The sequence below is a fragment of the Alternaria hordeiaustralica genome (assembly GCF_023758085.1).
Source record: "Alternaria hordeiaustralica strain BMP 2776 chromosome Unknown scaffold_24, whole genome shotgun sequence".
Taxonomy (NCBI): Eukaryota; Fungi; Ascomycota; class Dothideomycetes; order Pleosporales; family Pleosporaceae; genus Alternaria; species Alternaria hordeiaustralica.
Genome location: NW_026056796.1, coordinates 1 through 107,826, shown reverse-complemented (window position 1 = coordinate 107,826; position 107,826 = coordinate 1). Strand labels below are relative to the sequence as shown.

Here is a 107,826-nt window from a genome sequence, read left to right as displayed (position 1 = left end):
AGGCGTAGCGCGTAGAAGAGCTTATAGAGTAGTAGAGTAGGCGTTATTAAAGTTAGAGAAGATAATAGACGCGCTCTTAACAAGAGGCTGCTTAATAGTCTTACCTTTAGGCGTAGTGTTAATAGAGCTAAAAGCTATAGTAAGAATACGCGTAGAATAATAGCAGTAGTAGTAAAGTAAAGAGTAAAAAGAAGTAGAAGAGCGCGTAGAAGAGTATAAGGCAGTTAAAGCGTAGAAAGAGTAGAAAGTAGTAATAGAGATGTTGTAGAAGAATTTACTTAATGTATTTACTACCTAAAGAGCTATTAAGCCTATAGTAATAGACCTACTTTTCTTACAAGAACTGCTACGCAACACTAGATTATAACACTAGAATTTTAAAGCTAGCTAGCATGTAATAATGCTCTTAGAATATATTAGCAATATAAGAAGAATATTATAATACTATAATATAGAATGCGATGCATTTAGAGTAGTTAGAATTTTAACTAAAAGCTGCTTAGCTAGAGCTATAGCAAAACTCTAACTAGACATCTTAAGTAGGCGCTTAGATTAGTATCTACTAACAAGAAAAGGCTCTTAGATAGGCTAGAGAACAGCTTTAAGAACCTTAGAAATAGATCTTAACTTTATAGAAGAATTATTTTAATATAGAAAGATGTTAGAAGATCTTCTACATAATTATAAAGGCTGCTAAGGCTATTACTATTAGTACTACTTAATTACAGCTTAGAATCTAGTATTATTATAATAACTACTAGAAACCTAAGAATATTATAATAAGAAGATTATATCTAAACAACATTTAGAACCTAAGGCTAAAGAAGAAGAAACCTTCTTTCTTTTTAAGTGTAGAAGAGAAGTAATGTAGGTTTAGCTATTATAATATTACAGGCGTAAGAATATAAGGTAATAAGAGAATACTTAGAAGTATATTATAATTTTATTTACTATAACTATAGAGTAGAATAGATAGACCTAAAGGTTAATTAGAGAGAAAAGAGACTAGAGAACTACTTGCGCACAGAAGAGCTAGCAGAGCTAGAAGTTACAGAATTAGCAGAAGTTAAAGAAGAAACAGGCTTAGTAGTTCTAGTAGAAGTAGTAATAGAAGTAGTAATAGCAGAAGCCTTAGACTTAACAATATTATTACTAATAGTATCTGCCTTATTAGTAATAGCCTTTTTAGGCTTAGGCTACTTATAAGGTTAACTATAACTACTACCTAGAACCTAAATAGAAGAAGAAATAGCACAGAAAGCGCAATAATAAGGTTTTCTAGTTAGCGTAATAGGCTTAAGAACACTAGTAGCTAAATAGCTATTAAGCCTAATAGAAAGCGCAGCGTCTAGAGTAGGCTAGCTAGTAGATAGATTAGACTTTGTAGGTTAGCTCTAACACTTAGTAATAGTTAACCTAGACTTATTATTACTCTTACTAAGAATCTTTAAGCGTAGTAATAATAACTAAATATAAGTTGCGCTAGTAGAAGTAGAAGCAGCCTTAGCATTAGAAGCCTTTTTAGGCGAATTGCAGCTAAGATTCTTTAGGCTTAGTTAGAAAGCTAAGTTGTAACTAGCGTTAATATTACTTAAATAGTATCTATACTAAGTAGCTATACTATCGCTAGCCTAGGCAAATAAAGCCTTATTGCTCTCTTTAGATGTAGTAGTTAGCTTCTTACTAGCCTTAAAATAAGTAAGAACACTCTTAGAGAGACTAGTAATTATATTAGAGGTAACTATAGACTTAGCAGCTGTAGTAGACTTAAGACTACGCCTTACTACTTAGGTCTCTAGAAGAATATATTAGTAAAGATACTAGAAACAAGAAAGAGAGTGTCTAAAAGATAGTTAGCGACTTACTACAAAAAGAGCAGACCTAATAATTACTATACTTTAAGTAATTAGTGTAAACTCTACTCTTTATTAGCTAGCTATTAATATAGACCTAAATACACTAGCTAAATATCTTTCTATAATTTAACAACGCACACTAACTATAGACAATAATCTTAATAGAAGAATTCTTAACTAAAGAATTAATTACACTAACTAACTTAGCGCTAAAGTAATAAGACAGTATAAGCACTTCTATATTAGAGTTAAATAGCTAGCGCGTAGACTTATTATCTAACTAAAAGAATTCGCTAATAGTTATCTCTAGATTAGCTAAGTAGAAGTTGCTATAAGCGTTAACCTATATATTAAACTAATAGCTTTTCTAATTAGTAGCTAGAATAGATAGAGAAGGCCTAAGCATGCGTTCTACGCTTTGCAAAGTATGTAAGTAATCCTGTATATCTATAGTAAAGCTAAGAGTAACAATATAGGCTCTCTAGTTAGTTACTAATAAAGTAGAAGATATTAGAATAATGTTTAGTTAAAAGGCTCTAGAGAATAGAAAAGACTTACGCTAGGTAATGTACTAATTATAACTAGAGTTAGAAGTTTTATACTTATATAACTTTGCTATACGCATACTACGTCTACCTTCTTTAATAGCCTTAGTTAGAGTAAAAATAGAAAGACGTAAGAACTTGCTCTAGTTCTTCTACTTCTTAGAAAGGCAAGACGCAGGCGTCTAAGAGGCTTTTATTAGAGCTAAGTTAGGCTAAGAAGAGCTAGCGGAGTTAACGTTGCAGATAGAGAAGAGTAGTAGAGTAGTATTAGGCACGTTAGTTATAACAGTATTAGTTTAGCTAATACTAGCGCTAGTCTTAGCTTTAATTAAGAGCGTAGTCTTAAGTAGAGTAGGTAGAGTAGGTTTAGCTAATAGCTATTTAGGCGCACGCGAAAGTTAAAACAACAGCGCAGTATTATTACTAGTACTCTTAGTTATAGGCTAAGCGGCGATAGTAGTAGAATTATCTATAGCCTTAGGCTTAATAGTTATTTTATTAGTAGAAGTTAGCTTAGAAAGCGTAAGCGCGTGCGTAGTAATAGCAGCAGCTTACTTAGCTATAGCAGGCTTAAGAGTAGGTATAGTAGTAGAGGCAGTAAAGCTATTATTAGCCTTAGATATAATAGCTAGCTTAGCGGCGAGCTTCTAAGTGTAGAAGGTAGATATAGTAACTAGTATAGTATCTATAGCAGCTAACTTGCCTTTAGAGCGCTTAGGTAAAGCTATAGTAGAGAAAGAAAGTTAAGGTAGAGTAAAGTAGAAGAAGAGAAAGAGATAGAGAGAGAACAGTAAAAGGCTACGCGCGCAAAGGCAGAGTTAAGAGTAGTAATTACTATGCGTAAGAAGAAAAGTTATAATATTATTATTTTAATAGCCTAGTTACTAAGCGCTAAAAAGCTCTTAGGTAAAAAAGTAGAGTAACTAGCGTATAGGTTCTAATAGTAGTATAGCACGTGTAAACCTTCTAGAATATCTCTATAAATATACTAGCAATACACTAAAGATAATAGAATATCTATTAGAGAAAAGGCTAATATTATAGAGAGTTAAGCGCTAGACAGGTAGGCGCTATAGAAAAGTAAAGATTAAACCTAAGAAAGACATAGATCTAAGTCTAAGAAATTATTAGCTACTAATATTAAAAGTAATTAAGACAAAGTTTAGAATATACTAGAGAAACAGAGAAAAAGGCTACAGGCTAGTAGAAGAGATTAAATTAAAACAAGAAGAGTAATAGAGGGAGATATACTAAGATAGAAACAGCCTAAAGAGATTTTGCATTTAGATTTCTAGGCAAGAGTTTAGCGCATAGTATATTTAGATTAAGTAGATAGAATCTAGTAATATAATAGGTAGAAGAGGATGTCTAAGAGCTATTCTCTTAGACATACTTAAGAAGAAGAGAAGGCCTTCTTCTTAAGTATAGAAGAGATGTAGTAGTAAAACTAGTAATATAATAATAGGCTAAATAGCTATTAGGCTTAAGAGTTAGTGCGCTAGAAAAAGCTAGGTCTAAACAGCGTTTAAACAAGAATAATAACTAGATACATATAATACAATAAACTGTATTAAGTACCTATTCTAATAGAGATACTTCTAATTACTCTACTACAGTACTAAACTATAAGAACTAGTTAGAAGTATAATAGTAACGTCTAGAAAGTGTACTAAACTAGAGAAGAGCGCCTACTAGTACTAAGTAATAAATAGCTTTCTAATATAGAGAGCTTTTATTAAGATAAGGCATATAGTGCTTATTAGAATAGAGTACCTCTAAGTATACTATATTTCTACGCACGCTCTACGTTTAGAACTTCTCTAGAATAAGGTAAAATAAAACTACTACCTGCTTCTAGACTAACACGCTAAAGGCGTAATTATAGAGAACTAATATAGTTAAGCTCTAGAATTAAAGAGTAACGCAAAGAACTAGAAGTAAAAGAACTAGAAGTTTATTTACTATATAATCTATAGAATAGTATATAAGACAATAACCTTCTAAATAGTCTTCTCTAATACTTATATAAAGTAGAAGAAGACTAGAAAGAGCTTATAATAGTCTACTTAATTATAGCAGCTATAATTTTAGGCAATGTACTTCTATAGAAGTATAAGCTATCTAAACGCGTATACTATAATTAACTACCTTAGCTTCTAAAGAAGTATAAGAATCTTAGTAATTATCTATATAGTAAGCTCTTCTATAAAGCCTATAAGAAAGAGATTAACACACTTTATAGAGTAGGTACCTAGAAGAAGATTAAGCGCTTCTTAGTATAAGAGCGCCTACTTCTACTAAAGTAGGTATTTATATATAAGATTAATTAGAATAGCTACTTTATTAAGTGTAAAGCTTACGTAGTAGTAAGAGAAGATCTATAAGTAATTAATTCTATATACTCTACGTATGTAGTAACGCTTACCTTACGCTCTTTTAGAATAGTAATAGTAATAGTAGCTAAGTTTAACCTAGAGATTCTCTAGTTTAACGTTGTAGAAGCATTTCTTTATACGCACTAAGAGCACTAGCTAGTTATAGTATATAATATACTAGATAGCTTTAAGAAGCCTAGTAAGTGTATAAAGCTTAAGCGTGCTCTCTATAGACTAAAGAACTCTCTACTACTCTAGTATAAAGAGCTCTTACGTATAGTAAAGAAAGTAAGTCTTATTACTTCTAAAGAAGAGCCTTATCTCTTTTTTAATAAATAAAGAAAGATTCTTCTACTCTTCTATATTAATAATATACTACTTATATATTACTATACTACTTATTAAGAAGCTTTGCAAGTTACTAATATAATAAAAGTAGCATATAACCTAGAAGAGAAAGGCCTAGTTAAATAGTTTCTAGAAGTAAGAGTATTACGTAATTACGCTGCTTGTACTATAACGCTTATATATAATAAGTATTTAGATAAGCTTACTAAGAAGTTTAACTTAGAAAGCACTTCTTTAAGTCTTACTATACTACTTCTAAGCTAAGAGCTTATAAAGTTAATAGGTAAAGCAGATAAGAAGGTAGTTAAAGACTACTAAGAGCGTATTAGATTACTACTCTACACAGCTATTATGCTGCAGTCTAATATAGTATACACTATCTTAAAGCTTTTACACTTTCTTATAAACCTAAGTAAAGAGTACATTAAAGTAGTTAACTAAGTAATTATATACTTATATAAGACTTGCTATTAGGCTATCTACTATAGAGCATACTCTAGAGTAGAGCTTATAATTTGCGGCGACGCTTCTTTTGTAGATAACCTAGAGACTAGACACTCTTTATAAAGCTATCTTATTATACTCTTTAGAAGTACTATTATTTAGAAAGTAGTGTAATAGATAACTATAATAACTTTAACTATAGAAGTAGAGCTTCTTGCTCTTAAGTATATTAGTAAAGAAGTAATAGCTCTTAAGAGGCTATTTTAGAAGCTTACGCTTACCTTAGAAGTAGCGTAGATAATTTTCTATAACAACTAGTAGACTATACGCTTAGTAGTTAGCGCTAATAAGCGTATAATAATACGCCTTAGATATATTAATATCTAAAACATATAGCTAAGGCAAGAGCATGCTAAAGAGTCTTTTAGAGTTAAGTACCTAGAGACTAAGAGTATACTAGCTAATAGGCTTACTAAAAATCTATTAGTTTAGTAATTTGCCTACTTTAAGAAGTAGTTAAATATAAAGAATATTAAATTATTAGTAGTATTATAAAGCTTATAAGGTATAAAAGAGTTTTTAGCTACTCTTCTTAGAAAGTAGCAGAAAGTGTATTTTAAGTGTAGCCTCTCTTACAGGCCTATAGAAAACTACTTATTAGAAAAGGCTTTTATTAAAGTATACGCTCTAAAGAGCGTAGCAAGATAAGAAAGTGTATACCTAGAACTATAATTAGAGTAACGCTTCTTTAGTTATCTAAGCGCAAAGTTAGAGAAGCACTACTAGTTATTAGTAGTATTCTTGTAAGCTTAGAGATACTTAAACTCTAAAGCAAAGAACTAAGAGAGTATAACTTTCTCTATAGACGTAAATACGCAACTAAGCTTAGTAGTAATACTTTTATAGGTAACTATAATAGTATTATTAGTAATAGTCTTAGAAGACACTCTTCTATTATTATTATTAGAGAGCGCTGCACTATTATCTACAGTCTTATTATAGTTAACCTACTTAACTACTAGACAAAGTTCTATAAAGCTTATTAGCACTAAGAAGTTAGAGTACTAGAATAAAACTTACTAGAAGAGCGCTGCTTAGAAGTAGAAGCGTTATTAGTTTTATTATTAAGGTTAGATTAAGACTACTTAATACTAGAAGTATTCTTAGACTTATTAGCGTTACGCTCTACCTTTAAGGTATTAAAGCTCTACTTCTTACTATGCCTCTAGATTATATAGCTATACTTAAGGTACTACTTAAAAGCAGCGTTATAGTTATAGATAAGCTTATAAAAGTAAGAGTTCTTAATATTAAGTAGATAACTAGTTTTTAGGTTCTACTCTATAGTGCAAAACTAATTAACTATATACTTAGTAATCTTCTCTATGCACTTAGGTCTAAAAAAGAGTTAGTAAAGCTTTTTAAGCTTAAAAAAAAGTATACGTATACATTATTATATTTATAATTACTAATAGTACTAGTAAGGCAGCGCTTAGACTTCTTATCTTTATTAATACTTACGTAGTTTTCGCAGAGAGAGTTAGTAGCCTTTCTAGTACTTATAGACTAGAAGTATTAGAGGCACACTATCTTGTAGAGCTTACTAGTAGTAATAAAAATAGGCTTCTTAGAGCTGCGCTTGCGTATAGACTTAGTTACTAAAGCTCTATTATTCTTATTATTAGAATCTTTATTAAGCGCATGCTTCTTACTATTATACTTCTTATTATTATACTTATTAGAAGAATTAGTAATATCTAAACTATTAAACTAGATAGAGAGCTCTAGATTAAAGAGAGAGCTCTCTATACTACTTATAATAATAAAAGAATACTACTTCTTCTTAAGAGTAGAGCTAGAGAAAGGTAAAGCGTTATAAACTATGCTACTCTCTTAAGAAATAGAGAGCTTACCTAAGGCTTTAGTAGAAAGCTTAGAAGCGTTAGAAGAGATAGTAATAGAATTCTTAGAAGTAGAGCTCTTAGAACTAGAAGAACCTAGAAAGAGAATATTAGAATAAGCATTACTAGTAGCTAAAGAACTAGAAACTATAATAGTAACTTTAGTAGAATACTTACAGAAATTACTAGAAAGCTTCTAAGAGAGCGCAGTAACGTTAGAATTGTAGTTAGTATATACTTTCTAGGCAGTCTTACTAGCCTGCTTATTATTATACTTTTCTATTGCACTAATAGAATTAGCAGACTACTGCGCTTAGCAGATTACTTTCTCTAGAACTATCTCTTAATAGAGCTTAATAGCTCTTAGAAGTAGAATCTTAAGGTATTCTTACTTAGTACGCTGCTTATTAATAAAGCGCTTATTCTTAGACTTAATACGCTTAGTTTTAGTAATTACCTTAGCTTTAGAATTCTTATTACTACGCTCTAAGTTACGCTTAACTTACTTATTACGCTTACAACGCAGACACTACTTATTTTCTATAGCTTAACTAGTAATACAACGCTTATAAGTAATCTAGTTATAACACTCTTACTCTACCTTATTCTTAGCTTTAAGGTTATAAGCGTACTGCTTATTAGCGTACTTCTAGGCAGCGCGCTTATTATAATATAAAATATTATTAGCCTACTCTTAAGTAACTATATTACTATACTTAGTAAATAGATTAGACTTCTTAGAAGCGCAAGTTAGAGTAGCAAATAGGTTATAGGTAGAAGTAGAAGTACTTATAGAACTAGAGCTCTACTTCTTACTAGAAGAACTACGCTTAGAAAAGTCTCTAGAAATACTATAGAGCTTATTTAAGCGCTCGCGATTATCTACCTTAGAAAGAGTAGCTAGGTGCTTAGAGAAGTTAGAGGTGTTAGAGCTTAATAGCTTAGCCTTTAACGCGCTTACGTAACTAGAACTTAAAGAAGTTATTTTAGAGGCGCTTATAGAGCTAGAACTAGACTACTTATTCTTAGAAGAGTAGCTATTCTTATACTTATACTTATTCTTATTTAATATAATACTATAGAGCTTAGAGATAGATATAGAGAGGTATGCTTAGTTTAATTAGTATAATAGAGTATGCTACTAGAGTTAGTAAGCGTACTAATAAAAATTAGAGATACTTACTCTTATTTTAGGTAAGAGGTAAAGAGCGTTTAGCTAATTAAATAATTTTTAGTAATATTATAATTAGCGCGTATACGCTAAGTAAGCTCTTAGCGCTGCGCACGCTCTAATAAGTACGTAATTAGTATTCTTAGCTATAATAAGAGAGCTTATTATAACTGCGCAGCCTACTCTTATAGGCTACTTAGAGAGTGTATTATAGAACACACCTCTAGATACTTCTTAAGAGCATAGCACGTAATTATACTAGCATAGATTAAGATAAGCTCTTAAAAGCTTTACTACTTAAGAGAGCTTTCTAAGTAAGCTTATAATATAATAATTTATCTCCTATTTATTTCTATGCTTCTAGACGCGACAACTATTCTATGTTTGTTTTAGATTACCCCCCTAGGGCCGTATGGATGTTTGTGGGGTTAGCGGCCGGCCGCGCTAGCAAGCCTATTGGCCCACATCACGGTGCCTGTGACGTTTGACCTAAATCAACAATGCTGGCCGTTCGCTTCCCATTCTCTCTGTTTATCCACTCGCTGCAATTACCTTCGTCATTCTGTCGTGGGTGCGTTTACGAGAAGATGGTCCGGGCGTTCTTGAAGGTTTGCCATCGCCGATGTGTGGGAGCAAGGGTGAGGGAATTGGGAGGTTGTACGAAAGGGAGCGGGCATGATGATGGTGAGGGGGATGCTGAGATCAGCTGTGCTCACGTGGTCTTGTGCACGGTTATTCTTTCTAGAAAGAGGGGTTTTTGGGAGCTGACTTCTCGTGTTCAGCCTCTTTCTTACGTATGCCGCTGTCTTGGAGTATGGAGTATGTGCTCGTTCGCTCGTCGCGGCATGAATTGGCGAGGTACGCTGGCACGCTTTGACCATCAGCTGGGTGTTCTGATCACCAACGGACGAACCGGAAGCTTGCCTGATGGTCATCAGGCGCAGAATTAGCGTAGTGGTATCAATACCCGCTAGTTCACGATAGCTGGTGTCGGCGTTGTTCGATAGATACCCTGCAGCGTGCAGCATGCAGTGTGATCGGAGGAGCGGTGATGCGTGGCGCGCTGTGAGCTCTTTGCATTATCGCCGAGCTCGGAACTTGGGTTCGAGAACATGATTGTGAGTACATGTTCGTTCATCTTTAGATTAAGATACCAGGCTTGCTCATGGGTACGCGTACTTGCAGCTGTATATTCCACAGTTGGGAAAGCATCTCAGTAACCTCTCGATTGCATCGACACTCATAGCGCATTGGTAAGAGTGGTACAAGAGTGAGAAGAGAGAAGAGAACGGTGATTTAGAATCAAGACTTTCGAAGTGGTAAGGCTGCTGGCTAATTGCGAAGATGGGTAGGCGATGGGCTAAGACCGCACAACGATGAAGGCTCTACAGATTCCCGCGCGCTCCAGCACATCGCGTCGCAATCGTGGATCAGTCTTCCCACGTGATCCGCACCTCAAGGAGCTTGTAATTTGCGGGGAATCCAAGTTCAGTAAGACTATTGTCCACATCTTCCTGCCGTCTGGACCGCGAACGACTATCCCACGACACCTTCTCAGATCGTCTCTTCGCAGTAATATTGACGAATACTGCCTCTTGCATGTTGGCCTCTCTCTGTTCTTCATCTGGCATGAACATCTCAAGCTCGGCGGAGACCACTCTTTCGGCTTGGCGCGCGTCCATGTTCTTCAGGACAGACACTGCAGATTTTATCTCATTTATCATGTCAGACGTGAGAAAAAAACTCCTGTAGCCCCCTGGGCAGAAAATCATTATGAATGAAGGAAATTCTTTCTGGACTTGGACCAATTGAATAAGGTCGACTTTCCGTTCTTCACCAGTTCCGAATTTGTCGAGGCGTATGAGGATGTAACGGTTAATCGTTCGTAAACTTTCGTATGGACGCTTGATGAAGAAGACGTGCAGGTAATTGTTCAGTTGTCGGAAAGGGACGACGGGACTGTATAGCCGCAGCCTGATGGACGGAGACAGGTACATAGGCGCGAACTCGTCGTGGACTTGCTCATGAGAGTTGACAAGGTTTATGGCGTCAGCACATTTTGGTGTTAGATGGAGGAATTCGGTGTAGATGGCGTTGCGTAGCTCTATATTCAGGACCTGAAATCAGCCCTGGGCAGGTAAATCGTGGGATTTGGAGACCTCGTACCTCCGGGTAGGTCAAGGAAATTCGCTCTGTGACGGTAGTGTGCGCTGCTTCGAAACTTAGTTTCCATCGACTAGCACTGCAGTGTCACACGGCTCTTTTGACATACCTGAGTGCCATGCTGTTGTCGCAACGACGAACGGAGTGCGTCTTCGACTCAAACTGGAGCCAGTTTTTGACTCAGGCCAAACTATTGAGACGAAGGCGCATTCGGCCTTCCAAAGGAGACTTGGCTTTGATGTTCGGTGGTTCGATGTCGTCGAAGAGGTGTCGTAAACAAGACAGACTCACACCTAAGTCCAAGATGCGGCCTCCCGCCAAGACCACGCTAAACCCAAGGAGTCGATGAACGGGCCGGCGTTAAGCTGCGGGCTGATTTCTCACATCCTCAAGCTCATCACATGAATCTGAACAGTCATTACTCGTATATTGCTCTACCATAAACCCTGCACCATCTGTCCTGTATCCCCCTTCCACGACAGTGAGATCCTATTCGTCTTCCTCGCTCTCGGAGACATTGTATTCGCTTTCTGGCTCATGCGCTATATGAAAACGCACTTTGATGCCCCCACATTCCATACCAAGTCCAAAGTTCTCGAAGTCTCGTTCCGTACAGTTCGCCATTAGAGCGATGTCGAGATAGGCTACTAGACCGACACTGAACTTCTCATCTGAAGGTGGCCTGATAGATAAGGACAGATCAATAGTAGCTAGCTTCGCGTACAACTCATCCTCCAGTTCTCTGAGTATTGACAGGGGCGCGTCGATGTCTATATCGTCAACACTGAAAGTGACTCGAGCGGAATGACGCGGAATCGCTATCTCTTCTTCCTCAGAGTCTGCTTCCTCCGATTCTGATTCCTCGGGTTGTGCTTCGTCAGGCTGTGCCTCCTCGGGTTGTCTCTCCTCTGGCTCGTCTTCGTCCTCGTCTTCTTCTTCGGTTCCTTCTTCTTCTTCAGGTACGTCGGAGCGGTCGCCGCGGCTGGAGTAGGTAGGGCGGTTGGAGTGATTAGAGTAACTACAGCGGTTGGAAGGGTTCAGGTCCCACTCAATGTTGAGTAAAGGATATCCACGCATGAATGCGACAGTTTCAAAGAGATCGAGGTCCCAGAAGCTCCTGTGCCAACAGAGATCGTTCCAGTCGAGCTGTACAAGGAAGCTGCAAGTGAAGTCCTTTGGTCTCTGGCTAGCGATAGACTGGAAGGTGTCGCGCAGGAAGGGTATGAGGCAGTCAAGAGGTACTATAGCGTTGCCCTGACTCAGGTATAGTGACCCGAATTCAGAGCGGATCTGCCGATTGACTTGGAGGAACTGGATACTCTGGTCGAGAGATGGGTCGAGGTCGAGGAAGTACTTGTAGACGGTATTGCGCAGTTCTATAATGAGACGGGTTAGTTGGTCGTATTTGGATAAACCAGTCCATGGACCGCATACCTCCAGACAATCTGTCAAGGAACGGCGCTCCGCCACCATGGTCCCTACCGCCATCACCGTCAGTTTGTTCTTTCATCAATCAGGATGTTCGACTGCAACATACTGGGTTGCCATCATGGTGCTGTGCAGTGGTAGCTTGAATTCTCTATCTGAGCGTAGTGGAAGGTAGCTTCGTAGGTGAACTGAAAAGCTCTAGTAGCATACAAGATTGTGCCGACGACAGGTCGTTTTGTCTCAGCGTCCGCCAAGATCTGCTGTGCAACGTAGACTGCGCTAGACACAAACGATCAGACAGACAGCTTCTTGAACTCAGAATACTGACTTAAATCTCGCATCTTCAGGTAAATGGCATGAGATGGGCTATTACCCGTGCAATATTTTAGATCTTTGAGATCTCTCGTTGTATTGTACTTTCAAACTGCTGTCCCACCGCTGTTCCACGCATCTTCCCTTGCTTCCGAGGTATCGTATGCGCTTCGTACGGCTGCTAGTCCAAGTGCAACATTATACCTCCGCGTTGATACCTAAGCCCCCCAAACTTCAGCCGGATATCGTCGGTATCTTGTTCTGTACATCCACGTGTCAGAATGGTGTAAATGTATCCATTCAATGGCTCATCATCAAGAAGAAGCCGAATGGAAGATATCTTCCCAAACTCGTGATCTTCCATATCCTTTAGGACACACACATAATCAGCGAGACCTAAGTCATTGCGGGGCTCGGAGTGGCCAGGCGGGACCAGGTTCCATTTGATACTGAGCAGAGGATACTGTCGCATGATCGAGATGACGTCCACCAGGTTGGATTGCCAATCGACGTCGTCTGTTTTGCGGCCGCGGAGCTCCACCCGGATCTTGCAAGCAACCTCCTCACACACCAAGTTCGCAGGAGGGAGGATGAAGGCGTGTAGGAAGCTTGCGACGTCGTTGAAGTAAACTTTTACATTGCCCTGACTGAAGTACAACGATCTAAACTCGGCGCGAATTTGCCGGTTGACCCACAGTAGGTTGATGGCGTTGGTGTCACACGCGCATGTGTTAAGGTCGATGAAGTGTTTGTAGATCGCGTTACGTAACTCTGTCTCATGTGTTCAGCTTGCGTCAGTTGAACAAGCAGGATGGCGGAATTTACCTCCAGGCAGGTCAAGAAGCGACTTCCCGCCGCGGTGGTGTTGTTTGTCGCTTCGTGAATCAGTGTGGGCTTATGCGGAGTGGTGTTCGGGCACGACTTACTCGGTTGTCATCGTGACAGTATGAGATAGTATCTCAATTTATGGGTAGGTCTTGATGGAGCAAGTATTTCACGGAAATTGTTGGTGCGTGTTCGTAAGCAAAGCGAGTAACTTGACCAGGGCAGCAGGTCGTAGATCTGAGCCTCTGCCAAGACTGCGCTAAAAATATTAAGTGAGAGACAAGATGTGGGTTCTTCATGGAACTGCGCACCCGAGTGAAGACTGTTGATTGGCTTTGCCTTCACCTGGTACCACAAATTGTACGTTGGTGGTTTTACACTTGATAAATATGGTCAAGATCACTGCGCCTGTTTTAGGCGAAGCTGGCGTCCACGTTATCGCATTTGCACAAGAGAATAGCAGTGACGGCGAGGACGATTCGTTCCACATCTCAGAACTCGTAATCTACGTGTTTGCATTTTGATAAGCGGACTAAACCAGCTTCATAGACTCTTACTGCTGCCGGATCTCATATGACATGAGAGAGATCGCGATCCTCAGACTCTCCACATCTTCGTCTTCATCGAGAGAATCGGTCCCCTTATCGTCTACAAAATGCCAATACATCTAGGAACAAGCCCTTTCAAAATATGATCAAGTCTCCTAAGTCCGGAAGGACCTGATCATCTCTCTCTGGGTCGTTGTGACCATCATCTGCATCGTCTTCCTCGCCATCTGAACTCTCCTCATCACTATCCGTGCTGTTCTCCAACGCAAGCTCTATATCGATGCCTCCGCAATTGGTATCGAAATCATCAAAAAAATCTTCTGTCACGCCCTTCTTCGACTTGATTGAAAGGCTAGCGTCCAGGGCGACGACAGTCCCGACCCGGAATGGCTGGAAGCTGTGTATATCCTTGAGCGATTCAGACAAAGTGAGCCTGATGGAAGAGAACTTGCTGAAATGTTATGCACTCATATATCTCAGGTTCCCAACGGCGTAGGCGACGTCTGTGTCATCGAACGACACGGCGGAGTAGCGACCCATGCCCGCGCCCAGGTCCCAGACCACTCTGATCAAAGGGTATTTGCGCATGACCGACACGACCTTGAGCAAATCCAGCGACCAGCATGGAGAAGCGTCAAAATCAATGCTTTTGGGCGTTGGGTTTCCGAGTCAAACTTTGAACTTGTAGACTACGGTCTTGGGAGCCGCGTCGGGGTACCGAACGAAGAAGAAGTGTAAGAAGAACGGAACATGCTCGAATGGAACCCCGGTTGTGCCTTGATATCTCCGGCTCAAATACAGCGTCGTGAACTCCGCGTGGACTTGCTGATTGACGCAGGCAGGGTTGGCAGCATCGCTGGTTGATGGGCTGAGATTGATGAAGTGGTGGTAGAAGGTATTGCGTAGTTCTGTTGTTGTGTAAGTCAACATATCAAGAAGACGCAATAGGCTATTTCACCTCCAGGTGCGTCGAGGAAGCTCTTTCTGCCGCGAGGGCTGCCGACGCTGTACCTAGATGGCCGTTAGTACATGCTCATCGAGGGAAGCGTCTGTGCTACGCTTACTGGCTTGTCATTCTGATGTCGCGCGATAATAGCACGGGCTAGAATCGACAGAAGGAGCGAATGTAGAGGATAGGTCGAGGGTAGGTAGGAAGGATCGTTGTGCGCGAAGAAGCGTTTGTTTGCACCTCCGCCAAGACTGCGCTAGGAATCTCACGGTGAGCGAGGAAAAGTGTGAGCCCTGCATTGAGAGTAAGCGCTGGAATATGAGAGAACCATGCGAGCAATACGACGTGTATGCTACAATATTTCCGTTGATCATGTGGGTAGATTTCATTCATGGCGTATAGACTCATCATGAGGATATGTTTCCACCATCTCAGTACGCCCCAATTGATCTTCGCATACCCCAGTCTCATTTCAGTAACCACATTTTTCCCTAGCCACTACTTTCCACAGCGCCTTCGCTGCTGTCTGGAGCGTCTTCATCGCCATCCTCGTTATCCTCGTTATCATCTCCATCGTCTGAACTCTCTTCCTCACTGTCTGAGCCATCCTCGTCCCCACTTGAGCTTTCTGGAGTCTCTTCTTCACCGTCTAAACCTAATTCCCAAGCAAAACAGACGTTGATTATTCCGTATTTGCGGCTGAGTCCCAGCCTAGAAGGATCTGTTTTCCTCTTCAATGTGACCCAAAGGTAAGCGCAGCAATTCGAGCGGTTGTTAGAAAATGAGTGTATGAAATACTTCACTGATGTTATCTTTTCGAACTTTCGAGTGTCCATGCTTTCCAGAATGGAAATGATCGTGGTGATATCTTTGAACCATGAGATCTTGAGTAGAGGGTATCGATGCATGATCGTGACCAATTCCAGTAGGCCGATCAACCAGTCTTGCGATTCTAACCAGTCGAACGACAGGTCGGTGAGGGAACCATTGACTCGCGGTTCCAAGTCGAAGTGACGAGGGAAGAAAACGTGTAGGAAGCTGTCGACTTGTTCCGTAGGGATTGCGAAGTGCCCTGATGCCAGACACAGCGAGCCAAACTCAGCGCGAATCTGCTGGCTTGAACGCGCTAGTGCGGTAGCTTCGCCGACTGTAGGATCGAGGTCGATGAAGTGATTGTAGACGGCATTGCGGAGCTCTAAAGTCTGGCGTTAGCTCGCCGTGGCTAAATAACGCTCATACGATGCTTACCTCCGGAAAGGTCCAGAAGCGACTTCCCGCCACCGTCGTCTCTGCTGCTTCGACTGTTAGCACGCACTCACTGGAAATGCTGGCTGGGTAACGTACTTGACTGCCATAGCGGTGTTGCGCAGCAGGGGCTTGTTCGTCTCGGAGTTTTGCTCCACGGCTGGAACTACTGTGTAGGAAGGTTCGGTGAGAACTGTAAAGAAGTAATGTTGTTGTTGACGATGAGGCGTTTGTCAGTGTCCCGCCAAGACCGCGGTAAACCAAAGAGGGGTAGTAAAGGTGAAGACAAGAGCTAACACTCCCTCTTGTCATCCTCCGTCCCCATACATGAAAGCTATCGCAGCTATACCGTATACCAAAATAATATGTTAATGACTAATTCGGATGAAGATCAGATTGCGGTCTGAGTCAAAGGCGCACTTCATTCATTCATTCCGTCCGCATTACATGCACAATATCTGGTCTCTGCTCTCGGGATCATCTTCCCCGTTGTCTGAGACCTTTTCGGCACTATCTGAATCGTCTTCCTCATTACTTGACCAATCATCCTCAGGGTACGACTCCCAGTCTGACCAGCCCCGAAAGCTGCCCTCCCAACTAATCTCCACTTCAATACCTCTGCATCTGGTAGGGTACAACAACGACTTGATGCTGTTGACATCTTGCTTAGTCGCATCTCTCTTCAGCATACAAGGCATTTCAGCCTCTATTTCGGTCCTACCGAAATGGTTGGATTCGATATATTTGTTCAAGTAGAGCATGACGGAATTCAATTTCCCGAATAGTTGGACATCCATGTCCTTCAGGGCTGACACGGCGTACACCACCCCTGAATCGTCGAATGTCGCTTCCAGATTCCATGCAATGCTGATCAACGGGTGATGACGCATGATCGAGACAACTTTCAGCAAGTCGAGCGACCAATCAGCCTCTAGATAGTCCCCGGCAGCGCCCATTCGAACCTCAAACTGATACGAAACGTCCTTTAGACCGGAGTTGAGACTTTGACCGAAGAATAAGTCGAGGAAGTAGTCGACATGATTGAAAAAAAGCCGACTTCCGTTGTGGTACACCTGGTGTCGATATAAGGTCATAAACTCAGCATGTATCTGTCTGTGTACGGAGGCCAGGTTAAAAGCATGGCCATCCGACCATCCAAATCGACTGAGCCTGCGCTTTTGACTCAAAGTAGAGCCTGATGGTAGTGAATCCGGTTCGTCCTTGAGATCGTCGATGAAGTGCTGATAGACAACATTACGCAGTTCTGTAACCCTTCAATTAGCTAGTGAAAGCAATATAGAACACGGTGTATGTTTGGTACCTCCAGGTAAATCGAGGAAGCTCGTTCCGCGGCGGGGATTGCCGACGCTGCCAGCGTTAGTACATGCGCATCAAGGGAAGCTCCTATGCAGGGTTTACTGTGTTGTCATCGTGGTTTCGCGCGACTACCGCACGTATCTTGGGCGAGGGTCGACAAATTAACCTTCTGTCGAGGGTAAGTCGAGCGTAGACACAATGTTGGTGGGTGCGGGGAGGCGCTTGTTTGTACCTCCGCCAAGACCGCGCTAGGCGGTCCAGCGAAAGTGAACGGAGCACAAGAGCTGGGAATGAACAGAGTGCGCCTTTGACTCAGACTGCGGTCTGATCCTTTAGGCAGGTCATTTAGATGGTGCTCTGGTATACGGTATGATTGCGATAGCTTTGATGTTGTCCGCGGGGGGTGTCTGGTGCGTCACCGCAGTACCGTGGTCGACAAGAGCTTGGAAATGATAGGACGCGAAGGAGCAGAGCAGCGATCCCGCAAATTACAGTTTCACATGTAAGAGCAGTTGATAGAGATATCTCATACTAAACATTTCAATACGCACCCTCCCTCTTCTCATACTCCATCCCCATGACAGTCCCCACCTTCTTCATCCCACTCCAAATCTCCGCATCAACCTCCAACTCAAAGCCCTCAACCTTCGTCGCCCCACCGTCGAGTCCCCAAAGCGAGACGCCCAGGTAGTTCGTTCCGTTGTAGTTCAGAATACCCTCCGTAACAGGGAACTTGACTTGCGGCCCTACATTGCTAACATACTTCCCATACTGCCATCCATTAACGTAAAGCTGGACGCGGTACGCAGGAACACTCGAACCGCCGCTGCTACTGTTACCAGAAGAAGTGCCGTTGGTGAACGTAAAGCTGAGCGGGATATCGTAGCCAGCTGGCATGTTGAGATCGAATTCCGTGGCGAAAAACCCGATTCCAGGGGCGGAGATGCCGTCGGCGACGGGGCCGGCGGAAGCAGTCCATTTAGCGTCGGTCGCGGAGAGCGCACCGGGGAGGTGCAGACCCTGGCGCTCGACGAAGAGGCCGCCTTCGTTGAGGGGACCGCGCGAGATGTCGCGGTAATCTTCTCCACCCAGGTTACCGGTGAGCTTCCAGGTGATATCGGAGGCGTCGTGGCCGGATAGCTTGTAGTCTAGGATACCGCGCGGGTTCTTCATCGTCTCGGTGCCGATGGTCCAGTTCTCGTCGAGACCTTGGTTGTCGACTACGACCGTGATGGTGTACTTCTTTCCCTTGGTCAGGTTGGGCATGGTGAAAATGGCGCTTCCGTTCAGGGCTGCGTCGTATCCGCGCCATGAACCGAGGAATTGGTCGCCGATCCAGGCGGATGAGCCGAATGCTGAGCCACCTTGGGTGGTAAGGTTGAAAATGGTCTCGTTTCCAGATGCCGTGAAGGTACCGCGGAAGAGTAGCGTGCCGGTATGGTAGCCGTAGTCGGAGCTGTATAGCGATACGGGGGTATCAAGAGGACGCAGAGAGTTGTACGTCTTCTTCAGATCGGCCGCAGTCCACTCGCTGTCATCGTATCCGGGTTGGATCTCAGGAAGCGAGTCGACGTACTTCCACTCGAGTTCGCTGAGTTTGGGTAGGCTGACATCTGGCTTGGTAAATTCAATGTCGGCGCACAAAGTTCCTTGCTCGGAGGTGGTGAAGTCGATGTTCTGGCCATTGAAGGTCATCTTGGACACATCAGATGATGCACCACCAAGAACCTCAACAGTGGTTGTAGCGTTGAGATCACCAGTGAGTGCAAGAGTGTCGCCAGTGACGTTGGCAGTGCGCATCAGGTAGCCGGCCTTGAGAATGACAGGGTTGGACGAGTCGTGGGGTGCCTGGTCGACGGCCCAGTAGTTGAAGGCTTCGACGCGGTCGACCATGTACACATAAATGGGGCTGTCAGCTCCAAGCTTTGCCACCTTTCTACCTCCATCAGCCTTGAAGTTCAAGACTGTGACTCCACTAGTAGTCATGCTCTTGACATCGCCTTCGACGACTTCCAGTCCAGTAGCAGCAAGGGCCAACTCGTGAGTCTCTCCAGGTCCACCGTACACGACCAAGACAGTCTTGTCTTCATACTTGTGCCAAGTGAAGACTTCGGCAGTAGAGTAGACAAGGGCGGTGCCGCCAATATCGTAGTCGCTTACGTGGATCTTGGAATCGCGCCCGTTCAGCGTCAACGAAGTGCCGTTCATTTGGGGTACAGTAATGTTGCCCAATGCCGACGTTGCAACGTTGAGCTTGTAGGTTGTGGAAGCTAGCGAGTTGTACTTGGAATGCCTGACGAAGTAGAATGTCGTCTTCTCGTTGGTGGCGGGAGTAACGCTAAGGTCACTGCTGGTAGTCCACTTGGAAGTCGAAGCATTGCCACGTGCAGCCGTCAGGTACGCAGGGCTGACCTTGAAGAAGTTTGCCTGGAGCTTTAGCTCGGAGTACTTCGCGCGGTCGACTTGACGGTCCTCCTTGATCGGTGCAGCGTAGTCGTAACTGGTGTAGCCACCTGGGTGACCAAGGTTGCCCCAGTTGGTGCCACCGTAAGTCATGTACAAGTTCAAGATGGTGACACCGAAGCTGTAAAGTTGCTTGTAGAAGACACGGTTGAACTCTGCGCCCACCAGAATGCCGCACTTGTCGAAACCGGGTCCACCCCAAGGGTCAAAACTGCCAGACTGGAACTCAACGATGGAGTAAGGCGTAGTGGGGCTCTGCTGCTCGTGAAGTTGATGCCAGTTTGTTGGAAGATTGCCATCTGGCCATGTGGTTGGGTTGGCACAGTCGAACCCAAGAGGATATCCATCGTGGCCGTAGATGTCAACAGCTGCAGGTTGACCGGGCGCGTTGTTGCCCTTAGCGGAGGCGTCGTTGCTGATCAAAGGCACGATGATACCGGCGTCGCGAATCTGATCTTCGACGTATTGCATGTAGATCGGATCCGGGAAAGGCTTGATAGCCGAAGTGGCTTGTGTGTACTCATTCTCGGGCTGAACGAGAATGATTGGTCCGCCGTTAGTGATTTGCGCAGGCGCAATTGTCGCCAACACATTCTTCATGTAGCTATTCCGCTGTTAGCAAAGCGCCACTTAGTTCCAGTTAAGAGACATACTTATCAGTTGCCTCCAAGAAGTCAGGCGCACGCGTTCTCAGCGTGCCATTGACTCTCTGAATCCATCCGGGGAAGCCTCCACCAGAAACCTCAGCGTTGATGTAAGGGCCTGGTCTAGCAATCAGGTAGATACCGGCTTCCTGTGCAGCATCGAAGAAAGGCTTCAAGTCAAAGACACCCTCTTCGCGGTAAACACCGGGTTTGCCCTCAAGCAACGCCCAGTCCACGTAGAAGGAAACACCATTGTAGCCAAGAGCCTTGATCTTCTGGAAGACATCGGAGTAGAGATCAGGCACCGGTAATCTGTACGGGTGGACCTCGCCAGAGTATAGAAAGATGCGTTCTCCATGTACGAAGAGCGAGTCTTCATCCCATGTGACCTGCATATTAGTTAGCCATCATCGTTCCAAGATATTCTATCAACTCCGCAACTCACAATATCCTGCAAAGCCTCTCTCTTATACGGCTTAATCCACTGCTGAGGCGAATACCCCACAGCCCTCGCCGCAGTCTCAACTGCGAAACATCCCAGCGCAACCGCGCCTGCAAGCTTTGAGAAGCTCTTCATATTGACCAAAATGCGAAACCAAAGGTCAATTTGCTTGTGGCCCGGTCAGATTCCGCGGGGAGAGCAAGCAATATAAAGCTTCCGGAGCTTCAGACGGTATGCATGTAGCCGAACCAGGATCTTTCCTCGTTCCTGTCAGGTAATGACAGCATCGTTTCCATGCCGCTCGTGCCATTGCGATCCGAACGCACATACCTCTTTTCCCCAGCGACTTTCCCCAGTTTACCCCCATGTTGAGCGTGCTAAGACCGCGTGTTGAGCCGGATGAGTAGCCGTAGCGATACTAGCACGTCTAGTCGCTTCGCCGCATCCTAGACCATGCCAGAAGACGCAAGCACCGATTCCACCAATATCGCAGCTTGGAAGCTTGTTAGTGGAGTCGATGCCCGCATCTCGGTTGAGGCAGGCGGGGAAACACGTCCGATGTGCGCCATGGCCGTTGCCCAGGCGGTGCAGAAGGGTGGCGATCAGTGGGGTTAGCGTGAGGGTTAATGCTTGGTCGTATAGTTGTGGATGCTTGCGGAAGCTTGGGTTGAGGCCTTTCCGCCCTGAATTGGGAAAGGCATCCGCGGTGTGATGACGACGGGCATCGGCGAATTTGCTCGGAGGTCAATTGTTAGGGATAATTGCGGATGGAATGACGGGGGTGAGATGCGGTGGCATGGATGATGAGTGATGGGTCGGAACCTCGTGGTGATGGAATGTGGGGGAGAGTTACCGAGGTACATTGATTTGGCCTGACATAACAAGGCCATGATCATCGCGAAAAGCAAGCAACCATACTCAGCGCGAGCTGATGGAAGAGACACCGATCTCGAGTCTTTCATACGTCTTGCATCGCTAGGTTTCTCATGAACCTCTCAAGGATGACTCCATCAAAGTGCTTTGAAAAGGTCAAACTCGTTATACGCTCAGCATTGCCGTTGGGCAGATTGCGGCGTCAATATCATCAACCTCATGCATCAGGGATCGGTCGAAGACGCTTCTGCCAGGATTGATACTACTAGATTGCCACAAATCCACAAACATGCTATACGATACGTGCATCTACATGTGCATCTACATGTGCATAAAGACCGATCGATCCGCCCACGACTCTCCCGTCGCATGCCAACCCAAAATCATCGCATAACAAGTAACCCGCCTGTGAAGAAACAAAATTCGCTACATAACATCCTGTCGCCCTTAGGAATCTAAATGGCACACCAATGCAGCCAACCACAGCAAGAACCGCAACATGCGCCGAAGGAAGGAACAAAAGAATGTGGATGACAACAAGCCAAACAGATATGCTGAAAATCAAACACGACCAAGGACGTTCGTCGTAACATTGCTCACGCGCCAAACGCTTCTTGACACTAAACATCGCGAAGCACAAAACAACCCCAATCCCAACCCCACAGAACTACTGCGGCGGATACGAATACCCAGACTGATAATACCCCGAGTTATCCGGGATGGTCGGAAAGCCATATTGTCCCCAATTGTTAAAGTCTTGAGCACTATCACCAATCATGACGTCGCCCGCCCAGCCGTTGGGGAAAGTAGCAGCGCCGCAAATCTCCATGTTCACCTTCTGCTCCTGTAACTCCTGCGGTCGTGCTTGTGGCCATGGTTGGTAGACACTGTGTATCGGGACAGATGCCGGGGCTGGCACAGGCGATTGTCGGGGGTCAGACTGCTGGAAAGGACTTCTCAGGGAATGCTGAGTATTGGGATACTGGTATGCTGGGTAGGGTTGTTGTGGTGATGTCAGTGCCGTGGCGCGCATGTGAGAGTTTTGATCATAAGAAGGTGTACGGCCGCCGTGCGCGTAGGTTGATGGTTGGGTGACTGGCGGCGGAGCTGGAGGAGTTTGTTGACCATTGTGGTTGACGGCAGTAAAGCCGGACTGGTTACTGGACTTTTCTTCTGGTGCACCTTGCAACTCATGCTTGACTGAAGCCGCACTGGTAGGCAAGGTGCGCTCTGCAGAGTCTTCGTCATGCGGCAGTCTCGTATCCGCGAGGTCCTTGTCCCTGTCGGGCCATTGTCCGTCATTGTCGTTAGCGTTGGCAATGTCACCGAACTGCTTGTGCGTTCTTTCGAAGAGCTGTGCATAGTCTTTCAGCCCACCGCTAGCGACGCCGTCGCTGGAGTTGCTCTTTGGAGAATCATCGATCTGGCCGCTTAGCTCTCGGTACTTCTTCCTCTCACGACGGTAATATCTTTGCCATTCTGCTAGTTGACTGAGCCACGAGCGGGCCATCTTGAAGCGACTCAAAATGCGCAGTAGGAAGCCGTTTGCGATATCATGGGCTCTAGGGTCTTTACGAGATGAGAGGGCGTCGTCCGGGTCCATGTGAGGAAAGTAGTGGCAGTAGATGGCTGGGGTGGTTAGCAATACCCGACCAAATCACTGTTAGATACTTACTGCCTATTCCAACGGCAAAACAAGAGAAAGCTACCGTTGGCGTTTGTACTAAATTGCTGTGAACTTGTGAGTTCTCGATAGTATGAAGTAGTGTTGTGAAGTCGAGGCAGGCTTTCCAACAGTCTTTGGCTTGCTTGATCCAGTAGTCAGGGTCAGGGGGTTTCTCATCAATTAGTGGCTCGTCCAACGGGCCGCGGGGATACGTCAACGTCCATGGTGATGTGGGCATGTACTCTCTGTACAACCACACAAAACACAATGTGTACATTGCATGTATCGCAACGTATTTGCCGGGCGAGTTGTAGCTACGGTCGTCGTTGTTGTCCGAGGTCAGCTGGAGGTGATCAGGAAGGTCGCGCTTCAACTGCTTGAGTTTGTCCTCCAATTTCTTGAAGCCAGTCGTTGCGCACCACGGTGGATTCTTGCCTTCTTGTCTACACGTTGTCAGTCAAATATCGCGGCGGGATGAATGAGGCTAACGGACCTTCTGCCGCGTTTACAGGACCATTGTGAGACTTCTCCGAAGATCACAACAACTTTGATGTACCATGTTAGTTCTGCCTCCCCCTCAGCAACTTCCCACCTCCCCCCGTCCAGGGCACTGGCTCGATCTGCTCCGTCGTGGTCATTACGGCGTTCCTCAGCATGTTTGTTCCATCGTTTCCTCCGCGCAGTATACATCGCATCGTCTTCACCCAGAAGCCTTGTTCTTGCTCTTTTTCCGAAATTGAATGCGCCATCGCTACAGACAAGTTGAGTTCTTTGAAGTTGATCGGGCGTAAGCATCCTCGGCCGATCCTCGCCCCAACTCAGATAGCAATCCATGAGGACGCAGCTCCAAAAGGTACGCCGCTGAGTCTCACGAAGTATGAATTGGTCCTTTTCCGAAAGGCCCTTTTCACAGTCTTTCAGTGGTGCAGGTAGTCCACTTTCATCGACATCCAGGTGCGGGTACCCAAGGCATATGGCAGCTCTGATAGCAACGCCGATCTTCATCCAGCCATCAGTACCTTGCAAATTGGTCCATTCATAATACCCCAACATGAGGAGTGTTTGGATCTTTTCCACATTCGGGGACCCAACGACTTCCGTTCCCATCTGCTTGCGAGTCGCTGATGCGTAGAATTCGGCAGTCCTGATCGGGTCATTACCCATTTGCGCTACGAGCTTGTCATGGAAACGAGCAGTCTGGGTAAGGAAGGCTAAGAGCAAAGGCGCATACACGCGCGGCGTCGGAGCTTGAGTCGGGGTCTTAACTTCAGATGAGCTGCCAGATGAAGGCGGCGGCCGCACAGAGCTGAGGAAAGTTCGCTTATGCAAGAAGGGGAAGTCTGTAGAGAAATGCTTCTCATAGATGTCAAACAGCTCTTCCCAGACCTGGGAAGTAAGCAATGGTGATTGAAGCGCATCTTCAAGCGAGCCCAAGCCTTCTATCGAGCGTTGTGCTGTAGTTGATGTTGGTGCTAGCAATTTGCGTCGCTTCTTGGGCGGGGCCTGGGGGTGTCAGCACTAGCACGTGATATAGCCCAGGACGTGAACTCAGCCACGAACGTTGATATGCAACACGACTAATGGAGTATTGGGCGACAAAAAAGGATGACTTACATCGAAATCGGCCGTGCTATCGCGACGCACAGATCCTGTACTGCTTGCGACAGCCGCGTGGTCCCAGGTACAGTCGCGGTTGGTATTCGCGCAAGCCTTGCACGTCGTGCCCTGACCGGTGTTTTCGCACTTGGTCTTGCTTCGGCGACATCTGGTACATGCAATCTGCGAGCGCATGCCTCGTTTTGCTGAGGGCTCAGCACTGCCGCCGCTGGCATCAAGGGGCCCGGGAGTCTGCTGCGGAGACGCCTTGACGGTGGATGGAGACAGCTGGGTTAGGGGAGACTGCAGTTGCTGATGCTGTCCGGGAGGAGATGGCGGCCGTTGATGTCGTTGTTGTGGTGGGTAAGCAGGCAGTGCAGTTAGCCGCGGTGCATTCTCTCCGGTCATGGGAAGATGCGCGACGGCGCCCAGCTCAGGCGGTGCGCGAATATTGGCGATGAGTGCAGGGAGTTCTGAGAACGGGTGTGGATGAAGAATGGCGGTGCTGCGAGGCTGCGCGCGTCTTGTTGATCGAGTCTTCGGGTGATGTTGCTGCGATGTGCGGGCCGGAGAGATGGGATGGTTGCCGGAAACGCCAGTCACGGGCTGGGGCCGAAGATTACCAGACGACGACGACGAGATGCAATGCAGGTCGGAGGTCTTGCGCAATCGTCGCGTATTCCAGGGCAGCAGGCAGCACAATCTGCGGTCGCCGGTTCGTGTGGTTCCAGCGTTGGGTGCTGGCTGGCGTCTGGCTTAGATGCTGCGGGCACACGGGTATTAACGTTGGACCTTCCCTTCCGACGGGACGAGAGCAACTTGGCGTTGGTCCTTGCAGCGAGTGCTGCCATAGCATACCGTGGTATTTAAGCGATCGCTTCATCCGACAAACTTACCAGTCACCGCGATTTCTCTGCCGGTCTGCCGTCATGAGCTTATGCTTACCCTGACAGCCCACGGCCAGACACCCCAGCGGCCCAGCTGTTGGCCGCCGCGCAGTCGCAGCAGCAGCCTTCCACTTCACCAGCGGCCCGGTTAGCACCGCATCTCCATCTATCGCTAATCCCACCTGGTCCGAGTCTCTCAAACGCCTCCCTCTCTGCTTGCTCCAGCACATGAGCTGTCGCACGCAGAACGGGCGCTGACACGTGGGTGGGCCTGCATGCAGTAGTAAGGTGTCGCGGAGCCTTATGGCGCACGTACAAATACGCCCAGTCGATTGCGTTTGGCTGTCAGCCAGGCGCTTCACCGTCACCTTACTCTAGTCCGTCAGAACCATGCCCATCGTCGCCAGCGCATGTCCCGCATGGTTGTATGCAAGGCTCCGAACGGTGCAACACCTTCACATGATGCGAGCCTCTCGTCTATCTTTTGCCCCATCCAGCTAACTACGCATATCGCTACCTATGATATCGCCAGGCCGTGTTGGCCGGTAGACGTAGCCTCGTTGTCTTACTTCCGCGGGTCTGAAAGCGGCATCAATCTCGATGGCTCGGCCTTAGCATTTGCCTCTGCCCGGCAAATCACCTCGATGCGCTCCAACGACTCTGCGTCTCAACGACGTTGTAGATGAAAGGTGCCAGGGGTTCTCGACTACCCATGGATACGCCGCACTCGTACGTCAGGCCAAATGGGACATTTCTCCCCTCGCCACGGTTAGCGAACTATGTCGCGCATGCGCATGCGACCAAGTTCAGCCTGACATTGATGAGTGAGATTTTCTGCAAGTGGCCCAATCTGGCTGCTGCACGATCGGTGTAGACCTTGCATCTTATCTGCCCTCGGGCATATTATGTCGCACCCGTTGCGTCTGTCGAAACTGTGGTACATGGAGTCTAAATCAAGTTTTGATCATTCTATCGCCTATGGCGGGAGGTAGCCAGGAGGTTTTTAATGTACTTTGATTGGTCATACAAACATCAGGAAGCTGAATGTAGCTTCCAGCCTCCTGTACCTGGTCTGTCTCTGATCCCTGAACGTCATGTCAGGCAACTACAGCCTATCTATCCTCTCCTGATATATCCTCCGTACGACGCGCTCGGACCATGTCCAATCGTCGCATTTGCCGTGGAAGGGCGATCTTGACGACGTAGGCCCACGAACTTGGCCATCTGGTCTCGAGTCGCCTGAATGGCGGCGGAGACCTTGGACTGCGGTCGTTCCGTCTCGACCTTGACAAGTTCTTGACAGGGAGAAGCATCGACCTTGGCCGCGGGTTTCTTCGTCTCGACCAACTTGGCCTCTACTGAAGATGAGACGACGGGAGCGGACTTCTTCCTGAACTTAGGCATCGTGAATCCGAAAGACGGGACGGCGACGTGTTTGCTGTAATACTGTTGGTATACCATCCCTGTTGAGGCAAAGTGAAAGAAACTTACGGCTCATCCGGAGTCTTCGCATCATCTCCAGATGGCTTTGGTGTCGGCTTGGAGGACCAGCGGGAGCTACCGAGGCCAGACATGTTATAGATCTACTGGATTTTAGTATCGTTTACCGCATACAAGAGGCATTCACCAATAAGCATACCTCGATGTGTTTGTGATGTAATCGTCAAAGGATATAGTGGTTTGCGCGTTTTGGTACCCGCAATGTTGTTGTGGGTAGTAAAGAGAGAGAACAAAGTCAGATCGAAAAGTTTATATACACTGAGGGCCTCCTAGCGTACTCGTCTTCACCTCGAGAGGGCGTGAAAACAAAGTGAAGGTATCCACGGTGACGCAGAAATTTACTGCGATATCAAAGATATTGACGCGGTGACGCAGGAACTTATACCATCGGCGAACGAAGAGTGTTTGCTATTGATACTCATGACACTCTCATGCGCCACTTTCCTATCCCACATTCCTCTCAGCGTGACAGCCCGCACCTACCACTTCTCAACCGCAGGCCTAAGATCAATCTCCCACGTAAAGTTCGTCTTAGGCTGGGTATGCAACCACCAATAATCGTTTGCAATCTGTCCACACATCAGCTTCAAGCATCTCCTCACCGTCGAACTATTACTCACCGCATCAGCGCTCAACTTAGCCTCCTTAGGCATATCCTTCAACCACTCCTTCGTCCTCGGAATATCAATCACCCCATCAATAATCGCATGCGCAACATGAACCTACTCACAGACACACTGTATCAGAAAACGACACATCCACAAAGCAACCCAACGAGAAAAGCTATACTCACACCCTGCGGTCCAAACTCCCTCGCAAGACTCTGACTCAACGCCCTCAACGCCCACTTCCCCGTCGAGAAACTCGCCATCTGCGCATTACTCTTGACACTCGCCGTCGCCCCCGTAAAAATCAGACTAGGCGGATACGTATCCTCACCCCCCCTCTCCACGCCCTTAAGCAACAACGGCAAGACCATCTGCGAAAACAACACACCACCCATCCCACTAACCCCCAACCCCTTCTCAAACGTCTCGCTCGGAATCTCCAAAAACGGCTTCCGCATAAACGCACCAGAAGCATTGAAAATCGCCGCCGCAGCCCCCACCTCATCCCCAAACTCACTCTTTATGTTGGTGAGAGCGGAAGACAAGCTGGAAGAAGAGGATACGTCTGTGGCGATACCGAGGGCGCGGCCGCCGGCCGCGTTTATTTCAGAGGCGAGAGAAGAGAAGGATTCGGGGGTGCGGGCGAGGAGGACGACGGGGTAGGCTTGGCTGAATTTGCGGGCGACGGAGGCGCCGGTTCCGGGGCCGACGCCGGCGATTATGGTGATGAGGGGGGGTTTGGGGGACATTGTTGGGTTTGGCTGCGGTCTAGGGGAGGGTAGGTTGAGTTGGTATGGGGATGTTGGGTGGGTGGGTTGTTGTGAAGGAGATTAGTCGAGGAGGATTGGTGTAATAACAATGACGAACCGGGCGATTCGACTTATATCTTGCTACAGTCCTCGGTACCTTGGTTCACTGTTTAGTAAACCTCCCCAAGATTGGAAATGTGCATGTTGTAAGGCTGATTGCATAACATGCGGAGATAGCTAGAGCGCGAGGTGCGTCATGATTAATAAGCCACCCCCTCTCTCTCACATGTATGTCCACCATGCCTACTATATCCACATACTCACAACCCCATAAACTCATGATGAACTGCAGTATGCCTGATTTAACGTAACTTCGTTTCTGCATGACTCTACTCTACTCCATCCAGATCACTTGGACCCCTACGCCCTCCCCGCCCTACCCACCTGGATCATCTCCCCAGTAGGTTTATCGTCGCTCCTCAGTACCGGCCAGCTAGCTCCATCGGCCTTGACTAGCGTCATCTCGAGCTTGGTGCCCAGTATTCTGAACTTGCTCTCTTCCGGCTTGATAGTCGAGAAGAGGGGGAATTCAGTTTGGTAGCGCTTGCTGTCTGAGGTGGGGAGATCGAGCTTGACGTGTGTGGGTTGGAAGTCGACGACGGCGGTTGCTTTGTCGATTTTCTTGAGGTAGAGGGATGCGACGACCGAGGTGGCGGTTTGGTAGTAGTCGTGTCTGGGGGTGGGGTTAGTAGATGGGCTTGGGTAGTCTGAACATGGAGGGTAGGGTGAACGTACCGAACTGTCTCTAATTTCTCCTCGCCCTCCTTCTTCTTGCCGCTGCCGATGAACAAATGTCGGTCTTTTGTCTTGCACCCCTCGATCTTCATGAACTGATCAAACTCCATGACCCGCCTCTTACAGCAACTCCACCCCTTGCTGCCCTCGTGGAAGATGGGCGCACCGGGGTGGTGTATGCAGCTCTCTCCTTCCCTATCGCCTCCCTTGTGTGTCGCGCCGCATCCTTTCCTCCGACATGTCATGCCCTCCTTGATCTCCAGACTCGGGTCGTCGTCTTCGGATTCTGGCGGCGGCGCCGGTGAAGCGCTTGGCTTGGGCGTGGCTTGTGCGGTGGGTAATCGGGGGGCGGGCGCAGGTAGCGATTCCTCGAGCGATCCGAGGTTGACTTGGGTGTCATTGGGTACGTCGGGGGCTTTGACGGGCTCGGGCTTGGGTGTGTCGTCGACGTCCGAGTGCTTGCCTTTGGTGCACGGCTCGATTGCGAGGAACTCGTCAAAGGTCAAGACGCGTGGTTTGCAGCATTCCCACCCTGGGGAATTCAATTAGCATCTGTCCTGGTCTTGGTGATATACGTGTTGGTGGTGCTGACCTACCTTTCTGCCCCTCATGGAATTTGGGTGGGCCGGGATGGTAAACACACTCCTCGTTCTCGTCCTCGTACGTCTTGCCGCAGCCCTTGTGAACACACTTCTTCGCCATGATTGTCGATTGCTGTCAATAACGCGCTTAACCAGTGGAGGGAAAGGTCGAATGCGCGCTGCTTGTCGTGTTGCGATGCCCCAGATTTTGTTCCGAACATTCTGGAAATCAGCCGTCATCATAGGGTCCAAGCGCGAAGCTTAATCGATATCCTGGCCGTTGAAGCTTTCCATCTTCGGAATTCCCGTCGCGTCAGCCCAAAGCCTCCGTTCGTATTGCACGCTCGTAGTCATCGCTAAAGAGAGAGTGTGTGGGTTGTCAACACGTCGCCAACATGTTCCGCGCCACATCCCGCCTGCTCGCTTGCCGCGTCACCTTCTTCACCCGAACCCCATGCGGCCTATGCGATACGGCTAAAGCAGTCGTGCAGAATGTCAGAGTCAAGCGGCCATTTGATTACGAGGAGATCAATGTCATGGATGCAGGGCAAGAAAAGTGGAAGAGCGCGTACGAGTTCGATACTCCGGTGGTAAGCCGACCCGGACCATGGGTCTATATATGCGTGTAATGCACGGAGTACCTGAATGTTCAACTAGATCCACATCGACAAAGCCGAAGCTAAAGAGACGACCATATCGTCACTGAAGCTTATGCATCGGTTCAAGGAAGAAGACGTGACCAAGGCCATGGATCAGGTAGAGCAATCTTGAAAGCATCGTCACGTCGTCTGCCCAGGTCGGATCTCATTTTACGTCTACGTTACGAATCAATCGAGCTGCTGCTGTAAGATCTCTCGTGGGATAAAGCAGAGTAGTGTTTTGCACGATCCATGGTCCTTCCCACACTTTCCACCTTCGTCCTGTCCACGTCCCGCTTACCGAACGTCATCATCGATGCATCCACTTCTAGCTGCGCGAATCCGTGGTTGTAGATACAGTGAGTATGTCGGCCAGCGTAGTCTTTGGATTGCGGTAGACGTCGGCCTCAAGGAAGTCCCTTGCAATTTGCTCCTACCGCAGAGTCAGCCAACATTACGACCTGCCTAGCTTCACATACCGCTTCTTCAAGCTCTGCGGCTTCGTCCTCCGGCATCTGACAGCACGCAGCTACGAGGTCTTCGCCGCGAACAGAGAGGAGGATGAGGTTCTCCGCACGTTGTATAATCTCTGGAGGGACGCCGTTCATGGCGGCGCAGCTTTGGTCCTGTCAGTAAAGACAGATCAGGAGGAAGTCATCGACTTACCAGGTACCAAAGCTTGAGGTGCTTCGACCTTCGCGAAAGCTACGCGCTGTTAGCATACCCTATTTCTTGCTGTTGTAGTATACTTACTTGTAGAGATATGTTATCTGCTCGTTGACTTCCGACGCTTCGGCATCGATGCGTACTTCCATGTGCCCGAATGCAAGAGCGGGTCTCGGCTTAAGCAGGTTCATTTCGAAGATCTCTGGTACGCATGAGCAGCTGACGAATGGATGATCGATTACCACGCACCATGGAAATGCGTAGCACCAATGACCTTCGGTCGCTCAGATCCCAGACTCAGCAAGTACTCCATGACTGCGCATGCCAGACCAGCGCCATCACTAGATTCAGTTCCCTTGCCGAACTCATCGATGATGAGCAAGCTGCGACGCGTTGCCAAGCTCAGTGCAAGGGATATCTGCTGCAGATCTATCATGAAAGCGCTCTGGACACGAGACACCGTCTCGCGCGTCGTGACTCTGGAGAGAATCTTGTCCGTTAGCCCAATCTTTGCGCTATCTGCCGGGACGAAGCATCCGACATGGGCCATATATACGATGAGCGCGACCTGCTTCAGGTACACGCTTTTGCCTGAGTAGTTGGGCCCGGTCAATACAAGCATGCTTGCGCTGTCTTTGTGCGCGTAGGTATGGCGACTTGCAGAGCTCGTAATCGGTTGGGTACCGGTACCATAGCTATCATCGACGTCTTCCTCAGAAGCTCCATCGCCCTCCCCGCCTCTTAGAGTCGTGTCGTTCGCGACGAAAGATGATACTGTGAGCTCTTGCAGGATATGGCTATACTGAAGTCAGTGGCTACATGCCGCATCCAGATGACCCGACTCACCGGCCTCCCTTGATACGTATGACATTGTCCTGGGTCATTCGAGGGCGACAAAGCTTGTAGATCTTCGCGCCTTGTGCTAATGCAAGAAGGCTGTCAAGCTCTCCACATACGTCCGAACAAGATGTCAACAGCTCTTCATATTGCAGCAGATACTGCGCGAGCTCGTGGCTAATCTCGATTTCGCGATCTGAGATGATGCCGTACACGTCACCAAAGTGATCATCCATCTCTCGGGTTTCGCTGTTCTTGAAGTAGACCTGCTCTTCAGTGGCAAACATCCTCTCCCAAGGACTGTCGAAGGTGCCTTGGTAGACGGCGTCTCCACTTAGTTCATTGACGGGAGTGGTGCAGAGGAACCCGATTTGCGGAAAGTAGATGACGTTCAGGGTGGCGCCTAGTTTGATCAGTATGTGACGTGGTGTAACTTCGGAGTAGCAATTTCCAGCATTATCAGGAGCGTATCGACGTACGAATGTCAGAGGGCATCTTCTCAGACAGCTTCCGCGCTACTCGGTTGAGAAAGTCGTCAAGACTGTCTAGAGTCCTTTTCATCTGGTCCAGCTCGTCGTCAACACCTGGCATGATGACAGTCCGGCCTTCTTCTGCAGAACTAGCCAAGTCAATGGTCTCACTGATCTTCCTTCCGATCTGGGCCAGGTGATAACCTTCAAACTTCTCGAACACCTGCAAATGTCAGTCGCAATATCAGGAACCGCAGCAGGCTATTTGTGTGGCCTCGCGGTGATTGACAGGCTGGCGGTTAGCAGTACCTTATTCCTGATAGACAAGGTCTCGCCGCCTAGAACATCCTGTAATGTGTCTTTGATCTTGAGCGCATGGAATGCAAACTATCACAATCAGCCTGATGACGTACGATGGAGGGTTTGCGCGACGTACCGCTCTGATAGATGTCCATATGCTCTTGGAGAAGCCTCCGCCTGCTTTTGTTGAGCCGCCCACACCCTTTCTCAGGTTGACCATTATGGCACGCATGTTGCTGATGTTCTTCAAATTCTGCACGAGTGCTTGTAGAGCGGGATCGTTATCTGGACGAACGAAAACCCCTATCGTGCTTAGCCTCTCGTTGATGATATCGATGTTGAGACTAGGGCGCAGGAACTGTTGCCGAAGCAGGAACCTTCCTTGTGGTGTTCGCGCGAGATGGTGGAAGAGCCCATACACGGAGAGCCCTTCCTTCTCGCCAGAGCTGGCTTTGGTCGGCCCTTTGTTGTGCGAGTGCGGATGCGATTCGGCACCCATGATCTGTAACGAGTGAAGCGTATCCGCGTTGATGAACATCGTCTCTCGAAGACTGAACATCTCCAGTGTTGTGATACGGAACATGAGGTAAGCTGAGCGATCGCCAGGCAGGTACGCCGCAGCGCGTCGGCGTTGAAGATACGATATGAGTGCTCCGGCGCAGCCGACCTATGCAGTATTAGCGACGTGTGCTTCCCACAGGAAGCGCAAGAATACCGTTGAACGACTGTCGAGGTCAATCCAACCCGCGAGCCGGAGCAGTTGCCCTTGCTGACCTAATGTGCCCTCTTCATCCAGATGGTTCATTGATGCAAGCTCTCCTGGGATGTTGAAACTGACACGAGTGCCGCTCTCGTCCCCCAGGCGAAGGCTGACAAGTTTTCCCTTTGCAGCATCGTAAGAGAACTCATTGGGTGGTCTCACTTCTAGCAGGAATGGAAGGCGAAACTGGTCGTTGTCGCTACTTGCGCAGTCGCTCCTGGCTTCTGGATCGAATCGGTCGATGACTTTGTCGTCAATCTTCGTCGATACTAGAATCACGGTGGGCTCGATGAATGTTCTCACTGCGCCTTGGTTAACATAGGGTCCAGGCATCGAGTTACAAGAACCCACGGGAGTCAATGACATCAACGTCGCCGCATTGTATATCTTCCATGAAGTACAGCTTCTCGTCTCTTGCGACGTAATAGCAACATCCTACTGTACCACGTGGTGTCATATCAACGGCCATAATGACCTCGATCAATGTGTCGTCGTTTTCTTCGGCATTGCGACTCTCGGAAGGTGTGTTTACTGAAGTATCCGGAAACGGTCCTCGATCAACGTCTCTACGCGACCTACTCGGCCCTGCAGGCACGCTTGAAGCAGAGCGCGTGGACGATGCATGCGAATTGCTAGTGGAGGTAGGTGTGCGGCGGTTCTGACTACTGCGATTTCCGCGCGAGGTAGCACTGCTGCGACTACCCCGATTCCGGTATGAAGAGTTACGCGCCATCGCGGGAATCGAGAACGATGACTTTGGTGGGACTGAGTGTTGGTGAGGTGAGAGGATACTACGCTGTGTGGGTTGAGATGAAAGAGGAAGTCGCGCATGGCAGCTTACGCGACGCGTGCCTGCCGCGGGATACTGAATCAAAGAAGAGAATCTCGTGCATTGGTGCAATCTACAGAGAGGAAATGTTCTACCTACAAACGCCGTTGATGCTACATTATGTACATTCAGTAATACAGTTTACAGTCTGTTATACAATCATATCTTCGTTAGTCATACTATTTCATGCGGCAGCAACGGTGAGACCGGTGCCTTCCGCGTTAATGGCGACCTTGGCCGTGTCTCCGCTGCGAATCTCTCCACGGATTATTCTATCCGCCAGGCTATTGCCGATCTCACGTGCAATGAGCCTGTTCAGCGGCCGAGCACCGAACTTCGGATCGTATCCTCTATCGCATAGCCACTGCTTGGCTTCGTCTGGACATTGTAGTACAATCCTACGGTCGTCCAGCCGCTGCTGCAGTTCCTTGAGACGGATGTCCACAATATCCCTGAGCGCTTCGCGTGACAGACGGCGGAAGATGATGAATTCGTCTAGACGATTGAGGAACTCCGGTGGATATGTGGCGGACACAACATCCATCACGGCGCTGCGCACTGCGGGGGAGATTTCACTAGATTCCTTTCCGGCCGAGTCCAGCACGTCGTCACCAACGATGATATCAGCACCCAAGTTCGATGTCATGACGATGATGGTGTTGCGGAAGTCGACCTTGTGTCCTTGGGCGTCTGTTAGGAAGCCTTCGTCAAGTACCTGCAGAAGAAGCGTCGAAATGTCCTTGTGAGCTTTCTCCCACTCATCGAACAAGAGAACCGCGTAGGGCTTTCGTCGGACAGCTTCGGTAAGCTGACCAGCGTCCTCGTACCCAACATAGCCTGCAGGTGAACCAATGAGGCGGGAAACCGTGTGCTTCTCACTGAACTCGCTCATGTCGAATCGAATGACAGCCTGGGGAGTGCTGAACAGGTACTCCGCCAGCCTCTTGCAGACTTCGGTCTTTCCTACACCAGTCGGTCCCAACATCATGAAGGAAGCGATGGGCCTGTTCTCGCCGGACAAGCCAGCTCTCTGCAGACGAATGGCGTTTGCAACGGACTTCAATGCTTCATCTTGGCCCTTGACGTATTGCCGTAGGGTGTCTTCCATGTGTATAAGCTTCTCACTCTCGCCCGAGTTGAGTTTGGAGAGCGGGATGCCGGTGGTGCGTGAAACCACGGATGCGATGTCGTCAGCAGTGACAGAGTCGTGTAGCAAGGAGCCCTGTCGGTTGGCGCCTGCGGTGACCTCCTCGTCTCTTGGGAGCTTCTGCTCCAACTCGGGGATCCTGCTGTACTGCAGCTCACCGGCTTTGGCAAAGTTCCCCTCTCGGCGAGCTTGTTCGAGCTCGAGCTTTGCCCTTTCAAGGTTCTCCTGCGCGTTCTTAATCTCGTCAAGCTCAGCTCGCTCCTTCTCCCATTTCTCGGTCAAGCCCTTGACTTCTTCTTGCTTTTGTTTCAAAGACTCCTCGAGGCGTTCACGTCGCTCTTTGCTGGCAATGTCTGTCTCCTTCCGCAGCGATTCCAGCTCGATTTGTATGGTCATGATTTGACGGTCTAGTTCTTGAATGGCATCGGGTTTGCTCTCTTGCTGGAGGCGCAGGGCACTCGCGGCTTCGTCTACCAAATCGATGGCCTTGTCGGGAAGGAAGCGGTCGGTGATGTATCGGTTGCTGTACGCAGCGGCGGCGACTAGGGCGTTGTCGGTAATGCGGACACCATGGTGGACCTCGTATCGCTCCTTGATACCGCGCAATATCGAAATGGTGTCTTGTACGGTCGGCTCGCCAACTAGGATTGGCTGGAATCGTCTGGCAAGCGCCGCATCCTTCTCGATTTGTCGGTACTCGTTGAGTGTTGTCGCACCGCAGAGCTGTAGCTCCCCGCGGCTAAGAGCGGGCTTAAGCAGGTTGCTGGCATCGATGCTGCCCTCTGCCTTTCCCAGGCCTAACAACGTGTGTAGCTCATCGACGAATAGTATGACACCCTTCTTCGCCTCTTCGACCTCCTTCAAGACGCTCTTGAGGCGCTCTTCGAAATCTCCGCGGAACTTTGCGCCGGCGATAAGTGATCCGAGGTCAAGAGATATGACGCGCTTGTCTTTGATCGACTCGGGCACGTCACCTTTGACGATTCGCTGGGCTAGGCCCTCAAGGATGGCAGTCTTTCCTGTTCCCGCAGAGCCGATCAGGACTGGGTTGTTCTTCGTTCGTCTCGACAGAATCTGTATGGTGCGCTGGATTTCGCCATCTCGTCCGATGACAGGATCTAGCTTGCCATCACGGGCTCGTTCCGTAAGATCCACACCATATTGTTCCAACGCAGGCTTTTCCGGCTCGCCACCCAGGTTCATGCGATGGGTTCCACCTGGAGGGTGTGGTCGGCCTCCGTTGGTGGCATAGCTTCGAGACGTTATGAGCGGTCTAAGGAGCTTCTGTTGTTGAGGCAATCGTATGGCGGAAGCGTTGAGGAATGACGGCGAGGTACGGGTAGGAAGTGATCGTGAGTTGGAGGGGGAGGCGATGCGCCTCGCGGCTATGCGTGCTCTACTGGTCAGCATGACGATGTCGGAGTCAAAAAGCAAGCAACAGTCAATTCGGAGAATATGGAGATGGTATCATTATATTCGTGATGGATGGCGGGAGCACAGGCTTCGGCGAAGATGCGCGGTGGTTCGATAGATTTCTACGCGTCTATGAGTAAACACTCCAGGCTTCCAGCATCCACAACCGATACTAGTGGAAGCCGAGTGCGCAAACGAGAATGTGTTCGTGTGGGTATTATATGCAAGATCTAGATGCACAAAGATTGGCACGAGTATGACTTGGTTGACTCTTCGTGTTCGTGACTGTCGCGGGCAGGGAGGGGCACGTGCTAGCGCCAAGGCTAGCGCGTTTTTCTCAGTGCAATTTCCTCCAGCCTCCATCAAAAACTGCAGCCGTCCCTCTTTCTCTCAACACAACACCTTCGATTCTCCCATACCATACTCGCAACCACATCTGCAACTATGGGTTTCACCGATCTCGTTTCCGAAGCAGGCCTGACTCTCCTGAACAACTATGTCAAGACCCGCAGCTACATTGTTGGGTAAGTTCCTACCCCGCCATACAACTCCCTCCGCTTTGTACCCTCCCTGCATTGCGTCGCACTCCCCAAGTTTTCATGATGAGAACAATTGGTCCGTGTTAATGAGGCGGCTTAAGACCCCGCTATCTGAATACAAAACCACGCGCTTGTCGCAACTCTGATCTATCTTCCCTCCTTCTGCCTCTTATCCAGACACCATGAAGGAGTCATTGGCTAACATGCCCCAGCTACTCCCCATCGCAGGCCGATGTAAAGGTCTACCAGCAAATCAAGCAGATCCCCGCGCCTGAGAAGTACCCATACGCATGGCGCTGGTACAACCACATGCTCACCTTCGAGGGCGAGTTCGACTCCCTTCCTGGTGACCCAACCAAGGACTTCACCGCCTACGGCCCCGAGTCCTCCGAGCTCACCCTCAACCCCGCCAAGGCACCTGAGAAGGAGGCTGAGGACGACGATGACGAGGTCGACCTGTTCGGCAGTGACGACGAGGAGGAGGACGCCGAGGCTGCCAGGATCAAGGAGGAGCGTCTGGCCGAGTACAACAAGAAGAAGGCCGGCAAGGTCAAGCCTGCTGCCAAGTCTATCGTCACTATGGACGTTAAGCCATGGGGTATGTGTCTTCCCATATTTGTCAATGGGCTTGTATGCTAACTTTTTCCAGATGACGAGACAAACATGGACGAGCTCAAGGCGAACGTTCTTTCCATCGAGAAGGAGGGTCTCGTCTGGGGTGCCTCCCAGCTTGTTGCTGTCGGTTTCGGTATCAAGAAGCTCCAGATCAACTTGGTCGTCGAGGACGACAAGGTCTCGCTCGACGAGCTCCAGCAACAGATCGAAGAGTTCGAGGACCACGTCCAGTCCACCGACATCGTTGCCATGCAGAAGTTGTAGATGCTTCTTGTTGGCGCGCCCTTTTTATGACCTTTTGATGAAGACTATGCATGATCATGACGGACGGTTTCACGTCTTTATGAGCAGTTGCTAGACGAATACCAAAAATCACGACATGGTAGAGATACCACCTCCCACTGCGGGACAACAACGCATCTTGTCTTATATGCACTTGTGACTTGATGTATCACATAGGACAGGCGTGGACGTGGTAACAGTAAGCCTAATGACCGCGCGGCTGGTATAAGTACTGCCCAAGTCGAGTAGTAACGGTAAGTGGGCTAGTGCAACGACACGTCCTAGCATTTGGGCCGCGACGCGGAGAATGGTGGGCTGCCAAACGTAGACATCAGCGACTGCTACGTTGAATGCATAATATCGATGGAGAAGGTCCGGCGCGAGAGTATGCCCCCTATATATATAGGTTGAAGGGGAGGCTTGGCTCGCTGCTTTCTTAGTCATGGTCGATGTGCTTTCGGGGGTTCCACGGTGCCATGATGGCTAACCATCCATCAACACCAACCACACAACGCGCTCCAAACGCCGCGATCAGCACCATCAGTCTGTAGGATTCCCAACAGTTGAGGATATAAAGTAGCATAGGATTTATACGAAACATTGACAACATCCCTTATGACTCGCAAGACTCGCATGTTCCGCTCTAGCGAATAACAATGTCTCTTTCGTCGGTGCATTTTTATATCCCCGATGCTCGCGCTCTGGGATCAACATTGTTGTGGAGTTCGGCGCGGAGGAACGGACATTCAACATAGTATACTGACCGCTAAACATGTGCGAAGAATGGAGTATGTATAGCATCGGGTCGCAGTATCCGTTGTTGCACCGGACTCACTGTAATCATATCGGACGACAAAGAATCGGTACACGCAGAAGATGACACAGCGAGATGCTAGCCCAGACAGCTTCGCACATGTCCAGGCCGGAGTTCTAGAGAGAGACAACGAGAAGGACGGTGGTGTACTGTGTACAGGATCTTCTTCAAGCACAGCGGCCACTTCGACCTCACGTACCTCCCCATCCCAAACAAATCCTCAGACCGACGTCGAAGCCCTCCGACACGATGCCTCGTCCTTGAACCGCGTTCACACGTCAAAGAGCCAGCATTCGCAAACAGTCGGCGACGGCGCCCGTGGTGGCCTCGGTGTCTTCCGCAGCAGGTCTACGCGTTCTCGCCCTTTACCAGCTTTCGGCGCAGGAAAACCGTACCCTCCTCCTCTAGGCAACCAGGAAGACTATGTCGTCGAGTTCGATGGGGAAGACGACCCGTTGCATGCGCAGAATTGGGCGTTGGGGAAGAAGTTGTTTACTGCGCTTATGCTGGTACGTTGGATCGTCCGGAAACAGGACGCATTAGCCTTCAGTTGATGGATATAAACTGACGTTGTGTGCTATAATTCCAGGGCTTCACGACAGTCACAGCGTCATTCGCTAGTTCGATATTCAGTACTGCGACGAGAGCTATCGAGCTACAGTTCAACGTCGGCTATGTGGTCGCTACGCTGGGCACATCGTTGTACATCCTAGGCTTTGCGACGGGACCCGTCCTTTGGGCACCTTTCTCAGAACTCAAGGGACGGAGGCTCCCGCTTGTGGTGGCATCGTTTGGCTTCTCGGTCTTCAACATTGCGTGTGCGACGGCGAAAGACTTGCAGACCATCTTGATCTGTAGGTTCTTCGCGGGGTTCTTTGGCGCGTGTCCAATTACCGTGAGTACTTGTGCGAGATCCTGGTCGTTCAAACAGAGATGCTAATATGGACATAGATTGTCGCCGCAGTCTTCGCAGACATGTTCGCCAATAGAACGCGCGGAATAGCAATCTGCCTATTCAGCGTAATGGTCTTTACAGGTCCCTTCCTCGCTCCTTTCATCGGCGGCTTCATAGTCATGTCGAATTCCTGGCGATGGACTCAGTACCTTGTGTGAGCACTTCCCCCCTCCCTCCTCCCTCCTCCCTCCTTTCTGAAAGGAACGTGTATACTAACCATCCCATCACAGCTCCTTCATGGGTTTCGCCTCCTTCACCCTCATGCTCCTCTTCCTCGACGAATCCTACCCACCCATCATCCTCGTCGCCAAAGCCGCTGAACTCCGTCGCCGCACAAAGAACTGGGGCATACACGCCAAGCAAGAAGAGATCGAAGTCGATTTCCGCGAACTCATCGAGAAGAACTTTTCGAGGCCGCTTCGGATGCTGGTTACAGAGCGTATCGTGCTGCTGCTCAGTATCTACATCGCCTTCATCTACGGATTGCTGTATCTCTTTCTCACAGCATATCCGATCGTATTCCAGGGCGTCCATGGTATGAACCCGGGTGTGGGTGGTCTGCCGTTCTTTGGGATGATCATCGGGGAGTTGTTCGCTGGCGTGTTTATCTTTGCGAGGCAGCCGGGGTACCAGAAGAAGCTCGCTGCTAACAACAACGTCCCGATTCCTGAGTGGCGGTTACCGGAGGTTATCGTGGGTGGTGTCGCCTTTGCGGGAGGCTTGTTCTGGTTTGGATGGACTGGGTATCGCGCGGATATCCATTGGATTGTGCCTACGTGCTCTGGTCTGCTAATTGGATTTGGCATCATGAGTATCTTTTTGCAGTCGTTCAACTATATCATCGACGCCTATCTCATGGTAAGAAGAACCCGGGCCTCCACATATCCAAGTTCGTGCTGACATGTCATCTAGTTTGCCGCTTCGGCGATCGCAGCGAATACGTTCCTTCGTAGCATATGGGGGGCAGCGTTTCCTCTCTTCGCGAAAGAGATGTTCGAGGGTATGGGCGTTGAATGGGCTTCCACTTTACTAGGCTGTTTCGCTGCTGCCATGATACCTGTGCCAATTTGGTTTTACTACCAAGGTGCGAAAATTAGGGGGAGGAGCGCGTATGCGCCGACAAGTAAGCCGGCGTCCGCGCCTTCGGAGGAATGAGGTGGACGAGACGGGCGACGGATGCATGAGCATTGCTAGACCATTTGCACCACCGTATGCAACTCAGCGATAGCCAATTTGTACAAGCATTCGCGACCTTGATGAACGTTGTATATCAAAAAATGAAGAATTGGCCGACAAAGTTGAGATCCCCAAAACCGCCTCCACGCTACGCGCCACGCCGGCGGATGGTCGCGGGCCCTTCCTGCACGCGCACCTCTCCCCTGCGCAAGCGCCCTCGCACCTAAAATCACCTCTCAACTCCACTTGTCTCTCACCACGCATCCCAACGTCCTCCCAACGCATGACCCACCACCATCGTCCATCCATGGAATATCCTACCCCGCATCTCTAACTGGCCCAGCACCTGTCGCAGATTGCGCGCTTACGCCACAGATGTCAACGGGCAAAGATCGGCTATTGGCCGGCAGTGCCGCCTTGTTTCACGCTGTCGATCTTTTTACCCCTGGGATGGTGGATAGTTATGGGAAAGGCGCATTCGCCTACATGCCTTAAATTAGATGGGAGATGCGATGGAAGGAGGGACCCTGGTAGGGTATGATGACATTGTGTGAGGCTGTGCTGAGGTTCTTGCTTTCTGTTACTTTCACTTTCGGTCTCGGACTCTTGTTACTTTCCTGGTGAACTTGCGCGGCGAGTCGAGACTCTTTCTTTAACGGCATCTGTTTGTTGCGCGTATTTGCGACTTTGCGACTTGGACTTGGACTTTGCGACAACACAACACAACTCCGCGCATGCTGGCCTGACGCGCTTACACTCCCTCGACACCACCACAACCACTCGGACAGAGAAGAGCAAGACGTCACCATGGCGTTCAACTGTTCCACCGTCCCCGAGACGACAAATACCGACGCGGGAGTAGCAGGCGCAGGCGTACGTCCACCCGCCCCAATCCGACTCTCTCCCCCCAACTAACTCCAAACCTCACAGACCCTCCTCTCCTTCATAATAACCAACATCCTCTCCATCCTTCTATCCGCTACCATCATCCTGCTCGGCCTGCGAAAATCCACCTCAGCTCCCATCTCGCGAAAGCTCCTCCAATCCTTCTCCGACCAACAGATTCTAACGGGTATCGGCATCCAATCGGTTGGGCTAGCAAAGATGAAAACGATGGTGCCATACCACTTCTTTATCATCTGGCTCCTCTCTTTGCTATCTACCGCCACAAATCTCGCTACGTTACTCGCGCTCGTGAACGATTTCAAGAGGGACTGGGTGCTGCGGTGGATTAGACAGATACTCATGTTAGTGAACATGTTCCTGGGCATTTTGAGCGGGGTGTTCATTCTGCAGACGGTCATGAAAGATATGGAGCCCAGACTACCCATTGCATGTGTCTGGGAGGTGGAAAGCAAAGGAACAAGCGGAAATGCAGCGCTTTCCATTGCAGGCACCATCGCCGTAATCGCAGGCCAAGTCATTACCTTCGGCTTCGCAACATGGTACCTCCACAACCGATCGAATCCCAAATGGCTCAAGACCGTCCAAGTCGTCGGTCTCTTCGCTTGTCTCGCCATGGGCGTCGGCGCTACCGTGCGCGTGGTTCTGGAATCCCAGGCTTTCGGCCATCCACCTGAGTCTGTTCATCTCGTTGGACCGAGTGAAGGGAATTGGAGCTTCGGTCAATTGTTACCGTTGCTGTTGTTGGCGCTGCCGGTTATTAGCACGATTGAGATCGCTAGGGGCGAGGAGCTCAAGCCGAGGAGTCGGGTGGATGATGATAGTGTGCCGCTGTTTGCGGGCGGGAATGATATGGAGTTTCAGCCTAATCAGCTGGCGGGGAGTGCGACGAGTTTGTTTAGGAAGTAGAAGGAGCGGAGCTGAGCTTTCCTGGCGTTCTGGGCCGCGTAAATTTTGTATAGATACCCTGCAACTGAGATTCACGATTTCAAAGCTCTGCTATTCCTTTATGTGCTGCATTATTTATAAGTGCGAAAGCAAGTAAGCAGAAGTTTGTTGTTATATCCTGCGTCGTACCTGCGATGATGTACACGTTTGACTAGTTATCGATTGGTTACCAAAGAACCCCACAACCAAGATACCAGATACTTCCTAGCGCATTCTATGGATTTATACAAGAGGACCTCGCTCGCACTTCTAATTAGCACATAACACCCCATCATGACTTTCTTCGCGCCCCAACTCCAAATCGTCTCCGACCTCCACTTGGAGACCCCCATGAACAACCCACAATACTCACACATCAACCTCAAGGTCGCCGGCAGCGCACTACTTCTACTTGGAGACATAGGCCTAGTCCGACACGAAGGCCTCTTCACATTCCTCCGCAATCTCCTCGACCAAAACCGGGGATGCCGCATATTCTACATCCTCGGCAACCACGAAGCGTACCAAACAACTCTTGAGCATGCCGTCGGAAGCATGCGAGACTTGGAAGATACCGCAAAACAAGATTACGGCGGTCGCTTCCGTCTCCTCTTCCGCGACCGCTACGATCTCAATGAGAAAGTAACAATCCTAGGCTGCACGCTCTGGAGCGAGATCCAGCCTGAGCAAGCCGCTGAAGTCGGATCTAGAATGACAGACTACAATGAAGAGCGCGGAATACAGGACTGGACGCCGGAGAAAAGCTGCACAGAGCATGCGCGTGATCTGGAGTGGCTGAACGCTCAAGTCAATCAGATTGAAGCGGAAGAACCGCATCGAAGCGTCATCATCGCGACACATCACTGCCCCACCATCGACCCTCGCGCGACTGATCCAAGACATAGCTCTAGCACGATGAACTCTGGTTTCGTGTCTGATTTGTCCCAAGAGACGTGCTGGACGTCACCAGCTGTGAAAGTGTGGGCGTTTGGTCATACACATTACAGTTGTGCGTTTCGGGATGAAGGGACGGATACGTTGGTTGTGTCGAATCAGAAGGGTTATGGGGGGATAGCGGGAAGTGGCGGAAAGGGAAGGGCGGTTAAGACGGTTGTTGTTGAGCAGAGGGGGGATAGGTGGGAGGTTTTGGATGGGGGTCAAGTGTTGAAGCAGAAGAAAGAGAGGAAGGATGACGAAGGCGAGTCTGTCATGGTAACGGCGACGTCAAACGAAACGGGGGATACGGGTATCGTATCACGCGACTACGTTAAGCCAAAGACAGGACTATTCAGTCAAGCAGGCAAGCGAGTAAAAGCACTATTCCAACAAGCGCACTCCAAGTAGATTCGCATAGTAAGCTATGTATGAAAAGACTATCTCTTCATGCAACACATTACAACATTACCGATATGACCCTGCAAACGCTTAGATATGACAAACCAACCCCATGTAGACCCTCCAACCTAATCACCCCTGACACCTTTGATAACACCCAGAACGCCAGCGTCAGCTCTCAAACCACGCAAGATAAGGACGCACCCTTCCATACAACCAACGCCTCCGTAAGAAAAGAAAAACTCCGCTGTCCATCCCTGCGCCACGCCTGATATGCTGATTGCCATTACCGCATCCATTCAACATCCATCTACCGCCTGACCTCAAAATCGCGAAACGTAACCTTCTGATCGGTAACATCACTCCCACTATCACAGCCATCCCTCGGACTAACACTCGGCGTCGCATTCCCATCCGTCAGCGCAAAGATACCCATAACCGTGCCCGTAAAATCCCTCGCACTCAACATCCTAGTATCCACCACATCGACCTGGTTCCACCGCCTATCCCTTTCCGGGTCGCGGAACTCGAGTGCATACCGCTCTTCTGCGGCTATGATGCGTAGGTCGACGGCGGTGGAAGAGCGGGAAATGGGTTCGGGGTAGGAGGCAGTGTATTCGTAGTCTTTGGATGCGTCGACGAAGTGGACGTGGATGAGGCGGGTGGAGAGGCAGACGGAGATGCTGGCGTGGCGGAGGGGGTCTTTGTAGATGGTTAGGCCGCCGATGGCGTTGGAGTGGGTGGCTTCGTTGTCGAGGAGGACGGTGGCTGTTGCGATGGTTGTTATGCTTCGTTGGCGGCGGGCGAGTAGGGCTAGGGGTGCTGATGCGGCGGAGAGGCTTGAGGTGGTGGGTGTGAGGGTTATTGAGGAAGCTTTCTTGTAGGGTCGTCGTAGAGGCTTGTGCAGGTATACGTCTTCAATGTGAGGTTTGAGTTGTCGGACGTTCTTGAGCAACTGTGCAGCGGCGAAACCCATCTGCACTGTGCGCGGTGTGCTGAACGACATCTGTGGCTGCTCTATCGTGGGCCATTCATCCTGCGGCCACTCGACTGTTGTGAGAAAGGTCTCGCGACCCATCGGTGCTGACTCCTGGTCTCCACGCACACCTAAGACTGCAGCCCACCATTCACCATTCACATCTTGAAAGATCTCACCGTGACCAATGTTCTGCACATATTCGTTCGTGCCATCTGCAGTCAGCACAGGGTTATGCGGACATTGCTCATACGGGCCCCATATATCTCTCGAGCGTGCTATTGATAGCATGTGATGTGCGAACGTTCTGCCTTGTGCTACAAGTAAGTAATACCAGCCATCCTTTTTGTAGATGTGGGGGCCTTCGGCATCGCCATCTGGAAAGGCACCCAAGATCTCTCGGGTCTCAGATAAAGGTTGTCCGGTATTCACATCGATCTCAAACTGCTTGATCGTGCAAGTAGGCTCCCTTAGGCGATTCATCATCCATGAGCCTTGAATGTAGGCGCGATTATCGTCATCGAAATAGAGAGAAGGGTAAATGCCGTGGAACTCAAAGGGTATCGCATCGCTCCAAACATCGGACCAGATGTCTCTTGTGTGAATTAAGAAATTGTCTGTTCGCCAGTTGTTGCTTTCGGGATAGCAGTTGGTACAGACGATGTAAAAGACGCCGTCGTGATAACGAATTGTGGGTGCGAATAGGCCTCCGGATGCTACCATGACATTGCCGTCGTTAAGCGGCATGGCGGTTGTGACAGCATTGCTCAAGTCGAGTTGTGAGGATCTATTGATTGCGTTTCCTAGAACGCTTCAGCCGATGCCCACATCTTTGCAGTATGCGCACAGAAACGAACCAATGTGTTTCCAGTCTTGCAGATTTGTTGATGCATATATCGGAATACCTGGGAACAGATGAAAAGAAGAAGTTGCGAGATAGTAGATTCCGTTCACAAGGACGACAGATGGATCAGGAGCGAAGCCAGGTATGATGGGATTCCGGAACATGCTTCAGGCTTTCAGCGTGCACAGTGAGACAGCGAGACAGCGATCGAGAGGTTTGCAAAGTTCGGAGGATGACGCGACGTCGACTGAGTCGCGTCGAGCGGTTCCGATCGGAGAGAATTACCAATTGCGGGCTTGATAGCAAAGTGGATTCGGTGTTCGGTGTCGGGTTGGATTGCTACTGCCTTAAGATGGAATCCCACTCTGTCGTGCTGTATTACTCCATGGAGAAATCTGCGTCCCGTGTTTTGCGCCTCCGTTTCACCACGGAGAAATATGGAGCGCTATACCAGAAGCGTAACGGAGTCGTTCGCTCCACCGCCCATTCGGCTGTAATCCGCGAGCCACAATCCCCGGCAGTTGACAAATCGTGAGTAGCGCGTATGCATGATTTGGGGGTCGCCATTTCGCCGTGGAGGAATTCTAGGCTACCTCGAACGCTGATGCGAGTGCAGACGAGTAGGTGGCTCCGCGACGCGAGTATAAGTATTGCGACTGCAACGACGTTTCCATGTAGTTCTAGCGCATTATTCAGGTTGCGAGCGATTTTTTTCTCTGGCTTTTCGTTACCACACTGATGATGCTTAATGTTGGAGGGATCGGATGAGGCGACTGCCCACGACAAAAGCGCACCAATACGGACCAGGGATCACAAACGTTATCATGAAAGCCTAGGTCTTCGCGATCTTGGGCAGCGAAAGCGAACGTTGGCTTGGTAGATGTTTCTTCGGGTTTCTCTCGGATCGGTGGGTCGACTATTTCGGGACGGATGTTTTCTCATCTTCCCGCTTCCGATCAACTATGGTTTGGAGCTTGTTTTGGTCGGCAGCATCATCCCTATTCCCGCATCCTTGGATCATTCGAATCGAACGACAGCTAACGGTGCCGTTGAGATAAGCGCATGCGATCGGGAAGTACCGAATGCTGCGATAAGTGTCGGTATCCTCATTGCTGCATTTGACGATGACTGTATCGCAGACAAGATCGGTCGTCTCAAGGTAGACATTCTTGGTCGTTTGCATTATATTGCTGGACTCTTCGTCCGGGTCCTCGACAGCGCCAGTGTGTTGCTTTCATGAGAAAAGCTCATCGACCCACTGGATACGGCCTTGGTGAGTCGCGCGCTTCCGTACGTGTCGCGGAAATCATATCCGACAAACTGCGGGGTATGTGTTTGACTTGGTGGTGGATTAATTGGCCTTGTTTCGTAGGTTGGGCGACAACACCACTCCTGCTAGGATGCCATGATCGTTGCCGGCCAATGGTCTTGCGTACACGCCGGCTATGGTGAATCATACATTAGAAGTGACTGGGGATGTCGCGTGCCCGCCCTTGCTCAACTACCGCCCCCAGTGCTGATGGCCACCACAGGCACGTTACACCTTCCCGAGTCTCATGTATAGCTGAGGTTTCACGGACAGCATGCGAAAGCCATGACGGCTCTTTGTAAGTTCAACGGGCGAAATTACGAGTTTGTACCATTGCACAAGAAGTGGCAATACAAAAGGAGGGCATGATACGATCCGAGGGTGCGTCGTACATCGAACGCTTCGAAAGCGTGAATTTGCGCTGTACACTGATAGTACGTCTTGAGTACACTGGCGAGTAGTCTAAAAGCCGCGATTATGGTCGAGCTCCTGGGAGACGCGGGAATCCAGTCTCGACAGCACATCCAAGAGGGTGAGGAACAATGACTTCGCGCGTTCCTTCAGGGATGTGTTATCGGTCTCTTGTACAATGTTGAGTAGAGTCGCGCCCATGCGTCGAATCATTTGCACCTGCGATGTTGTCAGTGATACTGCTTGGATAAACATAAAAATAAACCTACGCAAGGCTCTCCATTTACTTGAAGGGACTCGAAGGATGCTTCTGATAGTATGCGGACCATGTCACTGGCGACATCGATCTTTCTCAACGCAATCCCGTATGCCCGGCCAGGAACGCCTAAGTGCTCAGCTACTCCGCCATCGTAGAATCTTTGGAGCAGCACTAGCTTCAGACAGTAGTAGGTGACGCATAGATTTACTCTTTGAATGTCAAAGGCCCGTTGAATCCTGGCCATGGTTGCTGGATCAGATGTATTCGTGGTGTCCGGCACCTTGACATCAAATCGGAAGTGATCGATCATGCCGATGAACTCGAGGTAGTCGGTGATGACTATCGTGTGTTGAGGGCCAACCAACGCAGAGCCATCCGTTATGCCTTCGTTCCAAACATCCAGAGTGTCGAACTTGACGATTATGTCGGATGCTTTCGTCCATAGGTCTTGGCAAAGATCGAATCCCTGGCTGACCATGCTCTCTATATCGAGAGCGTTTGGAGTGGTCGAGTAGTCCAGCAAAGGCGCATCGGATGACGGACGGCGCCAGTAAGATGTGGTGATTTTAGCTCCTACACAAAGGCGATGAAGCGATATTGGACGACTGATCAGGATGGATGCGGACCTGTCGACAGCATGAATCTGCCAGAAGATGTTCTTCAACAGATGTTCCTCCACTGGGTCAAGATTCTGGAATGAAGATTCTTCGTAGAGCCGCATTTCTTGTGTCAGGCGTATGGCTTCCCCTAGTACGTGCCAGCCTAACCTCGTCTTTCCAATAGCACGCAAGGCGTTGGCATGGTAGAATCTCGTCACCAGAGCGGTATAGTCGGGCTGCTCGATATCTTCAAGATTTATGTCAAGTCAGCCAAAGTCTTCGTTCAGAACGCTGAGAACGTTTCACAAACCGTAATCTTGATGTAGCTTCAGCGTCTCCCGTGAGGCTGTAAGGAATTGACGTCCAATCTCTTCCCGCATCGGGAAAACGGACGCAGGTAGCATGAGAGCCGTGCACGCACAAATTGCTGTCAGGAGTGTGCGGTTACGTGATGACACAATATCTCCAGAATCGAGCCCTGGTGATTGCGATGCTGATGAGGGATTGAGAACGCCGTGGGCTCCATCACCTTCCAAGAGGGGGACCATGGCGCGAACGGACGGTTCGTGAACAGTGGGTGCTATAGGAAAGAGGTAATGCATATACAAGGTGATCAACTGATCCGCAATGATATGGGGTGCAAGCCCCGTCTGTAGTTGCACGTAAGGTGAGGACTGTGAGCGTCTCGCGGCATTCGAAGAAGCGCCTCTTGACATGCTTGTCGGGGTCTGCACTTGGATTATGGGATTGCCAGAGCGGACATCGCGTTGGTTGGCCTGAATAGCTGCAGCTGACATCGATCCATGATCAGAAATTCTGAAGGTCGGTTGCGTGGTCGCATCTCGTTTGCGCTTTGGTCCTCTCTTCTGAGGTGCTATTGTGTAGACACACTCCAATCGAGAGATATGGCAATTTGAACATGGTGTAGATATTGCATCGCACTACTAGTGTTAGCGAAGTTTCTAGATGTGCCTTCTTCCGGTTGCATGTGCGTTTAATGTCTCACCCTGACTTTGCGACGTTTGCAGGCATCGCAGGCTCTTTTAGTGACAGGTGCGTTCGACCTGGCGGTGTCATCAGGCACATTCACATCGCCATATGAAGCGTCTGGAAGTTCGTCTAGAGATGTCATCGGATGTGTTGTGGCTCCTGAAGACTATAAGGTGCAGGCTGGATGGTCGCAGGGGTAAATCTCCGTGGAGAAATGAGGATGGGGAAATTCAAGATCTTCCGGGGTCGGCGAAACTCCGACGGTAGGCCATGTTGAGCGATAGCGCCCCCACCCCTGCGCATGACGTCGCGACGCTGTTCATGCATCGCGACTTGCTGAAGTCCTTTTGCTGTCGCGGATGTCGTCAAGCATGAGTTGAAAGCGATGAGAGACGTATTGAGATCGACTCAGTGAAGTCGTAGGGGACGCCAGTTCCACAATTCTCTCTTCCTTACGCCCAGCCTCCCGAGCAGCGCAACATGTCATCTCATGGTGCTCGTGCGGGCGCGATGCAACTCTTCCAAGGTTGTATCGATCTCCTAAATGAAGGATAACGCTGATAGAATAACTCCACGGAGTGTTCGTAGAATGGTTTGATCTGATCTGTAGGTATTGAGGGTTTTGCAAAGGTCAAAGCAGAAGTTGCTAAAAGAAGAACGTGTTGATGCGCTGCTGACCTAGCTTTCTCTTCGTTTTCCTTTACTCGTCATGGATTGCGACAGTGATTAAATGATATCAAGTCCAATCAGATTTCGGCAATGACATGATGAGGACGACGTAGGTATGGTGAAGCTTAAGGTAGCTCAGCTGTCGTTGAGCCAATCATCGTCGACCAGTGACTTACCGAAGATTTCGACGCCAGCATATGGAAGGGCCTCTAGGCCTGCAATTGTTTCCAAATGCTATACAAAGTTGCAATAGTTGCGAACATTCACAAATATTGCGAACAATGGCAACTCCATGGATAGCTAGCATCATCTTATCACGGCACGTTGTCTATTCAACACCGAGCGTGCCCGCCTCCACACGCCGAGGCGACGTTCTAGACACGACGAAGCAAAACGAAGGATCTTCCAGCAGGACATTTGTCTTTTCTGACTTGCTTCGTAACAACCACGACTTGACTGTTACAGCTGTTACTCAAGTGACTTATGCATGGAGCTGATGTCTTGGGACAGGGCCGCATAATTCGTGACGCCATCAACCGTTGTGCATCGAGTCTGTGCCTTACGATACCCATACTATACTCCTTGCTCAAGGATGCAGGTCGAGGCAAATGAATTGGTACTGCTGGAAGGTCCAACCTCTTGTTCGGTAGCCGTTAGACTTGAAGCAAGATTGATGCTTGTTAGATCCTACTTTCCCGAAGGAACGTGGTACGCGTACCCGTGCCACAATTTGATGCGCCGACCACACAGTAAACCGGGGGGACGACTGGATCGAGAGTCTCGTATTTTTTGGTGGCGTGAAGAGGAGGGGCAACAGCGCGCGATGAGTACGTGCAGTGGATGATGAAACATGATGCCAAAGTACAATCACCAGAACAGCATTCCTTCCGATGAACAATAGGCCAGTGAACGGTAGCATCGAATGTAACGTGTTCCACCCAAGACGTTTCCAGATAGTATCATCGACTGTGTGCCGGTCTCTTCGCTCTCCGATTTCGACGCCACAGAACCCAACCTCGAGCCTCCCTCTTGTTGATACCAGTGCTCCCCATGCCCTTGTCCGGGTTGAGGTCTGGATTTCGACAGCCGATCGTGTTGGATAGGATCATGCGCTCATAGCCGCACTGCAGGTCGCTTAATAGTGACATGCTCTAGCCTCGGAATTTTGCCGTCATCGTACAGGGTGAGCCTTCTACTCAGGGATGTAGTGCGTGTTTCAGCCGTCAGTATGAATGCAGTTGAATATGCAAAGCGATTTGAAGTCGGGGTCCGCCGGGTTTCTGCGCTACACGACCTATCTCGGTATTGCATGCTTGGGAAGTGTTCTTAAACAGAAGTGGGTATTTCGCATATGGTAAGAGGCACTGTAGATTGCGATACCTTCCAGGTCGTTCGGCGCATATCTGCCATTGAGATAGGGGAAGAACGATGGGGACGGCTAATGCCCGGCACGCTATGCTGGTTTGATCGCTAGCGCGGGCGGCTAGTGGCGTGCCGTTCCCGAGCCTGCCCAGGTGCCAAGTGGAGTTCACACTTTCACCCACGTCTGCGCCCCAACACAGCTCAATACCTGTCGCTATGCAGGCTCTGGCCCCCCATCTTCTGGGAAATTCACATTTGCCGACTTGTTCCTTTTCGCGTTAGAGCGTCATCGATGCCTCTACTATCACTGCATCGCCCATACTGCAGCCTTGACGCGACTGTGTGGCTCACGCCTTGGCTTTCTTTTATTATGCCCGAGGCTGAGCGTGCCTGAGGGAGCACCAGTCTGCGACGCCTCGCTGAGTACTATTTCTCGACAACGTGGTCGCACAAGATCAGTAGCCTGAAAACTAGGGTGTCACGAGGCGGGCAGCTGCGGAGTGCACAGGCGAGTGTTGGTTGATGATCGGCCCGCCATACCTCAGCGTCGGCCAGACAGTTCTTCCCGATACACCTGCGCGAACCGAGGAATCTGATGGGTCTACGGGTTTCAAGATCATGTTCAGTCAAAGAGTGCCCTGGTTTATTTGCAGCATGCAACCGTTATCCCAGGCTATGTCAATCGCCATCCAGCCAAGTTGAAGGTAGAGTTCTACCTGTCCTACGTGGATCCAGCCCTAAACTATACCGAATGCTGCTTAACACGCTATTGTGTATTTGTACATCGGGTATCTTACCGACACGTCACCAGATCAAGCATGCGAGGCTTGGTTCGCACCGTAACAAAATCGATTAGCGTTGTTCTTTTCGTGCAGCAGAGCCGAACTAGGTAGGTCATCTAGGAAAACCCCACGCGTCCATTGTGTCAGTCACGTAGGGAGAGACCGTCCGCAGATAATTCGCAGGGGTCGATGACTGGGAGGCCTGGCGCCGCGACCCTGAACCAATGTTGCTGCAAGACAGGAAGACCTCCCCGAACAGGTGGAACGTTGAGACCTTCGTGGAGGGTCAATCTATCCAATGCGGTCAACTCATCTGCCCGCGACCGCAGCCTCAGGTCACCGAGCCTCATCGAATACCGACTGTGTGGCACGGTATCTATTGTCATAGCCACCTCTGCACAGGGGATAGCTTTGAGCATGCGATTGCTTCACCATTGGAGAGCCACTACCACAAGATGCGCACGACTCGCTTCTCTGGCATCTTGGTGCACACACAGTTCAATGTTCCTCGGGAGGATTTTCAAACAGAATTGGCGCGCAACAACAACGCATATTTGGTTTGCGCGCTGCCCGGTATACGCTAGGCTCGATGAAGCATGTATGTTCGCCTGTAAGCCTTCAGCCCCCATGTTTCCATTCAAGGCACTTCCGGCGCGATGGGTGCATTATTCCCTGTTCATGCAGAGCCAAGCATCAGCTCGACGCCTAGCCTAGCAGCCACCTGCATCGCGGATACGCCTACAATGGAGTGGATCCAACCACCATCGTTCTTACATCAAACCTGGTTCAGACTGGAGCTATCTGATCGCCCATCATTCTATATAACATGTGCTTCTCCATGTCTACTTCCGCACTCCATCCCACGTTCACAACATCACACAACACAATGTTTCAGCCTTCGACTCAAGCTCTCGCACCGTGCCCACCACAATCACCTCCTACCGAAGACATGGTCGTTGGGCCAGGAATCACCTTCTTATCGACTGGTTCGCATGGGGAACAAAAGCCTCGCAAGATGAGAGCTTCCTGTGACGCTTGCTCTCGTGCTAAGGTACGCGATCTACCCTTTCATCGAATTGGCAACAGTTCCTAACCCCGATGTAAAGGTCAAGTGCGACAAAGTCAGACCAATATGTCACCGATGCGGCACCATGAGTATCTGTTGCAACTACTCACCCTCCATGAGGTATGTCAGCTTTGTGTCCAGCCCAGCATTCGAGCTTACGCGTTTACAGACTTGGAAAGCCACGCAAGAACAGGAATCTTGACGGTTCCATCAAGCGCGAGATCTCACCAGCGGGCTCTTACGTCCCTCTTGGAGCTAGAATGGATCTACTTCCACGCGCCGCATTATACAAGTATGAAAGCTCTCCAGAACCGACAGATCCCTTTTACTTCGGTCCCCGTACTCCAGAGTACCACTATCAAGACGCATTTATCGGCGAGACGTTCAGTAGTAGTCACTCTTCCGTGGGCTCCGAAGGTGTCAACTCGCGTGTCAACGCCTGGCCAAACGATGAACAGATGATGTATACAAACAGCACAGAGATGTTTGCTCCAGTACCACAGTATGCTCCGCCATCCACGGCTTTCCATGGACACGTTCACGTTCGATCGACTAGCATTTCTAGTCAGCCTGACATGGTCACATCGCTGGAGCGAACTCGGACCCCAGCAGCTATCAGCCATCAGTTTCTCGGCATGCCTGTCTCGCATGATACACAGCAGGAAAAGATCATGGCTTCTCCACCGCCCATGGCATCGGCGCCTTTACCGACACCACCCGATTCCAACATTTTCCTGAGGCATGACTGTACTCAGTTCGCGTTCCAAATTCTTTGCAGCTTGTATGTCCCACCTGAGAACCAGTCTACTGCTGGTGACGTCAGTTCGCTCGACGGTCTCCCCGCTTCAGGGTCTGTACTCCCAACCAACATAGCCGCCGTCGACAACCTTTACACACTCTTGAACTGCGATTGCTCATCGAATCCCCACTTCTCAACTACAGTCAACCTGGCTATTATGAAGATACTTTCCTGGTATCAAGCGATGGCAGGTGGAGATCTGCAAGGCGATAGCTATTCCATCGAAACGTACATGAAGACACTGTCGTACCAGCAGAATTTGCGCGGTACCTTGGACTCTGAGCACGAGCAGGTCTATCAAACCAACCTCATCCTTGCCGAGCTCTGCAGAATCGAGAAGCTTGTCGACAAGTTCTCCGAGCGCTATTGCAACGTTGTCAACACAGCCGAGACAGGCATTGATTGCGGTGTGTATGTGGCTATGGAGGCCTCGCTTCGAACCCGCGTCCGCGATACTTTCAAGACAACCATGTCGGTCGCTCCGGAGAACGTCAAGCGTCAGATGGCATCACGAACACAGGGCCGTCTGCGTGTCCACACAGTGTAGCTTTCGCCCATTCGCCCTTGAAGAGCTTCTTTTCCTTGTCTAAAGCTGCACGATACTCCCGCTTCAGTGGGTATGAGCGACGCCCACCTTCCTCTAGCTGCGTCAACTTGAAGCATACGTTTACTTCCGTCCGCTCATTCCACAACCTGTATATACCCCCAATTGCCAACTTACAGATCAATTTCGGACGATACAACGCAGCAAGTGTACTCTACCATCACCGCAATCTCATTGGTGCAGTTGTAATATATTACTTATCATGAACCGTATCTCCATATTCAGTACAGAGAAGTACAACTAACCCAACTTGGCTATCTATATCCAATTCTAGCTACCTTATTTCTGCGTCTCGCTTCTTCACACCCGATTCAACTGTTCTCTACCTCGTATGATTCCAAGCACCCTACCAAGCGAGCTTGCCTCCGTTACCGGGACACAGAGTCCAGAAGCACGTCGTCTTTTCGACACCAACCTCAAGCGCAGATCCTTTACGAATCTGTACGCTATAGTGTCACGACTGCAGCAAAACGTGCCGCAATGCAGCATTACCGCTATTGTGCGTATGCCATTGGCAGCAAAACGCCCCCAACGTCCAGGAATCGGGCAGATTGGTTGCATGTCGCTTGCGAGAGCTTTATCCATAGGCCGGGCCCGCCTTCGAAGTATGCGCATGGGATCAAAACAGGCTATGCTGACTGCTCAGGTTTGTGAATTACTGGGCCAGGCGCTTGAAATGACAAGGTAAGTTTCCGCTCGCACTTCGCCAGATCGAATAGAGGACGATCAAGGGAATGATACGCCGTCATGGTTATGGAGGTCGAATCGCCAAAGATGCGATTGGCGATGGGTAGCCCACGTTACGAGCGTGCGTACCGATGGCTGGAGAGTAAGTTCTGAGACTCGTCAAATCAGCCAGTCAGTCGCCCTGATGCCGAACAGCTATCACCACCATCTCGAAGAAATTGCCCCCCGCCTCCTTTCACAAAACATCACCAGGCCCTCCTCATTGCGATGTCGCTACATGCCAACACATGCCACGAACGATACCTGTCCGCGCTCCTCGCCGAACATCGTCGTGTCTCGCCGAACACCCGCTCCCAACTACAGCTTCTGCAGGATGCGTGGGAGTTTACGCGCCACATACGCACACTAATCATAGCCGAGCATAGCCTTACTGGATACTCACATGCTTTCGCCATTAGGGAAGGCGGGGAAGTGTGGAAGTGTGCGGATCGCAGGATAGCAAGGATTAGCGGGGCCGTTCCTGTACCCGGCAGTGTGTAGCGCTGACACATTTGCAGGGCGGTCTAGTGCTGAGGCAGGTCAGCTGTTCAACAGTCCATCTTGCGAGGGGGGCAGTGATTCGCGTTCAAACAGAACATGGCCCAAGAGACAAGTCATTGTGATCCGGAAGCGCTGTGGTGGATGGGTGGAGCTTGGAGGCAAACTTTTGCGGGCCGATTGTGATCGGTGCGGGACAGTCGCGGCGGGCCGATGCCGCCGCGTGCGCGCATAGCCACGCGCACATCTACCGACAGGAAAGAGCGCCTAACATTAGATTACCACATACACCAGGCTATCGACTCTACGATGAGAAAACATCATGACGCGTCGCACGATCTACACTCTCTCTCACCTCAGCCTTGGACGACCATTGTACCGGCACCCCACAACACGTTCTGAACCGCCCCAAAAGCGGTGCGGACACTGCCTTCTTCGGTACGTGGAAAGGCTAGTCTTACCAGAACTAGCTGGGCAAGGCGTTCTGTCTGGAAACTCATTGGCCGAATTAGATTAATTGCATGTGTAGGATGTCGGCATGGCGGGAAGGATGGCGAACCAACGGTTCTATACATGGGTTCTGTACCCACACCACACGATAAACCAGGCTTGGAATGGGTCAATTAACACGACTAAATCTAGGAAAGTGGCTAAGCAAATATCGATACTTTGCTAACGACCCCAAAGCTCCAAACTAACATGCTGATGGCACGGAGGAAGGCAGATACTCTGATCACCCCGTCTCGATCGCATCTCTCATTCGCAACCCTCATTGGCCGTGGAGAAAAGCCTCTCTTATCATTCTGCATGACGACGTAGCTTGCACACCACATCAGTACGCTATCTTCTCCGCTGACTCCAAACACGTATTGCGCGTCTAGTTATTCTAGTCTGGGCTGCTCTACATGTAAGACTACCAGAGGCACACTTTCGTCAGTCGTGCGTGTGAAGTTACACTGAAGTCACCGCAATTTGAGCCATGTGGCTGCTCGTACGCCGGTGGTGCGAAAGCCATTCCAACGGTCAGACAGGGCATCGGTGAGCGGTAGGCAGGGCAAGATCGTTACAAGGAAGCAGCCTATCTCCAAGGTTACATAAGCGCACATGTCTTAACGCCACTTCTTGCCGCAACACCGATCAGTGTAGCAAGGTTTGTCCCGTCTTGCTCTTCTCCAGTATCGACGATGAGAATAACAGAAAACTTTACATGCGGCAGGTAATTAGCTATCGAAAGCACTGAATGCACCACGAACTGATGGTGTTGCTACAGTGGTGGCCGCAGAAGCGGCCGCATTCTTTATCTCGGTGACGCACCGACAAAGCCACCGAGGAACGTCTCTCCGCTGCCAACTCCGTCTACTACCGTCAGGTCAGCGTTCGTATCCACGTGATGTTAGCTCAAACCAGTATCAGTCTCTTCCTCATGCCTCAACCGGTTTGGTACTGGCGTCGATCGTCAAGTCCTACATGCACTCACCTCGCCTATTCATCGCCGACAAATTCTAGTAGCTCGGCGACTTCTAGCACCCTGTTTGCACCCAGTGTATCCGCAATCACCGACATCCAGCTCATGCACCCGGTATACCTCCTCACAATATCTGCAAGCCATCAACATCCAACACCGATTCAGATTCCGGCAGAATAGTACCTTCCATTAGGCTTCTAGAAGGTCGACGTGTTTACACAACATCTTATCCTTGACATTAGCATATATCAAATTCCTCTCTCGGCGTGGGATTGGCTACCCACTATACACTCGGGTTCTACAAAAAGCATACCCAAGCTCCTACGCCACTGTCGTGTACGCATGAACATATACTGTGCATATGCTTGTGAATCGCGTGGTTCTGCTGCGGGGATTTATCTCGATTCTGTCGCTTGCCAAAGGTCTTATTGGGCAGACACCATGTACGCACGAGGCGCGGTTTCAGATTGTCCCGACGGGTGAAGTGAAGGATGTCATCTAGCCCGACAAGATGGGTACGCTGGAATGACGAAAGTGGTATTGACCAGATGCCAGTGCATTGGGTGCCACTAACGTGCATCACGCACTACCAGCAGGGTCAGTCGACAACACCGCCATCGAATTACCGAGCCTGTTGATCAACCACGTGTATACTGCACTCATGCCGCTGAACATGCAGTCACACCCCACTCTTCGTCGTCCAGAAAGACTTGAGTAAAGCAGTGTAACACCAACATCCACCCACCTACCCACCACCTTTCCGCAACAAACGCCGCGGCAAATCCTACAAACCACCTGCAGATCCACCTCCACCCCACTCAACTATTTGGAATGAGAAGGGCTGCATGGCGCAGACCCACGCTATCCATCGACCACGCGAGTCCCGATGTACAGGAGAAAGCGGGATACCATGACCACGGTAACCGACGCGATGCCGGCTTGCCGTTTCAGGAACGCGTGCTTTAGATTGCCACGGCAGACATGTGCTGCTTGATCGTCAAGCCACCAACATTACAAACGAGTCCGTGGGGATAGTCCAGACTACCTAGATACTAAAGACTCTACTATGGCCCCCAAAACTACCCAGCATCATAGCTGCTACTTCTGCGGCTTTCAAGTCCCGATCTGGCACGCTCGTATGATGCTAGTACGTCACTGATGTAACATACCACTCCCCTGCTCCCCTAGCGTCGAAACCCCCATCTTTGAACTGAGACAGCGGATCGGCATACCAGGGACGAAGCGTAGAGAAAACAGATATCGGATCCGAGCTCAGAGAGAGCGAGATCGAGAGCGACGCAGCAGCGCGGTGGCGATCTAGACTAGTGAGACAGCGAGAAAAGGGGCCATAGCGAAAGGCACGGCCAGTAGATCAAAATCAAACTTACTGTGCACTCAAGTGGGCTCTCTCAAACTCTGATCCATTTCGCTGCGTCGAGGACAAGATTCCCAATAGTACTCGCGCTAGCAAGAGACCAAGGGATGTGCAACAGATTGCGGTTTGGGCCATACCTATTACCAGCAGGCCTCAGTGTATGTTTCTTGGACGGGGACAGTTAAACTAGCTTCTACCTTCACGGAGAGACTGTAGTAGAAAATAGCGATGTAGACATGAGAAGAGATATTACTATTAACTTCTCCCCCTCCCCCCTCTAGTCGCTGTTGCAACGCACTCGACAGACGCCTTCGCTGAGCCCTCTCATGTACTCATTCATGCGATATCATGACATGCGACCCAGCCATCTAAAGCCCAGTAAAAGCGAACATCCACAGATCGAGAGAAGAAGAAAAACAAAAGCAAAATGAAGCGAAGAAGCGAAGAAGTGAAGAAGAAGTAGAAAAATCGAATCGAATACATGTTCAAACCCCTCTCAACCCACACTCCCTCAGTCCACACCCTTCCCCTTCCCATCACCTACTTCCCCAATCCCATCCACATCCCCATCCATACCCCCATCCACATCCCCATTCTCCGTAGCCACCATCTCCCCATCAATATCCAGCTCCGCCACCAACGCCTCAGCAGGCGGCACACCATTCGACAGCAAAACACCCTCGCTTGCCACATCTTCCACACCACCCGGCCCCTCCTCAACATCCTCATCCGTAATATCAACCAGTCTACTTTGCACTCCCAGCGGATTTTCTAGATCCAGAGGCAGTGGAGTATGAGGGGCGTTTATACCGTTGGCCAACCCATTAACCATACCATTCATCATCCCGCCGTTCGGGAATCCAGCGTGATCAGAGGGGGAAGTAGGCTTCGGCGATACCCCAACCCCCAACTCCCTAACACTCCTCTTCATACTCTCCAACCTCGCCCTCTCAGTCACACACATCCTGCGCGCCAAATCCCTCAACGCGCCTCTCCCCATTTCCACCCTACCCTCCTGCCAACTCGCCAACTCCTGCGCCACAACCTGCTGCGTATACCGCAACTCCCTGCCCAAATCCTCCAGCTCAATCTTACTCTTATCCATTTTATCCTGGGCGTCGCGCTGCACCCGACTGCGCGCGTCGTCGAGAAGACCCAGGGGCCAGCGGTCAGAGCGGCGGACGGAGAGGTTGTGGCGATCGATTGCTTTCTGGGTGGCGGACATGGAGGTGATGAGTGTGGAGGGGCGGGATAAAGCGGTTAGGATGGCGGTTATGGTGCTGGAGATGGCGTGCATGGAGTAGTAGAAGCCGGACATGGGGGATGCGTCGCTCTGTTTCAGTGTCTGGGTATACCGGTCTAGCGCTTTGAGGTGTTTGGCGGGCAGGAAGGTAAGGGAGTGGAGAGCTGTGTTAGCGATTTTAGCAGCGTCGTTGAGGTCCGAGGACGCGGAGCGGACTTTATTTGCGCGACGCAGGACGGAGCGCGAGGCGTGGTGTAGGGCGCGCACGTTTTCGCGCATGTGCTGGACGAAGAGCTCCACTTCGCGCACGTCGTAGATGGGCGCGTATTCTTCGCGGAGGCGCTCGACGCGGAGTTCGGCTTTGCGGGCTGAGCGCTCGGCGAGCATCGAGGAGTCGATGTCGGGGACGAGGAAGAACTCCCATACCATTTCGTGGGTGGAGAATGTGGGGTGGCGGAGGAGGATCTTGAGGAAGGCGTCGAGGCGGAGTTGCATGTCGCGTAAGATCGATCGTGATGGTCGAGAGGGTATCAGGTATGGTGATGCTAGATTCTGGATGGCGGGTAACCATGAAGCGGGGTGTTCCTGTGCGAGCCATTTTGCAAGGTTTTCGAAGTCCTGTGATGACCTACGACATGTTGTAACGGTGATGGTCTTGTTGTCGTTTGGCGCTCCAGACTTCAACACAAGGCGTACTGTTCCATCTTCGACGAAGAAAGACCGGACAACAGTAGTTGTGCGGCCATCCGGACCGGCTTCATTCGACAAGAGCACCAGGTCGTCGATACGGTTCCGAACGTCGTCGTCCTTAGCGAGCTCTACAGCGGTGAGACCACGAGCGTCCCTGTAAGATAGGTCTACTCTTGGGTCTTGGAAGAGCACCCGTACCATATCCGTTCGACCGTATTTACTAGCTACCATGAGTGGTGTGAACTGTCGATCGTTTGTTGCGTTGGCGTCGGAATCACAGCGGTACAGCAGCTTTGCGGCTAGCTGAGGGTCTGTAATGATGTGAAGCAGACTGTTGCCCTTGTTGTCGACGTGCTCATCGAGGTGTAGCGGTTGTCCATCATCTTGGTCTTGCGTTGCGGCAAGTAGTGCCTTGTCGACCATATCATGGTACTCGTCGTGATCATACGATCTACATAAAGCGAACACTGGTGTTTGGCCATTCTTGTCCTTCAGCCGCCAAGGAAGAAGATGTCCAATGCGGTCGATAAGTCGAGGCTGATTGAAGAGATAATGCGCTACACATCTACCCTTTGCATCTGGTTTCGAAAGATATGCTTGCAGTGCCTGAGGGCTTGGACTGTTGTCCAGGATGTAATTGAGGATTGTGTCCGTGGTTCTGGCGTGGCCCAGTTGGATGGCTGCACTCAACAGATTGGTGCCTTCATTGTTGTAGTCCTCGAAGACGAGAGAGGGAGTATAGTACTCAGTAAGACTGAGCAGATATTGCAGGGCCTTGTCCTGTCTATTCTCAATCGCCATCATCAGTACTGACTCGCCATCGGGGCCTTGAGTCATGGTCAGCTTTTCTATCGAAACATCGCCTTCGATGGCGCTGACGCGGGAGTCGAGGGTAGTCCGTGAATGGTATGAGCGTGCTGAGCCACTCGACATGCTCCTAGTGTCCGTGATAGAAACCTTCTTCTTCATCTTCGGTCTACCGGGTAGTGGTGGTGTTTGAGCGCGCTGGAAGGGGAAGATATGCGCCAAAGGGCCATCTTCATGCGCACTCTTTCCGCGAGATGGGCTTCGGGGTCGTAACGAGAAGTCGTCGTCACCGTTCAAGGTCGTGCCTGCTACGGAATGTAGATCTGATAAACTTGCAGCAAATCTGACTGGGCGATATCTTGGCGGGGTTTGGCTTCCGTCTGAGAAGCTGTCCAAATCTGCGTTAAAAGACCTGTCGGGCTCCAGTATGCCCTGCATTGTCGCAAGATCACCAGATTTCGTGGCCTGCCACAATGCCCTATTCCGCCGACTCGCTCTTCGCAGGCCGCCCGAATCTGTAGTGAGGTATGAGAGGACAGCCTCGAACGTGCTGAGCGCATAGCCCATCTCTCCACTTTCGACATCATCGATGAAGATGAAGTGCCGCATGTACGAAAGCCGCGCCTGCAGATGTCGTACTGGGGCCCTTATAACTACTATGAGCAATAGCGAAACGAGTGTATCCGCGTTGATGGTGAGAAGATGATCCTGCTTCTCCGACATTGGCTCTCCGTTTATCATATTCCTCGCCTGCGATTCGTCCGGCATTGTGATGTGCTTCTGTACTCCCAGGAGTATCTCCAACATCTCTTGCGGACTGCCTGCGACACCCATTTTCTTGAACATGTCAACAGCCTTCGAAAGCCGTATGGCTAGCTCTTGCTTGCCCTTGCGACCATGGCCAATGTCGATTCCGACTTGCGATATATCGATATCCACCATCTGTCGTGTGCGGCGCTCGAGGTCCTTATCTTCCACAAGCCGTATCTCTTGTATCCGTGGGAAGAGGATTGTGTGGTGCACTTGCTCCGCAATGTATCGCTCGATCATGCGCTCAACAATTGGACCAGTCAAGTCGGTCGTCGCGCCCAGTAATGACAGCTGCTGCTTGTCCACCATCTGGAAGAGATCAATGGCCGCTGTCACTGCCGTCTCCAACGATCTCCGCATCTGGTCCTCCTCGTCGCTGATCTCTAGATTCGATACAAAGCCATTCGGACCGTGAGACATGCTGCTGTGCAAGGATAAAGGCGTCGTCTCTGCTGAGGATACCGATCCGCGTCGCCGTGAACTCATTGACGAGCGCCGCGATCTCTGTGATGGTGTCGCTGGTAAGGGCTTTTCTAGCTCCTTGCCAAACTCTCTGAATAGTCTTTCCAGACCGGGTTGCATCTGGCGCGCGATCATGGGGAAATGGTTCAACAGGTCGCTGAACGACTTGACCTCCTTCTTCCGTGGCATCGACGAGCCGGCACCTGCAGGCGGGCCCGCTGCGCCTGACGGTCCTGCAACTGGTCCCACATCTTGTCGCGGTCCTAGTGTAGCCGGTATTATAGGGTTCGCATCGAAGGTGCCTATGAGGGGTCGCGATATGAAGTATACGAGCCAAGGCTGCGCATCGAAGGAGTCGGGGTAGAATATGGTGTCGCTCAAGAGCTGCGCTTGGTTGAGTGTTTTGAAGCCTGCGTCTCGATTAGCATCCAGACGTCATTCCCGACTGCGACCCATGTCTGCGCACCTTTGTTGCTGTAGATGAAAGCGTCCTTGACTATCACCGTCCGGCCATTCGCGGTTGTAAACTGCTTCGCCTTCCCCCGCGTCTCCCTGAAACTACCAGAGTCCTTGACATGATTGTTCGGCCCCACTCCACCCGGGACGCGCAGCACATGGCTTGCAAGGAAGTCTTCAGAGCCGCTGAGGTCGATGTACGAGGTGTTTGATTCTTTGTCGCGCGATGTGAGGAGGACTTCGGTGGTCGGGACGAGCAGGACCTATATCAGGCAATGTTAGTACTTGGGTCTCCCCTATACTCGCAGGTGTCGTACGTGGTGCTGGGCTGGCTGGCACTGGCTGGGGAGTGCACTACGGAAGAAGGCCCGTAAGAAGGGATTCAGCACGGGAGGCATTCAATCGACATTAACGAGGCTCTGGGGGTATTTCGGCATGCGCAGAGCATGTGACCTGGCGAACGAGGCGCGCGATCAGGTGTAGGCGTCGGAGGCGTTGTAGTCGTGAATAGGAGCCTGGTGCGATGGTTCGGAATGCGATGGATGGCGACGGCGTTGGCGCAGCGGTGGGGGTGTTTACGGCGGTTGCGCAAGGAGCGGAAGTGATGCGAGCGGCGAGGCTAGCACACAAACAGGCGGTGGATAGCAGAAGGTTCGCAAACAATTGGGATGATGGCTGATAGCAGCGTCGCCAGAGCCATTGGCTTGTGATGGTAATTGCTGCTAGCTGGGACCGGCTAGCGCTCGACGCGACTCTTTCGTCATCGCTCCCGCCCTTCCCCAGCTTTGTCTCACCACGCCACGTTGGCATCAAACCTAAAGGAAACACTGTTCGACGTGTTTGAGACTTAGAAACGTGCTTTTGACGCATCTCCAGCTATGCGAATGTTCTCCCTCCCATCTGAAAGCGCGTTGTCGCTGCCCTTGCGCCACTGCTGTGGCTGAGATGTGGCCACACGGTACGCGCACTGCCGGCAGGTAAAAGCGACCGAAGGCGATCCTTCATAAGCACTACTATATGACAGGCATTGCCTGGGTAGATCTTAATGTGTCACCTCTCATCTTCCGCTTATGAGGGGCGGTTTCAAGGACCTCTCACACAACACTTGCACAACGACAAGCAACCGATTACGCATCATCGCATTTTCAAGGCGAGCGATAAAGTTGGGTATCGGACAAGATTGGTCTATAGAAACAGCAAAGAATACGCCCATCTACTTAGACGACTTCCTACAAAGCTTCGTCCCATAATCCAAGACACTCCAATTCTCCGTCCCAGGCGTCGTCTCCGTAAAAAACACACCCTCCGGGTCCCACTTCTGCCTTATCTTCAACAAACGCGCATAGTTGCTCCCCCAATACGCTTCTTGCCAGTTAGGCTCGTTGAGGTCGCCTTCGTTAACGTAGCTGGCTCCATTGGGACTCACATCCCTCAACCTCTTCCCAAGGACATTCGTATTAAAACTCTCCCTCTCCTTCTTAACCTCCCACGACTCAGTCCCCGTCATAAGCACATTCGTAATCACAAAGGAACTGGCGTTGCGCCAGGTCGGGTGAATCGCGTTGTCGACTACGGGATACGCACGACCGGGGTTAACAATATGCCCGACGTTGAAGCCGAGTTGCGTGGGTTCAGGCATCGCGGCGTAGATGAGCGCATCTGCGATTTCGTCGCCATGCGCCGTGATGTCGGATTGGGTGAAGAGGCGGCCGCCGACGATGGATTGCTGGTTCGGGGGCTCGTCTTCGAACATGTCGATGTAGAATTCGAAGAATGTGGGGAAGGCTTTGGTGTGGGTGTCGTAGGGGACGCCGGCGGCGTCGAGTTGTGAGTAGAGGGGTGCCATGACTGCCTCGAGTTGTTCTTTGTTCATCTTGGGGCCGACGAAGGGCGCGATGTGCAGGCGTTGCGGGCCGGGGCCTACTTCGAAGTAGACGAACATGCCGTGCGAGCTGTAGTGGTTGGCGAGGTTGTGGAAGATGTGGACGCCCTTGGCAAACAGCTCGGTGTCGTTGGTGTGAGTTGAGTTGATGTTGAGGATCGTGCCGGCGGTGGGGACCTCAGGGAAGGTCTTGACGGTGATGGCGACGACGACGGCGAAGGAGCTGGGGCCGCCGCCCTTGAGAGCCCAGAAGAGGTCGGAGTTTTCTTTCGCGTTGGCCGTTACGTATTTGCCCTCGGCGGTGATGGCGTCGAAGGAGAGGACGTTGTCGGCGCCCATGCCGTAGATGCCGGTTAGTGGGCCGTGGCCTCCTCCTTGGATGTAGCCACCGCCCCAGCCGACGGTTGGGCACTCTCCTCCAACGATGACTACCTTGGGACTCTGGTTGAAGCACTGTCGGAATAGCTCGCGGCCCTGGACACCAGCGCCGACAATAGCTGCTGTGCCCTTCCAGTCCCCAGGTCCAGTGTACTTCTTCAGGAATTTGACGTCTCTGAAGCTGTGGGTGTTGATGATGAGTGAACCGTATCCGGTCGAACGGCCCCTGTACTTCTGTCAGTTCCGTCGTGCTTCAAGAGATAAGAGATTGTCTTACATGAAGTCGTGACCAGTGTTACGAATGATCAAACGAAGGTTGCGCTCTCGTGCAAAGTCCACACCCGCCTTAATCTGTTCCCTTGTAGTCGCCATGATGACGTACTTGCCGTACATGCCTTGTGTGCAACTACCCGATGGGTCGTCCGTCGGCATGCAAGTGTTGTTGGTTTTGAACGGCCAGAGCTCGGCGATGGGGTGGTCAGTTCTGGCATTGCGTTAGCTTCGTCATCTGCGTTCCCCAGGAAGGTTGCTCATACAGCCATTGCTCATTTGCCCAGTTGGCTTGAGTATCCGCACACTTCGCCGCATCGTAGACGCTAGTTCCGTTTCCGAAGTTGGTGTAGCAAACAGCGCCTGGTGGGATGGCGAGCTGTAGTGCGCCAGAGACGGTCTGGTTGAGCTTCGACCAGTCTTTGTTGGTTGGCCAGCAAGAGTTGTCAGAGTAGCATTTGCCTGGAGTTCAATAATCAGCATACATTCCAGTGAAATCGAAGAGCGGATATTGCTTACACTGGTAGTCAACGCCATCCACCTTCTTGACCTCACCAATCCATTTGGCGCCCAAGACACCGTTGGCCGCCAGCAGGAGAGGAGCGAATACTGAGAAGCGACCCATGTTGACGAAGGCGGGAGGGTATACAGAGTCAATCGACTGTCCACAAGGTACCCATGGGCTTCCCGTCTATTTATCTCAGTCATGGCTACAAACGCTTCGCAGTTCCCTAGACAGCCTAGCGCACATTCTCGGAGAAGCTCTAGCCTTTGTCATTAGCAACACGGTACGCCCTGCAGCAGACACTCATGCTCTCAGATTGGCCTAATACTAGCAGAGCGCAAGAGGTGGTACTGCTAGTCTGCGTACCGTCTTCCAGACCCAGGGTACCTGGAAATCCGAGCCGCACTCAACAGCGGCAGTAGAGCCACAAGAGGTAATTTATTCGCACTAGAACACATCGTCGGTACCGGGCCGCTGGGAAACACAAATGAGTTGGCGTGTTTGCGGCGATCCTATTCACCCGGATAATCTTGGGGCCCTGGTAGACTGACCGCCAAGACAACGGTGCTTGTATGGCTTATTCTTTTCGCCACAATCCAGATATCTTGTGAACCTGAATCTTGTGATTGCCACGTTGTTGACGTTGGCGAGGCTGGCAGAAATGCCGTAGCGAAACGCTGCACGCGGGCTCACGTCCGGTATGCGGCTCGTGTATGTAGTATCGCGCCTCAGCTAGCCAAGCCGGTACGATCTAAACGCTCAACTAATATAGCTGCGCATAAGAGATCTCGCGTGGCAATACTTGCATTATGCCCGGTAAGCATCGAATCTGCAATCGAAATCAGAACTTATTGCGGCGCTCTTCAATTGGAGACGTGCAATCAACGCGCGCTTACGCGCATGTATACAGCAACGGCAGTCCGCGATGTTGTCCAACGTAGATGCATCTGGAAACCATTGATCTGCGGAGGATCTATATCGCGCTTGTGGGGTCAAACAATGGGGTACCCTTTGACCATGAGTGCAGGTGCATGATTCGGTGCGGTTGAGATGCCTCGTATCTACGGATTAACCTTTCGGTGGCATGAGCGATGAGCATGGCGACTTCATGCCGTAATTTTAGCCTCGGGATAGCAGCTCTCTTCTGTGTAGTCTCCGCATCCGCCTGTCCCCGCGGTTCGCAGCTCCACTTTGTCTTGGGGCAAGGGTCCAGCGGCTCGCTTCCGGAGAACCGCTATTGGCTTCCGCTGCTGAGCCGTCAATCAGTCTCTTCACGCACTTGGATGCAGCTCTGGAAATACCATGATATCGGCAATTGTCTCGGTCGTATTGATGTTCTAGCAAAGGCGATGAGACGACGGCCCTCTGGATGATCGTCGTGATCGTCGATAGTAGCGCCGGTTCCATGAGTCCGCAGGTCCGGGAGACTGGACATGACACGCATCCGAGCCGTGTTTTCGTTCAGGGCATTCCACGCTAGCAAATCTGACTTGGCTCAATTCCATGTGATGGTCAACGCTGGAGCCCCTGTGCATCTTCTATAGCTGCATCCGCCGAGGTAGATGCTCAACTCCACGTATGGGACTGGGGGCCTGAGAGGCGAAAATCTGGTTCGGGAACCAGGCTCATTCGCTTCCCGGCCCAAGCCAAAACCATCGCATGCTATACAACCTCTTAGGCCAGGCGATCTGCTACCAGAGTGTCGGTATCGTAGTCAAATATATACAGCTCTGGAAAGTCCGCTCGAAGTCGACTTTGAGTGAGTCTTGTCGCTTCGATCTGGGAGGTCCCATTGTCGATCTCTACAACCTTCTTTGAGAAACTCTGTTGCGCTGAATTCTCCACGATTTGGTATGAGAACTCTGGACTTGCGTTCCTTCTGTCCGGCTCAGGATATGCCTCCCCATAATGAAGGGTCGCCGAATTTGGCGCGATTATGAGCATCTGGAGGGAGGGACATCGTGTATGTGTCCATTAAAAAAACCGTGTCGCGAGTCGGTGATGCATGTCGCGAGCACCCACTTCAGGCGGAGAGGAGGAAAATAGGGACTTTGGTGTTGCGGCCTTGATAAAGATGCAGCATATTCAGCTTCTTAAGCTTTTCGATCGGTTCCTAGAAAGCGCGCTGTGTTATTGAGTCTGAAGACACATTTTGGAGTTCACGCATGTGGAGACAAAAGTGCCGAAGATCTGGCTCCGTGTCACCAGCGCTTTACCGTCTTCGTTCACGGAGTTGTTTAACTTGTCGTTATTGAGTAGTCCGAAGTAAACAAGATTCTGCAGTTTGGATGAGCTGGACAGGTATTGTAGTGGTTGATATCTGCACATGGACAGAGACAGCTTAGTTACCGGAGGCAAAATTATTAGCTGAGCCAGACCCTGGTTCATGTCGTATGCCCTCTAGTAGATTCAAACTCCGCGTGTTAACCAAGTGCTTTCGCGCGCCGATGTCAAGGCATCGCCGGAATACAGTGGCATTGCCCGGGAAGAGCCAGTTCGGCAGCCGCTCATCGCGAGCATATGTACTGTTGTGTAGCACGATCTTCCGGTACAGGTACTCCGTAGCGATGCTGTTTCAGTCCTTCGAAACTAAGCAAAGCGCTTTCAGATCCGAGTAGAGCGAAAGCTGAGAAATGCGATCAGGTAACAACGAACTTCTGTTTGGCGCTGTGCTGTTCAACGCGGAAGTGGCACATATTCCAGTATCATGCGCTTGACATCTTCGATAAGCTCGGCCTTTTAGGCGGATATTGAGTGCTTGAATGTACATGCTGCGATAAGTGGGGATGGAGGACTGGTTGCGCAATGGGAGTGCGAAGTGGGCGGATGAGGGGCACGGTTGTCTCACGTGACGTCGTGCTGGGGACCCCTGGCGGCTTCCTTAAACAGCGGGGCAACGCGAACAAAGTGGAACAGCGCGTCGCGTCCACATTCGCGACTTCCCGCAAAATCTCTCTCCTCCACACTACCTAGGTATCTCAACGCGTCATGCAGTCTCTTTCGAACGAGGTCCAGCTACTCATACTCGGATACATCCATACGAAACGCGACCTTAAATCTCTTTGTCTGACGTCGAAACACCTGCGCAACCTCAGTTTACCGCGACTGTACCATACTGTCTACTTACACACTAGGGAGGAAGGCCTGACAAGATTCTTCAAATGCATCGCTGCAGGGGCCAGTTACCACCTGCGTCACATCAGGAGCTTATCTTTCGAAGATGAGTTACGTGACCCAGCGGATGATGCACCACCGCCGAACCATGAGCACCTGGCTAGTGCGGCTGATGCAAGAGACGTGCTGATGCATCTTTTGATCTCCATGCTTCCAAAGAATCAGCTTCATGCCTTCAGGTTAGTTCATCTCACCATAAGTTACTATAGAGACTGATCACTAGGCAAACTTAGATTCATTGCCATGGGCCGAAGTCTCCGAAAAGACATCTTTCATCTGCTCAAGTGTAGCCAACGAGAACTGCGACATCTACAGATCCGTTGCCTCGAGCGGGTGAGTATAGATCTCACAAACTTTCGGGCCGACGGTGAGGGACACGACCACAATGTACACGAATCCGCCGACTCAGAAAGCAGACTCTTGAAGTTGCCCCACCTGAAGTTATACAACGTCGAGTTTGACGAGATTTGGTGCTGCTTGGCAGCCACCATCGATTTCAGTGACGTCAAAACTCTTGCGTTGTTCAATTGTGAGAACGCCACTGTTTACGACAAGTTTGTGTCTAGCCTCAACGGCAGAACCCCTGCTTTGGAGCATGTGTATGTTGCCATTGATGGCAGGGATTCCATCTCAGATTTGCTTTACTGCTGCGAAAACCTTACTAGTCTGCATCTCGTCTGGGATCATCAGGAGGACAATCTAGACAAGTTCTGGCGCATGATCGAGCGCAGGGGCCCTGGATTGAAAAGTCTCGGCGTCCAGAATCGATACACTACGTTTCCTTTCGGCGATTGGGACGATCAATTATCGCGCCTACTTTCGATATGCCAGAACGTGGAACATCTTCGCTTACCAATATCGAAGGATGTCATGGAAGCTTCCATATGGGAAGGGGAAGATGACGAAGATGAAGAAGACGAAGATGAGGAGTATGCAGAGTTTCTGGCAAGCAGGGTTCTTTCACGCACTGGAGCAATATGACTGACGATCATAGAACTGTTTCGAGCAGATGACGCAATTGCGCTCAATTCTATTCACATACTATCCCGACATCTTCCATCGCGACACATACGGGGAAGAGTACGAACTCCAACCAGAGGTATTTGCCAGCAATTTCTTCCAATACCTCGATGCGCGTGGTTGGTGTCCTAGCTTAGACGTTCTGGTCACTGGCGTCCCTGTAGATCTCGAGGATATAGAAGATGTTGAACCTGGCTATGCACACGCACTAGAGTTCAAGACTCCACATCCATGGCAATGCTTTGTCAAGGGCGAGTATGCTATCGTTGAAAAGGTACCGGCACATGTACTGCGATCTTATCAGCCTGGGTACAACATGCCAGACATCATTCCACGAGCGGATTGGATGGATTCCACTTCTGGAGAGTCCTGGGGGTTCTTGGCTGATCGCGAATCTAACATTTCAATTGGATAGTATAATGTCACCTGGGGTATACGCCTATGCCATTCACAATACAAAGCCTCATCTACTGCGCATTCGGCCTGAACACGCTCATACCGTTCTTCTTGCCCCAAGCCCAGACCTTGCCATTCAGATCCGGCACCATGACCAACCAGATGATTGTCGCAATCCACGCTCCGATAGTATCGACAACCACGTTGTTCCTCTGACTACCCGACATGGAGCCATACCGCATCAGATGCACAAGCCAGTTTGTAGGAGTCATGAAATCGCCCCCTTCCAGTCCCTTGACCGCCGCCGTCGCAGCTTCCAGCTCAGTCTGCTTTGGATCGGAAGACTCGAGCTCGAAGCTCACGGGGTGTTTCGTCTTGTTCTCGTTCTCGAAACCGGGGGATAATATACTGCCTGGGAAGACAACGTGTATATCGACATCGAAAGGTGCAGGTACCACACCGGTGCTACTCGTCTTGGAGCGGCGCGCCGCGTTGTAAAGCTGGACTTCGGAGCGGAGGCCGTCGGCGAGGGATCGAATTGCGGCTTTGGCGGGGGAGTAGGCGGAGTAGCCTGCGAGATTCATAAAGGCGAGCGCGGAGGATGTCATGATGAACTTGCGAGGCAATTCCGGAGCAGAACTCTTTTCTTGCGGCTTGTACGGTACCTCAGGGTAAAACCATGCCTGCAGTGTCTTGTGTGCCATGTATGCTGACGCGAAGTAGTTCAGCTCCATCTGTCTCCTCAGCGTCTCAGTGCTCGTCTCGATGAATAGCCCTGGCACTGAAGACCCCGCAACACACCACACGATCTCCGGCACGCGTCCGTTGTTCCAGGCTGTAGCTTCCTTCAGAATGCGCGTGTTCTCGGCCTCGGAGGTTACGTCGGCGGCGATGTAGGTGAAGCGTTGGGTCGAGGGGTTCTTGGCATGGGCTTTCGCGTGGGCTAGAGCAGTTTCGAGGTTCTTTGCGGTGCGTGCGACGAGGATGAGGTTTGCGCCGCGCGCGGAGAGGAGACGGGCGATTTCGCAGCCCATTCCTTGGGAGGAGCCAGTGAGTAGGACCGTCTATATGCACCGTTAGTAAGGTTCATGTTAGAGGATTCAATACAATACTCACTCTTCCCTCCACTGGAAATTGGTTGCCTTTCCAGAATGCGAACCCCATGATGTCCGCACTGATGATTCCAACGAGCACCAAGAGGATAATGGTCGCTCCGAGAAGCAGTTGGGACATGAGGAATGGCACTGTATAACTCCAACAAAAGGAAGTATCGGACGCCTGAAATCTGACTCTGGTTACGCGGACGAATTGACCGCAATGCTCAATTGGTGTACGGTGAAATCGCGTGTCAGTATCGAATTCACATGCGGCGTGCTTACATACGCACACGCCCTGCAGCTTAGCTCCGCTCCACTAGTGGAGACTTTCCGACCTCCGCGGTAAAGCCAAGACTTCTTACCGAAAAAAAGTTCCCGCGACACTTTGCGACCACCACATACGCCACGCACCAACACATATCGCAATCATGGCAAAAAAGAGAAAGGCTGGTAGTGGCGGGTCGCGCGCGCCAAAAGCGCTGAAAGAGGAGGACTCCAGGATGGCGGTTAACTCGTATGAGGATGTTGCGGATTCCGAGGACGAGTTCCATATCAATCGCGACAAGGTACTGCTGGATGAAGGACCGGCGGCTAAGAGGTTGAGAAAGTACCAGGAAGAAGGTTAGCCAAATGATGTTATATGTATGGTATGCGATAGCTGATCTGGACCTAGACAAATTCTTAGAAGCCTCAGACGAAGAAATCCTCGATGCCGGCAGCGATGACGACGATGAAGACGATTTCGACGACCAAGATACCGGCGATGAGTCTGGAGATGATGTCACGGGACAGCGCAAACCAGTCGACGAGGAAGACGAAGACGTTGGTGGATGGGGTACCTCGAAGAAGGATTACTACAACGCCGATGCGATAGAAACGGAGCAAGATGCGTTGGATGAGGAAGCTGAAGCGAGGCGCATACAAAAGAAGCAGCTACAAAGCATGACAGAGGCGGACTTTGGCTTCGACGAGGACGAGTGGATGGCGCAGGAGGGAGAGAAAGATGCAGAAGGTGGCGCGGTCGTAACAGAAGTGCTCCCGCAACTTCAAATCACGGACAACATGACCGAGGAAGAGAGGATGAAGATCATGCGCACGCGATACCCCGAGTTCGAGCACATTTCGAAAGAATACTTGAGGCTGCAACCGCTACACGAGGAATTGGCTGCCGCCGCGAAGGCCGCCGAGAAGGTGCTGAAGGCACAAATGGCGAAGTCGGGGAAGGCAGACAGAATTCCACCAACACCAAAGGCTGTCACAAAATACCGGGCATGCGCCGCATATCTCGCAGCGATGGCCATGTACTTTGCTGTACTCGGCTCCACTGCAACGGACGATGGATCGCCTGTCATCGCAATGGATCCTGCTGAGCTACACGAACACCCAGTTATGGAGACCTTGCTGAAGTGCCAGAAGGTATGGACGCGGATAGAAAACCTACCTATCGCAGATCCCATGGTAGAGACCGGTGACGACGACGACTCAGCTATGGAGGACGTGAGCGCCGAGGAACTCGAAAACGACCTGACCGTCAAGAAACCCACAAAGCAGAAGAAGACCAGGGCAGAACGAGCAGCAGAACTGGCGCAAGCAGAAGCAGCAGCACGACGCGCCGCGAAGCTCGCAAAGACAGAGCAGGACCTCGCATCACTCGATACTCTCGCCGACAAGGCCGCCCTCAAGAAGGCATCACGCAAGAAGAAGACCGCAGAACCCAAGCTTAACCTCCTCAACGCAGACGACTCGGACTTCGGCGAGGAAACGGAACTCACCGCGCACGAAGCCGCCGAGAAAGCCAAGAAGAAGAAGTCCCTCCGTTTCTACACCTCGCAAATCGCCCAAAAGGCAAACAAGCGCGACGCCGCCGGCAAAGATATGGGCGGCGACGCCGATATCCCGCACCGCGAACGCCTCAAGGACAGACAAGCGCGTCTGCAAGCCGAAGCCGAGAAGCGCGGCCAACACAAGGATGCTGGTCCTGGTGTTGCGCTGGGCGAAGACGATGGCGCTTCGTCTGCTGATGAGGCGCCAGCGACCAAGCGCGACGACTTTGAAGATGAGGATGGTTACTACGATATGATTGCCGCCCGCTCAGAGGACAAGAAGCAGACTAAGCTTGAACGCGCGGAAGCTTACGCCCTCGCTAAGAAGCAAGGTGCTCAGGTTATTGAAGAGGAAGTCGTTGGCGATGATGGGCGTCGTATGATTTCTTACCAGATTCAGAAGAATAAGGGGTATGTTTTCCTTCCATCCCCCTGTCCCATTTCCCCGACTTTTCTGGAACAAATGCTGACGCAATGATTAGATTGACGCCTCACCGCAAAAAGAGCGTACGGAACCCGCGTGTCAAGAAGAAGGAGAAGTACAAGGAGAAGCAGAAGAAGCTCAAGAGTATGAAGCAGGTGTTTGACAAGGGGGCTGCGGCTAAGGGCAGTGCGAACTATGGTGGTGAACTTACGGGTATTAAGTCTGGGCTTGTTAGGAGTAGGAAGTTGTAGGTGGGGTTGTGTTGAATGGATATACCATGGTTGTGTTCTGCAGAAATTTGAGAGTGGTTTTGGCATGTTGGAAGTTACTTGATCGGGCACTTATGCAGCTGAGCTGGGCTTCCAAGCTGCAGACATTATTCTCACTACTGTAGGCACGACATTCAGCATTGAGCGCTAGAGTTGAACATTGGTTGAGTTCCTAATCGAGATGCTCAGAGTCTGATGCTGTACGATTATTGATTTCCCCCTTGTGGGCTTCACGCTCGAACTTAAAGTCTTTTCGCGAGGGACTTTGGGTGTGTACATTGATAGGTTGGTAAGTCGATAACGGTGGTTCTATATTCCCTCTAAGGTGTATACAGAATCCCTCGCTGCCATACCCTCCATCTACATATGAAATACGGTTCTCCCTTGACAAATTTCCCATCAGCAGGTAATGAGTGTCCTGACGCTTCTTCTTGACAACAGCTGGCCCATTACGGTTGTGTCGCAATGCCTGATTCTTTCCCCGGTGCATCATCATTGTGCCCTGCTCTCCTGCATGGTCTCCTTACACAACGCAGTTCAAGCGAAGAGTTTCAGTGCTCTCAGTGAATCATGAACATAGTATCGGGCCCCATCCGAGCGGCGTCTCTCTGATGTTGCTCCATAAGATGGGGGATGAATGCAACGCCTACATGCTGAACATGATCGGATGCTTGCCCAGTCGAGTCGATGTCGTCTTTCGTTGGGGTCAACTGCCGAAGGATGTATATTGGCTCTCCGCCGTAGAAGGCAGCGATCTGATCTCCTGGTTTGCAACCGGGGTGGGCGTATCCAATGCGACCGCCCTTTGTGCTGAAGAAAGTATGTCCCCGCATATTTACCCACTGCTGCTGGCACGTCCTCTGCTCCCTGGTAGCATTAAAGCCGGGTCCGGAGTACCAAGTCGCTAACTTAGGCAATGTCTCGCAATATACATCTCTTGCTTTCTGATTAACTCGACAGTCCATAAGCAGCGCCATGACGAAATCGTCCGGTACATCGGTAACGTCTTCGCTCTTTCCATAATAGACACGACGAGCTAGATCTAAGCTATCCATATGATGGCCAACAGCAAGACCATATAAAATCATGTGCTCTTCAGAATAACTATCGTAATACCCGTATTGGAGGTCAAGGACTTCCTCATATTCCACGACCTCTTCAATAGTGTCCAGCACAAAACCTCGGATCCGAAGCCAATCATCATATTTTACGGTACTCGTGAGCCATTTATGATGGTTATCGATCGCCTTAACTCTGTCCATGCCGTTTATCTTGCTGTGTTTTTCAGACAAAGCCCAACGAATGAACAGAGGCCGTTCATTGATCGCATTATTCCAGTGCCCATTGTTGGTCATCCTGCAATTTGAGCTACCAGAAAGATTCGGGCACCAGGATGGTAAGCATGAGGGTCTAGGCTGTACAGTAGGGGGGATATTCAACAGAAATATTCCGCCAGGTTCGTTTATCAGAGCCTTGGCAAAGATGTTCCATGTCTTCCAGTACTCAACCCGACCTTGTTTGCTGTAGTCAACCTCCGAGACCACTTTATCTCGTAGTTCGCTCTGCAAAAGCCCTACAATCGCCCAAACACGATCCACTGGCTCTTTCACGTGTCGATCACGTAGCTCGTACAGATTGAGTGCAACGTCTCGAGGTTGTATCATCTTGGTTCGTTCTTGTCGAGAGGTTGGACTGCGGTAACGGTAAATGGCATAGCAGGATACCATTACGCTCTCATTTCGATCGCTTTCTACATCTCTGACAGCTGAAACATAAGTGCTACGATATCCATCCATGATGAAGTCTAGTAACTCATCGAAGTCCGCCCGGGCTTCTCCGCACAGTAGTGCTGCTCTAGTTGGAAGCAATATCTCCTGGTATGTCCATAGCCGCGTGAACCACTCGTTTCTGAGGAGTTGAGATAATCCCTCAAAAAAGTCATAGACATTATGAGGAAGTTCTTCTTTGATTGGGTTGCGATAGCTGGGGTTTTTCTCATAGATTGCTATCCAGTCCTTTAATTTGTCTCTCACGTCTTGGAATTCTGCGAAGAAGACCTCGATTTCTGGGGTCGAAGGACCCATCCATACGATGACAGTTGCCGCTCGGGAATAGATGTCGCCCATCAAGGGTATCTGAGTACTTTTCTCATTCTGATCCTCTTGATTGATACAGATAGCATCAATCCAAATCTTCCGCGTCGAAGTCTTCGCTTGGTATTGGTGTAGGTATTGCAACATCTTCCATACAGTAGGAGTGATGAGAAGACGTTTGTTATTACACATGGCCGTGACCGAGGCTGGTGCGGTCCCCCATACGTATGAAATCGCATCGTAGTCGACATTCCCACTAATCCTGTACCGCTGCGTCGTTAAGTCGATGATATCGCCGCTGGAATGGATAGTAAGGAGACGCATTCTGTTCTTTCGAAGTCTCTGGCCATCGTACGGTGATCCCGAGGATTTCGGTTCCGATTTCGAGTGCGCCGTTCTCATAGCTCTTACGGATCTGGTGTCATCCCGTAGATCGGCCCGCTCATCAGCAAGCTCCGAAGCTGCACGCCCTTTAGAGGACGGGATGGAAGGGCAATTAACGCGACCGCCCTGAAGCAGCGATAAAGTTTGATGTGTGGTGTATCAGCGCGATCAGGCTAAGTGGGGAGTTATGCTTGATAGACAAGTCGGGATCCTGATTCTCAGCCTGCCGTCTCACCAGACTGTCTGTCAAATGAGGGGCAGTGCAAGCCACATGATCCCACCATTGGTGCGTGCATACTGCTCAGGCTGTGAAACCTCAACATATGAGCGCTGCAATACGCAGCCTTAAGAACCGAACGCGAAGGCTGAGTGTCCAAGCTAGGTGTTTTGGTGTATTGAGGAAGTGATGAGCAAAAGTATGTGGAGGTGTCAGTCTTGGAAGTGACAGGTGACTAACGCGTACTAGCGCCTTGGTATCACAAAAGACGGAAAGCGCATAGGAGACTGAACCATGTCTGTTCACTCCATTACTTGCAATGTCTACCCCGACGCTATCAAAACATTACAAATACATTATCGGGTATCATGATATCGAAACACAAACGTTCCTCTTCCCCATCTAGACCTTAACAGGATACTTCTCCCTGATAACCCTCCCATACCTAAACAGCAACGCCGGCACAGGAATGAACGCCACAGCCAGGAAACCCAGCAAGCTATTTCCCCAGCCCAAACCCAATGTCTCGTACATAGTCGGTCCCGCAAGCGGCAGCAGGGCACCGAACAAACAACGCAGAGCTGTCATACCGGCAATGGCGGAAGCGGCGAATTGGGGGAAGCAATCGATCATGTAGGTCTGGAGGGGCGCGAAGATGCCCATGAGGCCGAAACCGAAGGGGACGAGGGAGATGATGGGGACGATCCAGTGGACTTTGTTGTAGGCTGTCCAGCCGTACCTGGGGTTGTTAGTGAATGATAGTAGGATGAGGAGACAGACAAGCTTACCAGAAGAATGAGATCGGGATCAGGCTCCCGAAGAACACGCAGAGTGGCAGGCGCATCTCTGGTTCGTAGACACCCTTGTTCTTCTTTGCAAGTCGGATGATGGTTGCGTCGCTGGTCTTGGCTACGAAAGCGATGCCCATGAAGTTTCCGATTCCGATGCCTAAGTATGCCAGACCAGTGATCTCGGGTGACCAGCCGTAGGTTTGGATGAAGACGGGTGTGATGGTCGTGAAGAGGAGGAACAGCAGGCCGAAGAGGAAGGACATGTAGAGTGAGCAGAGCAGTACGATAGGCGATCGGGTGAGCATCTTGAGCGGGCGCGTAATACCGTTTCCGAGGATGTGGAGAGGACTCAAGAGCGCCGCATCCTTCTCGTATGTCATGATGTTCTGAAGTTCAGGGCGGTTCAGCTCCTTGCGTAAACGCTCAGTCTTGCGGTTGAGCAGCACAGCGTGGTACGTCTCGCTGTTGAAAACGAAGAGAGCCACTGTCAAGAGGCCACCAACAATGAGTACGACCCACATATCCCATCGCCAGCCTGCGCGTTGCGCAATGAAGCCACCGCAGATAGGACCGAGGATAGGGCCGAATAGGATGCCTGTACTGTAGAGCGAAACAGCCTTTCCTCGCTGCGCAGGCACGAACATGTCGGCGATGACACCGGTACCGATTGTCAAACATGCGCTGCCTCCGACACCAGCAAGAAATCGCATGCCAATGAGACCACCGAGGTTAGGCGCGAGCGCGCATCCGAGGGTGAAGCAGCAGAAGAAGAGGTTGGAGCAGTTGAGCACGATGTATCTTCCGTAGATCTCGGAGAGCGGACTGAGGAAGAGTGGGCCGAATGCGAAACCTAGCACGTAGACACTGACGGAGAAGGATCCAAGAAGCTGCGATGTGTTGCCAAAGTCTGCATTCACGAAAGGTATGCCGGGTGCGAAGATGGACGAGGCAAGTGGACTGACGAAGGTGATTGCGGCGACTAATCCAAGGAGTGTGATCTTTCTTTTCGTCGTGTAGTTACGTGGGTTCGCGGGATCATCTTGGGTGTCCCAGCCGACGAGGTTGTTGTCGAGATCGGATAGGGGGTATTTCTCTGGTGCGAGCTGGTCCTTCTTTGTGCTCTTTCTTGAGAGATGCTTCTCGAGGTTTGCGCCAATATCATCGCTTGTTTCTTGGGGTTGCTTTGAAATGTTAGCTCCTCTTCGGAGTGTTTCAAAACTGACGTTTGGTGATGATGGTGCAGTAGCCGACCACCCGATGCCAGGATAACTTAGCCTGATTGCCTTCCCGTGTCATGCGCAACAGGTCGCACACTGACGTCAAGGTCTTCAGATCGCAGCAGAAGTGTTCTGATGGAGATCGCGTCGTGAAAAGTTGATAATGCTTACCTTTTCTTCCACAGCCTCTTCCTCCTCTTTGTTCGGTCTCGCATCGCCCTTTTCTAAGTCTGGGACATGTGTATCTGAGCTACTCCTTGAATGTTGGCGGTATGGTTCTCGTGTTGATGAAGACATGTTGTGCGGTGGATGTAGCTGTCGCTACGATATCCGGGTGAAATTTCCGTGAGCAAAGTTTTCCTTGCGATGGTGATCCTCAAATGCGGTGTTTGCGACTGTGAAGGTATCGAGAACTGGGTTCAGACGATTGCGGTTGTAGCGTGTGAAATCACAACGCCAGGAGTCAGCCGCAGGTATATAATAGAAAGACAACAGGCAGCTGGATTACGAAATGAGTCCCCATCTCTGCCCGCACCCTGAACATATTTCTGTCCGTTAACCCCGAGGTTCTCGTGCAAGACTAAGCCAGGTTTGGGGGCATGATCTCGGTGAACGGCGTTAGCGAAAGCGCGAGACAGCGACGCGGGGAAAAACGCGCCGTTCGCTCTGACTCCCACGGGGCCACCCGCGCGCGTTACTGGTTGAGTCGCATTCTTCTGACGCGATCAGAGCATGATGCGAGAAAGCTGACTTTGGTGGCTTTGGTCTTTCGGTGCGTATGATAATTGCGGTGCGTCGGCTTTGAATAGGCACCGGGACTTCGTCGGGGAGGAATCCGACCCCTGCCAGCCGGCTGGCTTGTGGAAGCTTGGTGGGGGCCAAGCAATCTGCAGACTCCTTGGGCCCTTCCAGGTGGTATGACTCTCGAAAGGGCGTAACAGATGGTGTGGATGCTCATGCGTACCCAGGCAAAGACCGATCGTATGTCCGACCGGAGCTAACCATCGAAATAAGGCATACCATCAATGTCGGAAAAGTCCTCATAATCTCCATAGTGCCTTCTCTTCGTATCCTCGCTACAGATGTCGCCGTCGGTCTTGAGATGATCGCGAAGCTGAATGAAATGTGGACTCGGCAAGCGATAAACGTGAACAGAAGAGTCAATGAAAACACCCACCACTACTATCTTTTACCTTACGTTTGATCGTCACCGATCGCCATATTCTATGGGGCTGCACTGCGACACATTCGTAGTTGCCTCACATACTCGCAGCTACAGTGCCGGCTGCGCAACCACCGTCACATCGCGAGATTTTTCGGAGCTGAGACAGTGTAGAGAGAAAAGGAAGAAGCGGTATTCTGCGGAATGGTGAGATGTCGTTACCTTTAAGTTATTCGGAGACGGTGCTACTGCGGCTGTCATATCCAAACCGCCGTTTGATGATGCCACGGTTAATGATGCTGACGACAGCCGAGAGCCAGCACCAGAGCATGGAGACGAAGGTCGTGCAGTACCCAAGCTGATAGACTGTAAGTCTGAAATCTGCGAAAGGAAATGTGAAATTGAGATTGGGAGGTCGCGAAGGTCTATGGTGTCCGTAACAGACTCGGCTCTCCTCTCGGATCCTGCGCTTGCCGGTAGAACCAGACAGAGAAGCGCCGCATCTAGACCCCTAGTTGCTCATACTAAAGACAGTAGCACTCTGTACTTATGAATTTCGATAAACGTTGCGACAGATGCGATCAAAGAATATGAAGAGACGGATGCCAATTTCCTGGCAACGGGCAAGGCAGGCGCGCTAGAGCCATCGTACTCGCCGAGTCTGACCCGCGGCAGCGACCACCTTCGATCACATCGACCACACGTCATAACTCTCGCGATCCACCGCCAGGCACCGATTATCGTGGACACATTGATCCCACCTCTTCCTCTTTATGATCGTTAATACGGATCCTACGGCACGGCACGGGCCCTTCCAGCTGCCGGTGTTAGCAGACCACTTAGGAAGGTGCATCCTGAACATACGAAAGAAGGTACCTCCAGACGAATATCGCGCACTCTATGCACGAACGCGGGTCCTTCAGCTCGACCTTCTGCCACCTACGTCTTTCCATGACCACCAGGATGAAAAGTTCTAGTACGCCCCGTATTAGCGCAAGGCAGCCCTAGAGTATCTGTGGGGAACCAAGTACATCGTCTCCAGCTCCAAGCGCTTGGTCGTAAGATCGGAGCAACTTTCAAGACAGGCTGACGACCAAAATTAGTATTGGATGACACATCAATGATGCGCCTTCAATGGTCCCTAACCTGGACCCAGTTTACGGCTGCGCGTCGGCGGCCTGGGAGATCGACAGCGGCTTCGTTTATGCTGACTGCGTCCGAGCGGCTCAATGAGACGACGTCCGATGCTTTACAACCTACCATTGTCGATGCTGGAGACTCCTGTGTTACGTACAGGTCTGCTGGAGCGGGGGAGTAATAATAACGGACTCCATTGGTCTTACTTCATTCCGGAGATGACCACAAAGCGCCAATCGACTTGGTCGGTCTCGTATGCTTACGATCGAACTAACCGGGGCGTAAGGCGCAAGAGTCCGGGGAAATCGCCGATATCAGCTTATTGATCATGGCAGAAGACGCAAGGTACGAGGTCTGTCGAGATGAGCTGGATTAAGCCGTTGATCATGTGTTCTTGCAAACACATCACACTTGGGTAGGTGCCGGAAGCTGTAGGATGAAAGAGACACGCTTCAAAGAACGAGATTAGGAACGTTCGACCGAATTGTATGAACACCAGAGATGCTGTAAGCTGCCGGCTTAACGAGGACTCCATCGTCTACAGACCCGTCGTTACACATCCGGTTGAATCCCCATAGGGAATCGCGAGCTGCTGGATTAAGACACTCAGTTGGCACCACACGCAGTGATGCCTAGGCGGTCACCTCAAATGGCTGGTTTGAAAGTAAACTGAAGGGAATGATGACCCGAGAACGATCGATATGTGGGTATCGGGGGCCAACACTACGAAAAGAGTAATTGTTGCGCCAGTCTATTCCAAGCACCTGCCTGTTCAACATCACTGTACGAGCTCAGCCTGCGAGCAAGTGGATACGAAACGAGCTGTACTCTCTAAACTCTCCACGATGTCTTACGCTCTACTCCACATCGCGATCCACAATCTCCACCTACGCCCCGTCCCACCTGGACCCTGAACAAGCAATCAACATCAAAGGCTCGAATTGTATACGAGACTCTCAGCCTTTCCATGACGATCTCGATCTCAGTACCGCAAAGATCCTCGCTGCGACCATGACGCCCCATCCCATCTCGCCTTACCATTGCACACACGGTCCGAATCCAAGACACCAGGCAAACCACTTCCCTTGCCGCCGGTGACGAAGAAGTAAGACACAGAGGATACGAATAGCATCATCGTGCAGTATCGATGGGGAGTACGGGATGCCTGAACAACAGAGAGAAGGATATATAAGGAGGTAGCATGCACCGAGTAGAGGACCATCATCACACACCAACAAGTTCTTCAATCATCATACATACACAACAAACCTTCAATTTCAACGTTCAACGAACAACACTTCAACCTCAATCAACATGTACTTCTCCAAGATCGCCATTCTCGCTGCTGCCACCATGGCTAGCACTGTCGTTGCGGACAACTGTTTCGCTGGGTATGCGTACTGCGAGGGTAACCTTTTGACTCAGGGTTCGTCTTCCCTTCTCCCCTACTCCACATCTCTACATCCCCCTTCCCCCCTTCCACCATACCTCATCTCCCTCCCTACTCCTCCTTCTTTCCCATCCCCACCCCCTACCCATAACCCCTCTGCACTCCCCATCCTCCAATCCCCACCTAACACAACCCAGGCGACTACGCCTCGACCATCTACCAAGTCCTCGACGCAGCGGGCCAACCCACCGACGCCAACGCGCGCGCCAAAGCCCTGTTCAACTGCGTCAACGGCGGGGCTATCCAGTTCATCACGCTTTGTGGCGGAGACTGCAAGAACGAGCCGTTTGGTAGCCAGGTTAGTGATCACTGCTAGATCACTTCTTGGTCGGAACAAGTCGTCAAGAATGCTGGGGGTGGAAGCGGATAGAGGATGGGGAGACGGGAAGACGGGAAGGAAAGGAAGAGAGAGAGAGAGAGAGAGAGGTGAGCAGAGTGGAGAAGGTGGAAGGGATTGACTAGAATAGAATCATACACTCGTTTCTCCATATCTGTGCAACAACCATCATATCAGTCGTCTTGCGTATGTATATTCATCGAGGTATGCAGCTTCAACTTTTGTCGTACATGAAACGAGTCGTCCGCACCATTAACCTCCATTCATCCTGCCCACAAAATGTAAACACAAATAAAGTCTACGTAAAGCATAAGAGCATAGCTTCAAAGAGCTGAACAGCATAAAAACCACCAGCGCCAAAACAGTAAACAGACGTCCACCCAATACCCTTTTTCGCTAACCCATCTGAACGCCACAGCGCTCATCATACATCTCATACACACAACCTATCCACTGAGCAGGTCCTTAACACTCATACCCCTAGCCCCACTCCAGCTACGACGGTCGGTGTTCAACATCATCAGCGCCTCTGTAGCTTCCTGGTCCTCACGATCAGCCTGAGGTTTCAACGCCGGTGACGTCAACGCGAAATGGACAGAGCCATGCGACGAGCCAGGCGCAGCTACCGGTCCCGTACTAGGAGGTCCGTTATGGAAAGGGTTGCTGAAGTGTGTGGCAGAAGGTGTGTGAGCGCTGAAAGCAGGCGAAGGGTGGATCGAAGGCGAAGTTACTGTGGAGCGGACTGAAGCTGGCCCGAGCGAGTAGTGGTGTGGGTCGGACGGGCGCAACGCGGGGGAGGGGTTCGCCGAGTAGTGGCCGTTGCGATGATCGTGGGGCATGATGGCTGGGGATGTGGTGGTGGAGTGTGTGTATACGCTTCGGTCGGAGGGGTAGATGGCGGGTGAGGCTTGGGCGAAGGTGTATTTGGATTGGGCGGGTGGTGGCTCGACGTAGGTGGGTGATACGGCGTCTTCCATTTCTTCGTCTTGCTCTTCGTCTTCGTCGTCCTCGTCGTGCATGCGTCGGACTGGTGGTGGCGGGAGCTCGGATGTAGCTGAGGATGGGGAGTCGCGGCGGGAGTTGGCGGTCTTGAGGTCGGAGACGCACTGCTCGAGGTATCGCATGTACTCGATTGATGCCTGGGTGTGTTAGTATATGAGTGGGATATTGGTGAGTGTCGGGAAGTACCTGTAGAATGGCCAGCTTGTGCATCTCTTGTCCCCTACACGCCGGAATCATGTCCTTGAGTACCCCAAACTCCTCGTTCATCTTGGACCTTCTCCTCCGTTCGATCAGACTGTGTGCCGTCTTCCTTGCAATCTTACGTCCCGCAGCAGTGGCGTTACCCGCCTGCTTCCTTTTGGTCCCATTAGTGGCAGCGGTCGTGGTCTTCGCATCCTGTGCTTTGGACGAGGTCTTGGGCGTTTCTTGGGTATCCTTTGGCTTCATCTGAATGATCTTGCGGGATCGGGTAGGCGGCGGCGGGAGAGAATAGTCGTCCTTGGTGATGATGCTCTGCTGGGAGCGTTTGCGCGCATGACCGGGCTTGGAAGTCGCGACTGGGGACGACGGGGAAGGTGGCCGGTAGGACGAGTCTGAGGCATTTTCGGATTTACCAGAGGAGCTAGCTACACTTCCTCTACCACCCAGCGCTGCAGGTGGCAAGTTGAAGCTCGTCTCCAATTGAGGGGCATTGGCGCTGCTCTTGCCGGTGATGTCTGTCGACGGCTGGGGAGTCGGAGGGAGGTTTGGGCGAGGCATGATGGGAGTAAAGGCGCTCATAGAACGTCTTCAGCCTGTGTCCCGCGCGTAGAATAAGTCAGAGGGCGACAAAGAGGGGATAAAGGGACGGCAGAGACAATGTATGGCGTGCATTATCAGCATTGGGGTGTCGCGTGGGCTCTTTTGTGTCGCAGCGCTGGGAGAAGGATCCCGTGGGTGTCCTGCGCTCCCATGATTGGCTGGCCGGCCAAGATACCTCAGGAAATGGCGCCAGTCCATCGCGCCTCCTATGAGAACGTCACCCTGGGAGCGTGGGCGTCGCGGCCGCTGTAGGCCTCTGCGAAGCTGCAGCTTCTTGAACGAGTGGGCCGCCCATCGCGTTGGGAGTAACCGTGGCGAACGCTGTTGAGGTCCAAATGGAGCACGTGCTCGTCTTTCTTCCCCTCCGCCGGGCGTCGATATAGCAGTCGAGGGGTTTACCCGCAGGCGCAGAGCGAAAAGGGCCGAAGCAAGGCTATGAATCGCGTTAGGCGGCTGGCATATTGATAGAGCAGTAGATCGTGGGTATTTGCATGTTGTGGCATGTGTGCATGTGAAGACGGCAATAAGCTATCGAACCCTTATTCTGCAGTCGCGATGATGCCCCACCATTATGAGAACATGGTATAGCTCGTCTTCGTTGAGACGCTGCAGCACACTTGCTAGGTACAAAGGCCTAGCGGATGGGCTGCCCAGTTCACCCTTGAGGTTCTGCAATCGACAGCTGTCCAAGACTTCCCTGTTCCGGATCGTGTTCACGTTCTACAGGCAGGGTTTAGTGAAAAGTAAAAAGATGCGGGAGAGTGAACTGAAAACCACCGTAATCGACGGGTTTGCCAGTTGCTTCTTCGGGCTATCGTCTGTACATATTCGAGACGGTAGAGGCTTATATCTCTTCACTACATGTATCAGGTGTCTTCCGTTATTAGGGCGGATTCAGTTTGACGGCATCTGTGAGCTGCAACTCAACTTGAACTCGTTGACTGTGATAAACCCTACCGTCTTCGGTGGCTTCCAGAACTTGCCTATCTGGGGAGGCGCGCTTGGCGTCCAATAGGGGCAAGCGCAATCTTCCGACCCCACCAGTCAGCCGCCCATCTCGATGCAGTCCACGCGACACCAGGTCACCATCCTCCATCTAAGCCATGACTGCTGCGTAACTTTCCTGCGCATCCATTTCCGCACGAGACCGATTGGCGGTGTTACTTCGACGGTGTCGCCCAGTATCGATCATCTGCTGTTCACGATGCGCGAACGTCTCCGTCCGGACTACCTAGGTACCTTGACCTAGCTGCTAAGTTCATCGTAGGTCAAACCAGCTACGTCGTCGCATCTGTGCATCGTACTCAAGTCTGCATCCCTCTGTTCTTCTTAGTTTGTCATGGAAGCACCGTACCTGAAGGGGTCTGTATCCTGTTGGCTGCCTCCATACTGGATTCAAAAGGCACGCGCCGTGGTTCGCATAGCTACACAAGCGTCATCCCTGGCGAGTACCTTTAGAGGATACCTTATGTCAGGTACAAACTAAAATGGTAAGAGATATGGAGTTGCACAGGCAGCTGCGACCCTTAGCCTGCCTTGAGTGAGACTTCTTGCCGGCATGCGCCTCAACCGCACCGCGTGACCTCGCACTGTAAGGTACACACGACACATACCCACGGAGATCCCAGCACGAGCTACAGTCACATCGCCAGTTCAGATGTTCGGCACTATTCGTCATCCAAACAGATCGCTTATTCCTATCGTAATTACCCACGTCGCATCCGATCCAACAAACTCCACATTCTCTCATTATGGCATATCCTTTTCGGCCCGCGTCACCTGCCGAGGACCTGCCCCCATACTACCAAGACACAGGCAACGACGATATTCGGCAATGCTTCCGTAACTTCGATTTGGACCGGAACTTCGACCTCTTCGATAGGCAAACAAGAGAGCACAGGTGCCGCAATTTCTGTATCGACTTTGGAGAAGATGAAGGTGATGCCTTTTGCGCTTTCGATCTCAACGCCGAAGCGTACAAGAAGTTGCTGCAATCGCCACGACCGACTGAACTACATACGCGATGGATCAACATCTGGAATCCCTCCAACCAGAAAGAGCTGATCAGAACGCTAGCCTCTCACTTCGACTTCACGCCTAGACTGCTGGGCATGATGACGAGCGATCACGTTCCGCCACGTAATAACCCATCCTTGCGCATGAAGAAGAGTTCTTCGACCCTAAGATCGGTGTTCTCCCACAAATCATACACATCGAACATGTCCAATTCGATCAGGGAAAAGGCGAAGCAAGCGAATGAACAAGCGTTGGATTCAGAATCCAGTATCGGTCTCACCGAATTGATGCAATCTACACAGCTGGAGCTGGTCCGAGATTTGGATCACTACCAGCTAGTAGACGATGTATGGCATTGGAGTACCGTCGATCAGGGTCGGAGATGTAAGTTACCCTTTGCTTGACAAGAGACATAGGCCCTAGATGAAAAACCTCTGCTGACAGTAAAACAGATATGGGCATAGGCTACAACTCGCTACACAACGTCCGCAGCAAAGAAACGAACACTCGCCCTATAATCTCGGATAGAACCCGAGACGTGCCCCACGGCAAACGCGTATGGAACTGGCTTCTCTTATGCGAGGATAAAACAGTCATCTCGATCTCCGAAGACCCCTTCCCGTTCTCCAACGGTCCTTTGACCCACGAAGACGTGAAAGTACTCTTCACAACACGTCGGAATACTGTGAACGTCTTCAGACAACTCACGAAAGCGCCGACGCCACTTAGAGAAGCAGCGCTCACTCAACTACCCATCCGCCAACGTCTCGGCAGCAGCGATGAGGAAACTGCCCATCGCCCCACGGATGCTCCCGGCTTGCTCTTCTACTACCTCTTCGAAGACTGGGGCGCAACCTTCGATCTCATCTCCCGCCGCGAACACGGCTACGCCGCCGAGCTTGACAGACTCCGACAAGAAATGCTCCAGACAGCCAATCTCACCCACGTCGACCAACTCCACCACATCGGCTGCCAACTCGCCGTCCTAAAACGCGTCTACCAAAGCTACGAATTAATCATCGAGCGCGTCCTGAAGAAACAAGAAGCCACCCTTGCGTCACTTAAGAACTCGCACATCCTCTCCGGCAACGCCTCCCTCATCTCCTCTCACCCCGTAATAAACGACTCTCCCGGCCCCCTCGTCCCCGAAGCCGACAGCCTCCTCGGCGTAGCCCTCAGCTCCGCCGCGCGTGTCCGCTTCGAACGCCTCAAAGACCGCATCCAGCTGTACGCCCTCTCCGAAATATCCGAATGCCTCGACCAAAAAGAGTCCCTCGTAATGATGAACTTCAACCTCATCGCCATCAAAGAATCCTTTTCAGTTGAACGCCTCACCTGGGTTACTTTGCTGCTTGCTAAGATTACTATCTTGTTCACGCCTGTGACGCTGATGACAGGGTATTTTAGCATTCAGTTCAAGGGGCTGGAGTTTGAAGTCGGCAGTTATTGGCGGGCGTTTGGGTGGACGTTTGGGTTGAGTGCGGCGTTGCTTGTGTTGTTTAGTTGGGTTAGTGGGACGTTTGAGGGGAAGATTATTACGAGGAGTTGGACGAGGGCGGTTTATGATGTTGCGCATAGGTGGGTTGTTGGGAGGAGGAAGAGGGGGAAGATGCTGTAGAGGAGGGTGGGGGAGGGTGGTGGATGGTGAGTGGTGGATCTATGGGCTGTTAGATCCATAGGATGGAAGGAAACCGAGTTCCACTTTAGAGGCGATTGCTGTTGCTCTTCGTGACCTATCTCAGGGTACAACAAACTGACCAGTCACGAGGTGTCTTCCCGACCATATATAAGAAGCGATCTGCGAGACACTTCTGCACCACACTGCACCGCAACCATGACCTCAACTCAACCCGGAAATATCGTTTTGGAGAACGAATTGAAGAAGAAAGTCCTCTCTCACGCACGCGCTGTGTTCATCGACCAAGTCCGCCCCGGCACTGTATTCGAAGTCGTGACCACTAAGATCGATCTCATTAACGAGGGTCAAAGATACAAAGGCTTTGTCTTACATGTCATCGCGCTGGATGAGTTGTCGCAATCACAGAAATGGCAAGTCGTTATGCGTGCTGACAGGAAGTCTACTGAGAAGGAAAGCTTGGAGGAACTTATGAGGAAACTGCAAACGAGGCTTTCGGATATGATAAGTAAGTTACACTGCGGCATTTGAAGGGCCTCGTGCTGACGTAGCGTGAATCATGTAGAGTCTAGGCAGCCTGGTTCGGGGGAGTGAGGTGTAGGACATGCGCTCGCTGTACTGTGTATCGTGCTCTCGAACGGCTACGTAGGTGAACAAGGATGATTGTTTTTCCCACGACCCTCTCTTTGAGGTGTTGCGAGACACTAATCGTACATGCTAGAAACGTATATTAATCATCATGGACCGCTTGCTACCTGGCTAAACAAGCACTATTTGCGAACAGTAGCGAATATATCTCGTGCGTTATTCTCCGGGAACGCTTCATAACATAGCTTCAACCGCTTTACTCGCCCGTCTCGACACTCCCTCACACATACAACCGTCCCTCCACTGAAACATCTCAGCATGTCCATGTCCAAGTACGACACCATCTTGTGGGAGAGAGAACTGAAGAATCAAATCAAATGTACGTACTCCCAGCTCCCAACCCCCAGTCATCCCATACCTTACAAGTCAATGAATGCCGCTAACGGCATTCTACCACAAAGCTCACGCCCGCGCCTTCTTGACCGGCTACCCCTACGGCTCAGAATATGATGTTATCCACACATATTCTAGAGAGGAAAAAGACAAGGAAAAGCCCTACAGCATTCACCTGATCGTGTACGAGCGGCCGAACAAAAGCAACGAGTGGGAACGAGCTTGTTCTGTCGACGGCAACGTTGATGTTGCGGAGGGATTGAGTCGTCTTTTGGAGTCGCTGAGAGTGGGACTAAAACGGACGATTGATAAGCCGCATGGTAAGCCAGGGACTTCGGGCAAGAATGATGACGTTGAGAACGTGGCGAAGGGCAGCCGGAGGAAAGATTTAGATTCTTATCGCCCAGGGGAGAAGAGACGTCATAGTCGTAGTCGTGGCCGTAGTCGTAGTCGCGCTCGCAGTCGTGCTCGTGGTGGTAGTCGTAGTCATGGTCGTGGTCGTAGCCGCAGTCCTGATCGTAGTCGTAGTCGCTGATGGATGTCCATTTGCGAGCCGTGCAATGGATATTTTTTCTGAAATGACCACGGCTTGATGAAGACATTGGCTCTGGACTTTCGAGCGTTTGTTACTGCCAAGTGTGGACTAGCTGAGTACACGGGCGCGGAGGTGAAGGTTAATCCGAAGTCGCGCTTTGCACAATGTTCAGATCAGAGACTTCTCGCGTAACCTCCTTTTTACTCTTCTACTACAACTCATACGGTTGATTATCAGCGATGACCCAGTCTGCGACTATTGCCATTGCTCAGTCTGCGTCTACTGAGGTGAGAGCCATGAACAAGTATGAGACCATCATATGGGAGAAGGAGATGAAGGAACAGATATTGTGTAAGCATAATCCATGTATTTGATCTGATGATATCGAACACTAATTCATGGTCGTCGCACAGGTCACGCCCACGCACTCTGCGCCGAAGGTTACCCTCATGGTTTGGTCTTCAAGGTCATCCAAGCCAATACTATGAGAGAGGACATCACTCTTTTCGACACTCATCTTGTCGTCTACAAGTGCCCTTCTAGGGTGGAAAAGTGGGAGTTAGTTCACTCGATCGATGAGATGGCGACTGTCGAGGAAGGCTTGGACGCTCTCTTGGAAAAGCTTAGAATCCGCCTGACTCTCAAGATCCGTAAGCGCCGCACCCAAAAAACTCAAGTGTAAATGCTGACTGGTTGTCTTTAATCTAGGTCGTGACAAAGGTAGGGAAAGGATTTCACCGGGTCTCCAACACTTGCTACCACCAGCTCGGAAGTGGTGATGCGCCTCTACACAGATATTTACGTATCTGAACCTACAGCGTGGACTTCGAACCAGACATTTTCAGATCGGAAGGGTTGGCGAAGAAGATAGAGATGGGATTTTGGTCGCTATACAAACAACAGGCATAACCCGAGAGTTTCAGTCTCTTTTGACCTGCTAGATAGTAATGTAGCCATCGACGAAAGCCCGCCAGTTTATGACTCGTCTAGAAAACGATCACCTAAAGTCTTTTTCCAAAGTGCCTGAAATTTGCACTGTGGGCTCTTCATGTCTCCGAGGCCACAAGCGAGGAGGTGAAGGTGAGTTGCACTCTCCGCACCCCAAAAAGAAATTTCCAACGCGACAACTACAATCCTTCTACTTCCCCCTTCCCGACAAATAACAACCACACGTCACCCTGAACTCGGTAGCCATCGCCACTATGGCTATGTCCAAATACGAGACCATCATCTGGGAAGAGAAGATGAAAGAGCAGATCGTGTGTAAGCATCCTCTATCAAGCTACTTCTGTCGCTAGATACTAACGACACTTCTTGCTATAGCTCTTGCCCGCGCAACGTACAAAGATAGCTTCTCTAATGGTTCAGTCTTCGACGTCATCTACAGCACTAGAAAGTTTACCATCGGCGGCTTCGGTACCTCCACCCCGGACGGTGTCGACACCCACCTCATCGTTTACAAGTCACCACCCTCTGTGAGAGGTGACATGGAGATTCTCATTACTATAGAGAGTGCATCTACTGCCCGGGGTCTCGAAGTTCTTAAGCAGCAGATGCAAGATCAGCTGGGTCGTAGTCTCGGTAAGTCGCGCAGCTACTATACACACACTTCCAAGGTTACGTGCTAATCAACTGTTATTGATACAGAGCTGGCCAAAGATCTCCTAGCAGTATCTGGAGATAAACCAGTGTACTACGACGTTATAGGTGGTGAAGTCAAAAACGCTGAAGTCGCAGTCGAAGACGCGCGACGCTGGAGGATTAGGGACGCCTTGGGTGATCTCTGGATGAAGTTCCATGCCAGGTAGGAGCTCTGAAAAGAGCATTGGCCGGTTGGAAGGGCATAGCCGGGAAGATACAACGCGTATTTCCCACGGTCTACATGCAGAAAAGTGGAAATGTATACGCCACCACCTGGATAGTTAGCAATGTCACTCATCGTCCAAAACATTCCATCGCGCAGACCACTTCACTTCTCATACTCTTGTTCGTAACATGCTGAGCCACAAGTCAGTGTCTGCCTGGAGAAAGGTTGAAAATTTGCTCAGTGGTTGTTTGCTGTCTCCTTATCGGGCTAGCTCAAAACAAGAGCGGTAGGTGGGAGTGCGTCGTGCTTTGCAATTGACAATATACTTCTCGCGCGACAACAGGCTCCAGCTTTTCTCTCTCCCACCTCCACTTTCGAAACTCTACCGCAGCACCATGTTCGCACCAAAGAAAGAGATGTTTCTCCCCGTAGGCACGAAGCACGAGAACATCATGTGGGAAAAGGAGATGAAGGAAAGGATCATGTGTACGTACGGTTGCAGCTGTTGACATATCTTGAGTCAGTCACTAACTTGCTCAGCTCACGCCCGTATCGTCTACGCCGACAAGCTTTCGCCATCTTCACACTTCGATATCATCACCGCGCTGGACAAGAGTGGCGGTACCTCTCGCTACAGAGCTCATCTCCTCGTAATCAATGCGCCGATCGGCACCGACTACAAAGTCGTCTTCTCGGCTCATGCGAGGAATTCTGTTGGAGATGGCTTGGAGTCTATGTTGGAGATCTTGCAGCAGAAGGTGGCCCCTCTCTTGAGTAAGTCTTTGATCCACATTTCACAAGACTGGCTCATTGTACAATGCTAATGCTGTATGTTTGTGCATAGAGGAACAGATACTTGCAGCTGATAAACAGGGGTTCGATGCTCTGTCTGACAACACCGGTAAAGACAGCCGGGAGTTGATGAGGGACGTCTTCCGCAGGATGCCAGGCTCGCCTGAAGCAAAGCGAGCGGCTTTAGCTAACCCTTGAAGATCTGCTTCTTCTTCAAAATTATCTTGTAAATAGCTGGAACTCTTCCAAGTTATTCGCTAGAAGAAACTTGCTAGAGGGGATACGAAGGATGATCATGCCTACATCTTTCGTACCACACATGGACTAGACATAACACTGCTTGGGCTACCTGGTAGCTATCAAAGCCTTACAAATGGATGAATGATATTCAATGACTTCAATATCGCCCGTGTGCTGACTGTACGTCATTGTCCGGTCATTCGACTCTTCTCTTCGCCCAGAACACGCAGAGTGACGACGAGCCACTCAAAACTCCCGCAACTCATCACCATTCTTTACCAAAAGGTACTCTTTAATTGAGAGAGACCGCAATCATCACACTCTTCGCCCATTCTAACGTCCGCAGCCTGAGCACCTCAGTTCACGTCTCGCCTTCTAATCTCACCAACTACAGCAGATCATCCTCATCAACCCTCTCCCCCCTCCTCCCCGCAAGCCAAACCCTCCCACTCTCATACGCCCCTAGATACAACCCCGCCCCGATAAACGTCCAAACACCCCTCAACGCACCCCCTCTCCACAGCCCCTTAAACCCCTTCTCCTCTACAATCTCTTTGCCCACAGCCCAACTACTCTTCCTTCCTTTCGACTGCGAGGGCGAAGACTTCATCGGGTTAAGCGAATCCGCCGCGTCCTTCGCCGCATTCTTCATCGTGTCTTTAGGGGAAGACGCGGATTTACCTAGGGCATCGACCAACCCGTTCCCCCCATTCACCTTGCCTCCCCCACTCCCCTTCCCTCCACCACCCCCAGCATCCCCCGCCCCCGGTCCTTCAGCAGCAGCGAGCATAACCCTCGTCTTAACAACATCAACCGGCGTCGTAATCACCGCACTAACCGCCCCCGCACTCCCCGCGCTCAGCGCCGTGATCCAGCCCATTTCAAATATCCCGCCTCTCGTTAGTCCCTTTTCATCTCTGTACTTCTTAATCCCTTCTTTGAGCCGCTCGAACATAGGGAACTGCATCGCTGTGAAGGGCAGGTTGCGGCCGGCGAGGGCGGTGTAGCCGCGCCAGAGGGCGAGGGGGTTGGATCGGAATTTGGCTGGATGGGGAGGGGTGGATGTTAGTTTGGAGTGTGGGGGATGGGTGTGGTGGGTAGGGGACAGGGGATAGTGGATAAGGAGTAGGGGACAGAGGGACTCACCCAGGGTTTGTAACGTAGCATTCTGCGATTGAGAAGTAGAAGAGACCATCTGCGCGTTTTGCTTTATAACTTCTGCGGGGGTGAGGATGGCGCATGAAACTAGTTCTGCGAGGGAGGAGGCGGAGGCGTGGACGAAGGCTATGGGGAGGATGGCTTCGTTTCTGGTATTCGTATTCAGACGTGTAAATAGCGACTTGGTGTGTTCGTAGGTTGTGAAGAATGCTCCTGCTGATGGGGTGGTTAGTAGGTATACGTTTCCCCTAATATCTAACTCTCCTCTTGTTTCGCAGATGCCTTCTTTCGCAGACATCTTCTTTCCGTCCGAACGACACATAACCTCCCAACTCTTTGCTCATCAAACCTCTCCCTAACATCCCTGACATCCATGACATCCTCCCTTCCCTTCTCTTCTTTCCCTCATCCCAACAATCTTCCTTACTCATTCCTCCCATCCCTACTCTTTCCCTTTCCCTCTTCCTCCAAACCCCCATATAGAAATCCTTCACTTACAGCTCGGCAACGTAGCAACAATCACACTCCCAATCCCCTGATACACACCCCGGAACAACTTTGGATCCACTTTCCCCGTCCGCGTATCCGTGTAGAGTTTAGCATATTCCGGGCTTTGGATGCGCGTTTTTATTGTGTCGAGCGGGTAGACGAGGAGGTCTACTGTGAAGGCTGCTATTGCGCCCGCCTTTTGTTGTGGTGGTGTTAGTCAATTCCTCTCGTGTACGTCCTTGATTTGTGGGACATGGGGTGATGTGGTTGTTTGGATCCCATCTCTTTCCCATGCTCCATTCATCGCTTTAGATGAGACGCGATGTCCGTCGCATGTACGTGGATTCCCAGCTGCCAACGTCCACGCATACAACAATCTCGTAAAGAAATATGAGAAAACTCACAATCAAAATGTCAGAACTGGTATTTCCTGCCATTGCAAAGAGAAAAAGAACACGTCAAGCTGCAGAGATATGTGAAGATCAGTCGTTGCGTCCAGGATTATTTTGAGCCTCGTAATCGATCTTCAGGTACATACAGGGTCCGATAAAACCACATGCATGACGTCACCGATGATCCGCCGACACGACTTTGCTACTAACGGCATACACGACTTCACGTGCACCAAAACAACGAGAAGAATTCATGTTCATGATAGTTGATGTATGTAATGTATCGTGATTGTTGTTGTGTACTATTTTCTTTATCCCATCTCACAATTTCCATCCTCACCATGCAGTAGCAGCTCCTGCCGCGACAGTCCTTCCGCCAGCAGCACCCACGATATCAAAGAAAGAAGGGGTATATAAACCTAATCCCACCCAGGATCTCATCCGTCGTACAAGATCCCAACCCCTTTCCCCCATTCCCTAAACGCCATGTAAAAACACTTTTCATAAAGACATATCCATCCCATCATAGATCGAACCTGCGATCATTTCCATTTCCATTTCCATCATAAAAACGCAAAGAAAAAAGAAGGGGATACTACCACCACAAACACTAGAGCTTCGTATCCTGCCTATTGGAGTCACTCAACCTACGGAAGGGCCCTTGCATGGTAGCACTAGGACCAGGCCTAGCACTACCCGCACGTGTAGCGTTACTCCCGGCGCTCGCACTTGCGCCTGCGCCTGCGGTACCTGGTGTTCTGGAAGTGGCGGTAGCGTTGGAGCGCTGTTGGAGTGTCGCACTGACTACCCATTGCAGGTGCATGCGCATGTTGCTGATTGCGGCGTTGACGTGCAGCATTTCGTCTTTGGAGCGCTGGCTCTCGTTGATGATCATCATGTTGGTGCGGCCGTCGAGGTCGGTGAGTGCATTGGAGATGCGGGATACTTCTTCGCGGAGGGAGTCGTGTAGCGTGAGGAGGTGGTGGACTTGGGAGTCGAAAGGAGGTTGAGCGGAGTTGTTATTGTCGTTTCCGCCTGGTGGGACGGGTGGAAATGAAGCGGGTGGGAGGCGGAAGTCTGGCGTGGGTGCTTGGGGGTCGGTGTCGTTGGGGTCCAGGGGGTCGGTAACAGGGAAGGAGGCGTCGTTTCCGTTGGCGGGATACAGGTAGTTTGTGATGTTGGTGAGACCGTCTTCGAGGATGCCGACTTTCCTAGTCAGGGGCTCCATTCGCGCCTCGTTCCTCTCGATGCGGGCCTGCTGTTCGCGGAAGTGGGGCGCCATGGTTGCCATTGCGCAGGTTGGTTCGTGGAGTACAACGTCGGCACGCTCGGCTTGGAACTTGCATCCGACGATGGTGCCCTGGCATGATATGACATGTTTCGGGCAGTCGTTGTTGATGTGAGGCTTGAGGTCTAGCCGCAGTATCTCAGCCGAACAGAGCGTGCAGGTAGTCAAGCGGTTAGCACAGAGGCTGCGCTGGTGCTCCTCGAGGTCCTTCTTGAGAAGCGAAGCGTGGCAGTCCTCGCAGCTGACGGTGTAATGCAAGCAGCCCTTGTGGAAGTCTTTCTGCGATATCTGCAAGCGACAGTCCGCGGCAGAGCATTCGACAGGCGTGTACTCGCAGTACAGCATGACGTGGTCGTTGACATTAACGCGTTGGGCGACCCAGTTGCAGCCTGCCTTGGTGTTCGGGCACTTGACGACAAGCTCATCCAGCATCGTCTCGATAATCTTAGGCACCGGGCGAATGTCACTGTCGCTTTCAACAGCATGCCGGCACGTGGGACATGTCCTCTTATGCTGTGGTGCCCATGCGTGATCGAGACACTCGCGGCAGAAGTAGTGGTCGCAGGAGAGCTGGACAGGCTTATCGAAGGGGGCGTGGCAGATGAGGCAGGTGAGGTTGCTGTCGGGCGTGGAGACGTATTCGAGGTTGGCGAACTCGGGGGGTACTTTGACGATTCGGCTGTGACGGCGCTTCGTTGAGGGTGAGTTTGAGACGCGGACGGCCAAGGGCGAGGGGCTGCTGGGAGGACCGCCGACGGGCATTCCGCCATGCTGCTCCTCGGCCCAGCCAGTCCAGTTGGCGTTGCTGGACGAGCGCGACGAGCGTGAAGACCGGCGGTCGTTCGGGGGTGGGATGGGGCTTGGCGACGACATGCTGGGGGACTTGGTGTGGAGGGTTGGCGGGAGTTGGCGACGGATAGACGCTTATGTGAGAGAGTCGCGTTCACTCGCGTCGGGGCAGGTGCAGTCGGCGGTGAGATGCGCTGTCTCGGGTCTCCTCTTAAGTGTCGATCGAGGTGGCTGTGGGGGGTTTGTTTGTCAGATGGCCGCTCTGCCAGTCATCCACGGGCTGCAGAGCGCCAGAAGCAAAGACTATGTCGGGCGGTCAGGATGGCACATTCTCCCGAAGCAGAAGGGAGCATGCCGTGGCTTGGTGGTTGCGCGACAGAGCGACATGGTGCAGCCCTGGCCGCTCCCCACCAATGATGCCCCAGCCGCCCAGCCACGGCATAGTGGGCCTGTCGTCAGCGGTCCGCTCCTGGAGTGCAGCAGCCTTGCCATCTCCACTCGCGCTTCAGCTGCAACGTCGTGTGTCTGTTTCACATCCATGGATTGCTGTACATAGTCGCATCCACTCGTAATCATCAGAACCATTCGCGCTTTCCCTCGCATCGTTCGCGCGTACCATCTCCGGCGCATTGGGACCCCCGTACCACTCACTACACCACCGCCTGCAACCAACCTTCACCCACCACAGCCACCATGTCCACCAACCCCCCACAGCTCTTCCTCCTCGCCGACCACATCAAGCTCTCCCTACTCGAGCGCCAACGCGCCCTCTCCCTCAACCTCCCCTCCAACAGCCAAGATGGCCAGATCTCGCGCTCGCTGGAGCAATTGCGCTCCGGCATCGAGTCGCTGGAGTCGCAAGTCCAAGACACGTCGGACGAGTGAGCCCACCCGACATCTCTCTATACAGGAATATTATTTACTAATGTATCGTTAGATCAATAACATCACAACTCCCCCGCCTACGCACCCAACTCGCAGAACTTACCGCCCAATTCACACCCACCACCAAATCCACCCCAACACCAACATCACCAACCCTAACCTCCCCCAACAACCCCTCCCTAACCTCCGACTTCGCCGCCGCCCAATCCAAAAAACCCGCTCCCACGCGCCAAACCTCAAAGTCCGTCCGCTTCTCAGACAACACCTCCGATGAATCCGACGACCCCAATCGCTCCTCCCTATTCCCCTACCGCGACGACCCCTCAGATTCCCCCCCGGACCAATCCACCCTCGACAACACGCAAATCCACCAATACCACTCGCGCGTAATCGCAGACCAAGACAGCCAACTCGACAGCCTGGGCGCGTCCATCGGGCGGCAGCGCGAACTCTCCATGCAGATAGGGGATGAGCTAGACGGGCAGGTCATGTTGCTGGATGATGTGGAGGAAGGGGTGGATCGGCATGCGGCGCAGTTTGTGAGAGCGAGGGGACGGCTGGATCGGTTTAGTAGAAAGGCACGGGAGAATTGGAGTTTGACTGTTATTGTGGTTTTGATAATTATTTTGGTGTTGTTGATTGTTATTACGAAATGAGGGGGTGGGGGAGGGCGTTATGTTTGGGTTAGATGGACGGCGTTTTTTGGGGGGTGAGACGGAGGGAGGGATTATATGTTATTTTGTTGAGATGGTATACTCAGAGATATATAGGCTGCTAACACTACGCTGCACTAAGAATGAGACATCTTACTTTTGATCATTGATACTACAGCTACCACTACCGCTACAGCATACATATACTCCCACCAACACATAACCCCTACTTCAGCAGCTATGTCATCCCCAAACCGAGACCAAGCTGCGTCCACCGCAACCACCCACGCCCAAACGCCGCGCCATGATGCAAAAGAAGAAAAGATAGAAAAAGGCTAGTAGTGATGCTTATAAAGCTCGAAGGGTATCGCTGTATTTTGATATGCAAAGGGACAAGAACTTTTTCGCAGTCTTGTGGTTTGGTGTGGGAATCTTCTTCCATCCCATGATTTGAGAACATTGTAGTGTTGGCCCTCTTGCCTCACGGCAGGCCGATTGCTTTTTTCGACTTGTCGTAAACGACGTATGTGATTGAGACGGCAGGAACGACCTTGAGCAGGTTCGGCGTGAGACCCTTGAACAACCCTCTTACACCCTCACCCGCAATGGTCTGTCTCGTGACATCCATAATGCCCGTGTACGTCCGCGGATGCAGAACAGTACCTTGACTCTGCAGTCGTGTTCGCAGGAGATTGAGCGGGTAAACAGCACTCGCACCGAACGCGCCGGAGAAACCACCAATAGCTGCTGTCATGAAGCCACCTGGCTCGGCGTCTTGTTCGTGGCATCCGAGTCGCTTCGCGTTGCGGCGGGCGACGTAGCGTTTGAGGTACTCGAATGTACCTAGATCGAGGGCTGCGTAGGGGAAGATGCCGACGATGCCCATGGGTAGACCGCGGTAGTATGCGGGTATGCCACCGGCATTCCACATTTTCTTTGCTGTGGCCCAGATCAGTCGGTTGCCGTGTAAGCCACCAGAGACGGTCTCGCATTGCATGCGACTGGGTTGGATTAGCGCGAGTTGAACGGATATCTTGACTCTACTCACAACTTCAAGGTATCGATGGGGTAGACGGCGAATTGGGAGACCATGCCTGAAGAACGTCAGTGCTAGTCCGATTACATCATCACCAGAACTCACCTGCTAGACCACCAGCGACGAACTTCGACCACGAATGTATTATGGCGGGGTCGTTGTGTCCTTCTATCTTAGCGAAGACGCGTTTCGCAGCCTGCGCGAGTTAGGGGAAGCGGTTGGTTTATTTGACTATACTTGCCTCGTAAGACCCGAATTTGATGGCCGATTCCGGCATCACTTTGACGACGTTCAAGCCGTTTCCTATGGAAAACGTCAACTCCAGTCATCAGAAAGCAGTGACAGATACTCACCAGCGTACAAACTGCGCATACCGCCAGCCTGCCAGAGCTCCTTGGTGGCGGTCGCAAGTGGCCTCCAAGCATTCATGGCAGCTTTGACAATGTTGCCATGCTTAGCGGCGACGACAGCTTCTTCCGCAACATTGGTCTGGGCGATGAGGTAGACTTTCAAACGATCGAGCGGAGCAGTGGAGGTGCGAGAAACAATGCCTGCAACGCCTCCCGCCACGAAATAGCCTGGATTGGGAACACAAGCAATCAGCATGGTTCCTAAGCTCTCTATAAGTCCTGCCCGTATCTCTTCGAGAGGAGCGCTGCTCGTCTCGTGTGCAGACCGTGGCGGGAGGGTACCTTGGTAGGCAAGTGTCGAAGTAGAAGAAGCCATGTCGAGCGGCGCGCTGGGCTCTGGCGGAAGGGGATTGTAGGGCGGTGTGTGCGCTACAATGAAAAGAGAACCAAAGAAAAAACGAAGAAAACGCTGTGTAGTACCTAGGCCTTGGATTGTGTCGTCACTAATGGCAACGTCGCCTTCCTGGTTTACTTTCATGGTGGCGGAAAAGTACGACATTACGGCGCCGAGGGATGGTGCGCTGACCGGAATGAATAGAAGAAAGTCCCTAATCATAGTTAGTAAGATTCACGAAAGTCCTCAATACAACATCCATGCAACACATCTCGAGATCTTGTCGCAGTTTTTGGCCAAACGACAATGGTCTCAGTCTGTTCGCGCTTCCACCGTGTGTGATGCCACTCCAATTCCACCCGTTGTGCAGCCGCAAATCGACTGGGTACATACCGCCATTCTTCAAAACTGATGTGCCCATCATTGTTGGTGTCCACTTCGGAAAAGAACTTGTCGAGATTACTGTTGGGCACTGTGAGGCCGGCCGTTCGCAAAGCTGAGCGCAGCTCGTCCTTGGAGATCTTGCCGTCGTGGTTGTAGTCGATGGTCTGGAACAGGTGCTGAAGCTCCTTTTCGGTTTCGTGTACGAATTTGCGGAATTCTGGATTCGCGTCAGTACACGTGCAATTCGGTCAGAGAGAAGGCACCCACCTTGGTATGTGATCCTTCCATTCCCATCGGTATCTACAGCCTGCATCACCTCGTCCAGGAGCTGGTCCGCATTTTTCAAGGCTACAATGTCGGGTTAGCGGCCTGAAGTTTGCGCGCAACATCCTCTCTTACGATGATCCAGCTTCCGCAGCCCCTTTTTGAGGCCTGCGAGGTCAAGATGGCCCTGTTTGCGCGTGTCGAGAGTTGCCCATAGTTCGTCCACCCTGCCGTCGGCAACGCTTGCGCTCTGTGTGTCCATTGTCGTCCTGCTATCTCCGGTCTATCATGGCTGAGGGTCGCGACACACACGGGAGGGCGACTATCGGCACCGGGCGAGGTGAATTGCGAGAGGAATGGCTGGCTGGGAGGGACACGGGCTCGTATAGGCTTCGACGTGGGGTATGAGGTCAGTCTCAAAGCTTGGAGAGGGCGGCTGAAAGAGGCTAGCTTCCCATGCCGCAACACCGAGGGAAGCCACGACAGGAGCCGTACATTCGCTCGCATCTGATTGGACACCGCGTCTGAACCCCGACACCCCCTTCTACGCTTCACATCGCGCACTCACTTCATATCGATCATCATCCGATAATGCGTTGAGAGATTCGTTTTCTGTCGCCGTGTACCCGGCCTACTGGTTCACCGGCGTCCGTACTATCAAACTATCATCAGCCTGACGAAATCGCGTTCACTGTTGAGAAGACATCCGACAGGGTTATCGCACCACTCGAAGCGCATACGACTCCATCAAACAGTCGCTTGAGCAAATCAGTAATTTCAGCTTCACAGTATAATTTCTTGTATCGCGGTCGCCGTCATGTCGTCTAGTTACTGGGAGTCAACCCAGCGGAAGTTCTGGACTTTCACAAAGCAAGAGCTGGCACTTGAACGAAAGAGAATGGAAGATGCAGAGAGAAACCTGGTCAACCTATATCCTTTGCCAGATCGGCGGCATCTCAGCATTTACTTTTCGCATCGTCAGTAACGTGACCTGGTAATTCGGGTTTATGCTGATATATTTTAGAATTGTCTAAAATGGCAAGACCACTGGGAATTCGACAGCAAGCTTTGGCTACTGCTCAAGTATACGTCCGACGCTTCTACGCCAAGGTAGAAATCCGAAGGACAAATCCAGCGCTCGTTCTGGCAACAGCGTTGTACCTAGCGTGTAAGATGGAGGAATGCCCGCAGCACATCAGAATGGTACTGGCAGAAGCACGGCATTGCTGGGGTAAGTCATCACATCCACATTCACTAAACAATCCTAACAAGTTTCAGACACATCCTTCAACGACGTCTCTAAGATTGGCGAGTGCGAATTCACGCTCATCTCCGAGATGAACTCGCAACTAATTCTCCACCACCCATACCGCAGCCTCGCGGAACTGCAAACCCAGTTCCAGCTGACGCAAGAAGAGAATGCTTTAGCATGGTCCATCATAAACGATCACTATCTCACAGATCTTCCGCTTCTTCACGCACCACATGTCATTGCCATCACGGCGATGTTCTTGGCAGTCGTCCTGAAGCCCATCGGCTCGCAAGTCAATGCAGCCGGGATGAACAACGCTCTCCAGACGCTTGGCAATGCGCGCGGTGGGCAAGGCATGCAGGCGAGAATACAGAAACTCGTCGACTGGCTTGCTGAGAGCAGTGTGGATATCGAGGCTGTTGTTGAGTGCACGCAGGAGCTGATATCATTGTATGAAGTCTGGGAGACGTATACCGATAAGACGTGCAAAGACCAGATTGCGAAGTTTGTCAAGGCAAGGGGTCTGGACAAGTAGATTTTGGCTTGGCTCGAAGGGGTATCTTTGGAGATTGATGAGTGGGGTTTGAGTATTGGCAGCTCGACGGTATTATGAGCACTGTATGGATCCCGTACAGCCAACAAGCTCAACATACGCGAGCAGGTCTATTTTTTCTTTGTAGCTTTCCGTAGGATAAACTTAAGAGGTCCAATTGCCCTAACACTAATGAAGACTTTTGGGTTGCTTGTTCACATAAATTATTCAGCTCTACGTCCAACGTAACAGGTGACGCGTTTAGCTCTTTCTCGAGTACGCAAACATTCGACCGTTGTTGTTTCCGAAGACCTGGTGCCAGACGAAACGGCTTCGCGGACATGCATTGCTTGTCAATCACAGCGGCCATGCGCCACCCGCCGCAGCATAGGGCTTCCCCAGGTATCACTCCGCAGTGCCACCACGAGCTGCGGCCACCCTGTCGGCGAGCTTATCGGGATGGTCAGCACTTTAAGCAGTAAGCAGCCTCACAGTAGGATTTTCCATCGACATCACTTGTGCATCCAATACATGCATCCAATACATGCATCCAATACATGCATCCAATACATGCACTTCGCCTGCTTTCATATAAATTAATACACTCGCGTCGAGTTGCGCATTTCACAGGGTAGAGAGACGATCAAATGAGCGTGTTTCGAGCTGAAGTGGTTCTTCATGCGAGAAAGCTTGGCCCGTCGCAGAAATGTTTGCGAGTGATGGACGTCACGGCACTTCACGATGGTCAGGTCAGGGTCCGATGGAGAGGTCGCGATGCCCGTCATGAAGTACCCATAGCACGACCGTCACGACGACATGACACCAAGATGGAGTGACGACAGCCTGCCTAAGACCGTCGATCACTGGACAGGCCGTCGAGCGTCCGGGCCGGGCAGAACGAAGACATTGCGCTATTTTGGTCTCAGCTAGTGGCGGCGTCCCATTGGCCAGGGCGCGGCATCCCAGCCGTCGGGACGTCACACGAGATGAAGCCCGGGCGTGTTCGGAAACACTGACGGGTGGAAAACGTCTCGCATGGCCGTCGGCGTTTAGACGCTGTTGTCGGAGGCGCAACGGCGTGGACCAGAGGCAGATGTTCGCATGGTGTCGCGCTGGTCAGCAGGTGGTCGTGGTCTCAACAGATTCATGGACAGGCGGGTGCTTGAGCTGGCATTCCAGAACATGGGCAGTGCGTCGTGATGGTAGGGATTGGCAGGCGCCGTCGGCAGGGACTCGGCGGCCACGAGCGAATCCTGGCATGGGCTCAACCACGGTGTCAAGCTGCTGCTGGCCGTCGCAGGCACAGGTGCGTTAGCGTTCAGTCGTCGGCAAGGGCGGCCGCATCGCAAGTGCCAGTCCCGGAGGCTTCTGGAGGGCGGCCTCGAGGGGACAGGCGGTGGTGGCAGTGGCTCGGATGGGCAGGCTGCATTCCCCTGGCGACGGCGGTAGAGGTGCGGAAGAAGCGGTCAGGGCGCAGAAGACGGTGGGTGGTCACTTGCCAGCCAGCTCACAGCCTCGCTGGGCTGGCAGCTCCTAGCGTCATGTGTCGCATAAGGGCTGTTTGACGATGCGCCGCCGCCCGGGATTTACTTTTGCGCGCATCCTCATCTGAGTCTATCTGGAGTCTATCGATTAGGTGGACTAGGAGTGCGCGATAGGCGTGGCCGACTATTGAACCAAGCTGCCTCGATGCTGGAGGCAGGAGGGATGAGGGCGCTGGCCCGGGAGGCGATCCGTCTGCGCACACCTGGCGGCGTCTCTGACCTCGCAGCGCAGAAGCGTGCACAGGGCGCTAACGGCCAATCCCTGCGGCGCTAGAGCGCTTCGAGTCCAAGGGGGCGCTGGAGTGGCGAACTAGCAGGGCTGCGAGCCAATCAGGCGGGCCTCGCACTAAAATCGAGGCACTCGGACACCACACATCTCGTTTGACCCAGCCTGTTCATCTCCAGCCCTTTCGCTCCTCCTGCTCCTCGCACTTCTGCACCGCATCTCTCACCACATCTTCTCAGCCTCGCATCGCAATACCCGTAGTTAATAACTAAAACCACCCGCATCTCTCTCGCACACCGCAGCTGCATCTTGCACCACCGCTACCCGCCGCTTTCCGAGCTATACCCCTTTGTTTCGCCTTTGTTGTGGTCGCCCTGCCTGGCTTACAACACAACCCCTCCCCGCCCAACAGTCATCCCAACCACAACCACCACAAACCACCACCGCCAACATGTCGCAATTCTTCAACTACGGTGCCCAGCAGCACCACCCCCAGCACCTCAACGCCCACACCCACAACCACCACGGCGGCCGATCGCGGAGGGCGCCCCGGATCTCGGCCCAGCAGCACAACAAGCAGTTCCGCCAAGTCCGCACCCCCAAGGAGTTCAACGTCGAGCCCCCCACCCTCATCGCATACAAGCGCGACTTCGAGGCCGCCCGCTCATTCGACATCGAGGACGACGAGATGTTCTGCCCCTTCCACCTGCTCACCGAGGATGATGTAAGTCGCCATTATTTGCCACCCGCCCATGTCGTCGACTCCGCCTGAACCGGCGCTGACACTCGATGAACAGTTGCAATCTATCCACTCGTCCGGCTCAGACCGCTCGTCGCTATCGAGCGGCTCGCCTGAACAGTCGCCGCTTCAGCACCAGCTGCAGCCGACCCCCTCGTTTGTCCTGTCCTCGGCTCCCAACCCGTACACGCCCGTCGGATTCCAACAGAACAACTCGCAAACCAAGCTGCACCAGCCGCTAGCCCAGCGCACACGCAATGCCATTCCCATCGTCGACCCCTCGACACGCGCTGTTGCTAGCCCACCTCCCTCTGTCTCTCCCAACCGACAGATGCAGCAACAGTTCATGTCGCGACGCTGGTAAAGTCTTGCAGGCACGCGGCCGAGCGTCTTTATTCGGTCAACATTGCGGCGTCTGTGTTGCTAGGCTAGTGGCTACCTGGATCTAATCCTCTTCTTCTCGATATCCACCGGCTCTCCCTGTATAAATCACGATATCTTCTTCGACATCTTGGGTATACCACTTGAACGGGGCAACGGCGTTGCAATTATAGCGAAAAACACATCATTTCCGGATAGAGCGCTTTGGTCCTTGCTTTACAAGCGCTAACGCATTAACGGCGGTTTGCACATAACGGTGTTTCTGGGTCTCGCATTTCTGGCTATTCCTATTGGAAAAACTTGTTGGTTACAGAACGGTGTTTCTGTATCTTTGTTGCCCGGCTGCGTCTCGTCGACGTTTGCCATTACAAAGGGTAGATTTCCTATGTGCGGTTGGCTTATCTCTCTCTCTCGGGTTTCAAGCGGTCGGTATATACCATTTGTTGGGCGCCTATCTTGCGAAAGCGACGGTGTCTGAGCGTACATGTTGTGGGAGTCATCAATCGGTGGTGTTATCTTTTGGGTTCCTCTTCGCATTGTCACAAACCACTACTCTTTGTTTGGTAGTAGTTGTTTGTTGTACGGACGACGCTGGGATGATTCTACGCAGTCATTGGGCGCTGGAATTCGCTTTTCCGTCGGTGTTGCTCTCTCTTCTCATCTTTTTGTCTTGTTTCTGCTTTTCCAACTGTACGAGGATTTATACGACGACAACAACACCCCCAAGGAGTAGGCGTGGGTTGTGTGGTTTGCGATTGATCTTTCTTTCTTGGATGTTGTATTTTCCTTTATCATCGCTATCATGCGATACTCTCTCCTTAGATGAGAGCTCTGTTCTCTCTCTCTTACCTTATATCTACACGCCTCGATGGCTCTTTGGAGTCTTCGGGGGCAGTGACATATCCTAGGAATGGAATCTACGCAATCTTTGTTCAAATTATCATCATCCATTATTGCTCAGTGTGAAGTTTGACTTGAAAAGCAACTTTTCTTTCGAAAGCGCTATCAGTATGGTACCGAGCTGGCCAGCTAGATAAGATCGTTTATCTTGACCCCGCACGCCAATACCACGCCGCGGTCGGCCCCTCGTCAGCTCTGCTCAGCTCAGCGTCGAGCGTTCCAGCGTCCATTCAGGTACCAGGCTAGGCTCTGGGGGGGGGGGGGGGCTGGCATTTCGTCGCCAGAGTCCACGTCT

At 50.9% G+C, this 107,826-nt stretch overlaps 33 protein-coding genes across 33 annotated transcripts; 15 read left to right on the top strand and 18 right to left on the bottom strand.

Annotated features, from left to right (window-relative positions):
- Positions 1 to 11,292: 11,292 nt before the first annotated feature.
- On the bottom strand, positions 11,293 to 12,276 carry J4E84_008841 (uncharacterized protein; the record flags this gene model as incomplete). Its single annotated transcript, XM_049391410.1, has 1 exon — positions 11,293 to 12,276. One exon carries the CDS (start codon positions 12,274 to 12,276, stop codon positions 11,293 to 11,295), a length of 984 nt encoding a protein of 327 aa, XP_049240814.1.
- Positions 12,277 to 15,356: 3,080 nt separating this feature from the next.
- J4E84_008840 (uncharacterized protein) lies at positions 15,357 to 16,220 on the bottom strand (the record flags this gene model as incomplete). The annotated part of the gene is made up of 2 exons (XM_049391409.1): positions 15,357 to 16,060; positions 16,181 to 16,220. The coding sequence occupies 2 exons, from the start codon at positions 16,218 to 16,220 to the stop codon at positions 15,357 to 15,359; spliced, it is 744 nt and encodes a 247-aa protein (XP_049240813.1).
- A 333-nt stretch (positions 16,221 to 16,553) lies between these two features.
- J4E84_008839 (uncharacterized protein) lies at positions 16,554 to 21,111 on the bottom strand (the record flags this gene model as incomplete). The annotated part of the gene is made up of 4 exons (XM_049391408.1): positions 16,554 to 17,374; positions 17,979 to 20,494; positions 20,544 to 20,923; positions 20,980 to 21,111. 4 exons carry the CDS (start codon positions 21,109 to 21,111, stop codon positions 16,554 to 16,556), a joined length of 3,849 nt encoding a protein of 1,282 aa, XP_049240812.1.
- A 1,405-nt stretch (positions 21,112 to 22,516) lies between these two features.
- Positions 22,517 to 23,739, bottom strand: J4E84_008838 (uncharacterized protein; the record flags this gene model as incomplete). Its single annotated transcript, XM_049391407.1, has 3 exons — positions 22,517 to 23,478; positions 23,574 to 23,580; positions 23,734 to 23,739. The coding sequence occupies 3 exons, from the start codon at positions 23,737 to 23,739 to the stop codon at positions 22,517 to 22,519; spliced, it is 975 nt and encodes a 324-aa protein (XP_049240811.1).
- A 3,375-nt stretch (positions 23,740 to 27,114) lies between these two features.
- J4E84_008837 (uncharacterized protein) lies at positions 27,115 to 27,572 on the bottom strand (the record flags this gene model as incomplete). The annotated part of the gene is made up of 2 exons (XM_049391406.1): positions 27,115 to 27,436; positions 27,490 to 27,572. The coding sequence occupies 2 exons, from the start codon at positions 27,570 to 27,572 to the stop codon at positions 27,115 to 27,117; spliced, it is 405 nt and encodes a 134-aa protein (XP_049240810.1).
- A 405-nt stretch (positions 27,573 to 27,977) lies between these two features.
- On the bottom strand, positions 27,978 to 28,855 carry J4E84_008836 (uncharacterized protein; the record flags this gene model as incomplete). Its single annotated transcript, XM_049391405.1, has 2 exons — positions 27,978 to 28,220; positions 28,292 to 28,855. The coding sequence occupies 2 exons, from the start codon at positions 28,853 to 28,855 to the stop codon at positions 27,978 to 27,980; spliced, it is 807 nt and encodes a 268-aa protein (XP_049240809.1).
- A 420-nt stretch (positions 28,856 to 29,275) lies between these two features.
- On the bottom strand, positions 29,276 to 30,352 carry J4E84_008835 (uncharacterized protein; the record flags this gene model as incomplete). The annotated part of the gene is made up of 3 exons (XM_049391404.1): positions 29,276 to 29,588; positions 29,651 to 30,182; positions 30,247 to 30,352. 3 exons carry the CDS (start codon positions 30,350 to 30,352, stop codon positions 29,276 to 29,278), a joined length of 951 nt encoding a protein of 316 aa, XP_049240808.1.
- A 274-nt stretch (positions 30,353 to 30,626) lies between these two features.
- On the top strand, positions 30,627 to 31,002 carry J4E84_008834 (uncharacterized protein; the record flags this gene model as incomplete). Its single annotated transcript, XM_049391403.1, has 2 exons — positions 30,627 to 30,821; positions 30,889 to 31,002. The coding sequence occupies 2 exons, from the start codon at positions 30,627 to 30,629 to the stop codon at positions 31,000 to 31,002; spliced, it is 309 nt and encodes a 102-aa protein (XP_049240807.1).
- A 195-nt stretch (positions 31,003 to 31,197) lies between these two features.
- Positions 31,198 to 34,235, bottom strand: J4E84_008833 (uncharacterized protein; the record flags this gene model as incomplete). Its single annotated transcript, XM_049391402.1, has 10 exons — positions 31,198 to 31,302; positions 31,349 to 31,487; positions 31,536 to 31,574; positions 31,623 to 31,737; positions 31,785 to 32,332; positions 32,382 to 32,775; positions 32,852 to 33,065; positions 33,152 to 33,229; positions 33,279 to 33,809; positions 33,858 to 34,235. 10 exons carry the CDS (start codon positions 34,233 to 34,235, stop codon positions 31,198 to 31,200), a joined length of 2,541 nt encoding a protein of 846 aa, XP_049240806.1.
- A 680-nt stretch (positions 34,236 to 34,915) lies between these two features.
- On the bottom strand, positions 34,916 to 37,288 carry HSP78 (chaperone ATPase hsp78; the record flags this gene model as incomplete). The annotated part of the gene is made up of 1 exon (XM_049391401.1): positions 34,916 to 37,288. The coding sequence occupies one exon, from the start codon at positions 37,286 to 37,288 to the stop codon at positions 34,916 to 34,918; it is 2,373 nt and encodes a 790-aa protein (XP_049240805.1).
- A 447-nt stretch (positions 37,289 to 37,735) lies between these two features.
- Positions 37,736 to 38,709, top strand: J4E84_008831 (uncharacterized protein; the record flags this gene model as incomplete). Its single annotated transcript, XM_049391400.1, has 3 exons — positions 37,736 to 37,815; positions 38,043 to 38,428; positions 38,480 to 38,709. 3 exons carry the CDS (start codon positions 37,736 to 37,738, stop codon positions 38,707 to 38,709), a joined length of 696 nt encoding a protein of 231 aa, XP_049240804.1.
- An 894-nt stretch (positions 38,710 to 39,603) lies between these two features.
- Positions 39,604 to 41,651, top strand: J4E84_008830 (uncharacterized protein; the record flags this gene model as incomplete). Its single annotated transcript, XM_049391399.1, has 5 exons — positions 39,604 to 40,050; positions 40,131 to 40,436; positions 40,493 to 40,641; positions 40,727 to 41,354; positions 41,409 to 41,651. 5 exons carry the CDS (start codon positions 39,604 to 39,606, stop codon positions 41,649 to 41,651), a joined length of 1,773 nt encoding a protein of 590 aa, XP_049240803.1.
- An 828-nt stretch (positions 41,652 to 42,479) lies between these two features.
- On the top strand, positions 42,480 to 43,484 carry J4E84_008829 (uncharacterized protein; the record flags this gene model as incomplete). The annotated part of the gene is made up of 2 exons (XM_049391398.1): positions 42,480 to 42,545; positions 42,603 to 43,484. The coding sequence occupies 2 exons, from the start codon at positions 42,480 to 42,482 to the stop codon at positions 43,482 to 43,484; spliced, it is 948 nt and encodes a 315-aa protein (XP_049240802.1).
- Positions 43,485 to 43,796: 312 nt separating this feature from the next.
- On the top strand, positions 43,797 to 44,846 carry J4E84_008828 (uncharacterized protein; the record flags this gene model as incomplete). The annotated part of the gene is made up of 1 exon (XM_049391397.1): positions 43,797 to 44,846. One exon carries the CDS (start codon positions 43,797 to 43,799, stop codon positions 44,844 to 44,846), a length of 1,050 nt encoding a protein of 349 aa, XP_049240801.1.
- Positions 44,847 to 45,147: 301 nt separating this feature from the next.
- J4E84_008827 (uncharacterized protein) lies at positions 45,148 to 46,560 on the bottom strand (the record flags this gene model as incomplete). The annotated part of the gene is made up of 1 exon (XM_049391396.1): positions 45,148 to 46,560. One exon carries the CDS (start codon positions 46,558 to 46,560, stop codon positions 45,148 to 45,150), a length of 1,413 nt encoding a protein of 470 aa, XP_049240800.1.
- Positions 46,561 to 48,428: 1,868 nt separating this feature from the next.
- Positions 48,429 to 49,357, bottom strand: J4E84_008826 (uncharacterized protein; the record flags this gene model as incomplete). The annotated part of the gene is made up of 2 exons (XM_049391395.1): positions 48,429 to 48,596; positions 48,647 to 49,357. 2 exons carry the CDS (start codon positions 49,355 to 49,357, stop codon positions 48,429 to 48,431), a joined length of 879 nt encoding a protein of 292 aa, XP_049240799.1.
- Positions 49,358 to 54,219: 4,862 nt separating this feature from the next.
- On the top strand, positions 54,220 to 55,450 carry J4E84_008825 (uncharacterized protein; the record flags this gene model as incomplete). Its single annotated transcript, XM_049391394.1, has 2 exons — positions 54,220 to 54,224; positions 54,274 to 55,450. The coding sequence occupies 2 exons, from the start codon at positions 54,220 to 54,222 to the stop codon at positions 55,448 to 55,450; spliced, it is 1,182 nt and encodes a 393-aa protein (XP_049240798.1).
- A 4,632-nt stretch (positions 55,451 to 60,082) lies between these two features.
- J4E84_008824 (uncharacterized protein) lies at positions 60,083 to 64,739 on the bottom strand (the record flags this gene model as incomplete). Its single annotated transcript, XM_049391393.1, has 3 exons — positions 60,083 to 63,993; positions 64,050 to 64,302; positions 64,701 to 64,739. The coding sequence occupies 3 exons, from the start codon at positions 64,737 to 64,739 to the stop codon at positions 60,083 to 60,085; spliced, it is 4,203 nt and encodes a 1,400-aa protein (XP_049240797.1).
- Positions 64,740 to 65,252: 513 nt separating this feature from the next.
- On the bottom strand, positions 65,253 to 67,194 carry J4E84_008823 (uncharacterized protein; the record flags this gene model as incomplete). Its single annotated transcript, XM_049391392.1, has 4 exons — positions 65,253 to 66,525; positions 66,577 to 66,783; positions 66,836 to 67,031; positions 67,089 to 67,194. 4 exons carry the CDS (start codon positions 67,192 to 67,194, stop codon positions 65,253 to 65,255), a joined length of 1,782 nt encoding a protein of 593 aa, XP_049240796.1.
- Positions 67,195 to 71,735: 4,541 nt separating this feature from the next.
- On the bottom strand, positions 71,736 to 72,828 carry J4E84_008822 (uncharacterized protein; the record flags this gene model as incomplete). Its single annotated transcript, XM_049391391.1, has 2 exons — positions 71,736 to 72,728; positions 72,781 to 72,828. 2 exons carry the CDS (start codon positions 72,826 to 72,828, stop codon positions 71,736 to 71,738), a joined length of 1,041 nt encoding a protein of 346 aa, XP_049240795.1.
- Positions 72,829 to 73,189: 361 nt separating this feature from the next.
- J4E84_008821 (uncharacterized protein) lies at positions 73,190 to 75,259 on the top strand (the record flags this gene model as incomplete). The annotated part of the gene is made up of 3 exons (XM_049391390.1): positions 73,190 to 73,382; positions 73,435 to 74,995; positions 75,067 to 75,259. 3 exons carry the CDS (start codon positions 73,190 to 73,192, stop codon positions 75,257 to 75,259), a joined length of 1,947 nt encoding a protein of 648 aa, XP_049240794.1.
- A 3,114-nt stretch (positions 75,260 to 78,373) lies between these two features.
- On the bottom strand, positions 78,374 to 80,276 carry J4E84_008820 (uncharacterized protein; the record flags this gene model as incomplete). The annotated part of the gene is made up of 3 exons (XM_049391389.1): positions 78,374 to 78,710; positions 78,760 to 79,943; positions 80,151 to 80,276. 3 exons carry the CDS (start codon positions 80,274 to 80,276, stop codon positions 78,374 to 78,376), a joined length of 1,647 nt encoding a protein of 548 aa, XP_049240793.1.
- A 3,316-nt stretch (positions 80,277 to 83,592) lies between these two features.
- J4E84_008819 (uncharacterized protein) lies at positions 83,593 to 84,044 on the top strand (the record flags this gene model as incomplete). Its single annotated transcript, XM_049391388.1, has 2 exons — positions 83,593 to 83,704; positions 83,866 to 84,044. 2 exons carry the CDS (start codon positions 83,593 to 83,595, stop codon positions 84,042 to 84,044), a joined length of 291 nt encoding a protein of 96 aa, XP_049240792.1.
- Positions 84,045 to 84,511: 467 nt separating this feature from the next.
- Positions 84,512 to 85,826, bottom strand: J4E84_008818 (uncharacterized protein; the record flags this gene model as incomplete). Its single annotated transcript, XM_049391387.1, has 2 exons — positions 84,512 to 85,204; positions 85,254 to 85,826. 2 exons carry the CDS (start codon positions 85,824 to 85,826, stop codon positions 84,512 to 84,514), a joined length of 1,266 nt encoding a protein of 421 aa, XP_049240791.1.
- A 1,793-nt stretch (positions 85,827 to 87,619) lies between these two features.
- Positions 87,620 to 89,502, top strand: J4E84_008817 (uncharacterized protein; the record flags this gene model as incomplete). The annotated part of the gene is made up of 2 exons (XM_049391386.1): positions 87,620 to 88,268; positions 88,478 to 89,502. The coding sequence occupies 2 exons, from the start codon at positions 87,620 to 87,622 to the stop codon at positions 89,500 to 89,502; spliced, it is 1,674 nt and encodes a 557-aa protein (XP_049240790.1).
- Positions 89,503 to 89,718: 216 nt separating this feature from the next.
- Positions 89,719 to 91,718, top strand: J4E84_008816 (uncharacterized protein; the record flags this gene model as incomplete). The annotated part of the gene is made up of 3 exons (XM_049391385.1): positions 89,719 to 90,028; positions 91,274 to 91,387; positions 91,450 to 91,718. 3 exons carry the CDS (start codon positions 89,719 to 89,721, stop codon positions 91,716 to 91,718), a joined length of 693 nt encoding a protein of 230 aa, XP_049240789.1.
- Positions 91,719 to 92,238: 520 nt separating this feature from the next.
- On the top strand, positions 92,239 to 92,844 carry J4E84_008815 (uncharacterized protein; the record flags this gene model as incomplete). The annotated part of the gene is made up of 3 exons (XM_049391384.1): positions 92,239 to 92,299; positions 92,360 to 92,617; positions 92,684 to 92,844. 3 exons carry the CDS (start codon positions 92,239 to 92,241, stop codon positions 92,842 to 92,844), a joined length of 480 nt encoding a protein of 159 aa, XP_049240788.1.
- A 394-nt stretch (positions 92,845 to 93,238) lies between these two features.
- J4E84_008814 (uncharacterized protein) lies at positions 93,239 to 93,667 on the top strand (the record flags this gene model as incomplete). Its single annotated transcript, XM_049391383.1, has 2 exons — positions 93,239 to 93,329; positions 93,384 to 93,667. The coding sequence occupies 2 exons, from the start codon at positions 93,239 to 93,241 to the stop codon at positions 93,665 to 93,667; spliced, it is 375 nt and encodes a 124-aa protein (XP_049240787.1).
- A 2,857-nt stretch (positions 93,668 to 96,524) lies between these two features.
- J4E84_008813 (uncharacterized protein) lies at positions 96,525 to 98,075 on the bottom strand (the record flags this gene model as incomplete). Its single annotated transcript, XM_049391382.1, has 1 exon — positions 96,525 to 98,075. One exon carries the CDS (start codon positions 98,073 to 98,075, stop codon positions 96,525 to 96,527), a length of 1,551 nt encoding a protein of 516 aa, XP_049240786.1.
- Positions 98,076 to 98,684: 609 nt separating this feature from the next.
- J4E84_008812 (uncharacterized protein) lies at positions 98,685 to 99,532 on the top strand (the record flags this gene model as incomplete). The annotated part of the gene is made up of 2 exons (XM_049391381.1): positions 98,685 to 98,872; positions 98,929 to 99,532. The coding sequence occupies 2 exons, from the start codon at positions 98,685 to 98,687 to the stop codon at positions 99,530 to 99,532; spliced, it is 792 nt and encodes a 263-aa protein (XP_049240785.1).
- Positions 99,533 to 100,010: 478 nt separating this feature from the next.
- J4E84_008811 (uncharacterized protein) lies at positions 100,011 to 102,219 on the bottom strand (the record flags this gene model as incomplete). Its single annotated transcript, XM_049391380.1, has 9 exons — positions 100,011 to 100,530; positions 100,578 to 100,623; positions 100,671 to 100,730; positions 100,803 to 100,868; positions 100,919 to 101,344; positions 101,396 to 101,523; positions 101,703 to 101,910; positions 101,961 to 102,041; positions 102,093 to 102,219. The coding sequence occupies 9 exons, from the start codon at positions 102,217 to 102,219 to the stop codon at positions 100,011 to 100,013; spliced, it is 1,662 nt and encodes a 553-aa protein (XP_049240784.1).
- Positions 102,220 to 102,774: 555 nt separating this feature from the next.
- On the top strand, positions 102,775 to 103,744 carry J4E84_008810 (uncharacterized protein; the record flags this gene model as incomplete). Its single annotated transcript, XM_049391379.1, has 3 exons — positions 102,775 to 102,934; positions 102,982 to 103,188; positions 103,236 to 103,744. 3 exons carry the CDS (start codon positions 102,775 to 102,777, stop codon positions 103,742 to 103,744), a joined length of 876 nt encoding a protein of 291 aa, XP_049240783.1.
- Positions 103,745 to 105,962: 2,218 nt separating this feature from the next.
- On the top strand, positions 105,963 to 106,614 carry J4E84_008809 (uncharacterized protein; the record flags this gene model as incomplete). Its single annotated transcript, XM_049391378.1, has 2 exons — positions 105,963 to 106,235; positions 106,309 to 106,614. 2 exons carry the CDS (start codon positions 105,963 to 105,965, stop codon positions 106,612 to 106,614), a joined length of 579 nt encoding a protein of 192 aa, XP_049240782.1.
- Between the last annotated feature and the right edge of the window lie 1,212 nt (positions 106,615 to 107,826).